Source organism: Rhyacophila brunnea, unplaced genomic scaffold (genome assembly GCF_057557595.1).
Source record: "Rhyacophila brunnea isolate RB1 unplaced genomic scaffold, BYU_Rbru_1.0 scaffold_224, whole genome shotgun sequence".
NCBI lineage: Eukaryota > Metazoa > Arthropoda > Insecta > Trichoptera > Rhyacophilidae > Rhyacophila > Rhyacophila brunnea.
The window spans coordinates 7,697-133,617 of NW_028232887.1; the positions used below are offsets into that span (position 1 = coordinate 7,697).

At 34.8% G+C, this 125,921-nt stretch overlaps 1 protein-coding gene and 1 pseudogene across 2 annotated transcripts; one reads left to right on the top strand and one right to left on the bottom strand.

The window, feature by feature from the left end:
- Positions 1–19,863: 19,863 nt before the first annotated feature.
- LOC147069880 (palmitoyltransferase ZDHHC6-like) lies at positions 19,864–40,380 on the bottom strand (annotated as a pseudogene). The gene is made up of 8 exons (XR_015071127.1): positions 40,236–40,380; positions 33,862–34,043; positions 30,648–30,732; positions 29,978–30,103; positions 26,248–26,418; positions 24,420–24,638; positions 22,507–22,694; positions 19,864–21,077 (listed from the first exon to the last, which is right to left on the bottom strand). The product of XR_015071127.1 is annotated as a palmitoyltransferase ZDHHC6-like (transcript).
- A 16,763-nt stretch (positions 40,381–57,143) lies between these two features.
- Positions 57,144–121,496, top strand: LOC147069881 (uncharacterized). Its single transcript, XM_085950087.1, has 3 exons — positions 57,144–57,329; positions 114,848–115,927; positions 121,233–121,496. The coding sequence occupies exons 2-3, from the start codon at positions 115,009–115,011 to the stop codon at positions 121,289–121,291; spliced, it is 978 nt and encodes a 325-aa protein (XP_085806213.1). The 5' UTR covers positions 57,144–57,329; positions 114,848–115,008; the 3' UTR covers positions 121,292–121,496.
- Positions 121,497–125,921: the final 4,425 nt, after the last annotated feature.

Consider the following 125,921-nt stretch of genomic DNA (forward strand, 5'->3'; position numbering starts at 1 on the left):
ACACGCTGACCCAACCGGACATCCTGCCCCGACTCAGACGAAAACCGAAACTAAACTAGACGACCCAAAACATCACAAGGAGACCACTACGGAAATAAATATGCCAATGTGTGCGTGCCAATTCTGTCATAGCTCCTTCAGGAGGAGATGTGAATTACAGAATCACATCGAGCTGGACAGCCTCTCGAAAATCAAGATCCTCACTCTACGAGATTGCGTTAACCTACACAATCTCTTGCTGACAGCCTTCATGATTTTCCCCATAATGCAAACTACCCGTCGGTCCGACCGCACCAGTGCACGACATGTCGTTATTCGTTCAAAACGCAGTCGTACCTTCGGGAGCATCAAAAAATACATGAGGCCGATATAAGTTGTCCCACCTGCGGTAAAAAATATAGCACCCCGAAGCAGTTAAAAGTGCACATAAAACGTTTGCACAACCATAAGTGCAAAAGATGCACCTCGTCATTTTTGACGGGGCACTTGCCAAGTTTGTTTTGTACGTAGTATTCAATCACATATGGGAGTTGATAAGGCACTAGAGTGAACAACACCCGGAGGTTCGACCGTACGAGTGCATGATATGCAGGCACTCGTATAGAACACGGTCGAACCTCAACGAACACACTCAAATTCATGGCCCAGGCGTTGAGTGCCCCACGTGTCGCCAGTTGTACACCACTGCACGTGGTCTAAGGGCACACATCAACCGTCTGCATAAGTGCAATAAGAGCCATAAAATTACCCACTCTACACAGAATTACACCGCCCATACATCCCGCAGCCGTGAACATACCGCTCATCCCGCCCGCTGCAACACTGAGCCCCTGAACCATGCATAACATATAGCTCAAACAGATGAAACACTACCAGAAGCTCTTGGACACCACACAGACATACTGAAACCTGACAGCCCGACAGACTACACTGAACCTATGACAATTAAAACTACAAAGCAACAACGGCAAGGCCCCATAAGCAAAACCACAGACTACAACGACATGGTTTACATGCTTGACAAAAACAAACGAGCTGCCCTCCGGGAAAAAGAGAAGAGGACTGAAACATACTCAAACAGTCACGCAAACCTAACGGACGAGCAAAAAATAGAACCTACGCTGAGCATGTCCCCCCTTAATTCGATAACTTCGAATAAATATCCATCTGACGAGATTTTTCTGTTTACTTACTTATTTTTATTCTTTAGAAATGAAGTTTTGCCGCCCATAGTACGGGGTGAGGAGCAGAAGGAGCAGATGGAGCAGATGGAGCACGAGCTGTCGAAGCTTGAGAAGCGCTCCGCCAGGTTGAAATCTGGCATGTGGCACCACAGAAACCTTCGACCGCATGAATGCCAAAGAGGACTGAAACATACTCAAACAGTCACGCAAACCTAACGGACGAGCAAAAAATAGACTTACCAGTACAAGACAAACACGCTGACCCAACCGGACATCATGCCCCGACTCAGACGCAAACCGAAACTAAACTAGACGACCCAAAACATCACAAGGAGACCACTACGGAAATAAATATCGGGCATGCGGGATGTGCGGAATGAATTTCCAGCACCCATTCGAGCTGAAACTTCACGAAGAGCGAGAACATCTAAACAGTGCAAATATTTCGTCGGCATATGAAAACGAAGCACAAATTTGAGTGTCAACAATGCCGCTCAATCACTCACTTATTCAAAATTTATGCAGACTGGCTTTTAGGCACCCATATGCGCTAAAGCTGCACGAAGAGCGGCACCACAGAAACCTTCGACCGCATGAATGCCAAAGAGGACTGAAACATACTCAAACAGTCACGCAAACCTAACGGACGAGCAAAAAATAGACTTACCAGTACAAGACAAACACGCTGACCCAACCGGACATCCTGCCCCGACTCAGACGCAAACCGAAACTAAACTAGACGACCCAAAACATCACAAGGAGACCACTACGGAAATAAATATGCCAATGTGTGCGTGCCAATTCTGTCATAGCTCCTTCAGGAGGAGATGTGAATTACAGAATCACATCGAGCTGGACAGCCTCTCGAAAATCAAGATCCTCACTCTACGAGATTGCGTTAACCTACACAATCTCTTGCTGACAGCCTTCATGATTTGCCCCATAATGCAAACTACCCGTCGGTCCGACCGCACCAGTGCACGACATGTCGTTATTCGTTCAAAACGCAGTCGTACCTTCGGGAGCATCAAAAAATACATGAGGCCGATATAAGTTGTCCCACCTGCGGTAAAAAATATAGCACCCCGAAGCAGTTAAAAGTGCACATAAAACGTTTGCACAACCATAAGTGCAAAAGATGCACCTCGTCATTTTTGACGGGGCACTTGCCAAGTTTGTTTTGTACGTAGTATTCAATCACATATGGGAGTTGATAAGGCACGAGAGTGAACAACACCCGGAGGTTCGACCGTACGAGTGCATGATATGCAGGCACTCGTATAGAACACGGTCGAACCTCAACGAACACACTCAAATTCATGGCCCAGGCGTTGAGTGCCCCACGTGTCGCCAGTTGTACACCACTGCACGTGGTCTAAGGGCACAACACATCAACCGTCTGCATAACCATAAATGCAGACGATGCACGACGTCATTTTTGACGAACGAAGAGTTGGTGGCACACGATGCCACCGACCACAGATGGCGTCGTGCATTGGCATCAAAAAATACATGAGGCCGATGTAACTTGTCCCACCTGCGGTAAAAAATATAGCACCCCGAAGCAGTTAAAAGTGCACATAAAACGTTTGCACAACCATAAGTGCAAAAGATGCACCTCGTCATTTTTGACGGGGCACTTGCCAAGTTTGTTTTGTACGTAGTATTCAATCACATATGGGAGTTGATAAGGCACGAGAGTGAACAACACCCGGAGGTTCGACCGTACGAGTGCATGATATGCAGGCACTCGTATAGAACACGGTCGAACCTCAACGAACACACTCAAATTCATGGCCCAGGCGTTGAGTGCCCCACGTGTCGCCAGTTGTACACCACTGCACGTGGTCTAAGGGCACAACACATCAACCGTCTGCATAACCATAAATGCAGACGATGCACGACGTCATTTTTGACGAACGAAGAGTTGGTGGCACACGATGCCACCGACCACAGATGGCGTCGTGCATTGGCATCAAAAAATACATGAGGCCGATGTAACTTGTCCCACCTGCGGTAAAAAATATAGCACCCCGAAGCAGTTAAAAGTGCACATAAAACGTTTGCACAACCATAAGTGCAAAAGATGCACCTCGTCATTTTTGACGGGGCACTTGCCAAGTTTGTTTTGTACGTAGTATTCAATCACATATGGGAGTTGATAAGGCACTAGAGTGAACAACACCCGGAGGTTCGACCGTACGAGTGCATGATATGCAGGCACTCGTATAGAACACGGTCGAACCTCAACGAACACACTCAAATTCATGGCCCAGGCGTTGAGTGCCCCACGTGTCGCCAGTTGTACACCACTGCACGTGGTCTAAGGGCACACATCAACCGTCTGCATAAGTGCAATAAGAGCCATAAAATTACCCACTCTACACAGAATTACACCGCCCATACATCCCGCAGCCGTGAACATACCGCTCATCCCGCCCGCTGCAACACTGAGCCCCTGAACCATGCATAACATATAGCTCAAACAGATGAAACACTACCAGAAGCTCTTGGACACCACACAGACATACTGAAACCTGACAGCCCGACAGACTACACTGAACCTATGACAATTAAAACTACAAAGCAACAACGGCAAGGCCCCATAAGCAAAACCACAGACTACAACGACATGGTTTACATGCTTGACAAAAACAAACGAGCTGCCCTCCGGGAAAAAGAGAAGAGGACTGAAACATACTCAAAACAGTCACGCAAACCTAACGGACGAGCAAAAAATAGAACCTACGCTGAGCATGTCCCCCCTTAATTCGATAACTTCGAATAAATATCCATCTGACGAGATTTTTCTGTTTACTTACTTATTTTTATTCTTTAGAAATGAAGTTTTGCCGCCCATAGTACGGGGTGAGGAGCAGAAGGAGCAGATGGAGCAGATGGAGCACGAGCTGTCGAAGCTTGAGAAGCGCTCCGCCAGGTTGAAATCTGGCATGTGGCACCACAGAAACCTTCGACCGCATGAATGCCAAAGAGGACTGAAACATACTCAAACAGTCACGCAAACCTAACGGACGAGCAAAAAATAGACTTACCAGTACAAGACAAACACGCTGACCCAACCGGACATCATGCCCCGACTCAGACGCAAACCGAAACTAAACTAGACGACCCAAAACATCACAAGGAGACCACTACGGAAATAAATATCGGGCATGCGGGATGTGCGGAATGAATTTCCAGCACCCATTCGAGCTGAAACTTCACGAAGAGCGAGAACATCTAAACAGTGCAAATATTTCGTCGGCATATGAAAACGAAGCACAAATTTGAGTGTCAACAATGCCGCTCAATCACTCACTTATTCAAAATTTATGCAGACTGGCTTTTAGGCACCCATATGCGCTAAAGCTGCACGAAGAGCGGCACCACAGAAACCTTCGACCGCATGAATGCCAAAGAGGACTGAAACATACTCAAACAGTCACGCAAACCTAACGGACGAGCAAAAAATAGACTTACCAGTACAAGACAAACACGCTGACCCAACCGGACATCCTGCCCCGACTCAGACGCAAACCGAAACTAAACTAGACGACCCAAAACATCACAAGGAGACCACTACGGAAATAAATATGCCAATGTGTGCGTGCCAATTCTGTCATAGCTCCTTCAGGAGGAGATGTGAATTACAGAATCACATCGAGCTGGACAGCCTCTCGAAAATCAAGATCCTCACTCTACGAGATTGCGTTAACCTACACAATCTCTTGCTGACAGCCTTCATGATTTGCCCCATAATGCAAACTACCCGTCGGTCCGACCGCACCAGTGCACGACATGTCGTTATTCGTTCAAAACGCAGTCGTACCTTCGGGAGCATCAAAAAATACATGAGGCCGATATAAGTTGTCCCACCTGCGGTAAAAAATATAGCACCCCGAAGCAGTTAAAAGTGCACATAAAACGTTTGCACAACCATAAGTGCAAAAGATGCACCTCGTCATTTTTGACGGGGCACTTGCCAAGTTTGTTTTGTACGTAGTATTCAATCACATATGGGAGTTGATAAGGCACGAGAGTGAACAACACCCGGAGGTTCGACCGTACGAGTGCATGATATGCAGGCACTCGTATAGAACACGGTCGAACCTCAACGAACACACTCAAATTCATGGCCCAGGCGTTGAGTGCCCCACGTGTCGCCAGTTGTACACCACTGCACGTGGTCTAAGGGCACAACACATCAACCGTCTGCATAACCATAAATGCAGACGATGCACGACGTCATTTTTGACGAACGAAGAGTTGGTGGCACACGATGCCACCGACCACAGATGGCGTCGTGCATTGGCATCAAAAAATACATGAGGCCGATGTAACTTGTCCCACCTGCGGTAAAAAATATAGCACCCCGAAGCAGTTAAAAGTGCACATAAAACGTTTGCACAACCATAAGTGCAAAAGATGCACCTCGTCATTTTTGACGGGGCACTTGCCAAGTTTGTTTTGTACGTAGTATTCAATCACATATGGGAGTTGATAAGGCACGAGAGTGAACAACACCCGGAGGTTCGACCGTACGAGTGCATGATATGCAGGCACTCGTATAGAACACGGTCGAACCTCAACGAACACACTCAAATTCATGGCCCAGGCGTTGAGTGCCCCACGTGTCGCCAGTTGTACACCACTGCACGTGGTCTAAGGGCACAACACATCAACCGTCTGCATAACCATAAATGCAGACGATGCACGACGTCATTTTTGACGAACGAAGAGTTGGTGGCACACGATGCCACCGACCACAGATGGCGTCGTGCATTGGCATCAAAAAATACATGAGGCCGATGTAACTTGTCCCACCTGCGGTAAAAAATATAGCACCCCGAAGCAGTTAAAAGTGCACATAAAACGTTTGCACAACCATAAGTGCAAAAGATGCACCTCGTCATTTTTGACGGGGCACTTGCCAAGTTTGTTTTGTACGTAGTATTCAATCACATATGGGAGTTGATAAGGCACTAGAGTGAACAACACCCGGAGGTTCGACCGTACGAGTGCATGATATGCAGGCACTCGTATAGAACACGGTCGAACCTCAACGAACACACTCAAATTCATGGCCCAGGCGTTGAGTGCCCCACGTGTCGCCAGTTGTACACCACTGCACGTGGTCTAAGGGCACACATCAACCGTCTGCATAAGTGCAATAAGAGCCATAAAATTACCCACTCTACACAGAATTACACCGCCCATACATCCCGCAGCCGTGAACATACCGCTCATCCCGCCCGCTGCAACACTGAGCCCCTGAACCATGCATAACATATAGCTCAAACAGATGAAACACTACCAGAAGCTCTTGGACACCACACAGACATACTGAAACCTGACAGCCCGACAGACTACACTGAACCTATGACAATTAAAACTACAAAGCAACAACGGCAAGGCCCCATAAGCAAAACCACAGACTACAACGACATGGTTTACATGCTTGACAAAAACAAACGAGCTGCCCTCCGGGAAAAAGAGAAGAGGACTGAAACATACTCAAAACAGTCACGCAAACCTAACGGACGAGCAAAAAATAGAACCTACGCTGAGCATGTCCCCCCTTAATTCGATAACTTCGAATAAATATCCATCTGACGAGATTTTTCTGTTTACTTACTTATTTTTATTCTTTAGAAATGAAGTTTTGCCGCCCATAGTACGGGGTGAGGAGCAGAAGGAGCAGATGGAGCAGATGGAGCACGAGCTGTCGAAGCTTGAGAAGCGCTCCGCCAGGTTGAAATCTGGCATGTGGCACCACAGAAACCTTCGACCGCATGAATGCCAAAGAGGACTGAAACATACTCAAACAGTCACGCAAACCTAACGGACGAGCAAAAAATAGACTTACCAGTACAAGACAAACACGCTGACCCAACCGGACATCATGCCCCGACTCAGACGCAAACCGAAACTAAACTAGACGACCCAAAACATCACAAGGAGACCACTACGGAAATAAATATCGGGCATGCGGGATGTGCGGAATGAATTTCCAGCACCCATTCGAGCTGAAACTTCACGAAGAGCGAGAACATCTAAACAGTGCAAATATTTCGTCGGCATATGAAAACGAAGCACAAATTTGAGTGTCAACAATGCCGCTCAATCACTCACTTATTCAAAATTTATGCAGACTGGCTTTTAGGCACCCATATGCGCTAAAGCTGCACGAAGAGCGGCACCACAGAAACCTTCGACCGCATGAATGCCAAAGAGGACTGAAACATACTCAAACAGTCACGCAAACCTAACGGACGAGCAAAAAATAGACTTACCAGTACAAGACAAACACGCTGACCCAACCGGACATCCTGCCCCGACTCAGACGCAAACCGAAACTAAACTAGACGACCCAAAACATCACAAGGAGACCACTACGGAAATAAATATGCCAATGTGTGCGTGCCAATTCTGTCATAGCTCCTTCAGGAGGAGATGTGAATTACAGAATCACATCGAGCTGGACAGCCTCTCGAAAATCAAGATCCTCACTCTACGAGATTGCGTTAACCTACACAATCTCTTGCTGACAGCCTTCATGATTTGCCCCATAATGCAAACTACCCGTCGGTCCGACCGCACCAGTGCACGACATGTCGTTATTCGTTCAAAACGCAGTCGTACCTTCGGGAGCATCAAAAAATACATGAGGCCGATATAAGTTGTCCCACCTGCGGTAAAAAATATAGCACCCCGAAGCAGTTAAAAGTGCACATAAAACGTTTGCACAACCATAAGTGCAAAAGATGCACCTCGTCATTTTTGACGGGGCACTTGCCAAGTTTGTTTTGTACGTAGTATTCAATCACATATGGGAGTTGATAAGGCACGAGAGTGAACAACACCCGGAGGTTCGACCGTACGAGTGCATGATATGCAGGCACTCGTATAGAACACGGTCGAACCTCAACGAACACACTCAAATTCATGGCCCAGGCGTTGAGTGCCCCACGTGTCGCCAGTTGTACACCACTGCACGTGGTCTAAGGGCACAACACATCAACCGTCTGCATAACCATAAATGCAGACGATGCACGACGTCATTTTTGACGAACGAAGAGTTGGTGGCACACGATGCCACCGACCACAGATGGCGTCGTGCATTGGCATCAAAAAATACATGAGGCCGATGTAACTTGTCCCACCTGCGGTAAAAAATATAGCACCCCGAAGCAGTTAAAAGTGCACATAAAACGTTTGCACAACCATAAGTGCAAAAGATGCACCTCGTCATTTTTGACGGGGCACTTGCCAAGTTTGTTTTGTACGTAGTATTCAATCACATATGGGAGTTGATAAGGCACGAGAGTGAACAACACCCGGAGGTTCGACCGTACGAGTGCATGATATGCAGGCACTCGTATAGAACACGGTCGAACCTCAACGAACACACTCAAATTCATGGCCCAGGCGTTGAGTGCCCCACGTGTCGCCAGTTGTACACCACTGCACGTGGTCTAAGGGCACAACACATCAACCGTCTGCATAACCATAAATGCAGACGATGCACGACGTCATTTTTGACGAACGAAGAGTTGGTGGCACACGATGCCACCGACCACAGATGGCGTCGTGCATTGGCATCAAAAAATACATGAGGCCGATGTAACTTGTCCCACCTGCGGTAAAAAATATAGCACCCCGAAGCAGTTAAAAGTGCACATAAAACGTTTGCACAACCATAAGTGCAAAAGATGCACCTCGTCATTTTTGACGGGGCACTTGCCAAGTTTGTTTTGTACGTAGTATTCAATCACATATGGGAGTTGATAAGGCACCCGACATGGGAGCTGCATTGCAAGACTTTGACGACGTAAAACCTTTGCCTACTCCACCTCACCAAAGCGGCAGAAATGGTTAAAAAATTAGGATATTTGGTGAATATTATTATTCTGTACATATTAACATTTGTTTTTCAATCATTACTAAAACTATGAATATACTTTATTTGTAAGATCTTAAGTTTAGATTAGTATTTCTTCTCATTAAAGTTTGATTTTTACTAAAACGCGTGTTTTCAACAGCAAATATCTCATAAACGGTTAAAGATAGAAAAAAACGTGTTATATAAATATTTTTAGGAAATTTAATAAGCTTTAATTCTATGTAAAACAATATTTTTCTACGACCAACCGTTTTTGAGATATAAGCGAAAAACCAAAAAAACACCCAAAATTTTGCGGTTTTTTGCCCGCCAAAAGTTGTGCCGAAGTCATCCGAATTGACAAAATTCGTTTTCTTGTCACTCATTACTATATATACAAATTAAAAAAAAAAATCTTCTACCCGACCTTTTGCAACCATAAAGTACAGATTGACTGGACTATTGGTCGCGAACGGCGCTTCGGCAATGGCGTGTGATCCGCACCCCGCAACCTCAATTCCATCGACAAAATTGATTCAAAAAATATTACTTATTTTACATTACATTACTTCTAGCGATTATATATATACTATATGAATTTATAAATTTTAGTTTTTAGAAAAGTAAAATTGATTAAATCCTTTGGATTCGGTTACTTTAACAAATACATTTTTTTCGAATTTGGACAACCAGCATTCAGAGAATCAGTTGGCAAAGCATGTTCCATGTTTAATAATTTTAGCCGTCAGGGTTTAAGTAATCATCATTTGAGGGGCAAACTGCTTTGTCGAGTTTCATATTGCCTAATTTCTGTTTTCTTTTTATTTCACAATTTTCTATTTCATTCATGTTTTTTATCCTCAATAATGCATGAGGTGCCAGATATGGGTACATTGTTAATATTATCGTGACTGCATGTAGTGCCATATATGGCACAATTAATTATCTTTTAAATACACTATAAATAATACAGCAATTTTTTTTTAATTACTTTTTACTAACCTTTCCAACCATGATTCATAACATATATTTTTTTCAAAACGAAAAAAAAACCCATGCGGTAAGGGGTTAATTGATTTAGCATTTGACATTATGTTTTTTGAAAATCGTAATATTGTATCATTAGTTTTTTTTAATTGGTTATTAATTTAAAAAAAATCAATATTTTATTGTTAAGTTATATTAAAGTATACCGAAAATTGTTAATTGTATTTTTGATTGTATAAGAATATTTTTTGTTTAATCTAGATGTAATTAAATTAAATTTCAAATATTATTGGTGTTTAATTTCATAAAATGCTTAAAAGCAGTCAAAATGAATTTGTATTCTTTAAAATCACATGACGCGCCACTGGAATTTTAACACTGTGTTATTTTAGCAAAGTGAGTGACAAAAACCATTCTGTTCTTAAAGGTGAGATACAAAATCCACTCTATTCGACAATGAGTTTCAAAAACCATTCTGGACAGTACTTAAACGAATATATTTTGTGTTAAAAGTTATCTGCATACAAATTAAAAAGTTATATCACATTAAGTAACACATTTGAAGACATTTACAAAAAAAGAATACACTTAATGCTTCACATGTATGCACAACAGTTTTTCTTGAAAAACCTGCCAGAGTGGTTTTTGAAACTCGATGATTCATATAGTGTCTTATCGCTTCTTAGTGCATGTGCGCCGAAGACATTTGACTGACGCGTTTGTAGCGATACGAATTCGCGATATAATATGTTATATTGTTTTTTAATGATTGAAAAACTATTTGGTGCATAAACTATTAAATAGAATATTCGAAAGTTACATTGATCAAAGTGAATTTACAAAACATTTTACAAAAGGAATGCTTTTGGAGATTGCATTCATTCGTCTATCTGCTAGTATATTATCTGAGAGTTAATAGTTTCGGAAAATAATTTGAACAAGGTGTAATTTAAATATAAGAGTCCGCGATTTAATATTTCTCTTTGTTTATTGTTGATTAACATTTTTAAATACTATTTTCTGATTATACTATTAGGTAAAACGGACAAAAGTTGTTTATTTACCTTAGTTATCAGTCATTTATAAAGAAAAGATATGTTAAGTGAATAAACATTTTCACACAATTGAAAATTTCTGTATCGGAAAAATTAAAAACATTTTGTGATAGCATATTGTGTGTGTTCGATATTTTGTGATTATTTTAAAATGGATATCCCTGGTAATTTGAGCGATGAAATGGGAGAAGCAATTCATGATCCTGTTTCAGATTATGAGTTGAGTGAAAATGAGTACTACGATGATTCAGATACTTCCAGTGCCCCATCAGAAAGTGCTACTGCCGCCGCCTCTAATTTAAATGTAAATCGTAATGTTGACGATCTGTCTTCGTGGACTACTGGACCTTTCATACCAGTTGTTCACGAATTTGATGATTTCTTCTCTGGAGTCAGCCCGCACACAAATTTCTAATTATAAATATAAATTTAAATTTCTAGCACAAAAAGCTCTAAAGAAATAAATTTTTTTGAGCATTTTTTGAATTCAAATATAATGGACAGAATCGTAATCGAAACAAATAACTATTATACAGAAGACATTAGAAGACAAGAACCATCGCCGAAATCACGAATGCATAAGTGGGTCAACACAGACGTCCCGGAAATGTACATTTTTTTTGCTGTAAGTATGTTGATGACTAGAAATCGTCACATCACAATAGAGGAACATTGGTCAACCGATCCACTCTTATCCAGCCAAATGTTCGGGAAAGTAATGCCAAGAGACAGATATACTTTGCTTTTGAGGATGTTGCACTTATCGGATCCCAATACTCAAATTCCTGGAGATAAGTTACATAAAATTAAAATTCTGATCGACCACTGCCGAGAAATATTCAAAAAAAACAATGATGTCACACGAGAACTTATGCATCGACGAAAGCATAATTGTTTTCAAAGGTAGATTGCTGTTTAAACAGTACATTCCTTCCATACGCCACCGTTTCGGCATAAAAATGTTTGTTCTTTGCGATGTGATGACTGGTTACATATTAGATTTCATAATATATTGCGGGGAAGGAACAGATATTGTCGATGAGCAAGGACTTGGCATTTCGGGAGCTGTGGTAACGACATTAATGAACGAATATTTCGGTAAAGGTCATACTATGTGGACGGACTGACAACTGGTATACAAGCCCAGACTTATTTAAACATCTTCACGATAAAAAAACAAATGCTTGCGGAACAGTCCGAAAAAATCGAAGAAATATGCCAACATTTAGGAAACTCAAGAAAGGAGAAGTGGAGTCAAAAAATAGTAGCTCGCTATTTGGCTATAAAATGGCACGACCGGCGCGAAGTCCATATGTTGACCACATTGCACAATGATTCATTTACACCCACAGGAAAATTCAATAGGCAGATCGGAGAGCCTATACTGAAACCTACATGTGTTATCCAATATAACAAATGTATGGGATCTGTAGATAAAGCTGATATGATGTCAAGTACACTAAGTTGTATGCGTAAATCAATAAAACGGTACAAAAAGGTGGCTTTCCATATCATAGATCTATTTTTATTAAATTCATATATTCTGTTTAGTACTATCACAGGCAAAAAAACAGGTCTAGCTAATTTTCAGTTAAAAGTAATCAGGCAAATATTTGAAAAATATCAAGTTCCAGCCACATCCCGCGCACAGCAACCCGTCGACCATCCACTGCGCTTATCAGCTAGAGCGATGGCAAAGCATATGCCGGAAATAATTCCTCCCGCAAATAAACGGATAAATCCTTGCAGAGTTTGTCATCTTTGTGCGAATACAAAAAAAAACCGAAAACCAAAAAATATTCCAGATACATGTGTTCAGAGTGTAACGTGCCATTATGCGTGTATCCGTGCTTTAGAGAATACCATGAAAAGGTGAACTATTAAAATATGTAAGTGTTTCAAAAATACTAAAATGACCTACCTACATATCAGACGATGTTGAAATTTATATATTAATAACATTTGAAACTATGTGGATTATGTGTTCTGTTTAGTGAATAGTGTCTTGTCATGTTATCAAAATAAACCATTAATATTATCAAGTGGGGTGTAAAAAAGGATTTCTCATAATTTATTAAGTGGTCTGGGATTACGTTTGCATTAACTTGGAAGTTTTGAACATCATTCTGTCATCGACGCACTCGTCCGGAGCCGACACGTCAACAAAATGGCGACTGAAACGTAAGTCACACGCTTTTTGTATAACGCGGCTTGTTCTCATTCTTTATCATAATCAGGGCACGAATGTTTATTTTTAAGATCGTTAAAAATATTACGACTATTCATAATCACCGTTGAACACTTTAAATATTTTTGATGAGATGACTGTATTTGTACATGTTTGACTGACATTTATTGTGATTTATCAACACTTGAAATCATGACGCGCTCTATTGTATTAAAGCGGTATTCTTGACGCTTTGAAAGGGTTAAGGTGTCGAACTCATATGTGGTATTTATTTATAGTTACTGATATATTGACAAAAATCACAAACTCGTATATCAAAATTCTATTTTTATAGAAGTTGTAATACTCATATCTCAAACAATCTTACTTAGAGCCGAGCCACACCGGGCGACTCTGGTCTCGAGACCAGTCGCCGAGACCAGACCGATGTATGCTTGCTTGCGCAACTACTGGGCGACCAGGTGTGGCATGGTCCATATAACTGCATACATCGGTCTGGTCTCGGCGACAGGTTTCGAGACCAGAGTCGCCCGGTGTGGCTCGGCTCTTAATTTAAATTTTTAATTTTATTTTCTTTTGAATTATTATTTTATTGTTTCATTATTTTTTCCATCTCCTTTTTAAAGATTATTAAATAAATCAAATGTGCAAAATGTGTTTTGGGACCATGGGACAATAAAATTATTATTTAGCAATTATAATGTTTAATTTTTTATATTATATATTTATTTTATGTGTTTTTAAATTCTGATTCATTCTGCTTGAATGAGAATAAACATTACATTGATGTTTTTCACCAGAATGCGTCATTTTATGTGTTTTTAAGTTCTGATTCATTCTGCTTGAATGAGAATAAACATTACATTGATGTTTTTCACCAGAAGCGTCATTTTATGTGTTTTTAAGTTCTGATTCATTCTGCTTGAATGTAAACATTACATTGATGTTTTTCACCAGAATGCGTCATTTTATGTGTTTTTAAGTTCCGATTCATTCTGCTTGAATGAGAAATATTGTACTTTGAATGCAGATTTTCTAATAAAACAGCCACTGTACATTCTGAGCCACCTAAATAAAAAAACAAAAATATGTCATTTGGGGCGCTTTGAATTTTGGACATATCGACTACTCCAAGTAAGACGTTAGTGAGTAAGTAAAATTGTATGTAGCATATTTTCTACGTCGTGGAAAAGCCGTTTGAGTGATCAAAAGACAAATTGATATGTTTTTCACCAGAAAGCCATTTTATGAGTTATTTAAGTTCTTACTTACATTAGAATATATACGTTGAACTTACAATGTAAACCATACCATTCATGTACCCTTGTCAAAATCATGTTTTAACATGTATGCCAGCAAAGTCAGAAGAACAGTCCATTCATGTCCAGTGCCCGCTTCCGAAAACATGAAAAAAAGGTGGCGACGTTGTGCGATCAAATGACCAAAAATATACAATTGGAGAAAGAATTAGTTGTAGAAAATGATGAGGGATACCCATACATTACAGTAATTGTTGATGGAGGATGGTCGAAAAGATGGTATGGACAGTTTTTTTGCTAATTCTGGTGTAGCCTGCATAACAGGGAAACGCACTGGAAAATTATATACTTGGGTGTTAAGAACAAATATCGTCATATATGTTCAACTGTAGAGGTTTTACCCAACTCTATAAACGGTCACGCTATTGTCTATGCTCATGTTTGAGGCATAGACAATAGTGAAGCGGATACGCCCAATCTGACAGTTTCAAAGTAACCGCCTTCCTGGGTACCGGTTACAAGGGCACTCTGCCTCCGCTAAATTATCAAGTAAAGGGTTTCGTGTAAACCCTGCCGATTTAATATAATTCGATACCATGACATGGTAACATTGTTACATTGTAATGTAGCATGTATAACTAAACTATTAATGTGCGCCAAAATACATGCCATATAAAAACACCAACAAGTGTGTATCATTTAATGTCTACTCGAAAACAATATGGCACACACGCAAGTGCAACCTATCTGATGAACTAATAACGGATGTATTTGTAACGCACAAAACAACAGAAATAATTGGTGACCCCTTTATTTACGAAAAATGAAAAACGTGAGGATCAGTGTAATATTTCTTATTCAGGCTCGTCCACTGGTATGGAACAGACCATTATAGTGGAAGATTTAAATATATTTTTGATCAACATAAGGTACGGGTTAAATTTTTGATTGGAGATGGAGATTCAAGTGTGTTGGTCAGAGTGCGAGAGAGAGCTCCATTTGGGTATAAAATAGGAAAATTGGAATGTGCCAACCATATTGTTAAATGTTACACTAGTAAACTCCACACAGTGGCCAATAATACAAAATATGAGTCTCATAGCCGCACTTTATTGCGAAGAGAAATCGAATGTCTCAAAGCTGCTGCACATGGTGCAAGTAAGGGAACAAATGGCAACGTTAACCAATTAAAAGGGCCGGGCAGAATACTGCAAGAATTATGATCCGGAAATAAACAACGTACCATATTTAGAAAAATCCCATTTAATGTAAAGTGACATACGTCTCTATCTAGATGCAGTAATACGCAAAGCTGATAGATTAACAACCAACATTACCACAAACCCTGAAGAGAGTTGACTTTTCTATAAGTAAAAGATATGAGTCCACACAATAGGTTCAGCTCATAGTAATCTTATAAAGCTCATAGTAATCTTATAAAAGAAAAAACTGGGAACTCGTGAAACCACAAAAAAAAATGGTGCTTAGACGGATCCAATGTAAAAATACTCTCAAAGCCAGGTGTTTAAATTTTAATTCATCGTATAAACGAGTGCATGTCAATACCAATTATGGTCCAGATTGTGAATACGGACCTAATGCCGCTAAGCCTGATATATCTGAAATTGAATTGCAGGACAAAATGAATTATTTTACAGACTTTGCAAGCGAAGGTTTCTTCCGATGTGGATTGCGAACAATTGCAATCGAAAACAGTTGGACAAATTAACAAGCCATCGTGATTTGAAGCCAGACTCAAAAGACTGACAGCTTCCAAATTTGGAAACATTTACAAATTGCGGGATTGTACTCCGCGACATAATGCTGTCAAAAATTTACTTTTCAAAAGTCATGTTGTAACCAAAGACATTATATATGATAGAAATAATGAAAGCATCGCTATTCACTCATACCAACAGAAAAATAATGTCAAAGTTGAGGCATGTGGCCTTTTTATAAGGAAAGATTCACCATTTTTAGGCGCAAGTACAGATGGGTTAAGGTGATGCCTCTTTAAAAAGGGCTCAGTAAAGGCTTCACCTTAATACGAGGGTGGGTCAATAAGTCCTTAGAAAAGCCGACAGGTGGCGCGACTAGTACTGTAAGCGGTTTGTTTTCATGCAGCGGCACTACCGATTCAGTATGCTGCGAAGTTTCAATCAGATTGGTCGGGTTGTTGTGTTTCTCGTACATTTAAAAAAAAAAATTGCTTGTTTACAAAAATGGAGAAAATTGAGTTTAGAGCTGTTATTAAACATTTTAATATAAAAGGGTTAATAGCAAAGGAAATAAAAAATGAGTTGGATTTAGTTCACGGCACATCTGCTCCTTCACTTGCAACTATTTATAACTGGTTAAATGAATTTAAACGTGGTCGTACATCAACAAAGGATGAACCACGCTCAGGACGTCCTGTAGAGGTGACTACACCAGAAATGATCAATAAAATCCACGATATGGTGTTAAGTGACCGAAGATTAAAGTTGAGTGAGATAATTGAGGTTACAGGGATCTCAAAAGGTAGCGTCATTTCTATTTTACATGACAAATTGGGCATGAAAAAAATTTCTGCAAGATGGGTGCCGCGTTTGCTCACAGTCGACAATAAACGCAATAGGGTGGTGGCCTCTAAAGCCCTGTTGTCGCTCATGCAACGCAATCCAGATGAATTTTTTCGTCGCTTTGTGACTGTAGATGAAACATGGATACACCACTATACTCCCGAGACGAAAGAACAGTCAAAGCAGTGGATTGCGAAAGGCGAACCATGTCCAAAGAAGGCGAAAACCGTAAAATCAGCTGGTAAGGTTATGGCTACTGTATTTTGGGATGCACGTGGAATTATTTTCGTTGACTATTTGGAAAAAGGAAAAACAATAACAGGGGATTATTATGCATCTTTATTGGACCAGCTAAAAAACAAAATTGAAGAAAAACGGCCTCATTTAAACAGGAAAAAAATCCTCTTTCATCAGGACAATGCCCGTGTTCACACATGTTTACGATCAATGGCTAAAATTGAAGAATTGAAGTTCGAATTGGTCGACCACCCACCGTATTCGCCAGATTTAGCCCCCAGTGACTTTTTCCTTTTCCCAAACTTAAAAAAATGGCTAAGTGGACAACGTTTTTTTTCAAATCAAGAAGTCATCGATCGGACAAATGCTTATTTTGAGGACCTTCCGAAAACTTATTTTTCTGACGGTTTAAAAAAAATTGAGAAACGTCTAACCAAGTGTATTGAGCTCCAAGGAGATTATGTTGAGAAATTAAAAAAAAATCCAAAAATAAAAACTGTTTTAATGCTTTTTTCTAAGGAATTATTGACCCACCCTCGTAGCTAATAATAGAATAATTGAGGTTAAATGTCTTCCTTCAATCGGCAATGCCTAATATAACACGAGCTGCAAGACTTGAAGAGCTCCATGAATATCGACACAGCATTGTTTAAGAAATCCGGAATACTATGCCACCCGCTCGAGCAAATTCTGTAAGTTGAGGAATCGATACCAGAAAATGTGATATTAATCCCAGGTAATTTCTGTGATTACGTTTCGTGCGACGACGGGTTAGCAACATCCACTGTGCATGAAGCGGGCACTGCGGCAGTTGCAATAGAGCATGAAAACGCAGTCGATGACGCAATTTCAGACGTCAAAAGTTGATTTGTTTAGCGCTATCGATATTATACAAAGGTACATGTCGAAAACATCCAATATGCCGCAACATAATATATTAAGTAGTTACGACCAATTTGCTAGACATTTAATATGCGTAAGTGAAATAAATCGTAAAAAGAGAATTGGGACTACTTTGAAGTGATTTACTATTTTATTGTCCACTTATGTAATAATTATATTAGGTATCATGTTGAACAATGTGCTCACACAAAATTATCACGGTTTGTGTTATTATTTTCGAGAACATCGAACTTTCATTCATGTATGAACATTCACTGAATCTTTTCGATAATAAACTGTGTATACTAATTATGTGTTTGTCCTTTTTTTTAGTGTTTATTATTGTTTGTTGAATACAATCGTATCAGGGACTTCCAAAAATAATTTGTCACCGCAAAATGAGTCAATTTACACATGGAATGAGAATCAAGCGAGAAAATCATCAAATGAAGTAGTGTAAATAATATTTAAAGAGCTGCAATCAAATGGGTTCTCAAATTTTCGGTTGATTACAGATGGGTGTGCTGGCGTGTGGCAAATGACTTCATAGCAATGCTCTACTATCAATCACTAAACTGGAGATTACTTTTCCAGTTACCTATAAACAATCATCTAGAACTGCCAACTGAGTAAATCAGGGCACATGGCTTCAGTATCCTAGACTGCCATTAGAAATGGTGGCACATTTAATTTATTGCCGATGTCGTGAATTAATAAGTACAAATTTCTACATAGAACAGACGACAGTAAGTTGTCATGTAGAACTACAACCTGAGGGAAGTCTGCATATGGCGAATAGAATAAATGAGGGCCACGATAGACGGCGAAGGAATGGTGGTACAGATTGACGAGTCTCTTCGTTCGAAGAAAAAATAATACTGGGAGGATTTTGCCCAACAATGGGTTATTGGGGGGTTGTGTCGGGAGACAAAAGAACGTTTGATCACAAAAGTTCCAGATCATTCAGTTGATAGTAGTAATTATTTACCTTGTCCGAACAGCTTAAGATTTTATTTTTTATTGAAAATTTGCAGTATTTTCAATGTACTGCGTATATTTTTTTACTACTGTAATTATACTGTACTCTTTAATAGTAGATATAATAGTACGCTTGACAGCACTGGACTGACAGGTTATTTAATATTTTATTTTAAAGTTTTCCTTAGAGATGGCGCTGTTGCAGATCGTTTTGCACTGCACATGTGCGAGATCACAGTACTTCGTGCATCATTACAGTGGTTAGAATACATGAACCATACGGACACCTATACATAATCCCTAATGATGGCAGGGATGGTACAATAAGCAGAATATGCAATTTGTATATACGTAATCTGTGTATACGTAAAATATATGTCTTGCTTGGATAATTAATTATTTCAAGAAAAGTGTAAAGTCAAAGGAGTTAGTACCTACTCGGTTATTAGTTTTAAACAGTCACTTATTACAAACAAATACATCAACATTTTCATTTTCATTTCAAATTATAGTTTCAGTCACATTGGTTAGTAAAAAAAAAACACGTCGATATCACAATTCTGAATGTATGATATACTTAAATACTAATTAATATACAGTTTTTATTTGGTTCAGTTACATATTGAAATAGCTAGGCCAAAATGGTGTTATGGTTAATTAGGGGAAAATAATCTAATTATGCAGTTTATTGATTAAAATGATATCTTAAGCATCCCAAAAAAACAATCAGTAAGCCAGCTCGCACATCAAAACTCGTCTCGTCTGTAACATGTTGAATACGACGATGTGATATCATCGTTATTCACAAAACACATGTTGCCAAATGGAGCTCCGCAGATACACTAGTGCTGCTATCAATAACGCCTTCGACTCGCAGCCCAAAATGCGAATTCGTGATTCCTATAACGTCTCGCCGGTCGCCACATCCAAATCTATATACATTTCGAAAGGTTACGCGTTACTGTCGCTAAATAAATGTGCGCAGTCTTCATATACAACACTGGAGCGACATTCCTAAAAGGTTTGATTTATGGCTGTGCGGCAGACGAGGCGAGTTTAGATGTGAGAGCCGGCTAAGAGGTATTACGTGATGAAGATATACGACCATTTCTTTATAGGGTAATTAGTGAAAAATGTATGATAAATCAAATATAATGTTTGAGAATTTAATGGTTGTCTGTTATCATAATAGATTTTATAGTTTTCCCGCGTGTTCTTCCTCCTTTCTTCGGCGTTTTGAGTTCATTGCAAACGACATTCTTAAGAGAAACGTCGAAGAAAGAAGGACACACGGTGAAAAAACATATATCTATTAAGATGAATCCAATATTTTTTTTTTCAAATTGTTCTCTTGTAATGTTGCAAATTCACACTTACATCATTTTGGCTTAGGATACTCAATATTATAATAATAAAAATTTGTTCCATTATAAATTTTAAATAGGTACGGAAAAATTTACAATTCATACAAATAAAATTCCAAAGCATGTTCGAATTACTTTGTGGTATGTAAAACAGAATATTCCAAGGTTCTGAATATTTTTGTAATGTTACTCGACTCATTGACTTTTTATAGATATTCCAGCAGAATTAATTTCTTCAGACGTCTCTCCGTTCGATTCATACAAATATATTACAAAGTAGTTACTATAATCACTTACTGAATTCTGTACATATTTGCATACCGCTACTTGAAGCTGCCTTCTAAAGTTCTTTCTTGGGTTCCTCTCCCTCTTCAGAGCATTCATATAATTGCTCCAAGTCCCCGATAAGTTCAACAGCTGTGGAGCGCGGAAACCACCCTCTCACTCTGTCTTTACTGGATCTGCTCTTTTTAGTCATTTTTTCGCCAAACAGCCAATACCTAAAGAAAAACAAGTCAAATAAAACATGGATTTTTTTCGAATATACCCTGCAATTAGCTCAAGTAACATGTAATATATTATACCAACAGTCACCAACATGTGCATGGAAAATGCATGTGTAAACACGTATTATCGTGCAAGCTGCAAAGACTGCATGTATGGATCATAAAAGTTCAGAAGCTTCTGAATTTTCACGTGATAGTTGGAACTTACATGATGTATGCGATATATGCAGACCGATAATGGCAAACCTGCAGAAAAAATTACAATACCAATTTTCACAAACTAGCAAATAGCAGCATACAATAATAACTCGTTTCGTTTACGTATAAAGAATGAAATTGCACTGACACTACACAAGACACTGAGCACTATTGCGTGTAAAGAGTTATTATCGCGATAGTTTAATTTACACGCTACTGATGCCAGTAAATTCATGTACGTACGCAGGCACTATTAGTCCGTGTGAAATACATAAATAAAAAGTAAACAGATCAACACCCTCTACGTATAATGTCGGAACTGCAAAATGGTACTTTACAGTAGTACGAATTTAATAAATTTTAATGACACAATGTTAATTTTTAATGTTGGAATCATAATTTTTTAGTTGATTGATACATTGTTTGAATTGCTTTTTTTTCGATTATCTTTCGTCATTTTATGTATTTTTTCATTACAGTCGAACTTGGTTATTACGAGGACGATGGAACCGACTGAATTTGCTTGTTATAAGCGTTACTCGTTATATCAGAGAATAGGTATTTTTAAATGAGCGGTCACATAACACAAAAAGTCGCAATTCAAACAAAGATACACAATTACGATTTTCCCCGAAACAAGCATGGCATTCATAAACTACAAAAGATGTTGTTGATTGTAATGAACGCTGGTAGGTGCCTACTGACTTGACAAACCTTGGATTTTTTACTTGCAATTTCAACCATGTGTGGATATTTTTTCAATATTGTCAGCGAAAACACCAATTCGGTAGGTACTTACGACACTTATGTAGTGGCATAAACGTAATCCAATCCGGGCGGCATCCTGTCCGGTCAGATTTTATTGCTTAGGATCGAAATTTTTTTAAACAATCGACACATTAACAGTTTTAAGAAAATGTTTCGACGATATTTTAGCTCGGTAAACCCGATAAGTAGCTCGTTATAAAAATGAATAAATGTATGGAGAAGATCATAAACTAAAATGTCAACAAATGTTTCCTCGTTACATCCGAGATCTCGGTACCAACAATGCAGTCTATAACAAGTGTCCACTAGTTTTTGAGTTAAAATTGAACAAAACTTTATGCTACGGTGGTTACTATAGAACTATGTAACTCGGAAATAAAAGCATTCAGAAAAATATTATGACAGATTTTTTAAATTTTTACACAATGAATCCATGTTGAATAAAAATAGTACATACTTGCGCCATCTTGTAACGGCCACATAATCTCCTTTCTGGAGAGGGATGCGCGCTTCGTCAGTGCAAGGCGGCCTGAAGACAGTTCTAAGTCCAGCGGAGAGTGGACACCAGCCTCCCCGAACAGGTTTCTGCATCACGTAGACACGACAACGCTCTCGCTTCTCCGCTTTTTGCTGTAGTCGTTCAATCTACAATTAAAAAATAATTCTTCTAATAACACCATTGACATAGAAGGGAAACCGAAAGTCCATAGTTTTTTAATCAATTTTTTATAAGATCATACGGGCCTCCAAAGAGTGGAGGTTTGTATTAACAGATTTTTGTTTTTACGAGAAATGGATGTTAGCCACTTGCTCAACCTGTTAGGTCCACACTTATGCATATTTACAATCTTAATCGTGACATTTTACATCTCTTCTGTAAATTTTCAATTCTTATCTAATAAAGGCTGTGATGAATAACAGTGTTTCAATGTGAATTTAAACATCGCTTGACATTTCGAAACATTTAATTTTTGAGTGAATATTTTTTCTTACATGTAAACAAAATGACAATCTTGTGAAGAAATATAATTAAATTTGGTGAATGCGGTAAGACATGTCAGCCAAGTTACATTATTTTAACTGCAGGGGTCTGCAATTACTATGTTGCCGAATGCCGTGTTTTCTATTTCACCGACGCAGCTCAAAGATGGCGACTATCACTGAACACATCTGGATATCCACTGGTATCTATCCAAGAGGTAGAAAACAGTAGAAGGTTGATGATAATGACATCAATTGAATCAACACTAAAATACGAGGGTGGGTCAATAATTCCTTAGAAAAAAGCATTAAAACAGTTTTTATTTTTGTATTTTTTTTTTATTTCTCAACATAATCTCCTTGGAGCTCAATACACTTGGTTAGACGTTTCTCAATTTTTTTTAAACCGTCAGAAAAATAAGTTTTCAGAAGGTCCTCAAAATAAGCATTTGTCCGATCGATGACTTCTTCATTTGAAAAAAAAACGTTGTCCACTTAGCCATTTTTTTAAGTTTGGGAAAAGGAAAAAGTCACTGGGGGCTAAATCTGGCGAATACGGTGGGTGGTCGACCAATTCGAACTTCAATTCTTCAATTTTAGCCATTGATCGTAAACATGTGTGAACACGGGCATTGTCCTGATGAAAGAGGATTTTTTTCCACAGTTCATCTACAGTCACAAAGCAACGAAAAAATTCATCCGGATTGGGTTGCATGAGCGACAACAGGGCTTTAGAGGCCACCACCCTATTGCGTTTATTGTCGACTGTGAGCAAACGCGGCACCCATCTTGCAGAAATTTTTTTCATGCCCAATTTGTCATGTAAAATAGAAATGACGCTACCTTTTGAGATCCCTGTAACCTCAATTATCTCACTCAACTTTAATCTTCGGTCACTTAACACCATATCGTGGATTTTATTGATCATTTCTGGTGTAGTCACCTCTACAGGACGTCCTGAGCGTGGTTCATCCTTTGTTGATGTACGACCACGTTTAAATTCATTTAACCAGTTATAAATAGTTGCAAGTGAAGGAGCAGATGTGCCGTGAACTAAATCCAACTCATTTTTTATTTCCTTTGCTGTTAACCCTTTTATATTAAAATATTTAATAACAGCTCTAAACTCTATTTTCTCCATTTTTGTAAACAAGCAAATTTTTTTTTTAAATGTACGAGAAACACACAACAACCCGACCAATCTGATTGAAACTTCGCAGCATACTGAATCGGTAGTGCCGCTGCATGAAAACAAACCGCTTACAGTACTAGTCGCGCCACCTGTCGGCTTTTCTAAGGACTTATTGACCCACCCTCGTAGCTGACTTTTTCATGTTTCAATATACTATTTTGAATCTGAATCGACAGGAAAACTATTTATTTTCTTACCGTCAGAGTGTATTGATGACAGCCTTCTCTAACACTCCAGACGATTCCATTTCCGACAGGCTTGATGCCAAGTTTAAACACCTCCCTAAGATTGTCCCGCCATCCCAGTTCGTATGGAAATAAGAACTTTTCTTTGGACCCACTGTCTGCTAACCTATGATTGGCCTTTTCTTCAATCCAGTCTTCTATTGCAGTCAGGTTTCTCAGAATACTTTTAAACTGAAATTTACAAAATTAACACAACTACAGTACATACTTATCAAATCGGAACACGTTTGAAATAAATATTATTCATTGCTCCATGAATGTGCGTTTGATGTCTTTTAATATGATGTTAAACTACAGCCATCGCAGAGAGAAAGAGAGAGCATTACAAGCATTAACCCATTCCAGACATAATTATTTTTTTAGGATCACTTAAAAAGGCACACTGATTACTAAAATTGATATAACTCATGTATTATTCATTCAATTCAAATAAATCTTTTAAATATTTATAGGTTTTGAATTTTTCTATTAAGTACTTACATTTTAAGTAAACTTTGTGTATAAGTGGAATGAAAAAAACATGTCAAATATAGTTTTTTGGGTTTTTTTAGCCTTTTTTTATACAAAATGACATAGATAAAAAGTCCATGATAGAAGGAAATAATAAAAGGAAGATACTAAAACTGGAGCCAAATATAATACTCTTCAAGATATTTAGAAGATGGAGGGCCATTTTATGTTTTTTACTGTCTCAAACACCTCATACCTAGCGAACTGATAATGATGAAAAATAGATTTTATAAATCAAATATTTCTAAAAACATATATTGGACTGTATATAACTAACATCATAAAATGATAGCTACATATATTAAGTAATTTCAACTTAAAAAAAAAAATCAAAATATGATTAATTTTTTTAAATTTTTATCATGTCCTGCATCCTGTAACACCGGCGCCAATTTGGCGCCGATAGGGCGCAATGGGTTAAGCACTAACTACATGGTTAAATTATACGAAACGACTTTCCGACTCACTGATTTTCATGAGTGATCGTCAACCCTCAACCATATACATAGAGCTATAGACCCGCAACAATTCAAGAACCAATCGTATCACCTCAAAGTTTGTGATTATTTTATAATATACATTGCTTTGCAATCGGTAACTTATTACAAGTCCAATCGCTATCTGCGAATCTATTCTATACACAAGGCTGCTATTGGCGGCTATCAAGGGTAATTTATCATATTTATGTATTGAGGTATTATAATTGTTACAATAAGTTAGCCATCTAAACTGCATCTCACTCTAAAAGTTAAAACAGCCAAGAAGGGTACTGTTAAAACATAGCACTTTTTGAGTTGAGGCGGTTAACTTATTGTAACAATTAACCACGTCAATACATAAAAATGATACAAATACCCTCAATAGACGCCTTGCGTATAGAATAGATGCGATGAGCAGTTTGTTGTAAAATTGACAGTTGTAACAAACTGGAACATTAACTCAATTTTAATAGGGAAATGACCCAAAATCTTTGGCTGAAATAATGAATAATATCTGCAGCAAATATTGACACTGACACCACAAAAGAGAGTGGAGGGAGTGGAGGGCATGACACAATGCCTTCTTTTAGGTAATCTTCATTCAATTGTGACAATTCGCTCATGAACAAGTACAGATTCAGCAAGACATTCTCCATCGGGCCAGACAGTCAGTCGGAGTTAACAAATTTGCTTGTGTACTTAGAGAGCATTATCATTAATTTATCAAAAATCTTCACATACAACATCTGATTACTATGCAATTGTACATAATGGTAAGAATGAATGTGTACCTGAAAGTAAAACAACATTCCAACGGCTAAAACGACTCCGATGGCAAGCCCAAGCGCCAGTGCCGTCATAACAAGCGTGACGAGAGTGAACTGGATAATCGGCTCTGACCCTGTTCCATAGTAGAGGTACCAGCTACGATTGATGCCCCTATACATTGACGCTGCCAAAATCTGAAAATAGTAATGCATTCAAATGTCATAATAGAAATAGTATTCAAAACTCTTTTATTAGTCAAATTTCTTTGAACAAAAGACATACGAGTACGTTAGTATAAAGTAGTCGACAGATAAGAAAAGTTTTTACATCTTTGTCAGCACCGTAACAATGTTACATTTTATACTTATAGATCTGTTTGTTTCATTATTTTAAATACAACTTCAGAAATTACTCATGAGAGTGACAAGATTGTCACAATGGCCGTTTTGGCATTGAAACGAAATCAACCATGCGGTAACGTATAGTATGGGATTTTGTGTCACAAATAAACAATCTTATAGCGGTTGTATACGTGCAAGGATTTACTGGCAACAATAGCGTGCAAATTTTTTCAAATCAATTCAATTTATTTATTTTACATATTGTGGACATTACAAATTATAAGTTTAAGATGTTCACATGACATTCAGAAACAAAGAAATATTATTAAAACTATCGCGACAATAACTGTTTACATGAAAGTGCTGACTGTCTCGCCAATCTCATTCTTCAGGCATTAGCGGACACGTATTATGATGGTGTGATGCTATCTGACAGATTCAGACAGGTAGTAATGAAAATCGTAAAATGTCAAAATACTCTGCCGCTGAACTTTTTTCGTTCGTCCATGCATGCAGTTTTACGGTGGCGAAGGGTGGAGGTAGACTGCAACATAAATAGTGCACACTAAACTTGGTTAGTCAAACGTATTTGTTTTCATTGAACTAAGAATACAATGTGTAGACAGTGTTTGTTAGTTTTTAAAATTCAATTAAACCCTGCCTAATCGTAATCCAAGCCATAGTAGATAATAGTCAAAAAATATTCATTTATAGACGGAAGAATCTTTTTCATCGATTATGGTTTGGTTTAGGCAGGGCTTAATGAATTTCAAAAAACTAACCAACACCATCTGTAATATGTATTCTTGATTCAACGAAAACAAATAAGTATGACTGACAAAGTTTAGCGTAAACTATTTATGTTGAATCTTAACAACCTACGAGGGTGGGTCAATAAGTCCTTAGAAAAACCGACAGGTGGCGCGACTAGTACTGTAAGCGGTTTGTTTTCATGCAGCGGCACTACCGATTCAGTATGCTGCGAAGTTTCAATCAGATTGGTCGGGTTGTTGTTTTTTATTTTCGTACATTTAAAAAAAAAATTTGCTTGTTTACAAAAATGGAGAAAATTGAGTTTAGAGCTGTTATTAAACATTATAATATAAAAGGGTTAACAGCAAAGGAAATAAAAAATGAGTTGGATTTAGTTTACGGCATATCTGCTCCTTCACTTGCAACTATTTATAACTGGTTAAATGAATTTAAACGTGGTCGTACATCAACAAAGGATGAACCACGCTCAGGACGTCCTGTAGAGGTGACTACACCAGAAATGATCAATAAAATCCACGATATGGTGTTAAGTGACCGAAGATTAAAGTTGAGTGAGATAATAGAGGTTACAGGGATCTCAAAAGGTAGCGTCATTTCTATTTTACATGACAAATTGGGCATGAAAAAAGTTTCTGCAAGATGGGTGCCGCGTTTGCTCACAGTCGACAATAAACGCAATAGGGTGGTGGCCTCTAAAGCCCTGTTGTCGCTCATGCAACGCAATCCGGATGAATTTTTTCGTCGCTTTGTGACTGTAGATGAAACATGGATACACCACTATACTCCCGAGACGAAAGAACAGTCAAAGCAGTGGAATGCGAAAGGCGAACCATGTCCAAAGAAGGCGAAAACCGTAAAATCAGCTGGTAAGGTTATGGCTACTGTATTTTGGGATGCACGTGGAATTATTTTCGTTGACTATTTGGAAAAAGGAAAAACAATAACAGGGGATTATTATGCATTTTTATTGGACCAGCTAAAAAACGAAATTGAAGAAAAACGGCCTCATTTAAACAGGAAAAAAATCCTCTTTCATCAGGACAATGCCCGTGTTCACACATGTTTACGATCAATGGCTAAAATTGAAGAATTGAAGTTCGAATTGGTCGACCACCCACCGTATTCGCCAGATTTAGCCCCCAGTGACTTTTTCCTTTTCCCAAACTTAAAAAAATGGCTAAGTGGACAACGTTTTTTTTCAAATGAAGAAGTCATCGATCGGACAAATGCTTATTTTGAGGACCTTCTGAAAACTTATTTTTCTGACGGTTTAAAAAAAATTGAGAAACGTCTAACCAAGTGTATTGAGCTCCAAGGAGATTATGTTGAGAAATAAAAAAAAAATACAAAAATAAAAACTGTTTTAATACTTTTTTCTAAGGAATTATTGACCCACCCTCGTACCTCTACCTCTCGCCACTGCTGCAGTCTTGCAACTTGCACTATAATACGTGTTTACACTTGCATTTTCTTGTTATGGCCGCGATAATCCATGCACGTGTCAAACAGGCTATTAACCGTAATTTGTTTTGTAGCTATCAATATTAAAAATCATCAATAATCAAAAACGAATACTTTAACCATATTTATAATATGTAATGTAAATCAAGACATAATTGTACCTATACAAATGAAGCAATCATAACAATTATTTGATGGTAATTGATGCATCATCTAACTTTTAGCCAGACTGATTGAATTCTACATAACCAATCATGTAAATTATTATTGTTGAGCTTGTGAAGATATTATATTACACTTAAAGATAATATGATATATACTTTCGTAAGAGAAAAGAGAATATTACATACTTAAATCTTGTGAATTATTATACTTGGCTCCAAATTTTTAATTCTGGTTTTAACACGGAGTAGTTTTGCACATGCTTTAAGTGGAAAGCGTGTTACGCTCCATATCAACTGTCTATACTTGTACATTAAATAGTTTTAATTTTTCACAGGGAAGTGTTATAATGCTGATTTTGTAGTATTTTGAAAAAACTATAATACACAGAACATTTTTCATTTTGAATCCTTGAAAATTATATTTTTGGCATATTTGGCATAAAATTATAGTATAATAATATGCTATTATACATTTTTCGTCGATAGGCAACACTGATGTAATGTTGAATATGTCCATAAGTGATGGATCTACATGCACCACCACTTTCATCACGAAGAGGCGAACAAAAAAATGCGCGAATGTAGACAGGGCTAATGAAATTTACTAATATTATGATGTTTGCTATAAGTTTACATATTGAGTGATGTCACCAGTAGAAAATTTTGTACCAAGAAAAACCGATATCCAAATTTTAATCTGAATAGATTCTGAGATGAAACGGTCAAATTAATCAGATCTGATTGGTAAAAATATGCACTAACATTAATGAAATGTACTTGTTCAGCTATATAAACAATAGTTTCTAGTGATGATGATTACACAGGGGTCCGTCATAGTCAAATGTGTAAGGAAATAGCTTCTCATACAGGGATTCCGGATTAAATATCCGGTGAGGTCACAAAATAATGTTTGTGATTTTTCAATTCTTGTTTTGCCACCAAACTACCTAATTAGTGACCTGATGAAAAAAAAAATGTTCTATAAGCATAATATATACACCAAATATACTTACAAAAGTGGCCTGAGTGCATCCTAATACGGCAAAAAAAAGGGAGAGTAAAATCAACGAGATTGGCCCAGCCAACACAACCGTTAATCCATGGACAGTGATGATCCATTTTCTTAACACAACGCCCACCTGAAAAATCATTTTTTTATTTTTACTTATCTACTTTTCAATCATCAATACCAGTTAGAAAATTACAGTAAACCCTGTTAATTCGAAATCAACAAGACGAAAATCGATATAAGAAATATAAAATGTTTTTTGACCCAATTTTGTAAAATTGTTCATAATCACTATTAAAACCTGATCTGTGTCGGAAGACAAGTGAGAGGCCGCGTATTTTTTAGCAAAAATAAACCTTATTCTTTTTGATATACAGTCGAACTCGGTTATTACGATCTCGGACATACTGAGATCTCGGATGTAATGAGGAAACATTCGTTGACATTTGGTTTATGATTTTCTCTATACATTTATTCACTGTTATAATGAGCAACTTATCAGATATACCTAGCTAAAATACTGTTTAAAAATATTTTGACCCTAAGCAATAAAATCAGATCGGACAGGATGCCGCCGGGGGACGGATTAAGTTTATGACACTACATACTGTATTATGGTTTTTTGTTCAGAATAGTCAAATTGAATTTCGATTGAAAAGTGAAAAATATCATACATTTTCGACAGTGATGTGCTCGTGGGGCTTTATATCCTAGGCAAACTGCACAAAACTGCAGATTTTCATAATCTTCTTCTTTCTCCTGAAAACATTGAAATACAACACACATTTAAGAAATTATACCATTTTCAGTTAGTATCATTATAGAAATTTTCAGAGATTTTCAGAGAAACCCAAAGCTCGTTATTTTTGAGCCATCCCTTCAAAATTTAATTTTTGAATCAAGCAGCATCATAAAATATGAAAACCTGCTTGAAAACGCAAAATAGCTTCAAAAATATATAGCTTCGAACCAAGGCCTGAACAAAAACGATGCATGAGTGCGAGTGAGAAAGTATTCGGCACCCTTATAATCTCTGCGACACGCGCTAGAGTAAGATAAAAGGTCTACATATTTTTAAGTTGGTTTCCAAAAATATCGCCGGCAAATTGTGCTGAATCGCTTCACGTAGCGTGTTGTTCATGTTGCTAAATTTGCTATTTTTTGTGTTAAACATAAAGTCAGTAGTAAATATTTTTAGTTAATTAAGTAGGAAAGGTGGTTCTGCATGTTGTATTAAAATATGGCAGCCGTACTGATAAGCAAGAAGATGGTATTACGTTTCATAGGTAAGTTGATACATGTTCGTGACAATTTATTTGTATATTATTATTTATTTTAATATCATTGACCTAGTGTTTCTTTAAAATAACTTAAATTATGGATATATTTACCTAGTTGGTTGCATTTTGACCGCTTAAAAATACTATATAACGTAAAAAAACAGTAAATTATATTTTAATTCTGAGCGTCTAGTGCGAGCACTTTGGGCGAGCACTAGCGAAATGGTCTCGAACATTTATAGGCGAATGCGTTCGCTCGCCCACAAACCAAACGCACGGCACGTAGCTTCATTTAGCAATGCAACGGGTGGCGTCTATATGTATCAATAGTCTATGCTTCGAACGGTGTCCGATAAGGCAACGGTATTTAGCTCAAATTTATGGTCGAGTAAGAGTTTGGATAATATTTTATGGACTCCCGATGTATTATACAAACCTAATATCCATTAATAAAATATGTATGTATATAATCACAATAATCATCTGTTCATTCTAACCTATCCTAAATGCCAATTTTTCGAAATACATTTTTTTACATCAATCGATTCTCCGTGAAACTCCCAACATTTCTGTATAAACCTAAATGCATAAGATCACATAATATTGAATTTAAGAAACAATCATTTTCACGCCACTTCTTATTGTCCGGCAACTTCATCTTGGCTACGTGGCAAATCTGTGAACTACGTACAGCTAATCGAACTTCCGGTTTCAAATTAGGAACGCCCCCAAATTTTTCATTACATTTTTGACACTTCGTATTGGACGCATCTATCAATTTACGTAATTTGAAGCTTTTTATATTCAAAAGATGTCTAAAACAATACGAAATGATGTTCGAATTATTATCAGTAAACTTTTGATTTATTGCGAAGAAGAAACAGAGTCGTATTTAAAAGGCGAGCCTATACAATACTTTCAACAAGCCCATTTGACGGGTTTCTGTCATGTCAGGTATGTCAAAATTCAGTGTTGTAATACTAGAAATATTTCCCCAAATACTGGAAATTATGTTTGTATATTATAAAGTTATGTGTATCGTAATCTATTTTATTAATATTTTTAGACGTATAATAATTAAGTATAAATGATCATTAGTTAGATAATGAATTGTCCTATTTTTTCCTAATTTTTAAACCGATAAGTAGGTACATATTGTTTTAAAATTTATGTAAGGTGGATATAATTTAATTTATAGAAAATTATTTTCACAGTATGTGTTTCTACAACAATTTTACTAAAAATACGATATAAAGAAATCATTTGTAAATTATAAAACATGTGATTGGGTCATCAATATAATATTGAATATGTTATATCTTTCTACTTCTAGTTTTTTAGTCATAATTTGTGTTCTAGTTATTTAATTAATAAATACCTGCAGCAATATTATCAGTTAATGTGGGTTCAATGATACATTTCCTTCCAAATTCAATAATTACGCTGTATTAATTAACCTAATATAATAGTAATAATTAAGAGGTGAAATTATTTGAAAAAAAAATTCTATTGATATTTATTGAACAATAATTAGACTTATAAATTAATGTACTTATAAACTTACTGAGAATAGAATTGATATAAACTTAAAACCTAATTTCGCGGGATATGTTTTCTCAAAAAATGACAACACTGTGAAATATTCTATACGCGATAAGAGCGACTTCCTGTTGTTGCCTAAATAATGTTGTCGTACAGTAAGTATCCCAATATTACACACCCGAATGGTCTCTATTTGGGGATGTCTCCTCTGTGGATCTAAAGAGGCCCGAACCATTATCAAGCTGACGCATAGTGAGGATTGATTGCGAGAATAAATAAATAATGATGGATATATAAGCGGCAACATTGCCAGACAAATGACAGACAATGTCAAACACGAGCCAGCATACTGAGTGAGAAGAGGAAGCATCTTCTCGCTCTCGACTTGGCGGGAGATGGCACTAATCGGCATTATTTGCCATTGTATTGAATTTTTCATAAATTTAAAATTGGAAAAAATTCCCCAAAATTAATTGTAATTATTAACACAAAAAATGTTTTTTTATTGTTTCAATATTACGATCGAATTAAGTATACGTTCGTAATTTCTAAATTTCGTTTTCCAGCACATTTTATGGTTTGGCGTTTAGGGTAGTTTAGAATTGAATAGATGAAATACTTGAATGAGAATTTAAATACAAAATAACACTTCCAATGATAATATTTTAAAGACCAAAAAACAATAAACAAGAGAGCCTTACAACAAAGTTGACATTCGATCTGTCAAAATTAAAATGGACGACCGCCAGCACAAACTAGCGTCGATGCGTGTGAAACTCAAAACCCTCCGCGACTTTCAGTTGCGTTTGTATAAATCGAAACAGAAATATAATTTCTCATACAAAATGGAAGGAGGCAGCTTGATGGCTTTGATACTGCTTCATACAAAAATTGCCCTCCAGAGTGGGGTGAGCTTATGTGAGATAAAAACATTATCATATAATTTTGTCTGCAATAATAAGAATGGTGAAGGTTAAAGTTGTGTCGAACTTATGTTGAGTTCATAGAAAGATTGTCAATTGATCGTGATTGATAGAAATTTACTGTAATGATAAAATGCCTTTACCGGTTTCCATTCCAGCGGAACGAATCCTGGCCCCATAGAGAGGGCAGACAGGAAAAAATATATTGTACATCCGGCTAATGTCAAAAAGACTGACACATTAATGGATGATCCGACAGTAGTCCACGGCGGCCACCACATGCTCAGGCAATGTAAAGTCATCCATGTCACAATCTTTATAATGCCTGAAATGAAAAAATACAAAAAATTTAAGGTACAGCACAAATACAGACTCCTCCAAGCCAACCCGCAGCACACTAACATGCTAATTTATTTGGAATTTATGATTTTTATTTTTCATCGTGGGGGCCTCATAATCAGTCAGTGCATCAGGCCTCCACCACCTTAAATGCGCCACTATATATCCCTTTTACTTAGACACACAGATATGATTAAACCGATAAAATTCTTATTCCAAATTACAATCCTGTAACGTTTTCACATAGCTTGTCACGCACGTTCTTTTGGATTAACAATTTCGATATTGAGCGCATCACAGTGTCCTACGTTTCGATGTGAAGCATAAGTATTTTTTTATGCCTGGGAATGTCTCGGCGCATATTTTCTATAAACAAGACTGCTATAGGCCGCTATCGAGGGTAGTTTTTAATTTTTGTATCAAAGTATTAGCACTTATTGTAACAAGTTAGCCCAAACAGTCAAAACTTTCTATATCGCTCTAAAATTTACACAGCCAAGAGAGGTGATGTTAAAACATAGCACTTATTGTAACAATTACAACTAAGTTATTGTAATTGTTACAATACGTGCTAATACTTCGATAAAAAAAATGAAACACTACCCTCGATAGCTGCCGATACCAGTCTTGTGTATAGAATAGACGCGTAGGAGCAGATACCGAAGATTGAGGTCACCACGCACTCAAATGTGTATAGCTAGCTAGCGTATTTCACCATGGCACAAAAACAGTCAATGGTTCTGCTTCATAAATTAATGTGTTAAGCACACTACAGACGCTTGAACAAATCAGGTGTCCTACAGAATTAGCACGTGATTTTGTTGGTTAATTTTTGCTTCCTGACAGAATGCATGAAACATGCATCATATTTTATCGAAACATTGAAAATTTGGGATTACCTTAGTAAGGGTGTTAACTATTAATTTAATAAAAATAAACACGTGGGCAAAAAAATAGCTAGCGTAATAAAAAAAACTTATGCATTGCGTAGTATCTGCATGTTATCAAACATACAAACTGGGCTGGAGAAACTACAAGCCAGGCGGGCTAGACAGCCAAGACTACAACTAAACAATAACTGGACTGCGCCAGAGGAGATTTGAAGATTCACTGAAAATAGAGAAAGTTTCCTGAATAGGGCAAGACCTGCTAAGTGTTGTAGAGCTAAGAACAATGATGAAATGTACAGCCTAGAAATTCCTTTACATTAAAATCGACTGACAAAATATAACCCTCTGATATTATAACAATATACAGTATAACCTCGTTTTTATGTGCCCGGAATTCACATTTTCCCGGCAATTGCGTGTAATTTTTTCAGTGCCGATGTATTTCCGTACATTTAATACCCGCATTTACGTTTTTCATTCCCGCGATTTACGTCGGAAATATTCAAAATATGTGAGTTACGCGCGCTTCTGAAGAACTGTCTGATGAAGAAGAGGTTGATATTCCAACAAAAGAAGAAGCATTGAGGCTCACCGAGGGTTTAAAAACTTACTTTACAAACTTTGCTGATATCCAAGATGACACTTTTAAATGTTTATATAGTCATGAAAGAGAATTACATAACAAAAAAACAAAAGTGCAACAAACTAATATAGGTACATGATTTTTTCAATAAAAATTTTAATTGAATGTTGTTTTTTAATAAAGCGTTATTTTTTTAGAAACATAAAATTTTAATGTTTTTTTTTTCAATACCCCCCTTTTACATTTTCCCTCCAATTAGGTTTTTTTTTTCCAGTCCCTTAAAAAACGTAAAATAGGGGTTATACTGTACGACGAAATGCACGAAGATTTTGTAGTGATACAATAGTCCGTTCATCAAAAAAAAATACTTGAAACAAAATCTAACCTAAGTAGGTACTAAGACTTCTTGGAAACCATTACATTTTGGATCTTAAAAACAAACTAAAAACCAATACAACAACGACTTCAATTGCCCTCCAAGATCTTGCAATTTGACACTGTTTGATTTCTTTTTGTTAGGTTACACAAAAGGAAAGGTCTATGTCAACAATCCGCAAACTCTTGACACGCTTAAAGACCCTGTAACGTTATGGCTGCGAAGAGCACAAAATGTGTGAGTCATCGAAAATTGACATAAGCGGATCATGAGCTGCAAGATGACCCGGGGAAATCATTTGAATGATATTTTGTTCTATGTAAAGACAGAATTATCGTTTGAAATAATGAATTTATTCCCAAAAGTTGACGAATAAAAACAAATATGCACCAGAACTTAGATAACACTTTATTATGACCTTGTATATTATTGGACAGAAGAACTTACATCATAGTGATAATCACATTCACAAACTGGTGAATGTTATGAAATCTATTTTTATCTTAAATTACTTTACTATTAAGTACTTGCCTATTACATAATATAATATGCAGTCAAACTTGGTTATTATGAGGAAGATGGGACCGACTGAATTTGCTCATTATAAGCTTTACTCGTTATAAAGGGTGTTTTTTTAGAGGTATAGAACTTTGAAATGGAATAAAACAAAGATGACTTTTTATATTGACATGAAATTTACTTTATTCGAAAGATGCTCTTCTGGCATTATAATTTAAATATGACTTCTGGCATATGACCGCCACGGCTGGCTCGGACGTAGTCTAATCTGGAGGTCCAATTTTCGATGACTTTTTCCAACATTTGTAGCCGTATATCGGCAATAACGCGGCGAATGTTGTCCTCCAAGTGGTCAATCGTTTCGGGCTTATCGGCGTAGACTAGCGACTTCACATATCCCCACAGAAAATAGTCAAGCGGCGTTAAATCGCACGATCTTGGAGGCCAATTCACGGGTCCGAAACGTGAAACTATGCGGTTACCAAACGTTTCCTTCAATAAATCAATTGTGGCACGAGCTGTGTGACATGTTGCGCCGTCTTGTTGAAACCACAGCTCCTGCACATCATAGTTGTTCAATTGATGAATGAAAAAGTCAGTAATCATGGCTCTATAGCGGTCACCATTGACTAACGTTCTGGCCAGCATCATTTTTAAAGAAGTACGGACCAATTATTCCACCAGCCCATAAAGCACACCAAACAGTCAATTTTTCTGGATGTAACGGTGTCTCAACATACACTTGAGGAATATCATCACTCCAAATACGGCAGTTTTGTTTATTGACGTATCCATTCAACCAAAAGTGAGCTTCATCGCTAAACAAAATTCGCTTATGAAAATCGGGATCTTCTTTTATCAATCTTGTTTTAAAATAAATTTTCACAATTTGGAAGCGTTGTTCAGGCGTCAGTCTATTCATGTTGAAATGCCAAACCAAACTAAACATAAATCCGCCAATTAAAAAAGTGCTGCCAGCTTAAAGTTCTATACCTCTAAAAAAACACACTATCAGAGAATAGGCATTTTTAGGCGGTCACATAACCCAAAAAATCGCAACTCAAACAAATAATTACAAGATAAAAAGAACTTTTTATATACGTTTTTAAATTTTCTGTTGAATCATATAAATTTGACTCGAGTATGTCATATTAATTTCCATAGTAACGCATGTATAGGTATATTAATAATTTAGTTGCTAGGAGCCCAGACCTAGCAACCAATAATGGTATCGAAATAACTTTTCATACAAAACAGAATTAACTGAAAATGAATTCAATTATACTTAAGGTGACGCATCAGTGAAACGCCAAATAATTTCCAAATGTAGGCGCGACGAAATTTTGGACTCGCTGCCATTCAGTGAGAGAATGTCGAATCAGAAGCACGTCACTTTGCTGCGTGATGGCGACGGGTCAATTAATTCTAAAATCGTGTAAAGATGACTAAAAACGTTACCCATTTACTTTAAAAAGAAAACATGTCAATGAATATATTATTATTGTTACTAATAGAACAATAAACAGAACATAAAATGGACGTATGTTGGATTTATATGACAAATAATATTTCGTTTGACAGGCGTCATTTGCACCCGCAACCCGCAGTCCGCGCATCGCCTAACAACGATCTTTTTAGACCGTGCCTCAACTAATGCATGGCCTTAAAGATGCATTGGCAGTGTCCTGATATATTCTAAAAGTTTCAAATGTCTAGCTAGTCGAGAAGTTAGTTAAAAATCGATTGCAAGATTTGTACTGGACAAATAAGAATATGAGCTAAGAAAAACGTTATAAAATAGAAGTAGAACATAAAAAATCTGAAAACCATCGTAAAAATCCACGAAACAAGCATGGCATTCATAATCTACAAAAGAAGTTTATTGTATGAATGCTGGTATGTACCTAGAGTCTGTCTTCTATAAGCTGAAGTGCCAGTTTCCTCCCGCTTCAGCATCCATCTCGTTCCCTCCCATTGAAAACTTGCATTAGTTGAACACGATGGCAGAATGCTTTCCGTGTGACGTGTACGCCAGTTTATAGAATACAGACTCTACTAACTTCAGCTTGGATTTTATACATGAAATTTCAACCATATGCGTGTAATACTTTTTCAATATTGTCGGCGAAAACACCAATTAGGTAGGTACTTAAGACACTTAACTAGTGTCATAAACGTAATCCGATTCTGGCGGCATCCTGTCGTCGGATTTTATTGCTTAGGGTCGAAATGTTTTTAAACTATTGACACATTAACAGTTTTAAGAAATTTTTTGACCATATTTTAACTTGGTATAACCAATAAGTAGCTCGTTATAAAAGTGAAAAAAAATCATAAACCGATGTTTCCTCGTTACATCCAAGATCTCGCTATATCCGTGATCGTAATATAACCGAATGCGACTGTATAGGTATAAAAAACTTTTTATAATCTAAACATATACTTGCGCATCTATTCTATACACAAGACTGCTATCGAGGGTAGTTTTGTATTGAAGTATTAGCACTTATTGTAACAATGACAATAAGTAAATTATTGTAATAGTTACAAAAGTGCTCTGTTTTAACAGCAGCTCTTTTGGGTGTGCTAAATGTTGGAGCGAGATAGACACTTTTGACTGTTTAGACGGCTAACTTATTGTAACAATTATAATACTTCAATACAAACATATGAAAAACTACCCCCGATAGCTGCCAATAGCACTCTTATGTATAGAATAGATGCGCTGATGGAAAACCCATCCTGCCGCCACATCTGTTTCAGTTTTTGCGTTTACACATCAGTTTAACTGACAGCAAACGGAGACTGAACAGACAAATAAACTGATTGTTTAAAAGTATCTTTACAGGTGATAATAAATCTCACTACATTGGAAAGAAAGAAGAAATTTTGGTAATATAATAGTACCTACTTAATATCGCCATTTTGGTTAAGGTATTTTGCGACGAAAAACTACTTAAAGTAGTTCGTGTTAGATTTTTCCATCTCAAAAGACCTCGATCACAAAAATGATATGGAGTACTATAAAATTACCGAAGTTTTTATTATCCATGACAATAAACCTAAAAGCTACGAAAGTTAATGTTTTGGGCTGGAGACATCAAGCTGCATTTAGAAAATAATGAAAGAATGGCCGTTAAGGTCAATGGCGTCCCCTATCAGCAAAATGATAACTGACCATACACAAGCTTGTCAAACATTGGCTTTATTTAATTTAAATAAACAAATTATAAAAACTCATGCGGGCATCTCCGGCATAATTACCAAAGCATGATACTGATTTACGAAGATTGCACTGGGTGCCAGTGATTAGCGTGGATTTTGTAAATTCCTGTTCGATACAGTTGATACATAACGCTACCCTCCTGTAAAACATTATAACATGGCCTTGTATATTATTGGACAGAACTTCGATTCTCGCGATAATCACATACACAAAGTGCACGAGACATAATTAGGTTATATTCTATTCTGGACAGTGCACAATGTTACATTCTTATGAGCAATCAGTTAATTAAAAAAAAAAAAAAGGCACTTCGAGAATTCGAAACAATAATAAATAGACACTTCACTGTTACCTGTTAAAATATTTTAAAGACAGCTCGTGATTCTTGTAATCAAGTTGTTAAGCATACCTACACATTCAAGAAGTATACAAATGTAGACATCAATAAAAAAACAATTATTCAACCTAGATATATATGAGAAAGACAATAATAATCCCAACGGAAAAGGTTACGCCGACAAACGACATACCTAGAACTAGTTTTTAGAAGTAATAGTAGAATAATAATTGTGCACGGTCATTACCCAAGGCGATTAATGGTCCCCAATGGCAAATCCTTACAAATGCGCGGATACACATTGTGTTACCATTAAACTATTCATTTAAACCAAACTAACAAAGCAGCGTAGCCCACCCATCCAACAAACGACAATCAACATTAATAACTATGAAGTTGGTAGTTGAAAGTTTGTTTTGTAACTTCCGTCCAGCGCTACCATCTTTCCAAACTCCGACCCATAGATAATATACGTAACTCTGGCCATAAATATCTAAGAAAAAGGTCCATAAATTGATAAAAAAAGAATATTTTTATTAAAAAGCGTAAATTTGACTAATGAAAACGTAAAAATACGAATAAAAATACATTATTCAATAGGTATTACGAAAGAGATTGGACTAGTCTTCAAACTCTTTCGATAGGTATTACTTATTAATCATTTTTTGGACTTTATTAAAGATCACAAGATAATAATATTATATTATGTGTTATATAAAATAATATTTATTTTGTCGAACAATAAGAAAGGAAGAAACAATCGATTATTATAAAACAAAAGAAGGTAAAATTTGAAAAAGAACAAAATGAGCTCATCTTTTCGAGCAGAGCTACCAACTCTAGAACCATAGATAATATAATATGTAAATATTATTTTAGATGACGTCGTAGACAATATAAAAATTATGTAGGTAGGTATACACAATAATAAAATATCAAACAATGAAAACATTATGTTTTCCCACAAAATAATATAATATAATTATTATTATAAATTATAGAAACATAATAATTGAGATAGGTATTTACAGTAGGTGTGTTCTGAAAAAATATAAGTGAGTAAAAGTATTTTTTTTCTTCACACAACTTTTAAAAGGTAGATAACAGAAACGTAAATAAACGTCTTCTAGGTAGGTACTATACATAATAATATATTGTTTTTTCTTTTAATAGCAAATCCAAAAATAAAACGAAACGGTTATTTTTATCATTAAGAGTGAAATGCAAGACCGACTATAATTTATTATACCTACAGGTCCGTAGCACTAAATTGCGAATTAGGTACCTACGATGATGGTGCATTGGTTACCTATTAGTATATTATACGAATGCAAAGCAGTAATCTGTCATCATAGTTGAACATTTTCGATACAATAATATAATATAGCAGTTTTCCGTATTCGACGTTAAACGTATTCTAGACACGTGTATAAGTTTAACCCGGGTTCATCCTTACTCGAGTCGGTTACCTGCTATCGCCTTACCCGTTGCGTATTTCAGTTCCCATTATTTCTGAGTTCCCTGATGATAACGATCGATAATATGATATGAGGTCCGACAAATCAAGAATTCAAGGGAATTATTTAACAATATAGATAAATCCACGGAATACCATTTGGGAACACTATTGTAGAACATCACATTCCTCTTAACCCTGGTGATAGGTAAGGGGGCCCGCCAAACATTCATGATGTGGGTATGCCCACCACAGTCGGTGGTGGTGTAAATTAAAAAAAAACATTTTTATTGGAGGAATTCAGCATACATATTGTGGCTCTAGACCAGTGGTTCTAACCAGTGCACCGCTGGTTTGTTGCAAGTGCACCGCGAAAATAATGATAAAAGCAAAAAAATCCGCGAAATAGCGAAAACCGAAAAAGTCCTTCGTGAAATTATGAAAGCCGATGAAAGATCTAATGTGATTTCGATGTTGCCTAATGGATCGCACGCGTCTACCGTTGGCCTCACAGGTTTTCGTTTCATAAATGAAAACAAAATAGTGGATCAATATCTATGCTGTAAATATCTCACCGAGCGTACGACATGACAAGATGTTTTTGATTATATTATTTCTTCATATTTAGAACAATCTAAAATATCATGGAGGAATTTGTATGGATGGTGCTCCGTCAATGTTAAGCTCGTTTAAAGGATTTGTTACCCTCGCAAAGACAAGAAACCCTAACATTATATCTACGAATTGTTTTATTTACACAGGGAATCTATAGTTTCGAAAACATTGCCGCAGTGCTAAAACCTGTACTAGACCAATATGTAAATTTCATCAAATCCAGACCTTTCAAAAGAGGCATTTTTAAAAACTTTGCATTTCTATGGAAACTAAGTACCTACGAATGTTTGCTTTTTCACACTGAAATGAGAAGGTTACAGTGGCGCACCCAGGGAGGGGGGGGGGCAAGGGGCCCTGACACCCCCCAAACATGAAAATTATCAGAATGATTTTAACCATTGAAATTGAAAGCCAATAAACCTTTGGGCTTAGACAAATAAAAACACTGGCAAAAAAATGATTTGTAATTCTCCTGCACCCCTTTTAGAACAATTTCTTAGATTTTAATTTCTAGCACAAAAATTTCGAAACACTAATGTCAGGTTTTTTTAGAAACCCAATCCCTAATCGAACTATCAAATATTCTCGGTGTCCACCCGAATTCCAGAGTGGTGTAGGTCATGGCTGTGGAGGGCTGACAGTGCTCTAGCCTGGGGGCCCGGGCTGTGGGGGGCCCGGCATGTCGGGTTGACGAGATAAGTGAGATAAACACACATCATAAATTAGCTTTAATAGCAAAAAAGTCTAAAAGCGCTATTATACTTCATGGACATGAACATTTTAAATTATTTATATAATTGTGTAATATATTTTTTGATTATTATGTGTCGATACTCAACAACTCCATTATTAAAGTGGATGTATTGAAAATCGCCAATAATTCACTGTATAAGTACCCTTAATTTGAACTAAAACACAATTTGAAAAACGTTAATGTAGTGTTTCACACTGCCTTTAATCTTAGCGGTAGGTAGGGGGACCGCCAAATATCTTAGCCTGAGGGCCCGTTTCAGGATGTAGGTACACCGAGTGCAATAGACAACGAGAAATTAGGCTGTAAAGAAGAAAAAGAGCCTATGGGACTAATTTACAATCTCCTCCTTGGCCCCCCCCCAATATTAAATCCTGGCTGCGCCACTGAGCGAGAGACTGTCATATTATCATTATGTGTGTTTTTTTTCAAATCTGTGGTCATACTGTTCGCCGTGGCCCAGAAAGTGTTGAAAGATTAATTATTGTTCTTGGTAATAAATAATCTTGACAAAAGAGGCAGAGGGCGAACACCTAAGGCAGTGGTCGGCAAACTCATTAGTCAAAAGAGCCAAATATCAATAGTACAACGATTGAGATATCTTTTGAGAGCCAAATTTCTTAAACTTAAATAATATATGTAGGTAAGTACACTGTTTATTAACTTAATAAACTTTAGTTAATGTTGTAAGTCTTAATTAAACTATAGGTAGGTACACTGAATACAACTTGATAGCATACGTAATAATTATCTTATGTATTGATAAAAATTAAATTGTACGTAAGGTATCCATAAAATTAAATCATGTCAATGACTGACAAACACTCAATGTGAATAATGGTATTGCATATTCTCCTTGGGAAGTTTGGGTAAGTCAGGTTTGTGTGCTGTTGTTTTTCATTTTAAGCACGATTCCAGGTTCTCATCAATAAGATGACATCAATTTACTCTGAATTTCCTCTGTAGAAATCTCTTTACTAATCACAAAACTTGCTACATTAACATTATTAGAAGATTGTATTCAGTAATTAACCCTTAACCAGGTAATGGTAATATGCTTCCCACATACAATTTGGCTGTGTTTTATCAGGCAATGGTTTTATTTTACCCACTATCAGTCAACATTCAACAACGAATATATTGCCTATGACTCAAACATAATGATTAAATGAAGTGTGAATCGGAATGCGTCTGCGAGTTTGACGGTTAGTTGCATTTACATGTCTCGACTTGGCCATTGGACCCGTTTTTTCCTGTCTTCTCAGAATCGTGGAAATGGCAAGGACGTTTAACACGAATTGACACATAATAAACACTTTATTTATTTAAAATCTAATAAATAATATTCAAATAACACTTTTTGTGTCATTAAAATTTTCTGATTCGCTTTACTTTTTAAAATAAATGACAAATAGTCGGTCCTGTTTTCGAAATTGGCCAAAACGACTGTCACGCCACAGTGAATTTTTGAACTTAATAATAGTTTTGCAGGTATATATTGTATGAAAGAAATGGGTAAAACAATACATTTCATTGATTAACTCACGTACTTTTTTTAATTTCAGAAAAATAAAGATTTTAAAGCCATTTTAGTTTGAGTATACATCAGCCAATTTTGAATGATTTTTTCTCACAAAATAATATATACTGCACAATATAACATTTCCGTAATACTATAAATAATAATTAACAATGAAAAAATAAATAAAACCCTATAAATTCGGTACAATTAGTGACGCTATATTACCAAAACACGTCGTACGTTTTCATGTATTTATTCTATTTTCAGACAATTTAGAAATATAATTATTTTGCAAAATTAACAAAAAGAGACCATTTGATCGATTAATCCATATAGTTTTTCTAATTTCTCATTTCTAACCTTAGTAGGCTTCTGAATTTCAACGGGTGAGGACGTCTTTTTTTTCCAAAATTTTATCCGTCGCGAACAGTATTTTAACTCATAGAAAAATGACCTTTACTCGCATTGCAGTAACAATCAAATTGGCAAGACCACATGACGTAGACCAGGTGTTATAATTTGTGTTGACAAATCAAACATCATAAAATACCAGTGAATGTCAAACTGAGAAAAATGTAGTTATATTATATTATTTATTATCTTGTAATACAAATGGTTGCAGCATGTGAGATATTGTAAGATAATTGAATCTTATAACCACGATGGCTACAAAGAAGTCCTAAAGGTATTCGTTCGGTGCAACATTTATAAAAAAAAATATTTTGGACTTGAGCAGTTTAGATAAAATATAGGTGGACTTTAATTATTTTGATAAATACCTACTTGGTTGGGCTTTAAACGATTTGAAAAACTTTGCATGTACTTAATACAGTTTTTATGTACCTGGGTCGCCATGTTTTGTTATTTTCAAAGGGACGTATCCAGGAGTATGTTTATTGGCATTATCAATAGAAACAAAATAATATTATTTTTCAAGGTCTATTTATTATCGATCTTAAGTGGTTTATGTCACAAATAGTAAATTTGTAGAAAATTTTAAGTAAAATACGTTTTCGAATGCTGTCATAGTAATGGCCACTGAAACATGTGTCAAAATTTTCCTAATCGTCAAAATAATAATAAAATAAGTGTTTTGGGGCACAAAATCACGTATTTTATGATGTATGTATTTTTCAGGTGGTTTGTGGTAAAATCTTTTTTTTTCATACTGCCACAATTCAACTATTCATAATTAATTGTTTGTTAAATTTTTCATTGTGCACTTTGACTTAATAGGTAGGTGATAAAGTTTTTACCTTACTTTATTGTATTAATTTATTGTTAAGTGAGAATTAGCTGCTTTCGTTGTCAGTGTATATTTGAGGAGTGCGCATCCTGACGATGTCGAAAGGCGAAACCAGGATCGCATAAAACGACTCAAATGAAATAGTACAAAACTTTTAGAATTTAATATATTTAATGCCGAGTTGAATTGAATGGAATCACCTTAGGCATTTATTAGTAATTATTTAACTCAAGTAAAACATATATTGAGGTAAGAACCTATTTCATTGAATAATAAAAACAATATTACTCTTCACATCACAAGTGACAAGATTTATATGAATTGTGTATTGCCTGAACTCGTTGATCCTAGACTAACACGGTCGATGGATATAAGAAACCCTCAATATAATAATTATCAAGTTAACAATAATTAATATCTATCAATATAATAATATCAATTATCAATTAATAGCTATCAATAGAAAAGAAAATAAAATTATAAAAAAAAACAATTTATAATAGTTATTCTAATACATTGCATACCGTTAAACCTATACACTAATTAAGGAACCAATTATTAATTTTCTATACACTAATGTTCCGAAATCCTCCGCGGCGACCAAAACGTACTGCCGTCAAATACATGCTATTATAATAATTGTTTCTTAAATCATAATTGATGTGTACTAATTTTAAAAAAAAAAGTTCCTCGACAAATATTCATTGAATTGCTTTCTTTTATGAGTCATTTTTTATGATTTAATAAAAACGCAATAATAACAGAAATCTTTCATGCCATCTTGTGAATGTTTTAAACTTATAATTTGTAATGTTAGCTTATGAAAATGAATAAAATTATATTTGTTTACACTTTCGTGTTTTTTAGTATTAGATTTTTTTTTGAAAAATATTTGCACTGAATTTGAACCTACAATATGATAGGTTCAAGAAAAGGTGTCACTTCACAAATTCAGCATATCAATAATATGAGATTCTTATTTAGAGGTCTACTATTTTTATTCTTATAATTTATTCTACCGACTACAAAAATGTTTATAAAATTTGTTAGGAAAAAAATATTATTAATTCAACACTTTTAAAACCTCTGATTTCGTATCTACGACGCGAGACGCCGAGCGAAGCAATTTTTGTTTTTTTACGCTTCGAGCATTGTTATTTTTCATGGCGCTTACGTCAAATTTGATTCTTGCGAATAAACCCATACGCCTTAAATAATATCATAATGTCGAAAAAACACAATATCAGTCGCAATATTTTTTTTATATTTGGTAGATTATGAGTTATTCTCCTATATTTGTATTACAATTATGTAAAATAATTTATATTTTGTGAAATATAATGCATGGACTTATGTGGGGATTATACCACCTTTGCCCGTTGTCGTTTAATATTTTTATTACCATGAAACTAAAAAATCCCTATATAAGCCAAATGGAAATTGAAAACATTATATAAGCAAGGAACATAACCTAACCTAACCTAAAGCAAAAGAAGGAACGTTCAGACGATACAGGTTTTGTAGTACAAGACAGGTCCAAATATCAATGCAAAATCTGCAAAGTGCCCTTGTGTGTAATTCCGTGCATGGAAGATTTCCATACAGACAATAATTAATGATAATTAATATTTTTTCCATTTTCTCGGTTTTGATTGATTGTAATAAATGTACAGAAAAAAATTGCTTGTTTTATTTTGAAAAATGTCAGGCTGTGGTAATATACATCCCACAATCTACTTGTTAAACCTTTCTCTTACCAGGCAATGGGAAAATCGTTCCCACCTAGTTTTTTAGTAGTTTTCTTAGACCTACTGAAATTTTCATAAGTACATATAATTCACAAATAAATAAAGGTTATATTTCATAGGAATTATAATTATTGCTCTTGTAAGTTCCTGGGGCCTGGTTAAGGGTTAAATACGGAACATGATTTTTCTTGACTCTTCTAAAGTTCCTCAACTGCTATATTCCTTGCATCACCGACAGGATATTTAGTGCGAAATGACGCGTGCTTAGTTGTACAGTGTCTCTCTAAATTTGAATGCGCCAATTTTTCCTGACAAATAATACAGGTTGGTAGGCCATTTAAGTTTTGAATAAACGCGAAAGTCTCGGTCCATTCAACTTTAAATTCACGGTTTTCGTCTTCCGTTTTTCTTTGCTTCTTTTTTGTAGCCATGTCAAATAGGGCAGAAGGCATTTATGGCAGAGCCGCACTCAAGGGACCAAAGAGCCACATGTGGCTCGCGAGCCGCGATTTGCCGACCACTGACCTAAGGTAAAGGTAAAGTGACCATGTGCAGGATTTGATTAGAAAATCGATTGCTTCCACCAAGAAGCTTGCTGAGGATAGGGAAAACTGGAGAAAGTTGAACCAGAATATCACAGTATCAATTTCAGCGTCAATCTTTACCGTCAAGGGTTTTTTATGCCTTTATGGATACCTCGCATTTACTATTGCGGTTTCTTTAAGGACTTTGGCACGCAAACTACTCTACTTGATGTTAGTCAAATTAAAATTGTGCCGGCTGAGAAAGATGTCATATTAAAAACCATTAGTTTACCCGCATCGGGTATTGCTTATTTGAATTCGGCCAGGGCAAAACCCAAATGCAAAAACCCTGGAAAATTCTTTGTAGCGCAAGGCGGTGGTGATTCTGATGAATATTTCGTCGTGTTCATTGGGAACTGAGAACTGCGATTTATAGCCTACCCACTTGAAGTGCACCTCGGGGTGGCACCGCCTCAGTATTGCGGATTCGCTGTAAACAGAAAAGACAATCGGATTAGTAGACAATGGATCTCCAATTGCTTGGATCGAGCTTTTGGAGTCCAAATAAATATCTACAAATACTATGGTTTTCAGTGAGCTTTCGTTGGATTTTATCTGAGCCTGCCCACTCCAGAGCGCGTTGGATGGCATGACGTTCGGCCTGCATTAGTGTAGCTGGCAAGGCGGTATTTACGAGCCGCTATCACACCGCCATTCATGTATGCCACAAATCCTGCACCAGTACCGCCATCAAGTTTGCTGCCATTCGTGAAAATTGATATAATGATTGCACTCGTTGCTTTCCAACGTTGCAGGATAAGAAACCACTTCTGAAAATAATCTAGCCGCAGTGACGCCCCTAGACAAAATGCCGCCTCTGGGTAGCGCCAAATTGTCGCCCTATTTTTTTTATACAGTATTTTTTATCACCTGTGCACTTGTCGTTACTGGTCACTATGGACATCGAAGGGCAACGGAAGTAAATTAGACATCGCGAACTCGACAAAAAAAATACAGTTCTGTTAAACCTTTTATGTTATTTAATAGATACATTTTGTTTCCAATCAGCGAGCTGAATTTTTTAATGGAAAGATATTTTCGTTATTACTATGTTTATGTAGCTATTTCTATATATACGAAATGATTCTCCTCGATTGTCCGCCCTTCGAGTAATTGCCGCCCCCAAGCAAGGGTCAAACTACCTACCCCCACGGGACGTCACTGTCTAGCCGGGTGTAGAAGCAGAAGATTTCCGAAATATAAATATTAATATACCTATGTATCATGTTTGTCTTACTCATAAAAACATGACAATAAGGGAAACTGATTAACTTTTAGATGTGGCTGTATGAAGTATGAAGATGAATACTCGAGTATGAAGAAACATGGGATAAACTTGAACACATTATTTTCAATATTAATTTATGTTTGCATTAAAGTTTATCACGGTTATCAGTTTACCACGAAACGCGTATTAAATATTGATACTATTTGAGAACACGTAACGGGCTTTGTTTTTCTTGTGTTTATGATCTGATATTCATTAAGTCATGAACCAACCTTAGCTATAAACAGTGCTTGAAATATAAAATTACATGAAGCGGAACGCTCTATCATGTTCCAAAATGTATTGATTATATCTAGGCGCGCACACAGAAAATTAGTGTGGGTGGATCTATTTTGAAAAACATCAATAATCTTTTTAAAGCGGCGGGAGGGGTGGTGTTAAGAAAATACCTTCCCGTCATTTCAAATGCCGAATACCACACTTTTCCAGAGTCATTCCCTATACCCAGACACTCTACACTTTAGGGTGTAGCTATAAACGCCTGACCTGCACGTATTACTAGTGGTGTTCATTTACAAGCTTTGAAGTCTTTGTCCATGGCGACTGGCTTTCGCATTTTTATCTTATGTATCTGTCAAGTCATGACACTCTTATCAAATAAAAAAATGAAGTATGAAAATTGTCATCACTCATCACTCATCACCACCAAGTAAACACTGAATCTCTTGAAAAGCCAATCGACAATGAGATGTTTGTTTGTAGCAAAAATCAATTTGATTAATGACATGCTAGGCCCCGGAGCTAGGGACTAGGTACGAGTATAATAATATTTTGGATTACTTTAAAGCAGCGATTTCCAAACTGGGAGGCGCGAAGTGTTGCGAAGGGAGGCGCTAAAAGTTTCACACAATTAATGTAGCCACAGGTTTGCAGTTTGCAAATGCTTATTTTATAATACAGCCGCTAGATATAAACTACATAGAACAGTCCTATAAAAGGTTGTTTGCAAACCTGTCTGAAAATATGGAGACTAATTTTATAACACCTCTATAGTATATTGTGAAGCGCGCTGGCTATCTCGTGAAGAAATGAAATAAAAGAGTCAAATCATAATGTTGAAATCTGAGGCAAATTTGTTTAGGTACGATAATTTTGTTGTTAAACTTGTCTATTTGATTGAAATTTAAAAAAAAAATGAGTGAATAAATCAATGCAAGGACGACTAATGCATTCATTGATTTAAAAAGACGAAGTGAAAGCATTCATAAAATATTGGAGCTTTGGAAATCAAAATTACAATAAAAAAAGCAAACAAAAATCTATTTAATGAGTTCTTGGTTAGTTTGATAATGCACTTATCACGTTATTTTATTAATAGTAAAAAAACTTTGTTTCAAGGCTTTTAAATATGCGGTTATAGGTACGTTGCTATTATGATGTGATACCTATATGATGATTGATATACTTAAATGATAATTTTTGTTATATGATGATATTTAAAAAGGTGTCTGTATGATTTAATGAAATAAAGAGGGGGGGAGGCTCCAAGATTAGATTTTTTTAAAAGGGAGGCGTAGTAACATAAAGTTTGGGAACCACTGCTTTAAAGCGTGGCCAAATCCAATGAATTGCTAAAATAGAACCGTTGCAGGCAACATTTTAAATTGCAGAGAAGTAATGAACGAGTAGGTATCTTTATAGAAAATGTAACGTGGGAACTGCGAAGTAGGTACACCAAAATATTCTAATCATTAATAGATTAAACTTAGAAGTACCACAGAAATACATAATATTATATTTTAAATATTTTATAAGTCATCTGTCATGGAATTTTTTGTTCATTTCGATTTTATATTGTACCAATCAGACACGACATTCGTTTTCGCACAAGATAATAAATACTTTGTGGAAGGCAAGAGCAAAGGATGACACGATTATAAGGGGTCTAGGATAGGGATTCCAATCCCGGGATCCCGAGCTATTTTCGATATCTATGAATCCCGGGATTGATAAACATAATCCCGAACCTTTCGGGATTGATTTTTTATCAATTTTTATGGAACCATGATAGGTCTTTACTATCAGAAACAGCAATCTCATATTACATTCACATTGTTATTTATATTACAATATTATTTACTCCATTAAACTTATGTATTTCCAAGATTGAACGTATACAATATTAACAATAAATGTCTTAAATATAGTATAAATTATACTGGATTTATTTTTGACCGATTTTATCAAAGTTATTTGTGAATATAAATTTTTTATATTAACAATGGAAAAAAATACCAATCCCGGGATTCCGGGATTGTCAAATTGTAATCCCGAAATCCCGGGATCAGAATTTGGCTCGGGATTGGATTCCCTAGTCTAGGATGATTCCTCGCCGGCACAATTGGGCGCTACGCAATCAAATGAAATTCGAAGATAAATAGACGTGAGTGAATAATAGGTATTTTTAAAATATAAAATTTAAATATACACACGTAAATAATGATTTTATTGTGCATATGTTTAAGTTCCGGTGAGAAGAGAGTAAAGTTATTTTATTTTTATATAAAGCGTAAGGTAAGGTAAGTAGTAAGGTAAGTAGCGTAAGGTAAGTACTAGGTAGTAAATAGAACTTATTGAACTTGTTATTCTACTCGTACTTTCTGTATCAAATCTTGACGAACGTATATTATTTATTTCATTCGACAGTGCGGCACCCACTTGTCCTGGCGGCAAGTTGTCCCAGTGCCATTATAAGTCAGCCATATCATCATTAGAGGCTACAGTTGACTATGGCTACAGATTTTTTTAACCTTTGTGAGCTTCCACGAAAATAATTACAACATTGCATTTTTATTACCTAATGTGAATTTTGGATTTGAATATGTTTTGAAAGCTCATTGCATATTGTTGTTATATTCATGGTCCCCACACCCATAAGCGGGCCCCTGGGCTAGGATCTTAGGCAGGCCCCCTACCTATCGCGAAGGATAAAGGCAGTGTGACGTTCTCCAGTAGCGTTTTCCAAATGGTGTACGCGGTAAAATTAATGTGTATATTTAGTGTTTTTTTTGTATACATATTATGTTAATACATCCATTTGAATTATGGAGTTATTGAGTATTGATATACAATTAAAAATTGTATCGTACAACCACATAATTTAAAATAATAATATCACAGAAGGAAAATAGCAATAAGGCAACTTTTTTTTACTATTAAAGCAAATTTGTGTTGTGTGTTTATCTCACTTATCTAGTCGACTCGCCTCGTCGGGCCCCCCCTCCTGAGCACGCCCCCAAGCCCCCCCCCTTGTGGGGGCCATGGTCATATTAGAATGTTAGATATTATAGCACCATAATATTATGTCATCTTCAGACTGTAGTCTATTTTGTTACAATTAATTATAGTTGAAAACATTGACTGACACGTACCTATATGATGTTGCAGTAATACGTTCAGTGTTTCGTTTACTAATATACTGTCCAACAAGAAGATCTAGCTAGGCAATAACCGGAAGTCCCTAGTGCGATTAAAAGTGGGAGGAGATTGTTAGTTCACAGTTTTAACACGTGGACAACTGTCGCTAATGCGTCAATTAGGTACATTGAGCTTCTTTACGAGCTGTTTGTTGGCGAATTTATAATCTGCCTAAGTTGCCCAGTGTAATCATCGAACTCGCTAACATTTCGATGATTACACTGGGTGACTTTACAGGCAGATTATAAATTCGCCAACAAACAGCTCGTAAAGAAGCTCAATGTAATTGACGCTTAACCGGAAGGCGCTTCAATCGGAGTGCGGTTAAAAATGGTAGGAGCTTGTTAGTTCACCGTTTTAACACGTACCCAAGAATATCCTTTTGGACAGCAGGCTTTTCATTTTTTAAATATGAATCTTTTGATTAAACTTTAATGAAGTGGCTCCTCGGCAGTTTCTGGGTATGAATCTACATTTACAACACGATAAGATGAACGAAGAAGCAGAAGGAAAACAATGATTTTAAATTATTTATCAACGGTAATATAGGGTCCAATTTTGGTATATGGTAAAATCATAATACATAGTCATCAATGGGGGTCGATTCAATGCCTGATGAAGGCTTCGTACAGTTTTTTTATCCCTACTCGCCTCTTGTCTCGTATTTTCCGGGAATATAATTAGTTTGATGATATCATTATGTACCTAATTAATTATAACAAGAATTAACAGGCGGCTCTCGTGCTGCAGTGCGTAAGGCGCTGGCCTTCCACCCGAGAATTCTGGGTTCGACCCGGTGAGGACACAATATTTTTGTGATTTTCTCAAAGCCTGGGTGTTTGTGATTGTCCAAAATTACCAACAACCACCTTGTACGAAAAAGCAAAAGACAATTGGTAATTAATAATTAAAAAAAAAACATGATTTAACAAAAAGAAACATTGGAAAATTCAGCAAATAAGATTTATTTCATGAAATAATTACTTACCTAGATAAATTATAATGTGGTCAAATCAGTTATATTTATGACACAAACACCAAAATTTTTTCGAATAGACCAAAATTACAGTAGTTATAATTATTGTGTTTTTACAGCATAAAGGATTAACCAGCATAAAACTGGTAAACTATCAACTAAACACACGATAATCGAAAATTAAAAAATACAAAGTACTTAGGTAGGTACATTTCGTGCAACCATAAATTTTCATTATTTAATAAGCTTGAAGTAAAAAGCGCCGCAGGCGACTGTTCTAACTATTATCTGCAAGAGAAGTGTATGGAAACGTTACTTATAATCCGAATTAAATAGTTGGCGACCACACAAAAATTACCTCGCGATCCATGGGTTCGCAGTTCCATGTTTATAGACTTTAGAGTTTAGAAGGTAGCATGTATCCAGTGACGTCCCTAGACAAAATACCGCCCCATTTTTTATATAGTATTTTTTATCATTTTTTCATGACTCCAATATCGAAGAAATGTGTTGTATGGATAGATTACTAACAATATATTATATAACACTAAATCTAATTTAGTGACTGACTCTGCCGAGTGACTGGCAAACATATTTGGATACATTTTAAAATAGGTATGCACGTGTCATTGCTGCTCACCAAGAACGTGACGTCCAAGGACAACGGAAGTAAACTAGACATCTCGAACACGACAAAAAATCCTTTATAGTACCTACCTACCTAATTAATACATTTTGTTACTAACCAGTGAGCTGATTTTTTTAATATAAAGATATTTCTGTTATTACTAAGTTTAGTTAGCTATTTCTGTAATTATGTAGGTACCTAGTGATTCTCCTCGATTTGACGCCTACTAATAATTATATACCAAACATACAAAATGAAATCTATACATATTTTCTCCATTTTTTGACGTCGGTAAAACTGTGGCTTCTTACATGTCATGTTTGCGATACAAAGATTTTGGCATAATTAAATCGATTTCTGGTCACCAAGAACGTCGAAGGGCAACGGAAGTAAACTAGACATCGCGAACCCGACAAAAAAATGCAGTCCTGTTAAACCTTGAATGTTAATTAATAATTTTATTTCCAACCAGTGAGCTGATTTTTTTAATGGAAAGATATTTTCGTTATTACTAAATTTAGGTAGCTATTTTTATGACTATTAAACCAAATGATTCTCCTCGATTTGCCGCCCTTCCAATAACTGCCGCCCCCAAGCGACGCTCAATCTGCCTACCCCCACGGGACGTCATTGCACGTATCCACATACGTAGCTAATAATGTATGTACAGTAAATTTAATTCTGTTATGAAGAGGAAATGAGATAAATCGTAAAGGTATATTGATTAATAATTACACATTATAGGTAGGTATCTTTGAATTCATTATATTGTCACCAATGCTCTTCGGAACCGGCAAATTGGGAAACACTGATTTAATAAATGACTGGTTTGTTTTTGTACTAGGAAGATCGTTTCACACGACAAAATCAGTAATTTGATACATCAAATCGCAATGCAATTGTAAAAGCGATCGATGTAATAGTTTATCATAATAATTATATTGTATTGGTCAGTGGGTCTATTCTATACTTATCGAACGCTAAAGTGATAGTGATAGATATTATCAAACTTAGGCTAGTTTTGTATCAAAGTATTAGCACTTATTATAACTATTACAATAAGTTGGTTCTAATCGTTGCAATAAGTGCTATATTTTACCATCACCTCTCTTACTGCTGTTAAAATATAGCAGTTATTGCAACAATTAGAAGCGGTTTATTGTAATTGTTACAATAAGTGCTAATACTATAATACAAACCCACCCTAAGTTTGATAATATCTATCACTTTATCACTTTAGCTGTCGATAAGTATAGAATAGACCCGCTGGATTACAATAATTTAATTGTTAGCTATTCAAGTAATCTCCATTGACCACTCACCAGTGATATAGAATATACCGTTACATGTGACAAATAGCTATCAACGTTGTATTCATATGGAAGGTAGTAAAAATTGGCCCCACGACGGCCAAGATCTAGCGTGTTAGCACTGTTAGCCTATAATATCGTGGGTCCCGGGTTCCAATCACGGGTCTGACAAAAATTTACATGTTGTTTTTCAATGTGTCTTTGGACTCATATTAATATGAATCTAATACTCGTAGGTTGGGTAAGTAGCTAACATCCATTTCACGTACAAACAAACAATCTGTCAATATAACCTCCACTGGAGGTCCAAATTATGATCTTCATAGGATCAAACATGGGCCATGGCTTAATATTTTAAATTCACTGTAAACGTGTTTCTTGTCTTATTTTTTAATCGTTTTAGAAATCGACCGAAGGTCGCCTGTTTTTGCTAAATTTGTGAATAATTTTCAAATTCTAAGAAAATTTTTGCGATAAAATGGTTCAAAAGACTATCTACTAAAATATGGTATATTTTTCAATGTCATTATGAATAGATCATTTAAACATTGGGGTAAAGAACAGTTTATTAAGATATACATGTGAAAGCCAATCGCATCGCTACGGACGAAGATTTTGATGCCAAGTTCGGATTATTACTTTACGATGGTCAGGCAAGAAATATAAAATCAGCGACGAGTCTTCAAACATTACTAATATTGAATGCGCGTTTATGTTTAACCCATATTTCTCCACACTCGAGATTTAAACATTGTTACAGCCGCACCCAGAAGGTAACCCATTTTATTATTTTTGTTTTCCCTGATTGGGGTTGCTGATGTCGAATAAACTTAATAATTATAATATTGACTTCTTCGAATTGAAATGTTACAATATCGATGGTGCAGATCACAAACCATCTATGTCAAATTTTATGATTTTGACTTTATGGTATCAAAAAATCAACAAAAATTTAACGGATCTGTTGAACTTTACCTCCTATGTCAAAGAGAAATATAGCCCAGTTTATTGATATTTTAATTATAACTCCTATGTCATATTCATCGTTTTATGCTGCAAACAAATCATTTTTAACCTTCCGCAGTAAAATCGTATTTTTTGACTAAGAAGGTTTGTGATCTGCACCATCGATATTGTACCTACTGAATGAATAAATAAATAAATTGAAAAAAAATCACGAAATTTCGAAGTTACCTAATACAATACTTGTTTTATTTCAACTTTCTGCATGTTCATTTGTATTTTATAAGTAAATATTTGGATTTTGAGTTGATTGTAGGTAGGTATCTATCTACACGGCCATTGTGTGTTATGATATTATGATTCACCTGTGCCTCACCTATGTTTTTACCTGTGCCGCGATTCCGGCGCGTAATACGGTCTTCACAGGTAACATGCACGAGCCCATACGAAGTCCGCCGACGTAGCCAAGATCAACCAACCCGGCGATCGGCGTCGCTGCTTCGTTCTCCATACTTGATTAGTTACAGGTGGCAGCCGCCAGAGCGGCGATTTTACAAAACAAAACTTCAAAACTGCATCAGTCGACTTTTAACCGCCGGTAAAAGAGCGCCCGCGATGAGATAACAACTTGCGCTCTCGTGTGTATGTGTCATTCGCACAGGTAGGATGATGGCGTTTCAATATAACACCTGAATTAGCCGGACTTTGGAAGAAACAGGAGACCAATAACCTGATTGTGATATTATGTCAAAGGAAAGAGCGTGATTTATGTGATAGTGTGTGTGTACCTGTGTTTTTATTGGATACTCCTTCGGTGCTTGCCAGGCTTGCGCTAGTGTATGTGTTTCAACTTTTCTTGTTTCGTCTTGCCGTAGGTTTGATTTCTGATTTTGTGCTGCCCTGTTGGAACTTTACACCAACAAATAACATTATTATTCATAATTGTTGCAATCGCATTCTATAACTTAATTCATTTTCCTTTTCAACTTCTCAAGATTTTGACAGTGCATCATCTGAGAGTTTTTAATCACCTACCTGCATCATATGATTTTAAAATCAAAGATTTACCTGTGAGCCTTCATAGTTTGAGGCGAGGTGATACTTTGTAGATATTATAGCAACTTATTCATGTGTTGTGTTTTTTTTAATAATATCTACATGCATAATAAATAGTATGGTCTCAGACACGTCAATATAAATTATAATTTAGCAATGCATAATATACATTTGCTTTGATTACCTACTTTTGTGATGAACGTAGTTATAAAATAACTATTAATTATTAATACTTTTACCATTACCTACATTTATGTAAGTTTTGACTTGTGAATTACTTCATTGTTTGTTGTTTAAATACATTTTAATATTATAACCAAACCATGAATGACAAAGTCAACATATAAAAATATAATCAGAAACTAATATAAATAAAACTAGGCGCACACTATCATTATTTTAGCCAATGTAATTTGGGTCTAGGACGATTTGGCACCGGGATAACTGGACACCACGGAATTCGAAAATAAATAGACGTTAGGTACTTATAGGTACTTTAAAAAAATATTTAATATTATTATATGTATATATTTACCTAAATGATTATATTATGATTTAATAGTTGGTGAGAATGTGAAATATGCAGACGTAAATAATGATTTAATCGTGAATATGTTTAAGTTCCAACGAAAAAAGAGTTTTTTATTTTATATAAAGCCTTAGGCATGGTACCTAATTCTCAATCCGCAATAAAGAATACATTACGTTAAGAGTAAAATGAATTAAAACTACTAAGTAGTACATAGAAACTGATTGAAATACCTCGTCTACGTTCTGTATACGTGTCTACGACAGTACGGCGTCCAATTGTCCGGAGTCCAGTCGTCCCATTCCCTGTAATTTTATTATTCTGCCAGCCACGAGTGTCTTGTATAATATAAGATTCTACTAGTCTAGATTTAATCATAGCTAGATGACGTCCCTTGGTTACCTTCTTATATTATGTACACTTGTTTCATGTATTGTCTTTACACGTTATGCCCGACGTGTATTTTTACATGCCACTACTTTTATGCATCTTCGTATTATGTGGGTTAACCCGAGAGGCGTTTTTTAGCGATCATTATTCATCATATTGTTGTATTCATATCCAACTGCCTATTCAGTAGATAAGAAAATACGGGAGGCAGAAAAGAATTTGAAACATAGACATACACGAGCACTGAATTCAATAATTAAACGAAAAAATAACTTGTCTTTTACTGACATTATAATGCCGGGTCCACACTGGCAACATGTCGCCGGCAACCTCGCTAAATTTTACGATAATTATCATACTTATCGTAAAATTTAACGAGGTTTCCGGCGACATATTGCCAATGTGGACCCGGCATAAGAATCTAGCCCTTTGATCGCGAGATCAATCAATGCATTATCTTTATTTGCTCCCCAGTGTTGACTGCCCACTGTAAGATTATGTTTAGGTGTAAACAATGTTTGACTAACGTAGATTTTCTTTGACATGGATGACGCAATCGACATAATATTTAAAATGGGGCCTCGAAACAGTTCAAACCAGTCATACACTTATTATTATATTTTATCAAAATTTTAAAATTAAGTATGCGTATTTTTAACAAATCGAGTAGGTATATAATAGAAAAAAATCCCTGCAACAGACCAATACGTATAACTAGGTACTCGCGCAGATCAAAGCGACAAAAAATCTCAGTCATCTTCTACAATAATTTTTAGTTACAGGTTGTGATTATAAAAAAACATAGTACCAATTTATGGTTTTCATTTAAGGATTTAAGTATTATTTTTTATCGTGGGGAGTCTCAAAATCAGCCAGTACCTCGGACGTTCGATTCCACAAATTTATCCCCGTACTTATTTGACATTACTTTGGTAGTGATGACTCTTATAATAATATTAATCTCTTAAAAGTGTGGTGCTAAAATGCTCCGTCAAGAAAGGAAATGGTGTAAATAATATTACTGTAATTATAATACCAACATAAAATGCACCGTTGTAAAATTGTTAAGCACCTGCCTAATTAAGTAGTATGCTGTCACTAACGAGGCTTTCGATTTATTAACAATTATTTTATTACTTAGGGTAGTTTACCTGGACACTGTTTACCGGATAACAACTTTCTACGGACGATATAAATCAATAACTCAATTGAAACGTAATTCAATAAAATGTGGTGTCGTAAACACCTACTTACTTAATAATATTACGCTGTCTGTACCTACATACTTAATTTATATTAGCTGGTAGATATTATTACCTAGTAGGCACTTTACTGGTTTCATTTCCTGTCATAAATTCATAAACATGATGGAAAATAACGTAAATATAAATACATATAGGTATATATATAGGTATTATAAATATAAATATATATACACATAGGTAAGTACATACTACCTGATCTAGGATATCTGCTAATTAATTTCATGTTCTGAATAGGTACATAAACATAATATAAGAATTTTGCCGCACTATAATAACAACCCATTAAATTACGTATTTGCGTTTATAAGTTGTTAATTAATTAGTCCGTAGTTTGTTTCTACACCACTCATTAGTGGCAGGGGGCTGAGGTTGGCTGTTGGGATTTGACATAAATCATGCATAGTACATTTTGTCAGTCATACTTATTTGTTTTCATTGATCTAAGAATACAATTTGCAAATGGTGCTGGTTAGTTTTTAAAATTCAATTAAACCCTGCCTAAACAAAACCATAATGGTTTAGGTATGCTATGGGGCATGGGCGATCTGACAAAAATACTGCACACTTTACAGTCATATTTATTTGTTTTCGTTAAATTAAGAATACATAATATTACAGATGGTGTTGGTTTTTTTTTTTTATTAAGCCATGCCTGATAATTAAAGATATTCTATAGATACATAAAAGAATATGTTTTGATTATTATCCAGTAGCCTTGGACTATCACGCCGTGGGTCTCAGGTTCGAATCCTGGGCCTGGCAAGTATAGGTAAATCACTCTACAGTGGCACCATGGGTACGGAAAAAGCGACTTGCAGTTGTAGTGGTGTTGTTTGTTAGCATTAAATCAGGCACTGCAGCAAACAATTCCAATAACGAAACGCGAAACGCCTATGGTGCCACTGTATAATGATTTACCTATACACATAATATTGTTTTTCATTGTGTGTGTCCAGGGTATGGACCTAATAGGTTGAGCAAGTGGGTGACATCCATTTCTCGTAAAAAACAAAATCTGTTAATACAAACCTCTACTCTGTGGAGGCCCATATGATCCTATTAGGATCGGACATGGTCGAAAAAAAAATGTCTTGGATTAGGCAGGGTTTAATTGAATTAAAAAAAACTAACATTATCTACGTATACTTAGAGGTCTAAGTTCATTGAAAACAAAAACGTTTGACCGACAAAGTTTAGTGGGTACTATTTATGTCGGATCTTAACAGCCAACCTCCACCATTCGCTACTGCACCTCATATATAAATAATGTTGATCTGTTTTGGTTACACACTGTTACGGAAGTACGAAAGGATTATTAATTAATGTGTAGATGAGACCTGTCTTCGTGTATTTCAAAGTAATTAAATACAGCCAAAACATAGGACATATTCTCAGCGACGCGCCAAGGGTGGCTGCCGCCTGGGTACCAGCTCAAAATTGCCGTTCCACCTAAATAAACCTATTTTTACAACGTTTTTCTTAGCTCGTATTCTTATTTGTCCGGTGGTTCTTTGTCCGGTATAAATCTTGCAATCGATTTTTAACTAACTTCCCGACTAGCTAGACATTTGAAACTTTTAGAATATATCAGAACACGATGGCAATGTATTTTTTTAATACTTTTAGCCATCTTTAAGTAGAATTGAATTAATTTTCATTTAATTCTGTTTTTTATGAAAAGTTATTTCGACACCATTATTAGTTGCTAGGGGTCTGGGGTCCTAGCAACTAAATTATTAATATATACGTGCGTTACTATGGAAATCAATATGACATTTCAGTATTATTTCTATCAAGTACAATTTTTTTGATCGTTTAAGCTAGTCAAGTCAAGTTTATATGATTCAACAAAAAATTTAAAAACGTTGTATATAAAAAGTTCTTTTTATATTGTAATTATTTAATTGTAAATTTAACAGAATCCAAAGAAAATTTAAAACAATCATTGTATTGTCATAAAAATATTGACTTATTTTACTTATTAAATAATATAACATTCTGAATTATAATATTATAAAGCGTCTTAATTCGATAAATACGTATCATTGGAGCACATAACCATTAATTAGTAATCACATTATTTGCCATAATATCGTTCGAGAGGCTATTTCATATTCGTGAATGTTTTTGTCTATTTTTGAATTTGTTTAGCTTAATTAAATTTTTTTTTGCTGTATATTCTTTCAATTGAAAATATCCCTCTGAAGTTGGCGAAACCGGTCCAGTTATATTTAATAATAGTAAAATTAGTACGATAAAAAATATGTAATTACGTTTTGTTTAAATTAATAATATTTGTATCTATTCCTTCATTCGTCGCTCTTTATAATGTACCGTCCCTATGCATCGCATGACCTAGCTACCAACCACGGGATGTCACTGTCTAATGATGTATTTTTATTATCGGTAGGTATAACAATAATTAATGATATTCTTGTATTCCTACCATAAACATTTCTAATAGGTAACTGTATTTTCTCCAACAATCCGCCATTGTACAGTGGAGGCTGTATACTTATATATGTAAATTAAAATGTGTTAATATTATGAAAATGCTGATATAGTAAATAGTTAGATACTTTCAGAGATAGAGTTATTCTGCGAGTATTTAAAACTTGATAGATCGCTTAGCAAGTAATCGAGTACGTACTTGAGTGGATATTTCAAGCAGTAAAAACAAGTTTATATCAGACCCGTGATGGTTTGCACAATTTAATCCTGCCGATTTAACGTTGCAAAGCCGATTAAAATGTTGAAAAAATCCTTTCTCGAAATGTCAGACTTAACCCACGCTCTTGAATAAATATTAAAAAAATGTTAATTTTGATGAATCGGCCATTTATCCCAAGGGAGACGAGACGCGTATTTCATTATTTTAAAACGATTTTATGGCGAATAACGATACTAATTAGTGTTTGTTTTCACTTAGCCATAAGTAGAGTATAATTACGTTTTATAACTAAGGGCGTCAAATCGAGGAGAATCATTAGGTATACATAGAAAGCTACATAAACTTAGGAAATATCTTTCCATTAAAAAATTCAGCTCACTGGTTGGAAATAAAATATATCTATTAATTAAGTACCTACAATAAAAGTTTTAACAGGACTTTATTTTTCGGGTTCGCGATGTCTAGTTTACTTCCGTTGTCCTTGAACGTCACGTTCTTGGTGAACAGGAATGACACGTGCATACCTAATTTAAAATTTATCCAAATATATTTGCCAGTCACTAGTGAGTTTTGGAAGTTGTCAGGTGTATTTTTAAATGTACCTATCTAAAATCGTAGACTCGCAATATTGTCTATAGAATCAGAGATGGCATTTCAATTAGATTTAGTCGTATACCTGTATCTTGTTAGTAATGTATCCATACAACACATTTCTTAGATATTGCAGTCATGAAAGGATGTGATGAAGGAAATATGGCGGCATTTTGGCAATGCCTAGGGGCGGCATTTTGTCTAGGGACGTCACTCACACTGATATGCCTCTTTGCCTGATAACCTCTCGTAAAATTAGATCAAATGCTATTCACTTGTATTAATCAGCGCTCGAAATGGAAAAGTTTACGAACCGGAGCGTTCGGAAATTTTCTGAAGATATTAACATAGTTATCAAATGTTATGTGTATTTCATAAAAATAAGTTTGTTAGATTTTTGTTATATGGCCTATCTAGCTCAGACGGTCAAATTATTTATTCCACGAGACGGAGCGATAACTTTACCGATTTCACGAAAAGGAACGGCGCTTACTTTACACACCCAACAATAAAATTGTCGATTATTTACTTAAGCTCTATCGAACGATATTATAATACTAAGTAGGTACAGCGGCGAATTTATTTGACGCAATCAATACGTTAAAAGATTTCAAAAGGGGGCCTCGAAACAACCCAACAATAAAATTGTCGATTATTTACTTAAACTCTGTCGAACGATATTATAATAATAAGTAGGTACAGCGGCGATTTTATTTGACGCAATCAATACGTTAAAAGATTTCAAAAGAGGGCCTCGAAACAGTTCAAACAAGTCATTAAGTTACTAAGTGCAATAGGAACAGATTTTATACAATTCCGTCCTTAATTCACGTCTCTAAATCTCTCAGTGAGCGGTACTTAGGTATCTTGTACAAATTGTTTTATGGTTAAATCAAAAATATTAGATGTTTTTCTGAACGGATTTCTATATAACAATGATTGAAGGCAATTTCGGTTTGATGTAATTGCCACTTCTGTACCGACGCAAAAAAGTAAGTTAGGTACTTAGTATTTTATCAGGGCTGTATAAAAACTAGTTGCCCAGGGCCGTAGATTTACTCTTTGCCGTCATTTTCATACGATTTGGCTTCAAATCTATTTAAAAAAAAGAAGGTTTTCTTATAGCTAAATAAAATCCAAGCGTTCTGCTGTGATAACGTTTTTAGAATTCACGATTCCCTATTTATCATGTCGCTAAAAATTATTTAGGTCTTACGACTAAATCCGTCGATTGTAGTATTTAATGTAAACATAGGTCTTGGTTTAATAATATCATCGAAATGTTTCAATGCGTTTTTCCCAAAACTATCGTTTAGCACTTACGTCTGTCTTCTACCCAGATTTTCATTTATCAGCGAAAGTAAAACAATAATGTGGTCCCAATAAACGCTTACAAAATAAAAATATTATCGTTGACATTTTTACAAGTTATATTCTGGATTGCCTTGAAATTTGTTTCGAGATTCGGAAAGAATAAGAAGTAGTTACTTACTTTCTGTTTCTTTTCGGTACAAACATTGTATCATCATCGTTAGGTAATTAAATGTTTAATACTTTTCCAGACCATACGGTACCATTTTAATTGAATGGCACGAGACGAGGCAACCCATAGTGATTTCATATGAAGGGCACTGCTGTATCTGTATAATATTATACAGAGATCATTACATTACATTCTAAACAAAATCCGAATCTAAAACTTCTATTAAGAGATGTCAAAACAGAATAAGAATAAATGACAGAAATGCAAATGGATTTAGATAATAATATGTAATGATCTCTGTATAATATTATCATTTATACCAATCACCGTATGACACTATTGATGTTACCAGTGTATTTGATAGTTGTGCCTTGTTTATTACAGTTATCTTACAATAATTAACTAGATAAATAAGCGAAATACGAGGCATTGTATCAGTTACCGACTATCTAGATTATAGACTATGGATGAAAATTATACGTATTTTGTAAACAGCACGACTAGGAACTGTTTTTAAAGTTCGCAAATGTTTTACAGAGTCTACAAGATGAACGACGGCCTCAAGGAAACGTTTGTTGTAATGAATACATTATTAAAATGACATTTGAAAGTGACAGATGAAGCAGCCATTTTGAATGACGTGTGACGTCAGATTGCTTACGTCACACACAGTGCTATACGCTATATGGTGGAACATCCGTTAAATAACTTATAAAGAATTTGGTAATCTCATACATACGGCCCTAAGTTATTTGCGACCGTTTAGGTATCTTCAGTTACTATGCACACTCACCGAAAATAAATGCATCGATACAAATGGAATGGTACAAAACATAAATCAATTATAATTTTAATTCAAAATCCATCAAGTATCTACTATCTGTCGATAGTATTAATTTCCTAAAATGTATCTAAGTAATAGGTACATAACATAATAATATAGCCAAGTTTTGACATCTTTATAGGGTCATACAATTTTTATTAGTTTAAAAATATATACTTACCTACTGTTATATTATTAATATTATTATAGTATAACCCTATAACCGAACGTTAAACAGTGTGATGAACTTATATAAAAAACTCTAAATAATATGTACATGGGATTAATTAATTAGGTGGTTAATTGAACTGCCGTTTACGTGGTAGGTACATACTCAGAAATTTAAATAGAGACTAGTTAGGTTAAGAATTTAGTTGATACTTAATTTAATAATTGCATTTTAGAGATTTAGTTTCTGTATCAACACTTAGCTAAGATTTCGATTGTCATGCCATTATCAAGACAAGCAGAATGCAGAACTATTCTAACTCACTTTTGCAATATTTTACAGGTTTTTGAAACATCCTATTTAAGTTATTTATTATTTATATATACACATTTATGCATCAATAGTCTTACTAAAATATGATATATACATTTGTCTATACCAGTAGCGAAGGGTGGAGGTAGGGTGTTAAGATCCGCCATAAAGAGTGCACTATACACATTGTTAGTCATACGAATTTGTTTTTATTGAACTAAGACTACAATCGACATACTTATAGTGTTGGTTAGTTTAAAAAAAAAACAATTAAACCCTGCTTAAACCAAACCGTAATAGTATTGATATATTTGAATAAACAAAATTGTTTTGCACACTTTTTCATCCATACTTATTTGTTTTCGTTGGATTAAGAATATATACATATTACACATATTGTTGGTTCATTTTTTTAAATTTATTAAGCCCTGCCCAAACCAAACTATAATAGATAAAAATATTATTATATCTATAAAATATCCAACGTTATGTATGATTTAATTGCATAATTTTAGATATTTTATAGATAGACGAGTATTTTTTTATTATCTACGAGTATTATGGCTTGGTTTAGCAGGGTTCAATTGAATTAAAAAAAAACTAACTAACAACATCAAATTATAGTCTTATTTCAATGAAAACAAATACATATGACTGAGATAGTTTAATGTAAACTATTTATGGCAGATATTAACAGCCCACTTCTACCCTTTTCCATAGGTCTATACACTTAATAAATAATTGAAGTATATTGTTTGAACAAAAACGATGCATAAGTGCGAGTGAGAAAGTATTCGGCACCCTTATAATCTCTGCGACACGCGCTAGAGTAAGATAAAAGGTTTACAGATGTGTGAGATGATTTGCTGTGGTGTCGCCGCCAAATCTTAGTTTGTTGCATAATTTGCTAGCGCGTGTTGCTAAAATTGATATCTTTTGTGTTAAACATAAGGTCAGTGGTAAATATTATTAGTTAATTAAGTAGAAAAGATGGTTCTGTGTGTTGTATTAAAATGTGGTAACCGTACTGATTAGCAAGAAGATGATATTACGTTCCATAGTAAGTTGATACATGTTCATGATAATTTATTTGTATATAGGTATTATTATATATTTAAATATCAGTGACCTAGTGTTTCTTTAAAACAACTTAAATTATGGATATCTTTACCTAATGGTTGAATTTTGACCGCTTAAAAATACTATATGACGTAAAAAAATAGAACATAATATTTTAATTCTGAGCGTCTAGTGCGAGCACTTTGGGTGAGCACTAGCGAAATGGTCTATGGTCTCAAACATTTGTGTACGAATGCGTTCGCTCGCCCACAAACAAAATGCACGGCACGCAGCTTCATTTAGCAATGCAATGGGTGGCGTCTAGAATCTAGATGTATCTATAGTCTAAGGTTTGAATAGTTCTACATTCAGCTGACGTTCAGCATTAACAGTAAACATGGCTGCTTAGAATATGGCCCTTGCGATATTTTAGAACTGTGGACAAATATTTATTACACAACTTAAGTAGGTAAAAAAGATAATATAATTCATGGAAAGTACGTACCCATTTCATTTAAAGTATTTTCTTTCCAACAGGTATGTTTCCATTTCGCTATTTCCTTTCTCTCTTGGGTAAAATGTATCACCTACTTACACCTTATCACACATTTTTGTAAAAGTGTAGAAAATTAACTGTGAAATTCGAAACTAGTTGTAATGCTAGATTATAGAAAAAAATCATTACTACTTGTATTCAATCTTACCGAGAGTTGGAAATCCATTAATTTCATTACAACCTACTAGGTACTTTATGAAAACGTTCGACTTGCAACTCTCTGTATGATTGAATACAGGTGTAGACGTATTAAATTGATACGAAATGTAAATGTTTATATATTTACTCAGGCAGATACATTTTTTCTTCATATTAGTCAAAGAGTATTGGTACATTGCAATACAAGGTAGCTATATTTATTATGAAATATTTCTGCTGGCAAGAGATATAGGTATCTATATACCTATAATTATTTAGTTAATTTAATACAATACTTATACTTAATTGCAAATAATTACAAGATAAAAAGAACTTTTTATATACCACGTTTTTAAATTTTCTGTTGAATCATATAAACTTGACAATTCTATGTATTAATAATTTAGGACAAATAAGGCAATTGTCAACAAATCATTTTTTTTGCTATTTTGCAACAAACAAACATAATATGGAATACTGAAATGTAATTTTGATTTCCGTAGTAACCCACATAATAGTGGATTTGATTACGGATTTCTTCCGAAATAACTTTTCATACAACACAGAATTAACTGATAATGAATTCAAAGATGGCTAAAAGTATTAAAAGAATGCATTGGCATCGTGTTCTGATATATTCTAAAAGTTTCAAATGTCTAGCTAGTCGGGAAGTTAGTTAAAAATCGATTGCAAGATTTGTACTGGATTAACGACCACCGGACAAACAAGAATACGAGCTAAGAAAAACTTGCTAATAAAATACATCTCATCAAAATACTAAGACAAAGGTTACCAGTTGATTGGATTTCACAACGATTTCGAAACGTTTCAAATGTATAACTTATTGATGAATCATAATATTTGGATCCTTGTTGGTAAAACTATAAAAGTCACCTACCGTAAGAAATAGCAATAATACTTCATTATGGTTATTCCAGTTATAAATGTGAAGAAAGTACACAAAAAACTAATATACTTACTTAATTAGTGTTATTTTTTCTATTCATATTTTTCCACTATGAAAAAAATTGTAATAGATAGGTACGTTCAAATTAATACTTTATTATGATAGTTATTCAGTACGTATTTGCGCCGAACTTATTCAATTCGTTAATACAGCGAGAACCAAAATGTTTAGTAGACTTTTGTGGAATTTAATAATATACGTATAAGTAATTTATAATATACCGACTTGTATCTAATGTTACTTATTGTATTTCAGTACTTCCGTGAATTTAAAACAATATCCATCAATCTTGTAAAGAGATTCGGATTGTATGATAATGTATCAAGTCACTGCCACCTTTAGATTAATAAAGCTTGAGCGTAACTTTTTGCACAAGCAACGAGTGGTCAAAATCAGATCCCAGATTGCTTACATATTATTGATTCGCCCTTTCTCGTTTCAAATTGAATTATAAAAAAATCTCAAATGAAATATATTAACTATCAGTGTTGAATTAATAAATAATATACATTCCTATTATTCATCAGCTGTCAAAGTCAGACTAGTCCTTCACACAAAAACCGGTGGTAATATCGATTTCCAAAAAATATGTAGCATTGATCTATGCATTACATTTGTAGAATGTGTGTTAATGCTAGTGTATTATTTATCATGTAACTTATCTATTCAAATCAAACCATTCCCTTTGTGAACACGACAGACGCGTCAGTATGATCACTCTATAGAACAATGACAGGCAATGACAGTAGTTCATACATAGACAACAACGGGAGGGGCGGAAAAAGTAGGACCAATCGTTGTGAATATATCGGCTTTCTACTTGAGTCGGTACTTGAGTACTTGAGAAAGTGTACTATGTGAGCGAAGCACGTGTCGTACAAAATATTTTTTATGTGTGGTGAATATCTTTATAAATTAATTTTCTAAAACGTCCACCAAGTTTGATATTTTACCATAGAAACAGCACTATCTATAAATTTAATTACCTATCCAAAATCCATGATTGATTTAATTAAAATTTGCTACCGATTACAATGTATGATATTATGTTTCAAAACCAACACAAACTTTAGGGGCAGATAATATACTAAAATAATTATTTAAGTAAGTACCTATGTATAATATATTTTCTTGATGGTGTGATTGAGCGACATTCCCATACAAAGCCATGAAAAAAACTCAGGTTACAAATCAATGGGGGAAAATCACTTTATATTCATCATTCACCGGGGGTTTTTGTCTCTTTGCTTTTCTCGGCCGTCCATACCATCCGCATAGGTAGCGGTAGACCACCTTTTAGTATGGGTTTTATAATTAAATCGATTGTATTCTAGGAGGTCTGGTTAAAGATGGTAACAATATGTTACTGAACCTCGAAAAAGTGCACGGGATAGTGTAGGTATATGGGTTTGCGATATGGGATATGATAAAGAAATAAAATGTTGAGCGACTGTAGCTAAACATGATATGACTCGACTGAGAGATAGTAATATTTCAAGAATAAAAAATATAGCCGGGTCTGCAGAATTTGGTGTCCACTTTCAGAACTTTAAATATAACATCGGGGGTAAGAAAACATCATCGTCATCCCCCCCTCGATAAGGCCGAAAGACAACTGTTACATTTCCGTTTGCGTTATTGTCTATGGTCTATAAATGACCGTAAACAATAACATGTAGGTTGTAGGGTTATGTATAGGGATTCCAATCCCGGGATCCCGAGCTATTTTCGATACCTATGAATCCCGGAATTGATAAACATAATCCCGAAACTTTCGGGATTGATTTTCTATCAATTTTTATGGAAAATAAAATAAAAACGAAAATATAACAGAAAAAATACTTTTAATAACAAATAACTACATTAGAAATAAGCTGAGTTTGAATGAAGTTTGATTTATACCCATGTGTAAGTTGCCGATTCATTTTATTTTTTCACTTAAATTAATAAAAATGAGAAAGATTGGAAAAAAACAATCCTTCGGACTTTTAACAAAGTAATTCCGCCATGATCTCATACGTTTTACGGCAGTTTCATATTTGGCTGACTAATTAGATTTATGAAGCGGAAAGGCCATAAGTACACCATGATTGTTTGCTTTACTATTTTAAATCTCGCTAATCCATTCATTAAGTCTTTACTATCAGAAACAGCAATCTCATATTAAATTCATATTATTATTTATATTACAATATTATTTACTCCATTAAACTTATGTATTTCCAAGATTGAACGTAGATATACAATGTTAACAATAAATGTCTTAAATAGTATAAATTATACTAGATTTATTTTTGACCAATTTTATCAATGTTATTTGTAAATATAAAAAAAAATATATTAACAATGGAAAAAATGCCAATCCTGGGACCAGTCCCGGGATCCCGGGATTGTCAAATTGTAATCCCGAAATCCCGGGATCAGAATTTTGGCTCGGGATTCGATTCCCTATTATGTTTATACAAAACTTCTACAAAGTCATGAAGAGAAAAAAAAGGGTACAGTTCGGTTATGAGGAATACAGCGGAAAACACATTTTGAAAATACCCGATATACTGAATTATTTGTTAAAAAAGTTAAAGTCTGGAAAAAAAAGTCTGCCAGCCAAATAATATTACGAAACTTTGGGTTGCTGACATCTGCAGTGGGTATTATTGCTGGAACCGGATTCGCCGATGCGCTATGGTAGATTTAGCCAGAGGTCGTGTCTACGGTGGCAACTGGAAACGCACTACTCGCCTCTCGACTATTTTGCCTTCGTGCCTGCCACGAGGACTTTGACTTGCGAGATGTTGCCTGTTGTCTGTTTCCACGTAGGTAGCTATTAGATACAGTCCTATGCACTTATGCAGTGCTCGCCATCCATAACTTTCTCTATTATATTATAGGCAATGTCCAACGGTTATCATTATCATCATCCAGTGGCGAAGATTGCAGATAGGCTGTTAAGATCCGACATAAATAGTGCACACGAAATTGTCAATCAAACGTATTTGTTTTCATTGAACTAAGAGTACCTATACCTAATTAGTGGATAGTGTTTGAATAGTTTTTAAAATCCAACTAAACAAACCCTGCCTAATCCAAGTCCTAGTAGATAATATGTAGTCAAAAAATATTCGTTTATCTGTAAAATACCTTAAATTATGTCATTAAACCATACTTAGTTTAAGTATTTTATACACTTATAGAAGAATATTTATTATTAATTATGCTTTGGTTTAGGCAGGGCTTAATGAATTAAAAAAAACTAATAGACACGACCTGTAATAATATGTATTATTAGTTCATCTAAAACAAATAAGTGTGACTGAAATAGTGTGGAGTATTTTTATCGGATCGCCATAGCATACCTAAACTATTGTGGTTTGGTTTAGGTAGGGTTTAATTGAATTTTAACAACTAATCAATCATAATATTTCCAACGGCTATATTGTAATATGATTATCCCCTGACTGCAATTATGGTATTGGTATTAACATCATTTATTATCAATACGTTTAAATATTAAGCAACACCAGAATTCAGAATTATTTATTTTCATGAAAACTAATCTAACATACATAAATGTCGTGATGTTAGGATATTTGTAGGTAGGAATATTTGAGAATTTAATAATAAATATACTATCTTTACCTTGTTGAATTGCAAACTGGTTGCCTTTCCATTGGCAGAAAATTAAATATTTTGGGTAACGTATTTGTTAGAATTGATACGTGTGACTCATACACGGATGCGTAGCTTTTTAAGGATAAGAGCACTCATTTAGACAGTGAAATATGTGGGTTCGAATCCTACACGGTCCAGATTTATATTGGGTATGTTTCTGAGGTGTTTTATGTATTTATTACAACGTTTTTCTTAGGTCGTATTCTTATTTGTCCGGTACAAATCTTGCAATCGATTTTTAACTAACTTCCCGACTAGCTAGATCAGAACACGATACTTTTAGCCATCTTTAAGTAGAATTGAATTCATTTTTAGTTAATTCTGTTTTGTATGAAAAGTTATTTCGATACCATTATTGTTTGCTAGGGGGTGCTAGCAACTAAATTATTAATAATATATACGTGCGTTACTATGGAAATCAATATGACATGTCAAAATGACATTTCAGTATTATTTCTATCAAGTACAAATTTTTGTTTAAATTTAAAATTATAAAGTCAAGTTTATATGATTCAACAGAAAATTCAAAAACGTGGTAGGTATATAAAAAGTTCTTTTTATCTTGTAATTTATTTATTATTATGTATTTTCACCTGTACATACCTACATTGTTCCATAGTTATTTTAGTGGGATTCTTGTAATTATTCTTTTAACATCTTTAATGTAAAGTATATATTTAACGCCCACGATAACTGAGCGGTTAGGCTTATGTTGTTTTTCAATGCGTGTTTGAAACCAGATCATGTACCTAAACAGGTTGAGTAAGTGTCTAATATAATTTTCTCGTAAAACTAAACATTTCTAAATACAACCTTCTAGAGCAGGGGGGGGGGGCAAACTTTTTGGATGGAGGGCCAAATTCAAGAATTCAAAATGAGCGGCCGGCCGCAAGTAACATACCATTTTTAGATATAAGTACACTATTTATTATCACGAAAAATAAACATTACAAAAAAAAATATGAGAAGAATGAAACTGTTGTAAGTACATTTTTTAACATTTTTTTAAATTCAGGTGTTAATTTTGTAGTTGATATTCTCAAAACTGCTTGTAAATGGGCATCGGAGATATTTGATGGTAAAGAATTTTTATTGAGGTTCATGATCGATAATGTTTGTTCACATATATATGTTGATCCAAAAATAACAAACATTTTTCTTGCATAATCTTTAAGCTGGTCGAATTTGTCTGAATTAAGGGCATTGTAAAATTGGAGATTTCTTCACGACGATGCAATTCTCTTAAATCAGTGTCACACTGCAGATTAATAATCTCAAGTTGTAGCTTTGTCGGTACACTATCAATATCTATTGAAATCGATGTTCAAACGTAGAAAATAGTGGTTATATTATATTATCAGATGAGACGCAAGGAAGACGTACTGAGATAATACATTTACGAAACAACAAATTCTTCAAATTTTAATATATTCTCAATATTTTTTAAAAAATTATAAAAAAGTTATTCGTAATCAGAAGTACAATTAATGATGGCGGGCTGCAAAAAAATACCCGGTGGGCCGCAGTTTCGCCCCCCCCTGTTCTAGAGGTACTTATATGGTTAAAATATATCATGTATTTATACGTAAAAGATTTCAGTTAATTGTGCTGAAACCCACAATTAATTGGAGCTTAGAACATACTTTTTACTTAACATATTTATTCATTTAATTTATTAAGTAGGTTTTTATTACCTTAAGTAATGTCTATAAAATCTATAAAATAATATTCGTCAAGAACTAAATGTTTGCGAAAAAAAATGTCTTAGCCGCCAGTCATTATAATCGGATTTACCTGGTTATAAGTAAGTTAGTAAGTTAATCCCCGTGTACCGCGCTTTAGTGTCGTCAGGTAGGTATACTGAAGTACTTAGTTATATTCAGGTGTAAGTAATGAACAGACAACGTGACACGCCTAACCATTCTCGAATTAGTGCGCCGTTCCCAGCGAAGGAATCCTTATCACTAACGTCTTATCTAAAGACGGCCTAAGTAAATTCACGTCCACTGCACAGATTCTTAATATTATAGTAAAACGGACGAAAGCTTTGGTGTGTTTACAGCAGGACCGAATTAAGACTTTGTACTGCATGGACTACAGGTAGATTATTTTATCTCAGCAGTTTTCAATTATCGATATAGGTATCTCACTTGCACGGTACACCCGCACTATAATGTATGTTAATACTTGAATTAATAATGGATGCTTTATAGGTACCTACATCTGTTGGAGGTGACGAATTTGATCATTCTCTTCTCTTCTTTCTCGGCACTACATCCCGGGGCGGGATTTGGCCTCCTCTACAATTGTCCTCCACACGCTCCTTTCCCTGGCTGCTCCTCTCCAGTCTCCAGCCCTCCCCATCTTTCTCCAGTCCTCTTCGATACAGTCAGCCCACCTCTTCTTTGGTCTGCCCCATGGCCGTTTCCACTGTGGGATCCATTTGGTCATGATTTTTGGCGTTCTGTGCTCAGGCATTCTCTCAACGTGTCCAGCCCACCTTAGTCTTTGGGATCGACAGAATTTCACCACCGTTTCATGTTTTATTAATTCTTCTAGCTCGTGGTTCATTTTTATCCTGTAACATCCATTTTCCAATGTGGGCCCGAAAATTCTCCTGAGGATCTTTCTTTGATCATTAGCGTCAGCAATTCCTCACAAAGTGAATCTGTCATATGACAATGGATGCTCGTTTGATGAATTCGTTAATACCCTTTGATTTCGATATATACAATTTGATAAAGGTGTGTATGCTTATAATAATAACGTAATGCAAACGATAATCAAATCCAGACACGTCAATTATTTTTGAAATTCATGTTATTATCCAGCAGTGGCGAAGGTGGGGGTGGGTTGTTATAATCCGACATAAATAGTGCACACTAAATTTTGTCAGTCAACCGTATTTGTTTTTATTGACTACTACAATGTGTAGTCGTTTTTAATATTCAATTAAACCCTGCGTAAACGAAAACCATAATAAATAATAATAAAAAAATCGTGCCATTAAGTGAATCATACATAATTCTAGATATTTAATAGATTTTAAGTATTATGGTTCGGCTTAGGCAGGGCTTAATGAATTAAAAAAAAACTCACCAAAAGCATAATATTATGTAATAATATGTAGGTATTCTTAATTCATCGAAAACAAAGAAATATGACTGAAAAAGTATGCATTATTTTTGTCGGGTCGCCTATAGCACATAGCACACCTAGACTATTACGGTTTGGTTTAGGCAGGGTTTAATTGATTTTTTACAAACTAACCAGCACCACCTGCAGTTTGTATTCTTAGGGCACTGAAAATATATTCGTATGACTAACAATGTTTAATGTGCACTATTTGTGTCGGATCTTACCAGCCAACCTCCACCCTAGCTATCTGGCAAGTAAACTTCTTTGAGGATTGACTGATCACCACCAGACAAATTTGAAAAATGGTCTTCACATCAATCTTATATGTAGTACCTACACAAAACCTTGTAGTTTATTCAATATTATTTCTTATTGGTGTCTATCAATATTAATTCTTACGTCTTACTTTTATATTAAATAGTAAAAATATTTTACAAAGCGGATACACTCGATTTGTCATCAGATTTCCAGTAGGTATACTTGATCTTAATATTGCTCGCGAAGTTACTTTGTGTAGATTTTATTTACTACATAATATTATTATTGTATAATAAATGTAGTAAATGCTTTAATATGTCGAAAATTGCCAAATACGTATATTTCTTACAATGTGATACCCCTCCAGTAACATTTTAAATCATCATCATCAACCGACGTCAATTCACTGCTGGATGAAGGCCTCCCCAAGCTTCTTCACAACTCTCTCGGTCCTGCGTCTTTCGCTGCCACGTATTTCCGCCGTAACTTTACCAGTTCGTCAATCCAGCGGCTTTTAGGACGACCCAGTGGCCGTTTCGTGCCCCTTGGGTACAACTGGATGACGGCATTTGTCCAGCGGTCTTCATTTTAAATATGGAAGAAGAATATTACTGTCCAGCGGTCAACATTTTAAATATGGAAGAAAAATATTTTCGAAAAACCGTAATGAAATCATTTCATGGAAACATTTTTTTCTAAAACATCACTAAATACTAAATTGCCAGATCACTCACCTCGAATTAAATTGAAAATATTCACGATATCTATAACAGAACCACTCATGATCTGTAAAAAAATATGTACCTAAGCAGATTCAATAGTAATGAAGTAGCCTGGGCAAGTTAATGCCTTAATCTGGCACTGATTAACAATGGTGGCAGTTTAGAACCAATTCTAACAATTTAGTGATTCGCAATTTTATGTCATGTCTGTGTTTCATAATCGTGGTTAGCCACGCACTTTTTATTTCGCAGTGGAATGGTGGAATTTACTCTTTTATCAATGTTTTATATCACTGCTTACTGCACCATGTCGATCTTCTGCTGGATAAATATCTCCCATAGGCTATGGGCCATAGCTCCATCCACTCTTCCTAGTCATTCGATTTTTGTTGCCATATAAACATTTAATACTGATTGATATAAGAAATTGTATTATACATGAAACACTTTATGTTAAATACATAAATTTTCGTGGCCAAATATATAAACAAATAATATGTATTACAATTTTATTATAGTTTGTGATCAACTATTGTCCTGGGAATTTATGAGAAAATTTGACGAAATTCCGAAATAATCCCGCAAGAATTTCTATAAGTCGAATATCAGAATATACTCCTTAGACGTAAGTTGAGTAATAATAATAATATTTCAGGGTTTTTCTTATTAGTTCTAGTCACTTGCATTTTTATTTTACGTGAACAACTGGTTCGCAACTTGACGATTAATTTAACAACTTGTTCGCGCGAACATTCTAAAGGCCTAAAATACGAGGGTGGGTCAATAATTCCTTAGAAAAAAGCATTAAAACAGTTTTTATTTTTGTATTTTTTTTTTATTTCTCAACATAATCTCCTTGGAGCTCAATACACTTGGTTAGACGTTTCTCAATTTTTTTTAAACCGTCAGAAAAATAAGTTTTCGGAAGGTCCTCAAAATAAGCATTTTTCCGATCGATGACTTCTTCATTTGAAAAAAAACGTTGTCCACTTAGCCATTTTTTTAAGTTTGGGAAAAGGAAAAAGTCACTGGGGGCTAAATCTGGCGAATACGGTGGGTGGTCGACCAATTCGAACTTCAATTCTTCAATTTTAGCCATTGATCGTAAACATGTGTGAACACGGGCATTGTCCTGATGAAAGAGGATTTTTTTCCTGTTTAAATGAGGCCGTTTTTCTTCAATTTTGTTTTTTAGCTGGTCCAATAAAGATGCATAATAATCCCCTGTTATTGTTTTTCCTTTTTCCAAATAGTCAACGAAAATAATTCCACGTGCATCCCAAAATACAGTAGCCATAACCTTACCAGCTGATTTTACGGTTTTCGCCTTCTTTGGACATGGTTCGCCTTTCGCAATCCACTGCTTTGACTGTTTTTTCGTCTCGGGAGTATAGTGGTGTATCCATGTTTCATCTACAGTCACAAAGCGACGAAAAAATTCATCCGGATTGCGTTGCATGAGCGACAACAGGGCTTTAGAGGCCACCACCCTATTGCGTGTATTGTCGACTGTGAGCAAACGCGGCACCCATCTTGCAGAAATTTTTTTCATGCCCAATTTGTCATGTAAAATAGAAATGACGCTACCTTTTGAGATCCCTGTAACCTCAATTATCTCACTCAATTTTAATCTTCGGTCACTTAACACCATATCGTGGATTTTATTGATCATTTCTGGTGTAGTCACCTCTACAGGACGTCCTGAGCGTGGTTCATCCTTTGTTGATGTACGACCACGTTTAAATTCATTTAACCAGTTATAAATAGTTGCAAGTGAAGGAGCAGATATGCCGTGAACTAAATCCAACTCATTTTTTATTTCCTTTGCTGTTAACCCTTTTATATTAAAATGTTTAATAACAGCTCTAAACTCAATTTTCTCCATTTTCCATTTTTCCATTTTCCACAAGCAATTTTTTTTTTAAATGTACGAGAAACACACAACAACCCGACCAATCTGATTAAAACTTCGCAGCATACTGAATCGGTGGTGCCGCTGCATGAAAACAAACCGCTTACAGTACTAGTCGCGCCACCTGTCGGCTTTTCTAAGGACTTATTGACCCACCCTCGTACTATATATCTCTTTTTAGTCATTCTCATACTTACGTTAGGTACATAACATCCTGACAAAGGAGTACCAGATATCGGATATCTTCTTCGATAAGAGATTATGTTAAATACCTACGTGGGAAGTTACAATGCTTTATTTGCATTTTCTAATCCATTTAAGTGGCAAGGTTTTCGTATATAAGTTTAAAAGTTATATTCAACTCGAACTTATTCACATAAAATATTTCTGCTAACAAGAGATTTAGTATCAATTGCGAAGAATAACTAAAAAAACATAACGTCCTAAAAACTTATTTTATTTTTTCTTTTTCATAATTCTTCTTTTGACCCTGTCTACATGTTAAAGACTATGTTATTTTCAATAGTTAGTCACGTAAACGAAATGTACATTCGATAGACACTTAGCCGGCTTTTTTAACACTACAACAAGCCACGAAGCCCAATGACAGTAGTGTAATAAAATTATTAATAGAAATGAAACAATCACAAAAACCCATTGTGGAAATTACATAAATATATTGTGACCTCGCCGAGTCGAGAACCCGGAGTCGGGATGAAAGGCCAGCGCCTCACGCACTTGACTTTATTTATTTCATTTTACAACCTGATCGTTATGAAGTATGGCTTCAAAGCCTTGGTTTATACTCGATTAACTAAATACAACGTGATCCCTAAGTTATGAATGATTAATTATAATAACTCTAGATAGGTAAGCAGTTTAGAGGCCTATTACAAATCTGCTTCATTAAGAATAACGACCTTCCACGTAAGATTGACAGTCAATACTATCAATTATACGAATTTGCAATATTCGAAAGAGAAATCTCATTTGGAATACGACCTTCTAAATATTTTCTGCTCTAGTTCCAACCACAGGTAATTCTAAAGTAAGTATCTTTTTATGGGACATTTAATTATTCCCCCAATTAGAATTAATAGAATTACCTAAGATCTACAACAATTAGTCTAAAATTAAATATATGTATTTTTGTTGTTGTTATCTAATAGTTGGTAGAATGGTATCAGATTCTTGTGGCAGTGCAGGCGACTTATTTAGTTGTTGGTGTGGTTATTTTCAAACGACCCTAATACCGTACCAAAGTGATTTCGTCGTGGCCATAATGCCAGAAGAATCTGTCCTTCCTCTAGCTATTACCAATACAATTTAAGACTAAGATAAGTCTGTGATATCGAAATATTTGTTTTTTGGTCAGCGTTTTGATTATTTCCACGGTACCCGAGCACAATATACTTATATATGTATATTATATTAAATTGTTGTATCTCTGTTTATTCTACTATAGAATACATTGTATCAATATGTACGTACATATTTGAAAAGGTTCCGAATTTAAAAGATAAAACTTCTCGAAAATTACGCTCTTTCAATAATTATTATGTAATCGTTAAAGTAGTCAGATACCAGTGGTGAAGTGGTGAGGTGAGTTGTGGATAGATGGGCGCGAGCCTACATCCAACCACTGTTGATCGCGCGTTCTTAATCGAGTATGTTGCTTGAAACTGACGAACGTGCCTTTAGTGCCCAGCAAAACCCAACCGTTGTCTGTCTCATTGAATTAAAAAAAAACAAACAAATCTAATTAGTATTTATTTCTTCATCTTCAATTTGTAATTCGCGTGAACAAAGTCGCCGGCGATCGCTAGTTAGGAATCACTCCCGTTACACATGTAGCGTATTTTATCGCGCGACTACTGTTCTCCGTCGTGTAAAACCGCATTTAGACCAAGCGAGCGAATGTTTGCTTGGTCTAAATGCGGCATAATGTGAAAGCTTCCATACACTCCAAGTTCCTCTGCAACTGCTTAGCGGTGAATTATCGCACGATTTTATATTGCGGTAATAAAAGTCGCTACGTGTGAAACTGGGTAAGGCTTGGTATATATAGCAGCTTATAGGTACTTTTGAATCTAGATAGTTTGAATGTGTGATTAGGCTTATCTTTTATAGTTCAGATGAAACCAGATAACCATGAAAACTAAAAGATAACGGTGTTTTTAATAGATATTATGAAGAAAACATTGAAATAAATCACTTTTAAATGCTTCTTCAAGTAGATTGGGCTGCTGAAGTAAAAAGGTGTGGTAAGTATGCAAGGTCACAGGTCAGGGGTAAGAGGGTCACTGTGCGTCGAATATGACGTTTTCAGCGGTTGGCCGTCGTAGTGGACGCAAGTTCTAAACAAGATCTTATAGCCGCCATCGTTCAAAGCGTCAACGTACGTAGTATATTTTGTTATCCACATAATAGCTACCAATTCAACCGCACGATAAAGTTTGTGGAATCGCCATCAAGTACTGTAATACAGAAAGTTCTTATGACTACCTCTGGCTATACTGCAAACCAGTGGCGTGGGGTTGAGGTAGGCTATTAAGATTCGACATAAATGGTGCACACTAACCTTTGTCAGTCATACTTATTTGTTTTCATTGAACTATGAATACAATTTGCAGATAGTGCTGATTAGTTTTAAAATTCAATTAAACCATGCCTAAACCAAACTAGTTGTAGATAGTTTAGGCATGCTATGGACGATCCTACAAAAATAGTGCACACTTTTTTCGTCATACTTATTTGTTTTTGTTGAGTAATTAAGAATAGGTACATAATAATACTAGAGATTAGGGAATCCAATCCCGAGCCAAAATTCTGATCCCGGGATTTCGGGATTACAATTTGACAATCCCGGGATCCCGGGACTGGTCCCGGGATTGGCATTTTTTCCCATTGTTAATATAAAATGTTTATATTTACAAATAACATCGATAAAATCGGTTAAAAATAAATCTAGTATAATTTATACCATTTAAGACATTTATTGTTAATATTGTATACGTTCAATCTTGGAAATACACAAGTTTAATGGAGTAAATAATATTGTAATATAAATAATAATGTGAATTTAATATGAGATTGCTGTTTCTGATAGTAAAGACATAATGAATGGATTAGCAAGATTTAAAATGGTAAAGCAAATAGTCATGGCGTACTTATGGCCTTTCCGCTTCATAAATCTAATTAGTCAGCCAAACATGAAACTGCCGTAAAACGTATGATATCATGGTGGAATTACTTTGTTAAAAGTGCGAAGCATTGTTTTTTTCAACCTACACATGGGTATAAATCAAATTTCATTCAAACTCAGTTTATTTCTAATGTAGTTATTTGTTATTAAAAGTATTTTTTCTGTTATATTTTCGCTTTTATTTTATTTTCCATAAAAATTGATAAAAAAATCAATCCCGAAATCCCGGGATTATGTTTATCAATCCCGGGATTCATAGGTATCGAAAATAGCTCGGGATCCCGGGATCCCGGGATTCGGGATCCCGGGATTGGAATCCCTACTAGAGATGGTGTTGGTTAGTTTTTTAAATTCATTAAGCCCTGCCTAAACCAAAAAATAATCTAAAACTATGTAAGTATGGGTTATTGGAGTAATTTTAGATATTTTATAGATAAACGAATATTTTTTTACTATTATCTACACTATGTCTTGGATTAGGCAGGGCTTAATTGAATTTTAAAAGACTAACAAACACTATCTACACTTGCAGTTACACGTTGTAGTATTAGTTATTAGTAATGAAAACAAATACGTTTGACTGACAAAGCTTAGTGTGCACAATTTATGCCGGATCTTAACAGCCTACTTCTACCTTTTCCACTGCGGTATAAACTCGTTGTTTCTTGATAGTTTCGTGATAACGTCGTTTGATCTACACATGATGCCATCAATTTACCACAATAATAATTGTTAACATTTCTAAACCGTATGCAGGTCAGAGTTCAAAAGTTCGAAACTAAACAATGCTTAAAAGTAATTCTATATTTGTTAAAAGTTAAACGCTTAAAAACATACGCAGTATTTGTATTATTTTTTGCGAAAATTCTCGGAAAGGTCGAGATTATTACATAAATCTAAAAGCCAAGGCCTGTCTTCTCAAAGACATCAAATAGATACTTACATAGTGTAATTACAAAAAAAACATTTTTTTAAAATAAAGTTCGTATATTATGCATATATTAATATGTAAGTACTAATATACCTGAGTTACCTATAGAATCAAGAACTCACACGCAGATAATATAATCATTTTAAATCGGAGGAAACTGTTTCTGATTGCTATTAAATTCTGTGGAATATGTTATTGTATTTTATTTTAATTAATACAAAGTTCAAGAAGATTTTTTAGCGAATACCATTAGAACATTTTTTATATTTAAATATTATTTAAATTAAATAATATTTAAAAAGTACATAATACAATAGCGTAATAAGCTCAGAGTAAAATATAAAGAGAGTGAGTATTATTCCGCAAAATAAAACTGTGTTTCTTGTATAACACACAGTGGAACCTCAATTTTATTATTATTAACTTAACTATGACACATTATACCATCATGTTGATTCTCAATACAGCTACCAAATTTAAGCACAACATAGTTAAATAAATGTTCCACTAGATTAACTAAAGATAATTATGACTAACTTTATATTTAACACAAAGACAATAAATTTCAGCAACACGTGCTCGCAGTTTTTAAATGACTTGTAGTCATCGAAATTAATATTTACCGGCGACGTGTACAAAAAATATTTAATTCAGCCGTATAAATTCTATCTTCCTCTAACACATATTGCTGAGATATGAGCGTGCCGAATGCTTTCTCACTCTCACTTATGGTTCATTTTTGTTCAGGCCCTGGTAATAGGTGATTTTCTCACTTTCATATAAATTAATACGGGTTAAGTCTATTCAGACATTTAAAACTGAAAATCAGGTCATATCGATCAGAACAATAACAGTGAAATAAGTAGATGCTACCTAATTACTTATCAACTATAAATAACACTTCAACGGTAAAGTCAATTAACTTCTTACTGTATCACATCTACGACACGTAGATCGTTATCGTAGCAATGCTGCATATTTAGGCGAGGTCGACCACGGTGCTGGAATCCATGCTTTACTGCTTCACGATATTTGATTGTATTTAAAAAACATATCGTTTTTGGTAGGGTGGTAGGGTGGTAGGGCACGGAATCGTATATTTTTTTTATTGATTCGGTGCTACAATTTATGCGGTTAGTAGTAGAGCCTACATTTAATAAGTAATAACTAACATACTTAATTAAATTGTGTATTTTTTTTAAAATTATAATCAGTGTGTAGTGGGCGGAGTGCGCCAGGTACCAGGGGTTTTTTTTCCAAGCTGGAGCGCCACTTGTACACACGAAAATTTTGAATCACGTGAATTTAGAAAATGATGTTGTTATTATTAACGAAAAATTTGTATTTTCATATACAGTAAAATGCGAAAGAAGCGAATTAGTCAGTTCAATTTTGAAGTTATCATAATAGAATGTATTGCCTGTTTTATTAGAGTGGTGAAATTAGAAATATCCTGTACTAAAACATATAATAATGTGTTTTTGGTGTTTTATTTTATTTAGTGCAACGGTATCAATGTTTATCAATTTGGTACCAACAAATAATATTTTAAATGAGAAAAAAATGCATTCTGTTAAGTGATGAGATGACACTGTTTCAAAAAAAAAAAATCGGTATGTGTACTTATGTACGCGCGTTAGAAGTTATACTTCACTGGCGTAACAAAACAAAAACAAAACTTGTGATTACCTAGATTCTTCGACTAACTCTTAATTATCTTTGCTAAATTACACACTCAAGAAAAATTACCGCTTATTGGAACGCCGTTGGTTTATTTCTATACACTTTAACTTATATATAATACTAAATTATATAATTATTTATCGTTGTTTATATTTTTAAAGTGACAACTGCTACTATGGCGTTTAATAGTTTGTTTACGTAAGGAATTGCAAATGGCCGACAATAATAAATTCGCTGCCTAGGCAACGGAACAATTCTAAACTATAATATTATACTGTATAATCGTCACGATTTGAGTATCATACTGTGGCGTAATGGTAGTGCGTTCGGCTGATAACCGAACAATCGGTGGTTCGAATCCAATCGAGTGCGTTTATTTTTGTGTGAAAAAATAAATTATGTGTTACATGTCACACGCCAAAAATACACTCTGATCTGATTTTCCAAACGCGTCTAAAGAAGTATAACTTCAATAAAACTAATTTTATACGCCAGAAATATGTAGATAAAGGCTACCATTAGAATTATGGGCACCGGGACAACTGCACGCCAGGACAAGTGGGCACCGCACTGTCGAATGAAATAACGTTCATTAATGTAATAAATAGACATTTATTACGATTTGACACAGAAAGTAGACGATGCAGTTTAATGAGTTTCTATCTACTACTTAGTAGTTTAAATTCATTTTGCTCTTAACATATTGTTTTTTTATTGCAGATTGAGAATTATTATGCCTGACACTTTATATAAAAATAAAAGAACTCTCTTCTTGCTGGAACTTAAACATATGCACAATTAAATCATTATTTTTATGTGCATATTTAAATTCTCATCAAGTATTACATAATAAAATATAACAATATACAGTATTAAATATACATTTTCTACCTATAATTCATGAACACCTATTTATCTTCGAATTTTATTCGATTGCGTAGCACCCAGTTGTCCAGCGCCGAATCGTCCTAAACCCGGAATTAAGAGTGGTGTAGATATTTATTGAATATAGATTATCCTAATTTATATGCTCGCATAAATAATTCTCGTCTAAAAACAAGGAAGATAGTTTGTAATTTAGACTATGTAGATTGTAGAAGGTATTTACCAGAGTAGATAGTTATAATGCAATTTTTTTCAGTACTTTAATTAGCCAAGCGGCGGCGCCACGGGTTAATAATATTCTCTTGGCGCCAAATCTATGCGGATCTTAGAATTTGGAACTCATTCATTTTTTTATACCTAGATCGTTCACCTCGTATCTGATTGGCCGATTGATACTTAACTATATGAATTAGTATTATATATTTATATATTATGTCTGATTGCGAATGATAGATATTGAATCGTGTTCTTCGTAGGTACCTAAGTAAGATCGAACCGAAACGTTTAGTCGGACGTAGAAAAAAAGATAGGTACCTAGGTAAATTGATACAAAGTCCAGATGGGCAAATACGATTCTGAATTTAGTAGTAGTATGCATAATATTATGACGTATGAGCTTTTATAATATATTATATTTTGCTAGTGCTATTATTTATAGTTAGGTTTGAGGTTTGTTGATTTTCAATGTGTATTTACTAGCATATGAGTAGAGTTGGGTATTTCCCAAGAAAATCTAAATCTCGAGATTCGGGATATCCAGAAAAGAATTCTCGAGAATTCTCGAGATATCGGGGGATTTAAAAAACCTGTAAAAATCCTAAAATTAGTGTAAAAACAGACAAATTCCAAAAAGCGTGATTTTTTTTATTTATGTAAGAAGACAAACAAAATTGAAGTAGGAAAACAAAAATAATTCAAAACATTACTTATTAAAATAGAATTTCAAAAAACACAGACTGCCATTCGCTGCGTCTGATAATCGCGTACCATTTTGAGTCGACGTTGGCTTAATTGTGTTGAATGCCACGATCAGTCTTTGAACGTTTTGTGTTTTCTGTCCACTTTTTTCATATAGAAAATCGTTTTTTCAATTAATATTTGACAATAAAAAATCCCGAATCCCGAGAAAAGATCCTCGAGATCCGGGATTTCCCGAAATGTCAAAAATTTTAATTCTCGAGATTCGGGATGGAAAATATCGAAAATTTCTCGAGAATTCCCGTCGGGAAATACCTCGAAACCCAACTCTACATATGAGTACATTAACTAGGACTAGGGAGTCCGGACCACCCCCAATATTTGATAATTAATATTTCTGTGTAATATGTAAATGAATTATCGCTGCAAATACTTACCTATCAAAAACTGTGAGGCGACCAGTTTTGACGTTTAGTTACACTAGGACTAGGTATATTTTATTTAATACCTCTATGGCATAAAGTCCACTAAAGCAGGCTTGCGGGGCGCTCGCACATTTTCTATGTGAATCATCGAATATACAACGTAATCAAATACGCCAGCGCACACTGGATTTGACGACGCTTTGTGCCCGCCTGCCCCATGAGTCACCGTTGTGTGGCTTTTCAGCCGGACGAATTAACGAAAATTCAATGTAGTCCATTCATTGAACACGGCGAGCAAAATCACGCTCTGGAAGCGTCGTCGATAGACGGGCGAGAAGTCATTATTTAATAACAGAGAACTCATTGTTTAGTTATTGCGTAATTACAAGCCCCGAGAAATAATATAATATTTTTATTGCTTTGTTATGAGGACGCTGATAATAATAATTATTTTGTGCTTCTTGGGCCCCTTATTACATAGGTGAAGGGTAATGCGCGGGTGGGAGGGGGCCTACTCAGTAGCGAGCGCACCGAACGCTTTTTTGGTGGGCTTTATGCCTATGAGGTATATCTATGATTTTCTGGTGTTTTTTGTGTTTGTTCATCTAAATATTTGTAATACTGACGGCTGACTAAAAAAATTGTTTTTATTAAGTATTTTTTTATCTATTTTGGAAAATAAATATAGTGCGTGCTTTACTTATGCATAGTAGGTATTTAGATTTTTACGTGATTGTTTATATAAATTAGTGATGCATAAGATTTTTATCGGCAGGGTCAATCATTTTTACATTTTATTAAATCAAGTTTGTTGGCCGTACATGGTATAAATGTAGTGGATAATGATAACTTCTGTTCCGAGTCAAGACATAATTATATTATTATTGTTATCCACATACTCTGTTCAGTCACCACTCTGCATTGGGTACATATTTACATGCAGAATGGAAGCAACGACAGATTTAATAAAAAATCAACAATTTGACTCACATTTTGTCTTTATATGCACCGCTCACTAAGCTATAGCTATATCGATTATATAGTTCTGCACTACAGTTCATATCAATGATGTCTTCTACAGTACAATACAATTTGAAAGTTATAATTAACGGTAATTTGTTAAAACATGACTATACCTACAATTACGTCTGATTCTAATAATACCAATTAGAATGGAGAAGTTCAGAAAACATAATGAAATTGTGTCTTATATACTTACTAAAAGGTTTTTTCAATTAGTAATTCAGAAAAGATAGAAATGTGTTGAATCTGACCATTGCTGACTAAATAGAAAGCCAATACATTCACAACGACTGGTCCTTTTTTCCGCCCCTCCCGTTGTTGTCTATGTAGGTATGAACTGTCATTGTTCTATAGAGTGCTCATACTGATGCGTCAGTCGTGTTCACACAGGGAATGGTTTGATTTGAATATATAAGTTACTTGATAAAATAAATAATACACTAGCATTAACAGACCTTCTACAAATGTAATGCATAGATCAATGCTACATATTTTTTGGAAATCGATATTACCACCGGTTTTTGTGTGAAGGACTAGTCTGACTTTGACAGCTGATGGATAACAGGAATGTATATTATTTTAAAATAACACTGATAGTTACTATATTTGATTTGAGATTTTTTTATAATTCAATTTGAAACGAGAAAGAGCGAATCAATATGTCAAGCAATCAGGGATCTGATTTTGACAGCTGAAAAGTGGACCACTCGTTGCTAGTGCAAAAAGTTATGCTCATCATCATCAGGGGCGCGACAACCCGGTGTGGGTCCTGGCCTCCTCCAACAGCTCCCTCCACCTGTCCCTATCCAGTGTGGCCGCTTTCCAATTTGGTACCCCCAGAATACGGCAGTCACTGACAGCTCCATCTAACCAGCGAATCTTTGGCCTCCCTCTTCTTCTATGTCCTATTGGATTGCTGGACATCACTCTCTTTGCCGGTTCATTGTCATTCATACGGTGTACATGACCTAGCCATCGCAGTCTCCCAATCTTAATTGATTGAACTGCGCTGCAGTCTTCGTACAGCCATTAGAGCTCAGCATTGTATCTTCTCCTCCAATTGGTGCCATCCTTGATCGGTCCATATTTACGGCGGAGAATTTTTCTTTCAAAGATGTTCAGGGCTCTTTCATTTCGCAGAGTTAATGTCCAGGTTTCTGATGCGTAGGTGAGCACTGGCTTTACAAGTGTCTTGTAAATAGAGCTTTTAGTTCGGCGAGATAGTAAGCGGGACTTAAAATGTCTTAAGGTGATGTCTCTATGTAAAGTTGTTATCGAAAAATAGCTAGAAAAGTTTATTAATCGGTAAATATATATTCAAAAGTAATGAGAAAAATAAAATAAAAAATTTAAAGTCATCATGGAGTTCCATATTCCAAAAATACGTGTCAAATTCGGTACATTTGTATCGGGTGGCAAGAATGAATGACATAAGTTTAATTATCAAAATTACGATAAAAATATACGTAAATATATTACCTAGGAAAACGCTAAACGGAAATTGGAATTTATTATATCCTTATATCTTTTTTTTCAAATTTAAAAAACATCGATTTTGAGGTTAGAAAGCATGTAATTAAAATCGAAAAAACTCGGTTTGTACGCAATAACTGAGAAAAAACGGTTAGCGTTTCTATTAAAAATATTATTTATTAATTTTTAGGGTAGTTATTTAAATTTAATCTTGTATTTTTGTATATTAACTAATCGATAGTAAATAAAATTAATATATGACAAGACTTTTATCGATATGTGCTGCTAAAGCGGAAATAAATCGTACCATTTTTGAAACAATACTCGCATAGATTAAAAAATACACACACACACATACATTGAAAATAAAGGGTCGCCAGCATGTCGCCAGGTATGAAGACAAGCACTCTGTTAATTTTGCTCTGTCCATAATAACATTTTCGGTTTGCGATATTGGAGCATATGTCACAATGGACGATCATATATCAACCTCCACTTTTTGAAATAGTGTTGTGAAATTATTTCAGATATTTATTACTGTTTTGACGTACCTACCTTTTATAAAGCGATTTTAAAATAAATATAGTTTCATAATAATATAAAGAAAGCATACTTATGACACACATCAAATTTAATCTTTGTCTAGTGACTGTAAAATTTCTCCCTATTTATGTTAAGTGTTTAAAATGTTATAAGTAAATAAAATTCGTCTATTCACGTGGTAGTCGCGAAAATTATGAACAATATACAATGTTAAAAATAATAAGAATTGTTAAAATTTCTAGTCACAATATTAATCAAAGACAAATTAACCCGATCAAAACAGCCTCGACAAACTTCCACTTCTTTCTTTCACAACTTTTGTTCTATATGTTTATCCTGGATACAGCGGCAAACACATTTTGAAAATAGCCGATATACTGGATTATTTGTTAGTTTGGGTTAGTTTAAGTTAGATTAGGTAATCCTAACAAATAAACCAGTATATAGGCTATTTTCAAAATGTGTTTGCCGCTGTATCCAGGATAACCGACTTGTACCCTAACTTTAATTACATACATACTATTGTATTATATTTGGGCCATCAAACGTTCATTCCTGTCTACGGCCTTAAAATATTATCTACGTGCCTATATAACTGTATGCCGTCCTGTCAAAAAGTGGAGGTTGATAATTTAGTATGTAGAAAATAGAAGTTATTATTAGTCTCCGTAAAATATAGGGTAAACAATTCAGTGAACATAGGTAAGTAAATATATAATAAATTTAAATGCATTTTTATCAAGCTTATGATTTTTAATATGTGGCGACACACAATATTTTATTTTATATTTTATTGCCATCTGGTTGCGATCGACGAAAGTTTTTAGTAACACATTTTTAGAAATTCATGGTAGATGCCTGTATATGCCTTTAGATGGCGTTGAAGTCACATTTGATCGTAAATTGAGGCAAAGAATTCGCCTTAACAGACCAAAGTAGCATTTATTCGCAGACATGATTCTCTTGTTAACAAGACAAAAAGTTATGCTCAGGCTTTATTAATCTAAAGATGGCGATGATCTGACTTATTCTGAAGGGAAAATTTTCAATTGGCAGCGCAAAGAATGCTAAAAAACCGATTAGAATTTTTTTGATTGACAATGTACACACAGATAATCTTTTCACACTAAAGGCGCTGTGAAATAAAAAAAAAATGAAAAAATTAACCCGTCGAAATAGTGTTCGTAGTTTGAAGCCATACGTTGATAGCGGAAGTAAACTTTGTATCATAATTTAGGTAGATATCCACATAATATTATGCAATAGTCGAAACGTGACAGGAAAAATTCATTTCGTCGGTTTATAACGGAACTTGTTCAGGAAGCTCGTAACCAAACGTCACTCACTCTTTGTAATACATTTAGATACTATTAATATTATAAGATTGATAAGTACTTTTATTTATTGAGTGACAGGTGGGGTGACAATGTATAACTGTGAAACTAGTACATAACTGATTTAATTATTGTACAAAAAATATCAACTAAGTCTATGAAAAAGGTTGTAACCCACATGGACTGTACATAGGGCATAGCACACGTTACATAATTGAGCCGTTGCCCGGAATAACGTTGTATCCAACAATATTCTTGTTTTGAGAAAAATGGAAAAAACTAAATCAGTTATGTTTTTTTACATTTTATATTTGAAATACAATAAACAAACAATTATTAAGAGTTTTAAAATATAAAGTGTGAAGAAAGACAATTAAATTTGAATTTATTACAAAAAAATATAGTGAATTAATGGAATAATGTTGTATATGAAAATTTCACATACAACATTATTCCACAAAATGCTTTTTATTTATTCTACTTCACTCAATAGTGCCTTATAGAAAGCAGCGTGCTCATCTAGCATGAATTCACACATATCATTGAGGTCTTTGAGCTTAGCAGCCTTGATTGGCAGCGGATTGGAGTACATTGGAGTGAGTTCCAAGCTCCCTAACTGCATGAAATTTCTCCGTACGTTAGCCAATTTTCCCCGTCCTCCACGAAGAGGTGGTAGAAGACTGTATGATGTCCATGATTCCAGTTCATTGTGGGAGGTTCGAGCTCTGATTGTCGTGGGATCATCAGCAGAGAGCTGAAGCCAAATGGCACCAGTGATCTTCATTTTTGTTGGTCTCTGCATTGCATTTTCAACATCTGTGAAATTTTTAAAGTCAATGCGATCCATATTCTGTATATGAAATGGGTTGTTTGGACGGCTTTCTTTAATAACCTGATTCCACTGATCCGGCACCATTACCTTCGAAACCCGTTTCCTTTGCTCTATTAAAGCAAATTCACGGTCACAAAGCATAAGTCAATCGGTGAGTGATTATCATAATTAGCACTATCTTCGTCTGCTCTCTGAATACGGCGTCCGACATTCAATTTCTCGATACATGAGACGAGATAATGACTCTGTCCATTATGATTTAGCAACCTGAATGCTGATTGTATTTCTGTCTTAATGTTAAAATCGAGAACACATCCGCGATTCAAACATTTTTCGGCACAAACGCGACCCTGCGAAAAATAGAAAGAAACGATTAAAAAATTTGAAAAGGTATTATATTAAGTAACAATATAAAGAGTAATATAATGCAAGCATTATTATCAAATAACAATATGGATAAATCATTTGAATACAATCGATTAACGTTCGACGAGGAATAATATGTCGAACATAGTAATTTTATTCGTGACATCAATAGAACTGTCAAATCGTATACAACATTATTCCACAAACCTGTTTCGGTGGCTCAATTGCAGGTTTAATAATATTTTTTCTGGATAAATATTCTTTTCCTGCATCCTTCAACTTCTTGGCTTTATTATCTCTCCAGTTTAAAACATTGGATGTCCGTTTTCTTCCTTTATTTACATGAATTAAGCCACGCTCCGTGATATTGACGGACGGCGACGCCATTTTGACAACTGCATAGACAACGTTCTTCCATAAACCAATAACTTTAAAATGCTGCCACAAGCTTAAATATTGTTTCCCGACCATAATACTTACCTTAAAAGATGCATAATAACATACCCAACATTATTCCATCAATAACTCAACATTGACAGTTTTGTTGGATACAACATTATTCCGGGCAACGGCTCAATTATTGTGTTTTGTGAATGTACGTACACACAATCACATCGACCAGGGAACACAAAATTAACGGAAACTGGCTTGCACTAGCAGTTTTGAAGCAGGACTCGCTTTATTACTTTAGGCCATAAAACCAAGCATCACACAAGGGAATGTTCTAAAATATTTAATGCGACATATATACTTACATGACAAACTTTAATGCATATTGTGAGATAATATGTGTCGTAATTATTGAAAATAACCCGTGTTTAAGTTTATCCCATATTTTTCCATACTCGAGATTCGCGCCAGTGCATGCGAAGGGTGGAGGTAGGATGTTAAGATCCGATATAAATAGTGCATACCAAACTTTGTCAGCCATACTTATTTGTTTTCTTTAAATCAAGACTACAAATAATTGCAGACGGTGTTGGTCAGTTTTTTTTAAAATTCATGTATGCCTTAACCAAATTATAGTAGATAAAAATGTTCTTCAATCTATAAAATATATTAAATTATCTATGATTTGATGGCATGATTTTAGATATTTTAAAGGTAGATGTATGTTGATTGATGATTGTTGGTTACGCAGTGTTTAATTAAATTTTATAAACTAACCAACACTATCTGCAATTTGTAGTCGTAGTTCAATAAAAACAATAAGTATGACTGATAAAGCTTAGTCTGTACTATTTATGTTGGATCATACACAGCCTATTTCCACCCTTCACCCCTGGAACCATGTTATGCCACATCCGGTCGGGTAGGCCAGTTCCCCTTAATCTTGTGTTCCCTGACATCGACGAATTCGAAGTATTCCAGTCGAGTTGAGTTTGTGTGTGCGACCGGGCTTAGGTAAAAATCTGCCCCCGCTTTCTATAAAACTTATAGTATCAATAATGTTTATTTAGACTTGGCTATTTTATTAGTTAACCGTAGTTGATTACCCCAGGTAAAAAAGATAATTTCATTGCTCTTCCGCAGTCAATCTTGCCTGCTTTCAAACCTGATATCATTTACATGTCTACCAGAGGCGTCTTCCGGACTTGTACTGTTTTATTAGCGCAAATGAGCTTTGCTCAGGATACGTGGCATTTACGATAGTGTAAAAACAAAAACAAACTAACTGAACACCGGTCATGCAATACCCAAGTAATTACTTAGTATTATTGTAGATGTCGAATTATTCTTATTTATCACTTTAATTGCGATTAGGTAATGCTTCTTACTGTACTTTGGAGTTTTGTGAATAAAATTACCATACATTTTAAATAAAAAGAATGATACCATATTGTGTGTTACAGTGGCGAAGACTCCATACTAGGCGATTATTTAAGGCCTACCTTGATGAGAATAATATTTGTTATGCATATGACGTACCGGAATAGGTATGTTACGTAATGTCGGATTATTTGTCAAAGAATTGTGATATATTTTTTCGTATGGACGTCACGTAACCTCAGTCAGTCTATCGAATTGTATGAAGTATGGTGGGCTCCTATCGCAGAGCCAAAAACATTCTCGCATAATATTGTTGACATTACTGCACTTTGTCCAAAATAATTAATAATTAGATAATTTAAAAAGAAATAATAAATATGGCGCTTAGTCGCATATTAATAAATATAGTTTTTTTTTCAATAAAAAGAAATTTTATCTAATGATTTTTGATGTGTATAAATGTTTTGAAAAATATGTAATTTAAACTCATCGCTCAATTTTATGTCGTCAGTGAATATTTGAAGTTTCATTGAATTAGTATGTACCTATTCATTAGTAGTAATATCGTATTATCTTCTTATTTCTCGTAAGTAAGTGTGCTCTTTTGCTCAGATCTCCACCGGCTACCTATTTACAAAAGTCAACCTTCGCCACTGGTGTGTTATGTGACCGGTCTGTATGTATACAGTCATCTTTCTTCCGATAAGAAAGCTCATGGCGAACTGTGCTTCGGTTAAATGTAATACGTACAATTTACATGTACCTAACCTATTGTTTTACCATATCTGGGATTTTTTTTGTGAATGACAGTGTTGACAATTAATTAATACTGGTTGTCGTGCCTTCACACTACCACTACACTATGACGTGACAACAAATCACCAAAATTATCTCGACGCATAATTGTATAGTAATTTCTACCATCATTATGTTTGTTCTCCTAATTAATCGTGTAGTATTTAAATTATTGTCACTTCCTGACATACAAATTATTTTGTTTAATAATTATTCTAATATATCGTGTTATCATGGTCACAATAATCAGGCGCATACACATAGGGGGATTTTTGGGTTCGGACCCCTCAGAAATTACGTATTACAAATAAATTAATAAGTAAATTACAAATTACGTATTTGTTGTTCTTCTTCTTCGTCAGGACGTCATGACTGAAGATCGTGACCCGGATGATTTGACTGTCAGTCTTCTCTACCGATTTCAATCCCGGGATCCGGTATCCCGAACTATTTTCGATACCTATGAATCCCGGGATTAGTAAACATAATCCCGAAACTTTCGGGATTGATTTTTTTTATCAATTTTTATGAAAAATAAAATAAAAATGAAAATATAACAGAAAAATACTTTAAATTATAGGCATATTTATATGAATGGGTTAATGACTTAAATCTTTATTTTTTTTATATTTTTCATTTATTGTCAACACAATTGGTTATTTTTTATTTTAATTGAACATGTATTTGTATTTGTTATTTTTTCATGAATAAATAAAACTGTCTTACTTTCACATTATTATTTATATTATAATATTATTTACTCCATTAAACCTATGTATTTCCAAGATCGAACGTACACAATATTAACATAAATGTCTTAACACGCTCGGTACCGCAAACGAGAATCCTCGTTATATCAATAATTACGCTGAGTACCGCGCGCGAGGATCCTCGTTTTGTTGCGCGTTTTTAAATAAATATGTTTACTGTGACATCTATGTATTTTCAACGAAAACATTTGACATATCCTGTTAGATTATAAAATTCAGTACCGACTGGTATAGATAAAATATCGATATCTGTTTTACCTTCAGTGATATTATTAAATAAAAATCACAATTTTATTATTATGAGACGCCATTTTTGATCATTCTCTCGTGTGACTTTACCGAATTATGTACTGATTTTGAAGACGAAAACTACAGTAATAAGCAATAAAGGGATTCAATAAGGTAAGAGAAATAATTTATCTATGATATTTTATATAAATATTTATGGTTTCTGGCAATATAAATTAATTTTACATGTTTCTTCATTCACGTAACTTTACTGTCAAAATTTCCGAATGCAAAGTTTGAATGTTCTCATTATTTACCAATCCCTTGATAATGTGCCGATATATTACTTTATAAGCTTAGAATATTGAATTATTATGAATAATCTATATAATCATATGTGTTTAAACGAGTATTTAGTTGATTTCACGTATTTTTCCAACATTCAAAATTTGTTGACTAATGGCGATTTCGTTGTTGTTCATAGGTGTTCCAAACCAACCGATTTGCCTCCAGAGGACAAAAATTACATAAATAAGCAAAAAAAAGATTGAATAAGGTAAGATAAATAATTTATCTATGATATTTTATATGTTTATTGATGGTTTCTAGCAATTTAAATTAATTTTACGTGTTTATTCGTACACGATACTTTACTGTCAAAATTTCCGAATGCAAAGTTTGAATGTTCGCATTATTTGCCAAATACTTGATAATGTGCCGATATATTACTTTATAAGCCTAGAATATTGAATTATTATAAATATTCTATATAATTATATGTGTTTGAACGAGTATTTAGTTAATTCCACGTGTTTTCCCAACATTCAAAATTCGTTTACTAATGGCGATTTTTTTGTTGTTTACAACTAATGCAAACCAACCGATTTGCCACATTATATACGTCACAAGGTAATAATTTATACACAAAATATATTTTATATAAGATAATCGAACATTTTGATAAAGCCACATGTTTCCCAAGAATTAAATTCTGTTTACTAATGTGGAATTTTGTTTTGATTCCAGCCTATTGTCACTCATTGAAATAGAGGCCTTTGGAACAGACGACTCTGAGCAGGATTATGCATTCGAGTTATTATATGACTCTGATTGAGATGTTCTACTGGATGCCACCACCGATGTCGCAGACATCACCGATTTCACCGCCGGCCACTCGAGCAACTTTAAGGACGACTTCAACGGTTTCATTGACCGCATTGCAGAGGTGCTAGATGAAACCAGTATGGTGTCAGGAGTCGACACGTCCGAGGACCTACTCCCTGGCCCATCTCGGACAGAAACCAGAGGTCGAGCGGGTCGACGGCATGGAAGAGGAAGTAGAAGCGGTCGTCCCAGAGGCAGCCGAGGAGGACATGCGAGGTTTAGTGCCAGTGTTACTGAACCGTGGTCAACAGAAGACTACGCTCCAGCACCTGGACCGTTTACTGCTGACCCAAGTGTAAAAGTGAATGTTGACGTTCAATCAGTTCATTGATTATTAAAAAATGTAACCCTAGTCGTAAGTTAGAATTTAAAGATTTTTTAGTAGAGTATTCAATTTCTTTAATGTCTATTGGTACCGATGTCTCGTCTTCTCCGGCTCTGAGGCGTCACGTGACGCTAGATTCGCCTCTAAGATTATCTGGAGACATGTCCAGACATACCTTACAGGCGATTCTAGTGACGCGGAAAAAGCATATCCAACAAGGCTATGCAAGGTATGTGCCAAAGATAAAAAAAGGGGCGAGACTCGGTACGTGTGTAAAGAGTGTGATGTTCCTCTTCACAAAGGCATCTGCTGGCAGAAATATCACACTATTCGTAATTATTAAACTGTTTTTGATTGTTCCTGAAAGTTTTATTTAAATATTCCCACAAATAAGCCAATAAACCAAGATTATATCATTTACTAGAAAAAACCAATTTCACTCAAATTTGTCCGGGAATAGGGGTAAACTTTATAAAAACCTGCCGGGGCTGATACTAGATTTATTTTTGACCGATTTTAACAACGTTATTTGTATATATTATAAAAATTAAATATCAACTATTGAAAAAAATGCTGATCCCGGGATCATCAAATTGTAATCCCGAAATCCGGGGATCCAGATTTTGGCTCGGGATTGGATTCCCTATTCTTCTCAACGGGTTGGTCCCACTCCTCTCGGCATTATACGACACGCAATGCTTGCGGCCACTTGAAGGCCCGTATCACTAAAATTGTTTGGGGCGTCCAATGTTTGTTTTAATATTATGATGCGGCATGTGTGAAAGACAAGACAACGCGGATGACACAAATATACACTAATTATTCTAATAATTATGAGTAGGCTATGCGCATGCAACACCTCGCAATAACATGTAGGTGAACACCCATAGTTATTTATACCTGTAGGTACGTCAGGTGTTCATCGCTAGACTCAAAGTGTGAAGTATCTGGGTGTGATGTATGTACCCGGAAAAGTGCGATATCCTGCCGTTGAAGCCTACGATAATCTATAAGTAGGAGGCGGGGTAAATGTGGAAGTCAGTGGCACCTGCTAGATTTTTTTTAACCCTGGCCCCTTCTCCGCAGTTGAAATAATATTTTTTTCATAATGGACTCCCCCAAATCATTTTTATGTGCGCGCCTGGTCACTATGAAGAGTAAAGTTAATGCATCCTGCAAATGCGTTAAAAAAAGCAATGGCGATGAATGCCAATTTAATGTTATTGACGTTTGCTAAATATGGTTGATACAAAGTCCGTATTTGCTTGCACTCTTCACCATATATCGATGACAATGCAAACTGTTAACTTGTTATTTTATTGTATTTATTTTTTAACCAAGAAAGGGATATAATATGCCTGAAGTGTGGTACAAACGGTACATTTTACCAACGTTTAAATTTATTTTCCTACTGTTCGACCAAACCTAGTTAGGTATAGGTACTCAGTAGCGTCACTATGCGAAACGAGGCTAATGGAAGATTATCATCAGCTGGGATCGTTCCACTGTTGGACGATGACTTCCCTTAGCTACTTCTACTCTTATTGGTCCTTAGTTCTTCGCTGTCACGTACATCCACTCAAGGACGCGCCATGCGGGGGTGTTGAGGGTACGCAGAACCCGGGCTGCAATATACATGTTTGAATTTACGCAAACTTACTATAAAAAAAGGATACATTTCGGGTTACAAAGGGCGGCAAGCCGAAGAATTAATGCACAATATATAAATATTTTTTTAAATATAATAATGATCATATTTATGAGTTTAAGATCTCCGAATTGCATAACGTTTGTCTATAAAATTGCTGAAAAGCATTCTCTCGGAGTCTCAATAACGTTTCAGCTTTAAATGTCATTTCATATAACATACTACATTATATTATTACTTATGTTTCTTCAAGTTTATAGCGAGAAAGGAAAATTAAGTCATAAATCTATGATATTTGAAGGACCACTATTTAATCATTTAATGGGTAGTGAAAAATCGCTTGCGGCTCAATTTTCATCCCTATTATTAAGAAATGTAATGAAAAATGATGACATTTCTGCAACGTTTTTATTAGGTCGTATTCTTATTTGTCCGGTACAAATCTTGCAATCGATTTTTAACTAACTTCCCGACTAGCTAGACATTTGAAACATTTAGAATACATCAGAACACGACGCCAATGCATTTTTTAATACTTTTAGCCATTTTTAAGTAGAATTAAATTCATTTTCTGTTAATTCTGTTGTGTATGAAAAGTTATTTCGGAAGAAATTCGTAATCCAATCCACTATTATTGGTTAATAGTGTACCTAGTAACAACTAAATTATTAATATATACGTGCATTACTATGGAAATCAATATGAGTGTCAAAATGACATTTCAGTATTATTTCTATCAAATACAATTTTTTTTGATCGATTAAGCTAGTCAAGTCAAGTTTATATGATTCTACAGAAAATTTAAAAACGTTGTATATAAAAAGTATTTTTGTAATTATTTAAATATTTTGATGAGAATAAGTACATTTTGTAGTAATGATTACGATTACTTTATATTTTGGGGGAAGGGGGCAATTTTGGGTTGGTACCCGGGCGGCAACCACCCTTCTGTCAGATCCTTGAAATCTTCCCTTGAATAATAAGATACAGAATTTTATTATACATAAACGTGACCAAAATATACTAGCTTTCCAGTTTTTTCTAAGTTTCAGTTTAGTAAGTTTTAAGTTTGTAACTCCGCCTCTACTATACTTTCGTCTCTACTCCATTATAGAAGAACCGAAAAGATGATATTATCCTGCTATTCTCGTGTTGATTCCCAGGTTTTCCGCTATTTACTGCAAAAAATGTATTTTTATTGTTATTGGATTAGGTACTTAACACTATCTTCAACACCAATGCATTCGTTTTTCATGCATACTTATCCATGGATGTTATCGTCTTATTTTACTAAGATTGATTGATGTTTACCTCTTTCTGCCTAACAAAAAAAAAGTCAACCAGGTATCAGTGTAATTATCTGTTTAATCAGAAAAAATCGCTACTGAGCTTTATTGAATTATGTTGAAATAGTTGGTACCTTTTATGCAGAATATAGTTTTATTATAAAACAAATACATTCTTCATCATTTTTATTCCGTTTAAAAAGTAATTTGCTGGCGATTCGTTCGTATCGCTAAATCAAAGTACAGTTAAGTATTGATTTCTGAGAAGTTTCTCACGTTTGTATTGCATTGACAGCATTTCTTTGAAAAGCGATAAACCATGCATTTAATAAAAATATTTTATAATAATAATTAAGAACAGGAACAAATAGGTAGACACCTTAGAGTCTTAGACTATAGATACATCGTAGACACATTATTTTGATGTCTTGCTTGTTTGCATTGACTTTATAAGTATTGTCATAATATGTTTGATTTTGTTGATGATATAAAATAATAAAAAAACAAAGATTTTAAAATAAGTACAAAGTTTTTTTTACATGTTTTACATTTATTTACACGCTTTTATAACTTTTATAACGTGTTTTAAAACTAAGAAAATAAGCGCGGATAAGACATTTTGTCATCATTTTGTATGTAGCAGTTTTATTTAATTTAGGTATAAAGGCTCATTTAGACGAGTCACTGCGGATAATCATCGCGAATGATCATCCGCAGTGAATTGAATGCAGGCGTTCATTTTTTGTTTACACGTGTCACTGAAAGTGAAATATACAATTCATCCAAAATGGCGTCAAATGAAATTACGCTGCAGGTTGGAATTCAAACAATTTGTGATTGTTATATGAATGCAGAAATTTCATCGAGAGAAAGGCGTATTGGAAAAAGAGTGACGTAATATCATGGGGATATGATGACAGTTCTCAGGGGCGCAGTGCGCATGCATAGGACTTTAAAGGAAAAGTATAACAAGTTGAACTTCATTCACTTTTGATTCCGGATGATCACTTTCGATGATTCGTTGATAAATGTGCGTTTACATGGGTCACTGGGGATGATTCCTCCGCGACGATCAAGTGAATCATGTAAACGGGACGTTCAAAAGATCATCCGTTGATTTTCAAGAAAATCTGGTATACTGTTCTAGCTTTATTATTAGAAGCTTTAAGTTGTGTCGGTGTTGAAAAGCGCTAGATATAACCCCATACGCCATATACTAATTTTGCAAGCTAGATAGATGCATATTTAAAAATTCCAGTTCTGGCAGGAAAATTGGCAACGCTGCTAGAGTTGTCATAAAATATCGATTCTCTTTGGTATATTTTTCTTTTGATATAATATCCCTACTTCGGTTACTACACCAATAATGTAAAGATTGAAGATAAATAATTAATCGTGGATTTCAATTACCTACGTGCGTATAAAGATTTCTTAGAGACTAGACAAGTCTCATAAAGTCGTGGATAACGGGTCCTTCATTTATGGGTGTCGTATAAATTTGGCCAGTCTATGTTAAGAGGGCGTCTACCTTTAGTTACCAAATACAATGCACGCAGGAAGCTATCAAACAGTTCCCACGTTGTCCATTGTTCTTGGGCGGTGGTCGACACCACTCATAATAGTGTTGTTTTATTTGTCTCAGATATACCTACCGCATTGTTTGATTAGATATATTGATTTCCTATAATGATCATATCTAATAACATGACAAGCATTATAATATCACAAGTCACATAGACATATCATTATTCATGATCAGTTGATCACCATGGTGGTAATCCATGGGCAATGCTAGAATGCGGATAGAGTTATATTGTCAAGTGAAAACGGGTCAGTTGCGATTTAAAAAAAAATGACAATTTCATTGTTATGTCCATACTTGTGTACTTTCATCTTCAACTGTGTTTTCAACTTTTAATTCCGCTTTTCAATGTCGAGTACTCTAGCGCATGCCACCAACTCTCTACATAGTTTTCATTTTTTGTTACCAGTGTAGACGTGAAGCTGTAGTGGATGTATCTGGTGATGCAGTTTTGGTCGGTTTAAATTTAAATGGATAGTGATTAAAAATCTGAGAAAAAGGCGTAAAATACCGGCGATCGAATGTATGAAAGATTGTCTAAGAAAACGCGGAATTTTGGAATAGAGAGAATACGTAATGAGGGAATTGGAAGTAAATGAAAAATTCTACATGCTTTTGCAGTCATAGATTAAAAAAATACTTGTTTCCAAGAATTCTAGACCGACCTGATACGTGAGATAAACACACATCATAAATTATCTCTAATGGTATTAACCAATGACATTATTAATGGACGATGCACTTAATACAGTAGCTAGCAAGTAAATTCGCGCATTCGTATGTATAGGTAGACGTCACGCAATTTCCATTATGCGATATCACGCTTCGGGAATTTATAGCAATATGACCTTTCATTCGGCAGACCCGGAAATAAAATGAGTGTCATTTTCTTTTCCAGATGATTCGTCCATATTAATGTCATTGGTATTAACATTTTAAATATCTGATTATATGATACAATTTTTGATTATTGTATATCGACAACTCCATATTTCAAGTGGATTTATTCAACAATTCAATAAAAATCTTTGAAAATACACCGAATACCTACCCTTAACTTAAGCTGAAACATCATTTAGAAAACGCTTCTGTAGAGTGTCCCACTGCCTTTCCACCCTAGCGATGGGTAGGGGGACCAGCCAAAGATCCTGGCGTGGGGTCCCGCTTCAGGATATAGGAATTGTTTGTTTTTATTCGTACAGCGCGGCTATTGAGTTCATCGCATTCGTTCAATGCACTCCTAAAGTCCACGCATACAACGAACGCGTATAACAGCGCACGCGTGAGACGCAGTTGTATTCAATTTGCGCAATCATAATAGGAGCCTGTTATGCATAAAGATAATAATTACACACAATTTATTTCATTAAAAAAAAAATTATTTCGTGTCAAAAAAGTCATATATAACAATATGGAATATAAAATTAGATAATGACTCGGTAGAAAATGAATATTACGTACAGCTAGTCATTGAGTATTCTAGCATCTGTGTTATCCCCGCCTCTTGGTGATCAATGATCATGATAACATTGATAAAATTATCTTGATGTAACAAATTGCTCGGATATTCTGGATGAAATATTTCCGCCATTCCTACATTCGCATAATATGATTCTCATGATTTCAAACAATACGCAATCCATCATGGAGTTAACTACTACCGTGGCTTGGGAAGATATTTAACTGCGTAGTTACTAACTGTTGGGGACTGTAGTATCCGGTAAAAACCGGTACACATTTGAGGTTTATTACCGGTTTGTAAAGATCGAACATTAATGTAAATTAATAAATAAGTGTGAATACAACATCTACTGCTACAAATTAATACATATTTGTTAAGTTCATATGAAATCACCATCATCAGCCGGGATCGATTCACCGTTCAATAAAGACCTCCCCATATGGCGCTCACGAGAATACGCAAAAAAGACGATACTGAAACTAAAATTCCAATCAGTATCTAGCTAATGTATTTCAATGGCGGCTCGCTTGCGGCAAGACTGGAATCTCTATTTCAAAACGTTCGCATGTGCGCGCGCACACCTACCAAAATGTGTCCGCACATATGTTTTCATCCCCCGCACAGTCTTCACACAAAAATATTGTAAAAGGAAGTTTCCTTTGCCAGATTTTAGTAATAACTACATGTGTGTTCAGTGTACGTAACGAACAATTCAAGTGAACAATACGATTGCTTGCACAGTACAATTATTATACTTATTAATAATTATATAAAAGTGTCCCCTAAAAATGTCAAAAAGGAGTGGATGTGATACTATTTCAAATGCGATTATTAAGAAGAAATCTTGCGATAAATTTAAAATGGAATGGGTCCCTGTAATCGTCGAAACAGAAATGCCACTTCAATGCATTCGCAAAATATAATAATTGGTGATATAATACAGAATACACATATTCTTTTTAAATTAGTGTTTGAAGTCAACGTATGGACCTAATAAGTTGAGCTTGAGCAAGTGACTAACATCCATTTCTCGTAAAAACAAAAATCTGTTAAAACAAACCTCCACTCTGTGTAGGCCCATATGATCTTAATAGGATCGGACATAGTAGACAAAAAAATACTCTGTTGCTTAATTTATAAAATTATAAAAAACAATCAACCATAGTAACATAGAAATTGGACATAGTTATGCAGAAAGTAGCCAGTCCACAAAAAATGAAAAAAATGAGATATGATATAGACCAGATGCGAGAAGGTTTTCTCTACGTTCTGATGAAAATAGCCAAGCCGCAAAAAAAATATTTTTGAAATAAAATACTATTTACAATTTGACATTTCACATACATTTTTAATAAACATATTGTTACTAAAGTGCCATTATCTCAGCTCGACATTATTGTGGACTGGCTACATTCTGCAACTACATTCAATTTAAAATGACGGAACACAATTAGAAGGAATATCTATACATCATGAATAACATTTAAAAAATCCCAATGAGAACGACCTAGCGCGCTCCTATTAATATATTATTTAATGTCCGGCTATATTTTTTTCTGCAGCATTCTTAAATCACCGCAATTGGTTATTTGCAGTCGGTTTCTTTTTTCAGATTTTTTAACAGATTTCTGATCACGTTGAATTCACATTCTACGTTTATGATGAAGGGAATGTATTAAAAGCTGTACATTAGGGCTCAAAGTGCGGAAGTCACATTTTTATCAGTTTCAAGTTAAGTACATATTATACGCAGATTTAAATGTGTATTCATGTTCTCTTAATGCTGAAAATTTGGGAATCCAATGTCACATAGTTTTCAAAATACTTACTTCTAAAACGATGGTAGTCCAATTATTATACTTTAGAGCTGAAAGAGTGGACGTCCAATTTAAGTATATTTTTCTTTAAACTATAGCAAAAGGATCAAAAGTCCAAGATACGGAGTTTTAGTCCGACCGCGAGTGAGTATTTTAACTAGATTAGATTAACTATGTTAAAACTGCTCTCCTAAAAAATATTGAATATGTGACTTCCAGACTTTCACCTCTAAGGCATAAAGCCCACCAAAAAAGCGCTCGGTGCGCTCATTACTGAGTAGGCCCCCTCCCACCCGTGCATTACCCTTCACCTATGTAAAAAGGGACCCAAGAAGTACAAAATAATTATTATTATCAGCGTCTCTCATAACAAAGCAATAAAAATATTATATTATTTCTAGGGGCTTGTAATTAATATTCACGATGACATCATTCTACCAGCGAAATATTGGACACGCAGCAAACTAAACAATGGGTTCACTGTTATTAAATAATGCCTTCTTGTCCGTCTATCGACGACGCTTCCAGGAGCGTGATTTTGCTTGCCGTGTTCAATGAATGGACTACGTTGTATTTTCGTTAATTCGTATCGCTGAGAAGCCAAAAAACGATGAATCATGGGGCAGGCGGGCACAATGCGTCGTCAAATCCAGTGTGCGCTGGCGTATTTGATTACGTTGTATTTTCGATGATTTACGCGCTACTTGTGAAATTTTGCGCGAGAGCCCCACTTGCTGCGTTAAGTGGGTTTTACGCCTAAGAATGATGGATTGAATCGCTTTGATTTTCGACGTCAATCCGCGTCCAACACGATCCAGAATGCTTGCCTTAGACACTGTTGTTCACTAGCAATAAATCCAAGTCATTCACTGAAATTATTACCTCAATGATAAATATTTCGATACTAAGTATCTAATATACTAAGATACTAATATCGATATTTCGATATACTTACCAAAACCGGTATTACTATTCGCAATCCCTGGTAACTACGTAGAATGTAGATATATATATGTCCCTACTAATAACTACTTGCTTGATAATTTTCCAGTACTTGCTTAGACAGTTAATAATTATGTTATGCTATTATTACTTGATACATGTTTTAATTGAGTGTGTTTGATGCACACGAGCAGTGTTTCCAACACTTTCTATTACATACGAATTAATATTTCTTATTATTATTTGATTTGTCCGAGGTCTACGACAGGTATCATTTGTGTAATTACACGATTTTGCCTTTTACTAATAGGTACCTCGATATTAAGGCTATTCTAGCGTCGCCTCTCAGATAACACAGTAATGCATACAGACGACTGATGCGATGGAAATTGTGTATATAACTTATTATGCGTGGGTAGATATCATTAAAGTGAACTATGGTGTCGTTAAAATGTAACGTCTTGCCTTAAGGATGGGGGGGGGGGGGGGGAGATTTGAGAAAATGTGACGTCACAAAATCAAACATTTTTTTCTGAGAATATTCCGTGACAATATGTATTGAAATCGATAATTTTCGACGAATTTGTTTGGTAATAAGTTAGGGGAGGGGAGTTATGTGGGATTAAAAATGTGACATAATTTTATCAGACGGCTAAAAATACCGAAAATATTTTTTTTCTTAGATCTTTACTTAACTTCGTTTGATAATAGACTAGTTGTAAAACCTCAATGATGTGAAAGATAATTCGACAATAATTATTGAAAAATACTTAGCTGATAAAGTTACAGTATATGCTTCATATACTCTAAATTCTATTTCATATACTCTTGATTATCTATTCTCATTCTCATTCATATACTCTTAATTATCTATTTATTTATTTATTACTAAGTACATGTAGGTATATTCTATGGGCGGTGGGAATAATCCCATAAGTAATAAGTATATATTTTTTAATTATTAATAATCATGTCCTTGTTTTTTCGTACAAGGTGGTTGTTACTAATTTTGAACAATCACAAACACCCAGGCTTTGAGAAAATCGCATAAATATTGTGTCCTCACCGGGATCGAACCCAGAACTTTCGCGTGGAAGGCCAGCACCTTACGCACTGCACTACGAAAGCCGCCCACATAAGTTATATTGCATGTTTTTCAGGACGCAGTCTGGTGACATTTTTTCAAAGAAATCTTTTCCTAATTTTTAAAAACGATCATTTCAAAATAGGTTATTGATTAATGCGACATTAACTTTTTTAGAAATATAATAACAATAAATAAATACATTTAAAAAAATCTTAAATTTCGACTTATGTGATTGTTCTCCCGGCCATCGAATAATAGTTACAAATGAAAATGATTTGATCTAATTTTATGCGAGGTAATCAGGCAAAAATGCGTATCAGTATAGTAAAAAGTGCAAAATTATAAAACGTATACTTAATGAGAATAATATGTTATTTTTAGTTGTTGTGTATCGATCACATATTTATATGTGGTGAATATCACAACATAAATTATATTTCTTTGCGTTACACCCAGGGACGTCATTTGGTCTCCTCCAAGAGTGCTTTCCACTGGCTACTGTCCCTCACCAATCTTATGGCAATCAATTATATTACAATCCTCATCGTCTTTTCCACATTCTCAATTGACCTCTTTGGCGACCTGCCTCAAAGTCGCATCCGCTTGGTTAGGATATTTTGTATCCTGTTGTCCGTATTTTATTACCACGTTTTTATTAGCTCGTATTCTTGTTTGTCTAGTACAATTTTTTTCTTGTTTGTCCAATACAAATCTTGCAATCGATTTTTAACTAACTTTCCGATTAGCTAGACAATTGAAAATTTTAGAATATATCAGAACACAAATGCCAATGCATTCTTTTAATACTTTTAGCCATCTTTAACCAGAATTGAATTCATTTTCAGATAATTCTGTTTTGTATGGAAAGTTATTTCGGAAAAAAATCGTAAAAAGTAAAACACTATTATTGGTTGCTAAGGGGGTCCTAGCAACTAAATTATTAATATTATATACGTGAGTTACTATGGAAATCAATATGAAATGTCAAAATGACATTTCAGTATTCTATATTTATTCAGTATTTCTATCAAGTACAAAAAAAGTATTTTTATCAATACATAGAATTGTCAAGTTTATATTTTTCAACAGAAAATTTAAAAACGTGGTATATAAGAAGTTCTTTTTATCTTTTAATTATTTAAATATATATTACAGAATCTACCAAAGTTTTGCTCTTCGCGTATGACTGCCCAAATCGTGTTTCACCTTTATTTTTCTGAGCCCCATTTTCTACGTGGATCCAAAGGTTTTACGTAATATTATTTATCTCATCATCATGACTACAATCAAGTAAACACTGAATCTGTTAAAAAGATTCATTTAAAGATTGCTGTGATAGTTAAGTATAAGTATATAGTATATTCGTTATACGTTATACTATGAATCTGTCTTGCCTGACTTAACAAATTTAACCAATGTCAAGAGATAGGCGCAAATGAAGTGATTAAAATAACAACCAAGAATATTTACGCATAACGTATTACGTTCTGCTAGAAGGCATCGCATTGTAAGGTTGTTTGTTATAATTATAATATATTAGAATGTAAACAAATACTTGACCATTCATTACGTCTGTAACCTCACGATTTGACGTCAAACCGCATCTAAAACTAAACCCTGTAATTTATAAAAAAGACTTTATATACAATACGGTTTCCGGCTGGTGTGTTTTTGTAGATTGGCAATAGGGGATAGTGTAGTTTATCAATTTGAACCAAATGCAAGTATCTGTGAGAAGATACACGGTTTTACAAAAACAAAAAACCTCCGCCATTGTCATATGTACCCACTGCAAGTACAATGTATTGCACTGAGATTTGCGAGTTGTTATTACCTTGGTTACTCGATTCACGTTGCGTGGAGTAACTAAGGTGTTAACAATTCGCCAATCTCAGCGTGATACAGACCTACAAACTTATCTGAAGAATGGGATGGGGGAGCCACTGTCGAAAACTACCCAATCAAGACTCGTAATTGGACAAAATCTTACATTCGACTAACATTTTCAAATGGCGTCATATGGTAGTTTGTAGTTCCATTTTTGGCCATTCTACAGATAAATTTGTAGGTCTGTACATTACACTTGCAGTGGGTTACACGGAGAAATGACGCAGGACTAGGCAATAGGTGTATATTGTTTACAACACAAACCTTTCGTTGGATTTTATATTAATAACACTAATATTTTTTAATAACATCTTTGTCTCATAAACGAAACTGGGAGGCCGGACTGACGCTAAGTTTTGCCTGAAAGAATTACCCACCTCAGTGCCTTACTATATATTTTTAAGTAGGTATCCCCTATTCCCCTACTAGACAGCACTTGACGATTTTACATTTTGTATAAAATATCATCATCAGCCTGAATCTATCCACTGCTGGATGAAGGCCTCTCAGGCTGATTCCACTTCTCTCAGTCCTGTGCGTTGCGTTGCCATATACTTCTGCAGAACTTCATCTTCCATCGATCCAACGACCTGTAGGTCTACCTTGCGGACGTTTTGTACCTCTTGGATACCACCGGATGACGATTAAAATTACCGAAATTTGTCCAACGATTGTCCTTTCTTCGAGCTATGTGTCCAGCCCATTTACAGCCCACATATAAAATAAAAATGATTGAGTGATATTAATAATTTTTCTTTTCTTCTCTGACAATGTCCGATCCTAATAGGATAATATGGGCCTCCACCACATAGTGGAGGTTTGTATTAACAGATTTTGTTTTTACGAAAAATTGATGTAAGCCACTTCCTCAACCTAGTAGGTAGGCTAATTATATATATGTTATTAAATACTGGTGGATCCTAAGTACCCTTCTGTAGCCAGCAAGTCATGAGAAATGAGAAATATATTTAAAAAATCTAGATTTTAAACTCTTTCAAAACTCCCGCTTCAAACGAAAGGAAGTGCAAGCCTGCTTCCGTGTTATTCGCCATTGTTTTTGTAACATTATACTTATTATAAAATAATCTTCGTTTTACTTCGTTACGCGGTTCAAGTGCATCCATTGCCATCGCTTTCCCACGAAATGCGTGCGCAGGGCCACACAATAACTTATCGCACGTTTTTCATAACAATTACAACAGTTATAACATGTCTGAGCAGATTTATTTAGTGTCATTTGAACCGCGCTGGCGGTCGGTTCCGCGGAATCTTCGGTTACATGTAAATTGTACGTAAAACATTACACCGTTGCACAGTTCGCCATGACCTTTTTTATTGGAAAGAGATGACCGTAAACTATACTGTCTCCAATTTTATTAAATTCAATATGAACATTAATTCAATTTTCGTAGCTGATTTTGGCAAAATTCATAAATACAAGAATGAAAAACTAACCTAACCTAACAAATAATTCAGTATATCGGCTATTTTCAAAAATTTGTTTGCTGCTGGCTTCGTGTAAAGTGTATAGTGTAAGCCGACAAGAACCGTGTTTTTTCCCCGACCATGTCCGTCGTAATAAGATTATATGGGCCTCCACAGAGTGGAGGTTTGTAGTAACAGATTTTTATTTTTACGAGAAATGGATCTCAGCCACTTGCTCAACCTATTAGGTCCATACTCTGACTAATGCACAAATTGAAAAACAATATATGTGTACTTGTCAGATCCAGGATTCGAACCTGGGACTCACGATGCTATAGACCGACTCTTAAGCCGTGCGGCCATCGTCGGTGTTATTAATAATTACAACAGCTATAACATGTCTGAGCAGATTTATTATAGTGTCATCTGAACCATGCTGGCGGTCGGTTCCGCGGAATTTCGTTTACATGTAAATTGTACGTAAAACATTTCACCGTGGCACAGTTTGCCGTGAGCTTTCTTATCGGAAAGAGATGACCGTAAACCAGTGGCGAATGGTGGAGGTAGGCCGTTAAGATCCGCCGTAAAAAATGCAAATTAAACTTTGTTAGTCATACGTATTTGTTTTTATTGAACTAACATTACAATATACAGTGGGTATTGGTTAGTTTTTGAAAATCAATTAAACCCTGCCTAAACCAAACCATAATAGTTTTGGTATATTTTGGGCGATACCTACCTACGATAAAATTGTGCATACTTTTTCATTCATACTTATTTATTTTCGTTGGATTAAGAGGACGTTCTACAGAATTGGCCTTGAGAATTGAAAATATGATTTTTTAACATGTGGTCCATAATATCTGGTCTACTAGTTAATATAAAAAGGTCGTGTCAAAGTTGTTTGTGTTAATAAATTTGCTCTGTGACTGATCCGACTCATATTTCACATTTATTTCATCAGGGCTGTCGAAGACATAAATCATAATATATATTTATAATTTAAAATTTTTATTTATAATATATATTATTTAAGTTTTGTGCATCTAATGCCGGGTCCACACTGGCAACAAGTTAATTTGCTGGCAACCTCGTTAGATTTTACGATAATTATTGTAAAATTTCTTAAGCAACTATGGTAAGTATTGTAAAATTTAATGAGGTTGCCAGCAACTTGTTGCCAGTGTGGAAATGGCTTAATATCCACTGTGGTTCACGTAGTGGCATGGACCTGAGGTTAGCTAATTCAGGAAGTCAACACCCATGATAGAATTTTTTCCAGTTTTGGTTGCATTATATTCCAAAACTCTTCTGTAAAAATCGTTTCCGAGTTTATAAATGGAAATTTCTCGGTGTACATAGTAAACAAACCTACGAATAAAAAAAGACAAAAAGGAACATACTGATTCATCGCAGTAAAATCTGGTAATCAAATTCGCCATTTTGAAAAGCGACGATTTTGCGTAAACAAATATCACGTGGTCTGTACGTGTGCGGCAAACTTCGAATGTGTTTGTAATTTTGTGCAAAGTGCGAATGTAATGTTTTCAAATAATTGATATGGATTAATTATACCATCGTATTATTTTCTCGAAATCATAAACATACTATAATAGTATTTGAGTATCAACCTATGTTCAATTTGAATTGGGTTATAATAATAATATACCCGTATATATATCAATAGTATGTTTGCTACAAAATCCACCCAAGTTATCAGTACGTACTTGCACAGTACGTACTTGATTAAAAACCATGATGAAATTAACATTTAAAAAATATGAATGCTTAATATTATTTTGACAGCCCTGTTTTCTGATCGGCTTTACATCTGGCAGGTGTTCATTAAAAAAATAATAATGCTCCGCGGCAGAAATTATCAGTAATAATAATAATATTTCTTGAAATAAAATCTCCGATGATTAGTGATTTTTGCGAAAAGATCGATTTAAATTGACGTAGTTACGACACCGAGGTCCTTTTTATACTGAATTATATTTGAACGGCGGGCTCTTCAGCGGCCCCTTAAGAATACATTGTTGTTTACATTGTTGGTTCATTTTTTTTTAAATTCATTTAGCTCTGCCTCAACCAAACTATAATAATTATAATAGATACAAAATATTTCTGTATATATAAAATATTCAAAGTTATGTATGATTTAATTGCATAATTTTAGATATTATATAGATAGGTATACGATTTTTTTTTGACTAGTATCTATCATTGCTTGGTTTTTGAAGGGTTTAATTGGATTTTAAAAACTAACTAACACCATAAAGTAAATTGTAGTCTTATTTCAATGAAAACAAATAAGTATGACTGACAAATTTTAGTGTGCATTATTTATGTCGAATCTTAACAGCCTACACCCACCCCTCGCCACAGCCGTAAACTATACGGTCGCCAATTGTATTTGGTTCAATATGAACATTAATTCAATTTTCACATGTGATTTTGGCAAAATTCATGAATTCAAGAATGAAAACCTAACCTAACAAATAATCCAGTCTATCGGCTATTTTCAAATTTTGTTTGCTGCAGCCTTCTGTAAAGAGTAAGCCGACAAGAACCGTGTTTTATTTAGACATGAAGTTTATTACTGTACTATACGACCCAAAGAGGTCTGATGGTTTTTAATATGCGTACAAGTTTCCGGATATTGGAGTCTTCATTGCTCATTGTAGGATTACAGTTCTCGACATCCGATGTAGTACACTCGGGAGAGTATTGTTCCAAATACGGCGGCGTGTTTTTCGGATTTGATAGTGGCTACCATAATGATCTAGTTGACCAGTGCCCCAACATAATAGGACCGCATGTTGTTATAACTGCCAGTTCCTGTTGAGCAAACAAAAATATGCAATACTACGATGAAACCACATAACAAATATATACCAAATACAGTAAATTTTGCCGCAGGGTTTTGAATGTGCGAGTGTCCTACTAAAATGAACCACGCATTATCGACGTGCAATAGTGTGTGTAATACACCAATATTAAATGATTGTCAATGCATAAACCGAGAGCAGTTGTCAGTATTCGACGTATGACGTATTCTTGACACGTGTTTAAATTTACCCAGTATTCTTCCTTACTCGAGATCGGTTGCCTGCTTCTCCTTACCCGTTAGGTTTTTCAGTTCCCTGGATGAAATCACATTAATTGTTTGTACCGTTATCATTGTATGTGTTTTGTGTTATAGTGATTTCACCACAATGTTTTTTGTTTATTTTATAATTGGCAGACTACCAAACATACAATACATACATACAATTTAAGTTTAGAGTCGATAAATCGTTACTTTATGTGTGATAAGGAACAGATTGGATTCGTTGCTTTACTGATGTAAAAATTTGTTAATTAATTCCGTAACGTGACGATAACCTTTCGTTTTCCAATTATAAGTATTACACTTTGTTCTTATCGTTCCACCTTCATGTTATTGTCTACGCTTTGTAACGTCAATCCACCAGCGCCTTTATTTCATGTACTACCCACCGCGAGTGAAATGTACCGTGCTGATTCAAGTTGCCTAGAAGAGTAAGACATAAAGGCGCTGGAAAAGCTATATTTTTTTACTGGGAATACATTACATCTATAATTTTCTTGTTGTTTAACGACTCGAAGGTCTTTCAATCTACCAGCTAACTGCAGAAAATCCACTAACCACTTTGAGACTTGTACAGTTCACCTTGTTAGTACTCCGCCTTTATCCGCCATGCTTTCTTTAAGTTTTAGTACCTTATAGAATATATAGATATCATAATCTATGACTCTACAATCCACAGTCAAGCCATGTCCACTTGGGTTTTCCAATGTTTTTTTTTGTTTTTTACTCTGGGTTCATTTGCCAATTGAATTTCCTTTATGCTTCCGACATGACACGCTCATCTCAAACATATGATTTGTAACTCATTCAACAGGCATAATTTTATCTGTCTATATAACAGTAGCCTGCGGTGATTTTTGCGAGTGAGTATGTTAGCGAAAAAAACATACATTTCTACAATTTAAGTATATTATTGTCTACATGGATCACTAAGATTTTAACTGATTTTAACCCAACAGCTTTGGGGTAACGGCAACCGATCTCGAGTGTAGAAGAATATGGGATACACTTAAACACGTGTCAAGAATAAGGAATTTTAAGCTTATCCTACGTTCTGACAACTGCTCTAGGCTTATGCACTGACTCTCATTCAATATTGGTGTAGATATTTGAAAGTTCTAACACACTATTGCACGTCTGTAATGTGTTGTTCATTTTTGTAGGACACACACATTCAAAACCCCGCACCACAATGTAGTGCATTGGGGCTGTCTGAATTTTATTTATTAATCTGTTCTGTGGTTTTACTCTTAAAATACGTTTTTCTTTCTTACCTCGCAATAGCACAATAAATACATAATATTATCAATATGTATTATACTATTTTACTGAGTATTTTTAATGATGCTCTGCATCCACATTATATGTGGACCGCACGCCACTGATATGTAGCTGAACGAAATATAATATGTTTTTAGTCTGATATACTTACTGATTTTTTCAAATCTGTTTCTTCTATTTTTCTTTTCAAATCGAATGGTTTATGTTGTATTGTGGTAGTTGACTCTAAAGATGTGAAGGTGATTGAATGAATGATTGCAAATATTAACATGTCATGCAAGAATAAACGCATAAACGAATGCTACTTTTTGCTGCAAAAGGGAAAATCATCGTAATCGAGGCTATTATATAAAATTAGGTCGTTGGCAAGTTGGTAGCTGCGATCAATGTGAGTTATTATGTAATCAAAATGCAATTAAAATAATTGTGATTTTTATTGCTCTTTCAGATCGAGACGACCAGTCCATCGGCGGAGGACATCGAATTATGTAATACGACCCAACGAAACGACTGCGAAAATATTTAATAAAAATGCCATTTTATAAGAGATGGATTAAGTTTGTGTGATTTAAAAAAATATACAGCAGTAAGCTGTATTAAACAAACATCATGCAAAACGCTAGCAGAGATCAAACATCTACAAAATCTAAAAAAGCTAACAAGAGAAGAAATTCAAGAAAGAAATCACTTTCGCCTTCAAATTCTTTTGTTAATAGCCAGACAATTATACCGAACGGAAATAATAGTCAATCGAATACAGATTTAGACGGTAAACCTCAATGTAAAAGATCACTTTCAGAAGGATCTGTTGGGAAAAATAAACATAACAGAAAAAGCAGTTTAAAAAGAACATTTTCACATCCATCCACTGATAATATTCCTTTAAAAGATGAAGCGAAAAAAGACGAAATTCAAGACAGCAATAAATTGGCGAATGATAAAGACAGTGTGCTAGTTTCTAAGTTAAGTGATCAACACGATGCACTCGATTTTAACGATCTCAATATTGTAAAGTCCGAGTCTCAATTATTATTAGATGGTGAAGTGACTGCGGCCTTGCGAAACCAAACAGTGAACAAAAAGAAATATGTCAAAGGTGGAAAGTTTGGCTGTGCGCCCAACAAATCAGTGAGAATTCCTAACGTAATCAACAGTGATATTAGTGTTAAAGATGATGGTACGGTCAAAGATGGAGGCAAGGTATCGGAAGACAAGACGAAAGAAGAGATTAAACGACCAGATGTCGTCATGCACAAAGATGCTATTGAGTTGCTCAATGAAGAGATTCAAGCCAGGTTTAAGGAAGGTATAAAGTCGTTTACAGACCAGCTGACTGCGGCGGCTACTTTGAAGCCGGGTTATATAAATGCTGAGCTGACGAGGATCTTTCAAGAGCAGACGAGGGAGCCGATGATAAAGTTCGCTCGTCAGCACATTTCGCAGGAGTTAGGGAATGAACTGGAAAATTTACCTGGGACAGCTGTGAAGAGAGTTCCTGTGAAAAGGAGACGCAGAATGCCTGAGTTGGGTGAGTCATTTTTTTTTAAAATTATCAACCCAAAATTATGATTGACTATAATTATATATGTACGGTTCGTTTGATAATATTTACATACGTAGATAACCTCAGGGAAATAATACTAAAGAGAGATGGTATTATTATTATTCGGATATGTTAAGCCGTTTTTTTTTGCGTACGATGCATAGTAGAACTTAAATTTTATTATTATTAATTTACTTATGAAACGTTATATCATAATTTTGTTTCTAAGTACGGCTACTAAATTTAAATACAACACAGTGAACCATATTTTTACCAGTAACTAACTATATATTTCAGCAATACGGGGAGTACGTGTACGCCCTAAGCACATAAGTCAAACCAATATTTAACGGCAACACCCCTAGCTTCAGTATGTTGATTATTCATATATGTCTTATATTTTACTTTAACGAATATAGCGAAGATTATACGCGTGTCGCATGCTTTCTCACTCACACTTATGGTTAGTTTTTGTTCAAACCTCGTAGACAAAGTTATTTAAAAAAAACCAAATTCTGTTTCCTGGCCTTATATTTTTACATTAAGTAGGTACTTACTTATTTTAATTAACTATTTTTTTATTCAGTGAATAATTCACAAGATTTAAGAATGTAACATTCTTTTTATTGAACATACATAATTTGAAAACACTTCTAAGAAATACATAACTAATAGAAAAAATCTTTTTGAAAAAAATACGACACCCAGCAGGTTTGAACCTGCGTCTCTCGGGATTCGCGCTCACGTGCATTGACCACTATGCTATAGGAATCTTACCTAATTGCGATGAATTTTAACTAATGGTTTTTACAATACTCTCTGAATCGCTTTTTAAATTGCGTTCTTACTTATTTTAACTGTTGTATTAAAATAGGTACTCTCTTATGTTTCTTATGACGTTTTAATACATTTTTAACACCGCTTCTCACGATGTTTTGATTGCATTAAACATAAATTGAATGTTTTGTGCGTATTGTCACATGACGCATCTATCCGCGAACTCACCGCATTCAAACCGTCCTATTCTCACATCGTCTGGAGCCCTCTTCTCTACCACTCGTTACTATTACTATCATTGTCACATTGCCAACATTGCGTGAAATATTTTGGTACGGTACAAATACTTGTCGAAGATATTGGGTCGTTAAAATTTAGAATAAAAGAAGTGTGCGCGGATTGTAGTTATTTTTTATATTCGATATCAAATTTAATAGGCCAAAAGAGCGTAAGGAACAATTTGCAACATTGCAGGTATTTTCTGTAACTTCACCACGGAATAAGTCTCTATTATGAGACCATTAGGGCGCACAAACTTAAGTTTTAAATAATCTCTCACCGTATTTACACCAAATATCCTTTTTTTATTAAGCTACGAAGTCTCATCTGAGACTTATTTATACTACTTATTATTACAATATTATTGGTACAATTATTAATCATTACAATTTACACTTGAAGGCCACACTCCCTCAGAAACACTTGGATACATTGGAACGAATCGATATTCGGCCAAACCAAGAATATAGCAAGATCCAGTGGCAATTGGTACTTTTGGTTACTTAGATCAGTGGTCCCCAACCCCCGGTCCGTGGATCAAACGGTACCGGGCCGCTCAAGGAACATTAAATAATTTCCATTTTATTTACTGTGGTGTATTTCTCTCGGGCTTGTGCGACTTTCCATGGACGAGAAGTTGACCGGTGATTACCACCACAGCACTTATATCCGTATTGCCATTTCCGACATCCTATCTCTGTGAAGCGGGGTTTTCTGCAATGACAGCAACCAAAACAAAACAACGGAGTAAACTGGATATAAGCAACACACTTCAGGTGTCATTGTCTCCTATTACCCCCAGAAGGAAACCGTCTCGTTGCAAAGAAACTAGCTCAGGGTTCTCATTGATTTAGCGTTCTAGTAAGTTGAAATGTTAAATCACTTTACATTCATTTTTTGGTGTAACTGTATTTTATTTTGAAGGCATGTTTAAATACAATTAAATTAAAATCATTAAATTAAAACAATCTAAGATATAAACAATCAACGGCCCCCCGTCTGCGGGCCGCGGTAAAATTACCAAACGTTGACCGGTCCGCGGCGATAAAAAGGTTGGGGACCACTGACTTAGATCATCAAGAAGCCTCTGTATCTGGGTATCATACAGCAGTGGCGAAGGGTGGAGGTAGGCTGTTAAGATCTGACATAAATAGAGCATACTACACTTTGTCAGTTATACGTATTTGTTCTCATTGAACTAATACTACAATAATTTACAGATGGTGTTGGTTAGTTATAAAAATTCAATTAAACCTTGCGAAAACCAAAATAATAGATAATAGTCAAAAAATACTCGTCTGTCCATAAAATATCTATAATTATGACATTAAATCATACATATTTTATAGATAGAATAATATTTTTATTTATTATGGGTTGGTTAAGCAGGGCTTAAGAAATTTAAAAAAACTGACCAACAACATGTGTAATATGTATTCTAAATTCAACGAAAATAAAAAGTATGAATGAAAAAGTGTATACAAATTTGTCGGATCGCCCAAACTATACCAAAAGTGGTTTGGTTAGGCAGGGTTTAATTGATTGTTTTTTAATTATCCAACTCCACCTGTAAATTGTGGTCTTAGTTCAATAAAAACAAATGCGTATGACTGAAAAGTTTAATGTGCACTATTTATGTCGGATTTTAACAGCCTACCTCAACCCTTCGCCACTGTCATACAGAGGACGTCCAAATAACGTGATTAATGTCTTCAATCTCACTTCCGCACTGGAACCTAGGGTCATTACATTACCAAGCGAGCCAGGGATGCGGCAAGATTATAATTACTCTCCGCTCTACAGCGATTAATTGTTACAGTATAGTTTCCCTATTGAGAATTTTATAAGTATACCATGGTTTGGTTTCAGAACTGTAATATAATTGAAAGTCCATTTTTCCTTTTCGCAGTCCTTGTTTTTTTGTATTATCTGTTTCAGTTTTAGCTATTTAGTTGAATGTTTCAAAAAAGTCTGTATAATGTATGGGGAGTTTATCTATGCTCCTCTCAAGAGTTGCTATTTTTGCTAGACTATCTACTTCCTCGTTCCCTCTGTAGGCCTCCGAATCCTTGGCTAGCTCCGGGCCTGGAGTGGAGGTACATTCAGTTTTGAAGAGCAGGTAGGCACAGTAGTATAGTTAATGAAAACTAACGTTCACTATATTATAGTTTATTTATTAGGTTTCACAATCACCAAAAGTTATAAAGTTCACCTTCGAAAGTACAAAACCACAAAATATTATAAACACTAATTTATTGTACAGTACTAATTTATAAAATTACGTACTTATTATTTATTTATTTACGAATTAACTAGTTATTATTAACTGTAGACGAGATTGCACGAGCACGGGGCGCGGTGATAAAAGGTTGAGGACCGGGTCCAATAAAAGTTAAAAGAAATTCGACGAAACGACTAAGTCGCTGACTGACACTTGACCCGAACTGTCAGATTTGACAGTAGGTACTGAACGGTAGGTATCAACCGGTAGGTATTATGAACCTCGGTGAGTACCTCCTCTCAAGTCTTTTGAAGACTTGTATGGAGAAGTGTGATTAAAAAACACGCCGCCGACCGTCGCAGGTTCGGGGTCGTAAGGGCGGAAGAAGACTATTATCGAATCTAAAAATCAGGGGTTTATATGCAAATCTTGCCGATTTCATCCCTTCGACCAACGTTAAGAGGGTGCGAAAATTAATTAACGGTTTTATTATGAAGATGAGCGGAAATCGTACAGTGACTAATTACCCGCAACATCCACACAAGTACCGGTTATGTCAAATTATGGGCGCTAGGCGTCGCTTCCAGATGGGCGGCGTCGCCCTCGCGTCACTTACGTATTTCGAGTACTTGTCCGTACTGAGTATACGTAATTAGAGTAGCAGAAGCACCTTGTTTCTGGTCCAGCCACGCGAAAAATGCACGTACGAAGGAGCACCCAGTATCGACGGCTTCGTCATTAAATTACCTATCGATACAGCATACCCCCCGCGTGGTGGCGTTCCCCATGGCTGAGGGAGGGGCGTTTCAGAGGCGGCCGGCTCTATAGGCTCTAGCGGCGTGAGTGTACCTCTCACCCAGAAACAACAAACACAAGTACTCCAGAGTTAGCCTGGGTGGTAAGGCGTCATATCCCAGTGGTCAAATTGGCATATTTGTGGCACCAGGCCTACGATAGCGTATACCAACCCTTCGGTCAACTACCGTTGGAGGGCCAATCTTTGAGGCCCTCCGACGGCCTGAATACCTCCTTGGCGTCGGTCTCAGAATATGAAATCGGTAGGTCATGAATTTACTTACAAAATGATAGCTTAATATTTAATAATATTAAGCGGGAACGTTACTTTAAATGAATATGTATTTGTGCTTGTCGCGCAATCTTTCCTACTTTACCAACTAATATAGCTCGGTGTCGCCACAGGCACATACTTACGACTAGTTGACGGATGTTATTCCGTCAACCAAACATATAGGCAGTAATAATTGCTTAGTACACACTCATACTCCGCCGATCAAAGATTTCCCGCACTTTATTCTGGTACGTGGTCTCCTTGATCGACAAAAATCATCGATCCGATTCTCCCGTCGCGCGTGAGCGTGACGCCGTCATACACGCGAGCGAGAGGGGCTCTGTCTCTGCAGAGGTGGTAAATTTGGATCGCGAAATCGGTTTCAACACATATGACAGAGACGCCGTCGTATTTCAGAGCAGGAAAGCTGCCGGAATACCAATTTGGAAACGCCGCGCGCGGAACAGCCGTGGCTATAAAAAAATCGAATTTGTATGAAATTAATTCCGCGGGATCGTGATTAAAATCGGTTCGATGATTGCCCTATGTGTTGCTATACTTTGTGATCGCACAAATGTACGAATGGAAGTTTTCGCAACAGGCCTATGAGTATATGTTAACAATTACCGTGCCGTGTATGCGCGATGCGTAGCGACATCGATTTATATACCCTTAATATTACATACACCTTAATTACCTTAACTACTATATACTACTAACGCCCATCCATAAGTCCCCTTTTATTACCTCGTTAACCCTTGCATGTTTACATTAATTTACAATTTACAATACATATTACAATTACAAATGAAATTTTATATTACATCTAATCTAACTTAATTAACCCCTTTATCCAATATATATTTAATCCAAATTTAATCCTATAACCTTATTACCTTATTACCTATATTTACATGGTCTGTGACCGACTTATTCATCCACAGTTCACCCTGAGAAGTCGTGGGACCTGCCAGAGCAAACTGCGGGACTTGTACATATATAACATATCGTCCGTTTTTGTTCAGCTTTGTCGAGGGTCGTAATCATTCCACCGGTGGCACATTGACTACCAGGGTCAGACCGAGCGGCTGGGAGGCACTACTCCCTATGGGAGCGCCCCCCACAGGGGCAGAAAAATCAGTGTGTGACACCTCGATATTATGAATTGCAATATATATTTATACATAGGTATACTTATAAACACGCACATATACTGTTTTTTTTCTTTTAACCATATCCAATCCTAGTTAGATCATATGGAGCTTATTAGGTCCATACTCTGGCTCCAAACACAAATTGAATAACAAAAAGTATGTGTATTTGCCAGACCCAGGATTAGAACCTGACATGACATGACACACATGACAGGGTATAACATATAAACCAATGCTCATGACAACATATAAGCCAACGCGTAAGCCGCTTGGCCATCGTGAGCGAATATATAGATATCTATAGAATATATAGATATTCTGTTGAAAATGTCCCTCTGAGGCGGACGAAACCGGTCCTAATCTATTTAAAAGTGGAATAAGTACTACAAAAAAATGCGTTTTATTAAATAAAAACAACAATACAATGCAGTTCCACCATGAATTGACAGTTAACAAAATAAAAGAAACATATAGATATATTACAATATTATATTTGTACTTGTGGACGTTTCAGTCAATTGTAATCGGTTAATTTCGGTGCCGTAATCCTCAGAAAGTGGGGCAGCACATTAGAACTCGGTGATATAACCAATTTACATTTCTCTGACGCTTAATTAAATCGAAATGAATATATATCTACATATTTATATACATATAAAGTGAAGTATATTATAAATATAACCAGATATCATGACGTGACATTGATTCGTGTAATATTATTGTAATGTTATGTTACAAAAAATATGTCAAATCATCCACGGTGTAATTAAAGTCAATGATTATTAGCGTGTGCACAACGCACAAGTGATTGACTTCTCCATAATAAGCAGAAAAATACAATCTGGATAATAAGAGACTGCACCAAATAAATTGCTTTGCTCAATTGTATTGATTTCGCCTCAGTTCAATTTAAACAAAGCCTTATTTTTTGTTGCGTGCGGAATGAAAACTCACCTCCCAAGGTTTTAGTTAGGCATTCGTACGTTTCGAGTGATTCAAAAGTATTACTAGGTAATCATTCGTATATTTTTAACGATCATTTTGTATACAGCGAAGAGATAAGTCTCTATTTAAGTTGATTATGCAAAGTCTGAGAATTTTAGTTGGGCCATAAATTCATTTATTATAAACTTTCACGTTGTAATGATAAATACCCAATCAACGAATATCACGAAGCGTTTAAAATTATATTTTAAAAAACTTCCAATTCATGACATCATATTAATATAAGAAAATAAATAAAGCAGAAAATTGTACGATTATACATTTCTCTTTTAACCCTTTCTTACCGGATGTTAGTCGTCTTCAAACTTACCCTAACCAATGGGATATTGATTACACAATTATCTAGAAGAGATTTTAGATTTTATATAGTTTCTTGCGTTACAGTAAATATTTTTTCCGTTTTTTTATCTTATAAGTATATGAGTAAAAACAAAAGAATATAAGTACATTGAATTCGAAATATAAAAAGTCACACCATTTAAAGATAATTTTTGTTTACTATAATTTACTACCATAATAACTACCTACTTACTAAGTTTAATTTTATATAGATAAATAATTCATTAAGAAATACACAACTGTTTTCGTGGTTATTTTAATGTATGCACTAATATAAGAAAATAAATAAAGCAGAAAATTGTACGATTATACATTTCTCTTTTAACCCTTTCTTACCGGATGTTAGTCGTCTTCAAACTTACCCTAACCAATGGGATATTGATTACACAATTATCTAGAAGAGATTTTAGATTTTATATAGTTTCTTTCTTGTGGCGTTACAGTAAATATTTTTTCCGTTTTTTTATCTTATAAGTATATGAGTAAAAACAAAAGAATATGAGTACATTGAATTCGAAATATAAAAAGTCACACCATTTAAAGATAATTTTTGTTTACTATAATTTACTACCATAATAACTACCTACTTACTAAGTTTAATTTTATATAGATAAATAATTCATTAAGAAATACACAACTGTTTTCGTGGTTATTTTAATGTATGCACTTATACACTATTACATTTTGAGGATGTATATATTTAGATAATGTTGATTTAGTATGTAATAGTTTTACGTCATTCTCGGACGAAATATCGTATGCGAGATACGATTATTTTGTTGAGAGACTATTTTGTGAACAACTTGATTGAAAGGTTTTATATCGACTAATATAACGTGATAAGTTCGAATGATGAGTAAGTAAGTACTTACGTGTCGACTGAGATCGTTAGTTCTATTTTATTACAACGTTTTTCTTAGGTCGTATTCTTATTTGTCCGGTGGTTGTTTGTCCGGTACAAATCTTACAATCGATTTTTAACTAACTTCCTGACTAGCTAGACATTTGAAACTTTTAGAATATATCAGAACACGATGCCAATGCATTTTAGCTTTTAGCCATCTTTAAGTAGAATTCAATTCATTTTTAGTTAATTCTGTTTTGTATGAAAAGTTATTTCGATACCATTATTGTTTGCTAGGGGGTCCTAGTAACTAAATTATTAATAATATATACGTACGTTACTATGGAAATCAATATGGTATGACATTTCATTATTCAGTATTTCTATCAAGTACATTTTTTTTTTTGATCGTTTAAGCTAGTCAAGTATAGTTTATATGATTCAACAGAAAATTTAAAAACGTTGTTTATAAAAAGTTCTTTTTATGTTGTAATTATTATCTTATTAGATGTTACTATAAATCAAAAAATAATATAATATGATATAACCTACTACTTAACTAAAAATTGTCGCAATATTGTTGAGTTATCATTTTTTTAAAACACTTATGTCTATGCTAATATTTTTTATTATCGAAATATGAAAATTTTGGGTGGAAATAGTCAAGAAATAAAAGCGGTAATCGTATATTTTTTATACTCGCTACTTATATAGTAATAATATTGAGCAACTTATAAAACTATTTTATTTATCGAGTCACTTATAAATTACGTCATGACATTATTATATGACAATCGAACTTGATTATTTTCAATTCTGTGGAACGATTTCTGAATATTGGTTGAGATTTTCTTCGTTTTCACCAATATATTACAAGAGAATCACTTTTAATTATGTAAACACCATTTTCATAAATCAGTTTTTGGTCAAATATATTCGTTCCCTGAGGTTTTTCTAACCAACCAAAAATCTGTATTTTTTCTCACACAGTCATGGCGAATTATACAATTTAACAAGGATACACAATGAGATCCACATACATATACTTAAAAAAAACTCATTAATATTCATGATATTTCATTACTATTTTGTGATTATGAAAAATAAAACTCACATTCTTTAAAACTTGATTTATGAAAAATGTGAGTTATGACTTTATGCGACTCAAATGTAATGGTAAGTAGGGAATCCAATCCCGAGCCAAAATTCTGATCCCGGGATTTCGGGATTACAATTTGACAATCCCGGGATCCCGGGACTGGTCCCGGGATTGGCATTTTTTTTCCATTGTTAATATAATTTTTTTATATTTACAAATAACATTGATAAAATCGGTCAAAAATAAATCTAGTATAATTTATTCTATTTAAGACATTTATATTGTATACGTTCAATCTTGGAAATACACAAGTTTAATGGAGTAAATAATATTATAATATAAATAATAATGTGAATTTAATATGAGATTGCTGTTTCTGATAGTAAAGACATAATGAATGGATTAGCGAGATTTAAAATAGTAAAACAAATAATCATGGCGTACTTATGGCCTTTCCGCTTCATAAATCTAATTTGTCAGCCAAATATGAAACTGCCGTAAAACGTATGATATCATGGTGGAATTACTTTGTTAAAAGTGCGAAGCATTGTTTTTTTGAAACCTTTCTCATTTTTAATAATCTATGTGAAAAAATAAAATGAATCGGCTACCTACACATGGGTATAAATCAAACTTCATTCAAACTCAGTTTATTTCTAATGTAGTTATTTTTTATTAAAAGTATTTTTTCTGTTATATTTTCGCTTTTATTTTATTTTCCATAAAAATTGATAAAAAAATCAATACCGAAATCCCGGGATTATGTTTATCAATCCCGGGATTCATAGGTATCGAAAATAGCTCGGGATCCCGGGATCCCGGGATTCGGGATCCCGGGATTGGAATCCCTAATGGTAAGTAACTACGTTTAGTTTGAATTTAGTATAGGAAAACACGTTATACGCTATAATGTTTTTATACATTCGTACATCTGAGGATTATGGATTTATTAGCGGTACAGAATATCTTAACATATATTTTGTGAAAATTCGATATTTTTTACTAGGCCAGCCAAATATCATACTAATTAACCCAAGTATTTTCAAATACATATCAACAATTTAACAGCATCAATCTTTCCTGTCAGTGATTTTTTCCGAACCGTCTACGATATTATAAGAAAGTCAGTAATTACTTACAATTTCGGTTTTATGAACGAATCACGACAGTTAGACGAGAGCTTTTTCAAACT

Excerpts from the sequence above, each read along its gene's own strand:
- LOC147069881 (XM_085950087.1), top strand. The coding sequence starts at position 115,009 with ATGCAAAACGCTAGCAGAGATCAAACATCTACAAAATCTAAAAAAGCT. Across the intron at positions 115,928-121,232 it reads ACGCAGAATGCCTGAGTTGG|TTCACCCTGAGAAGTCGTGG; the intron begins GTGAGTCATTTT and ends ATTCATCCACAG.